At 44.3% G+C, this 123,400-nt stretch overlaps 10 protein-coding genes across 16 annotated transcripts; 5 read left to right on the top strand and 5 right to left on the bottom strand.

Moving 5' to 3' along the window:
• Positions 1-9,188: 9,188 nt before the first annotated feature.
• Positions 9,189-15,135, bottom strand: dld (deltaD). Of its 2 annotated transcripts, XM_035399761.1 has the most exons (11): positions 14,424-15,135; positions 13,968-14,264; positions 13,489-13,549; positions 13,070-13,327; positions 12,344-12,404; positions 11,996-12,126; positions 11,642-11,811; positions 11,268-11,484; positions 10,350-11,163; positions 10,125-10,230; positions 9,189-10,009 (listed from the first exon to the last, which is right to left on the bottom strand). In XM_035399761.1, exons 1-11 carry the CDS (start codon positions 14,475-14,477, stop codon positions 10,004-10,006), a joined length of 2,175 nt encoding a protein of 724 aa, XP_035255652.1. In that variant the 5' UTR covers positions 14,478-15,135; the 3' UTR covers positions 9,189-10,003. The 2 variants fall into 2 exon arrangements, with proteins under 2 accessions (XP_035255652.1, XP_035255651.1); XM_035399760.1 differs by lacking the exon at positions 9,189-10,009 and having other exon boundaries at positions 10,116-10,230.
• A 4,720-nt stretch (positions 15,136-19,855) lies between these two features.
• fam120b (family with sequence similarity 120B) lies at positions 19,856-37,137 on the top strand. Of its 2 annotated transcripts, XM_035400515.1 has the most exons (10): positions 19,866-21,644; positions 21,957-22,137; positions 22,837-22,935; positions 23,162-23,334; positions 24,249-24,341; positions 27,739-27,945; positions 28,325-28,427; positions 29,864-29,998; positions 30,464-30,524; positions 30,869-37,137. In XM_035400515.1, exons 1-10 carry the CDS (start codon positions 20,637-20,639, stop codon positions 30,906-30,908), a joined length of 2,100 nt encoding a protein of 699 aa, XP_035256406.1. In that variant the 5' UTR covers positions 19,866-20,636; the 3' UTR covers positions 30,909-37,137. The 2 variants fall into 2 exon arrangements, with proteins under 2 accessions (XP_035256407.1, XP_035256406.1); XM_035400516.1 differs by lacking the exons at positions 27,739-27,945; positions 28,325-28,427; positions 29,864-29,998; positions 30,464-30,524; positions 30,869-37,137 and having other exon boundaries at positions 19,856-21,644; positions 23,137-24,285.
• Positions 37,138-47,394: 10,257 nt separating this feature from the next.
• Positions 47,395-49,981, top strand: LOC118217686 (proteasome subunit beta type-1-B). The gene is made up of 6 exons (XM_035399637.1): positions 47,395-47,611; positions 47,899-48,006; positions 48,284-48,365; positions 48,961-49,090; positions 49,225-49,331; positions 49,691-49,981. Exons 1-6 carry the CDS (start codon positions 47,511-47,513, stop codon positions 49,874-49,876), a joined length of 714 nt encoding a protein of 237 aa, XP_035255528.1. The 5' UTR covers positions 47,395-47,510; the 3' UTR covers positions 49,877-49,981.
• Positions 49,982-51,544: 1,563 nt separating this feature from the next.
• Positions 51,545-58,029, top strand: tbp (TATA box binding protein). The gene is made up of 8 exons (XM_035400218.1): positions 51,545-51,895; positions 52,333-52,531; positions 53,086-53,405; positions 55,296-55,383; positions 55,826-55,917; positions 56,007-56,174; positions 56,557-56,651; positions 56,837-58,029. Exons 2-8 carry the CDS (start codon positions 52,478-52,480, stop codon positions 56,914-56,916), a joined length of 897 nt encoding a protein of 298 aa, XP_035256109.1. The 5' UTR covers positions 51,545-51,895; positions 52,333-52,477; the 3' UTR covers positions 56,917-58,029.
• Positions 57,927-59,831, bottom strand: pdcd2 (programmed cell death 2). The gene is made up of 6 exons (XM_035400217.1): positions 59,402-59,831; positions 59,068-59,298; positions 58,761-58,913; positions 58,567-58,667; positions 58,359-58,472; positions 57,927-58,262 (listed from the first exon to the last, which is right to left on the bottom strand). The coding sequence occupies exons 1-6, from the start codon at positions 59,709-59,711 to the stop codon at positions 58,065-58,067; spliced, it is 1,107 nt and encodes a 368-aa protein (XP_035256108.1). The 5' UTR covers positions 59,712-59,831; the 3' UTR covers positions 57,927-58,064.
• Positions 59,832-61,687: 1,856 nt separating this feature from the next.
• Positions 61,688-66,850, top strand: rhoua (ras homolog family member Ua). Its single transcript, XM_035400219.1, has 3 exons — positions 61,688-62,388; positions 62,994-63,052; positions 64,613-66,850. The coding sequence occupies exons 1-3, from the start codon at positions 62,139-62,141 to the stop codon at positions 65,057-65,059; spliced, it is 756 nt and encodes a 251-aa protein (XP_035256110.1). The 5' UTR covers positions 61,688-62,138; the 3' UTR covers positions 65,060-66,850.
• Positions 66,851-83,104: 16,254 nt separating this feature from the next.
• On the bottom strand, positions 83,105-88,094 carry LOC118218177 (centriole, cilia and spindle-associated protein-like). Of its 3 annotated transcripts, none has more exons than XM_035400638.1 (4): positions 87,909-88,094; positions 86,839-87,304; positions 85,357-85,643; positions 83,105-84,995 (listed from the first exon to the last, which is right to left on the bottom strand). In XM_035400638.1, exons 2-4 carry the CDS (start codon positions 87,155-87,157, stop codon positions 84,816-84,818), a joined length of 786 nt encoding a protein of 261 aa, XP_035256529.1. In that variant the 5' UTR covers positions 87,158-87,304; positions 87,909-88,094; the 3' UTR covers positions 83,105-84,815. The 3 variants fall into 3 exon arrangements, with proteins under 3 accessions (XP_035256529.1, XP_035256528.1, XP_035256530.1); XM_035400637.1 differs by having other exon boundaries at positions 86,839-87,193; positions 87,909-88,011; XM_035400639.1 differs by lacking the exon at positions 87,909-88,094 and adding an exon at positions 87,883-87,900.
• A 1,260-nt stretch (positions 88,095-89,354) lies between these two features.
• LOC118218176 (actin, alpha skeletal muscle) lies at positions 89,355-92,965 on the bottom strand. The gene is made up of 8 exons (XM_035400636.1): positions 92,816-92,965; positions 91,734-91,873; positions 91,223-91,462; positions 91,025-91,109; positions 90,541-90,702; positions 90,114-90,305; positions 89,834-90,015; positions 89,355-89,718 (listed from the first exon to the last, which is right to left on the bottom strand). Exons 2-8 carry the CDS (start codon positions 91,860-91,862, stop codon positions 89,575-89,577), a joined length of 1,134 nt encoding a protein of 377 aa, XP_035256527.1. The 5' UTR covers positions 91,863-91,873; positions 92,816-92,965; the 3' UTR covers positions 89,355-89,574.
• A 5,100-nt stretch (positions 92,966-98,065) lies between these two features.
• abcb10 (ATP-binding cassette, sub-family B (MDR/TAP), member 10) lies at positions 98,066-107,951 on the bottom strand. 2 transcript variants are annotated; one of them, XM_035400634.1, is made up of 13 exons: positions 106,814-107,951; positions 105,394-105,594; positions 104,248-104,450; positions 103,215-103,349; positions 102,880-103,026; positions 102,654-102,789; positions 102,197-102,292; positions 101,793-102,002; positions 101,605-101,684; positions 101,207-101,387; positions 100,937-100,980; positions 100,775-100,809; positions 98,066-100,536 (listed from the first exon to the last, which is right to left on the bottom strand). In XM_035400634.1, the coding sequence occupies exons 1-13, from the start codon at positions 107,331-107,333 to the stop codon at positions 100,281-100,283; spliced, it is 2,244 nt and encodes a 747-aa protein (XP_035256525.1). In that variant the 5' UTR covers positions 107,334-107,951; the 3' UTR covers positions 98,066-100,280. The 2 variants fall into 2 exon arrangements, with proteins under 2 accessions (XP_035256525.1, XP_035256526.1); XM_035400635.1 differs by lacking the exon at positions 106,814-107,951 and having other exon boundaries at positions 104,248-104,398; positions 105,394-105,529.
• Positions 107,952-108,038: 87 nt separating this feature from the next.
• On the top strand, positions 108,039-122,848 carry urb2 (URB2 ribosome biogenesis homolog). Of its 2 annotated transcripts, none has more exons than XM_035400632.1 (10): positions 108,039-108,122; positions 109,321-109,560; positions 110,036-110,212; positions 110,366-113,657; positions 114,008-114,168; positions 117,024-117,134; positions 117,509-117,751; positions 119,057-119,153; positions 121,299-121,438; positions 122,011-122,848. In XM_035400632.1, the coding sequence occupies exons 2-10, from the start codon at positions 109,435-109,437 to the stop codon at positions 122,206-122,208; spliced, it is 4,545 nt and encodes a 1,514-aa protein (XP_035256523.1). In that variant the 5' UTR covers positions 108,039-108,122; positions 109,321-109,434; the 3' UTR covers positions 122,209-122,848. The 2 variants fall into 2 exon arrangements, with proteins under 2 accessions (XP_035256523.1, XP_035256524.1); XM_035400633.1 differs by having other exon boundaries at positions 108,066-108,122; positions 109,371-109,560.
• Positions 122,849-123,400: the final 552 nt, after the last annotated feature.

Here is a 123,400-nt window from a genome sequence, read left to right as displayed (position 1 = left end):
GTAGCAGTGTGTATCACACTGTACAGTGGCAGGGCTGTGTGGTGTTGCAGTGTGTATCTCACTGTGTGTACAGTGGCAGGGCTGTGTGGTGTAGCAGTGTGTATCACACTGTACAGTGGCAGGGCTGTGTGGTGTTGCAGTGTGTATCACACTGTGTGTACAGTGGCAGGGCTGTGTGGTGTAGCAGTGTGTATCACACTGTGTCTGTGTACAGTGGCAGGGCTGTGTGGTGTAGCAGTGTGTATCACACTGTGTCTGTGTACAGTGGCAGGGCTGTGTGGTGTTGCACTGTGTATCACACTGTGTGTACAGTGGCAGGGCTGTGTGGTGTAGCAGTGTGTATCTCACTGTGTGTACAGTGGCAGGGCTGTGTGGTGTAGCAGTGTGTATCACACTGTGTCTGTGTACAGTGGCAGGGCTGTGTGGTGTAGCAGTGTGTATCACACTGTGTGTACAGTGGCAGGGCTGTGTGGTGTAGCAGTGTGTATCACACTGTGTGTACAGTGGCAGGGCTGTGTGGTGTAGCAGTGTGTATCACACTGTGTACAGTGAGGGGGCTGTGTGGTGTAGCAGTGTGTATCACACTGTGTGTACAGTGGCAGGGCTGTGTGGTGTAGCAGTGTGTATCACACTGTGTGTACAGTGGCAGGGCTGTGTGGTGTTGCAGTGTGTATCTCACTGTGTGTACAGTGGCAGGGCTGTGTGGTGTAGCAGTGTGTATCACACTGTGTACAGTGAGGGGGCTGTGTGGTGTAGCAGTGTGTATCACACTGTGTGTACAGTGGCAGGGCTGTGTGGTGTTGCAGTGTGTATCTCACTGTGTGTACAGTGGCAGGGCTGTGTGGTGTAGCAGTGTGTATCACACTGTGTCTGTGTACAGTGGCAGGGCTGTGTGGTGTAGCAGTGTGTATCACACTGTGTCTGTGTACAGTGGCAGGGCTGTGTGGTGTAGCAGGGTGTATCACACTGTGTACAGTGGCAGGGCTGTGTGGTGTATGTCAGCTTTCCTCTTTCCTCCTGCCCGCACTGCTTAGTGTATAGAGGGTGGATACGGGAAAGGGTTTCCTCTAAGGCCTCGATATGCTTCCTCAGTAAAACTCTGCCCAAACCTCATCAGCATGAACAATAACGCAGGCTTCCTACTGCAGCACATGCACTGTCTGAAAGAATGTGTCTGTGTTTACACTGGGCCACAATCCTGTTTGTTCTTATTTGAAGTAATTCATGTTATCTTAACTGGCTGGCATAATTCAGGTGCCCCATTCAGTAAAGCTTCAATCGAGGTTTCATCACAAAAGATGTTTATTTCATCTGAGAGGAAGAGTGGGGCAGGCTTCAGTAAAGTGAACCAAGAAGTATTTTTGTGCAGAATGATATCACGCAGGTTTTTTCTGACTGGCCACCACTGCTGTCTCAAAGGCAACGAGGGGAGAAGGGGGTTGGGCTGACCAATGTTATCGATTCCAGTCAGCAAGCGAGCCAAACGCATAATCTGCGCCAGTTCAGTTCTCATTAGCCCCTTCTGAACGGTCAACTTGTCAGCAGGTCTGCTCTCCAACTGGCCGACCTCCGACCCTTCCTCATTCTTAGACAAATTAAATCTCCCGATTGCGGAATGTGGCCGTTCAGCGGAAGGAGAGAGCTTTCTGCCCATTACGCACGCGGGCCGAAAGCTCTTTCAGCAGCGTTTAGCCATCTCCTGGAAACTCTAACGTTCATTCCTCCTGACAGCTAGTGCTCAGCTTTTCCTGAAGCACATGCCTGTCTCCATAATTACTATATTTGCTCTGGCACTTAACTTTCCTTCATGAAAATAGGTGCTGCGTTTACTTGGACTTGTGTGTTTAACTAGGAAGCCCATAACTGTTCAGCCTGTGCCACTTTTTTGGACGTTCAGCAAATGGACAATGCGGTAAGGAAGAGAGAAATTCCTCTTTCACAGAGATACCATGTGACTGAACAACTACTTAGCTCCATGCTGAAAAGAGGCTGAGGGACTAATTTGTCCCCTGCCTGAGCAACACCTGTATATGTCAATGTGGGTTCCCTTTAGTAAGGAGTAAGGAGAAACTGGTGAAGTGTAACAGGAAACATAAAGTGGAGGATCACACCTTTACTTAAAAGGATATATAACATGATGTCCTAGCTGGCCTTTTGCTGTTTCGAACATAATGACTGAAGGTTGCATTTACTGTATGTGCGTTTGCAGTATACCTGTCAACAGCTACAAAGCCCTTCTTGCTATTAGTGTATTCATCGCTGGTTTCTGGAGCCAAACAATGATTTTATTGTCAAAGGAATAGAGACCAAAAGTATTTTTCAATGATAAGTGCAACAGATGGCACATTGAGTACGGTAATCTTCCAGCCTGTCTGCAGATCTAACACTTGTTTTTCCTCTGTTGGGGAGCTCCAGAGAGGAAGTCAGCATAGTTTCCTGCAATTCCTCCTTCAACTAACACTTTCTTAATCAGGAGCTCTGTTATTCTTCCAGTGGAGCATTGCTCATTGCCTTATAGGGTTGGTCTGTCAATATCTGTTGGTGGTTCCACTCAAGTCTAACTTCATAGTAGTATTTGAAGGTGGTAGGAGTGAAGACAAATTCTTTTTTCCAAAACAAACACATAATTATTGTCACATTGGCATTCAAATATTACAGTGCTTTAAAATGTACACCGTTCAAAGGGTAACACGATATACACATGCATTCAACATAGTCAGTTTCTTCAAAAATAGTGCCAGAGGAAGATGACACACGTATGGAGACTCAAACTAAACTTCACAGAATGTAGTATTTTTGTCTCATTGACTATGTTCTTCATGAGTTAAAATAAAAACACTGATAGAGGCTGCTTTTCTAATTCCACTCTTCATATACCTAAAAGAAAACCAAGCCTCTCTTTCTAGTTTTCCCTGTATTTGGGAGGGAGGGAGGGAGGAATTAGGTCGGAAAATGCCAGCACAGTCCTGCTGTTCCCAGGGCAGACCAGAGTCACACTTGCAGTTCCATTAACTGCTGGTGCCATCTGCCCATCCTCCATCTGCAGCCTGCACTATCCAAAACCCAGACCTACAGCCTGGAGTACATACCTACTCCAGAACCCAGACCTACAGCCTGGAGTACATACCTACTCCAGAACCCAGACCTACAGCCTGGAGTACATACCTACTCTAGAACCCAGACCTACAGCCTGGAGTACATACCTACTCCAGAACCCAGACCTACAGCCTGGAGCACATACCTACTCCAGAACCCAGACCTACAGCCTGGAGTACATACCTACTCTAGAACCCAGACCTATAGCCCTAGAATACTTACCTACTCCAAAACCCAGACCTGCAGCCTAGAGTACATATCTTCCCCAGAACCCAGACCCACAGCCTACAGTACATACCTATTCCAGAACCCAGATCTACAGCCTAGAGTACATACCTACCCCAGAACCCAGACCTACAGCCTGGAGTACATACCTACTCCAGAACCGAGATCTACAGCCTGGAGTACATACCTACTCCAGAGTCCACAACCCTCAGCCCATCCTCCCAAAACCTTCTGGGTACCACTGGGGATAGCAGCTCCAGGGTTATCGGCACAGTCACGCTGGGTGTCTTTGTAGATCCTCCTTTGTGGAGCATCCTTCAACTCATATTGTTCATATGCTCACTTAGTGGTGCTGTGCATACCACCTTAGAGATATAAAGATTTTATTTTTAGAGAATTACTTTTTTTAATGATGATGAAAGGAAATGAAAAATAAATGATTACTGGCCACAACCGTTCAGGATGGGTTTTTTTATTTATTTAACCCCTTGGGATTACTATTCACTGTATTTAACCCCTGGGGATTACTATTCACTGCGGAGATCCTGACTCACCCCAGCTCGCCCCATCTGCCATTTGAAATGATTATCATCTGAAGAGAATGGAGAGAGTTTGCAGTCATTAATCAGGTGTCAGTCCACTGGTCCATTCCCACAGTCCACGCTAGACTCCCAGAGGGACTCAGGCCATTCTCCTTTCTGCACGGACAGGACAGCTGACTCTTCAGCCATGACTGCATGTCTGTGAAGCCGCTGCGCATTTGCACATGTCTGCATTTGCTTGCGCAGGATGGAATTACTGCACTTTTGGTGCAACAGTGTAGATCACAGTGCCAGGAGTTAAGTTTCTTATACCTGACTTCTTGTTTGTGTATTCTGAGGTGATGAGAAGTAAAATGGCAAATTGATACTGATATATCCTACCTGATGATACTTTGGACTACTTGCTCTAAGACCCTCCATTACTGTGCTGAAGATAGAGAGTCTTGCTAACCTTCACAGAGAGACAATTATTTCAGTTTTCTTCTAACACTACTGCTCTGCTGTTTTAATCTTAATGTCAATGGCACGCAAAGTGACTTTTAGAACACCATACAATGTTACTCTGGACAAGCGCTTTGCATTAGAAGAAAATCCGGCTCTTTTATAAACGATTCGCCCCAAATCCTTTAGATTTTTCCCTAATGTTTTTAATGCTAAAATAGGGAAGCTATCCAAACAGATGATGCTATGTTTATTTTATATTTACTGAAATCTCTACCAATCCTGTTTAAACACCCAAAAATTACCAAGCTGACATGCATTTAAAATAACCGTTGTTCTGCTTCTTGTGCTTCGAATAAAAATAAGAAACAGGCAAAGTGCCTGACGTGCTTTAACTCGTACTTGTCATGTAAAAGCACCACCTCTCACCCTGATCACATCAAACTTTTCCCCTTGAAAAGAGGAGGCTCCCCCCTTGTTGTTTGTTCCCCATTCCCATCCTCACTTCGCTCAGAAAGTCCCGGTTGGCTGTGAGTGGACCAGGCAGGGTGAACACTGGCCAAGGGGGCATCTGTTGCTTATAGCGCTGACAACATCTGTTCCTATTGCTGCCCTTTCCCAGCATGCTGTGGGTTATGGTTTCTCCCAAAGGTGGCCTTTGTATCCACCATTGTCCATTCTTTCATTGTCTGGCCTGGTTGGTTCCCACGATGCATAGGAAGTTATTGGCATGTGCTTAGGGACCCGTTACCCATTCTCTGTCTGAAATCGAAGATATTCTGTCGCACAAGCTAAAAACTGAACCCCTCCCTGCTGGCTTGGCCATCGGCATACAAAGACAAATTAATTACAGAAAAGGAAACTAATACTACAATATATACTGAACAAAAAGATAACTACATTTTAAGAGACAATACAATGAGCAAGCAAATGTTCTGGTCTGGCAAATTATTGGACTGCAATGCTTTTTTCTTTCTTTTTGGCTTTAATGTTCAGTTAAATGTCTCTAGAGTAAAATGTGGATCTTTGATGCTGAGATGTGGGGAACGTCTCTCCTGTGTACCTCTTAGCCTGTGTGGTTTCCAGTTAGTTCCAATCAGTTTTTATTTTTGTAGTAAGTCATTTTACGGAAATGATGTCACTCAGTGCTTCACAAATGACATTTTTCCAGTGTGCAGCAGTAATTCCCTGACCCTTTTCAAAGGCGTTCAGGCCGTACTCCTGGAAAATGGTATGATGCTTAATAAACACAGACGATTTGGGGAAGATAGGCCGGGAGCTTCTCCCAGGAAGAGCGTGCGGGGGACTCAAAAGGCCTCGTCTCTGGAGAAGCGCTTTTAACCGCTGACCGTCACTGGCGTCCAGAAGAATAGCCCTCCACGGGGTGGGCAGGGAAGATGGCGCAGATGTTAGCCATAAACTCTGCTGACCTGTCCAAGGTCACTCAGGCCCGTTCAGACTGCAGTTCAGCAAGCCGCAGATGGAGCAAAGCTTTCGCATGAAACATTCCACTTCATACCACAAAGAAACATCTTTCAAATGCTGCCTTGTGCCTTACAGCAGCATTTGTTTCTGTGTGTTTCCTGTCATGCTGTTCATATAGATGTGATCTTGTATTTTTTGGAGGAAGTCTCTGGCCAAATTTAAAGGCATTTACTTCTAAATTAGCACAATTTTTGCATTAGTAGCAAATAAAACTTAAATGTTGACAGGTGGAGAGAGGGATGTATCTAATCAGTGCATATTACGCTTTGGCATGGAATTAGCACATAATTATGACACAACAGGGCATTGCTGTGGTTGTTAAATATATGTTGCATGAAGGTAAATGCATTTGTCAAAAGGAGGAAAGACTTTGGGGGAAAAAATTTTATTTCCCCTTTATTTGTAGGCATAAACTAAGCTGTAAGAAACGGGTCTTTAAAAAATATTTTTGTATATTTTTCTGGCCATTGTAGGAGTGCAGGAAAAACCCATGTAACTATCTATTCACATTTATGGGAAATTATCACACTTCATCATGCAAGGCGCACCAGTGTGAGTTATAAAACCGTGTCTAATTTTTTATAAATCCCTGAAGGCATTATAATAAGTGAATATAGGCGTAGTCATTCTGGAAACACTCTTTACGGCAGACAATGAAGTTGCTTGTTGTTTTCCCATCATAGAACCGTCTTAATGAGTTAATTATACATTATACATTTACATAAATGTAACCTGTATGTCATTTGAATAATTATATAAATTTCAGATCAATTGTACATATGTGTATGACCAACAAAATAAAAAACAATTCAGTTCTGACCATAGTGCAGGTAATTTGTAGTGTCAGTTTTGTGTATAATCTTCACCTTCCACTGGCTGAATTACTGACAGACATCATTTTAAATTTCCATGAACCAAACAGGATATTTTGGACATTGGCAACATAGTGGACAGCTCAATATGTGCTTTCTTTACACACTGATTCATAAAAATATATACTGTGAATGGCTGTGTGAATGTAGCCCAGAGTGACCAAATTGATAGTCTCGGTGCAGACTGATGGATTGTGTTATGTCAACAGCATCTTTTTTTTTCATGGGAGTGTGTGTGACGACTCCCTTTGTGCCTCTATAATTGCTTTGCAGAAACAGTTTGCTTCCCCCAGCTGACCCAGTGGAACCCTAAATCCCTAAATTTATCCTGTCAGGCCACATCTGAGGGCGTCAGTGGCTGAGGGGATGCGGGGTGGGAGGTGGGGGTTCAGGGGGCGTGGCATTCTGAGGAGTGACAGGTGACCCCTTCACTTGAACAAAGAGGGGGATACCGCAGGAGCCAGAAGCCCTTTCTTTACCCATAGTTCCCTGCTCTCCGCAATCTGTCCAAATTTTACTTTCCATTCAGCAGCCTCACAGAAAACAGCTTTATACAGACTAATCCGGCCAGGAGTAAGACTGCGCACACACACTGTCTACAGACCGTACACACACACATGCACACACACACACACAATCTCCAGACCACGCACCCATCTCCAGACCGCACGCACAGTCCGTCTCCAGACCACGTGCACACACCGTCTCAATACCACACGCACACACACCGTTTCAATTCCGCGCGCACACCATTTCAATTCTGTGAGCACACACACCATCATCCGACGATGTTCGGCTGCTCTGCTTCTGTCCCCCTTGAAGAGAAAAGAAGGGGGGAAAAGTGTGACGAGGTGAATCGGCTCATGCGGCTGAAACAGTGGCTTTGCTTAAACAGCCTCTGTTGTTATGCTAATATAGATAAGTGCAGAACTCACTCTCTGTGGCGGATTTAGAAGGGCTTGCTATGTGACTCGTGTCTGTTTTACAGTGAAAATGCCTATTGCTATTTTTGACACGTTGTTGAATCGATCTGAACAAACAAATTTAGTTTTTTGTTAAAGTGCAGGAATAATGTGTCTTCATGTAAAAGGAGAATTTTTTAATGTATTTATTTTTTTGTAATTCATCAGTGATCTCTAATTGCATACATATAGGAAATAAAGTGATCTGTTGTGCAGGTACAGAAAATTCTACATGGAGAATCTTTAATCCCATGCCCCACCCCTTTATGTACTTATGAATGGGAGTGATTTTCTTGCTCGTCACCATGCCGACAGCTGCAAGGAAGCGTGTGACTCGTGTGTTTCTCAGCTGTTCAAACTGCCCCCCCCCATCTCTCCAGAGTAAAGGGGGGAGCACAGGCTGTGATAACCATGAACATGGCGTCATCAGTCTATACGCACCCCACTTTCGTGGAATTTAAGTTTAAGGAAGTGAGTTTGGGAATTTTAAACATGATTCTGATATTCATTCATTCTGACCCACCCCAAGCAGTTATTTTTTTGAAGTTCTTTCAAATATATAAAAAACGTTATTTCCAGTAATCCCAAGACTTGTTACAGCTTGAGCCTGTCTGGTACCTGGATACAGTTTCAGATGCCATAGTATTGGAGGCGTTCTAAAAACTCACGTGTATCTTCAGTAGACACATAGGGTGATCTCAGAGTGATGCTATATTTTCGGAATATTTGAAATTGCCTCTAACTCAATGAAGGATTCAGGCTCCTTTGATCTTATCAGTCTTCCTAATTCTGATTACTGCTGATGGTGTGTCCAGTATGTTGTGTCTATTTGAACAATTACTACTTGTTACTCATTTTTCTCACAGAAGCCAGACTGTGAGCCAAGCATGAGAATGAGGCCTCTTGTGTCCTCTTTGAATTTCAAACCTTCAGCGTCAGTAGCACTGTCAAAAAAAAAGTACAATTTTAACTATTTTAAATATTATGAGTACTGTTTGATTGAGAATTGTGTCTGTTGAAGAGGAAGCTAGAGCTCTTTGCAGTTTTAGACAACACCGTAACTCTTTCCTATGGTGGCCTCTGTCTTCGTCTCCGTCTTAACAGCAACCTGCCATTATGCTGTGGGGTGTAGACTGTGATTACCTGGTGGGGTTTTATTAAGTATGGAGCCAGAGAGAATGGAAGACTTCTGTCTGCTGCATCCAGCCCAGAAATAACCTTGTTTTGAATTTGAATCCTCTCTGAGCATCAGCACTTTTTGGTCGCGTCTGCTGTCAGTTCTGGCCCCTTGGTGGTGGAATGAGCTTCTCATGCTGTTCAGAACAGCAGAAACGTTTGCCATCTTTCAACTTTGACTAAAGACCCACCTCGGCTCCTCCACCCCACCTAGCATCTTTACCCGCCCTAACACCTGATTGCCTGCAACTGTTTTTGTTTTCAGAGCATGTGGTTCTTTGCTGTTGTTCATTTAATATAGTTTGATGCCCTGCATGAACTATTCAGACATATACATACAGGTGAATTTGAATAATTAAAATTATTTATTTGGAAAAATATTTTCACGATCTCCTTTGTTAACAAAACATAATAAAACAATAACAATAAATTCTGTACAATGCTTCTTAAATACATTTACACTAGAAAACGAAGTCATATTGACCTGAAGTGCCTTTATACATATTTGCACAACAAAACAAATACAAAACTTAAATTATATCAAAATGAACTCCACAAAAATACATAAATTCACAAACCAATGGAAAATACAATTAAATTAAAAAGAATACCACTTTAAAAACAACAGTATTTGAAGACTTTTTTTTTCTTTTTGAAGGCAGTGTTTGTGTCTCCAAACCAAATCACAGGAATGGGTTGGATTACTTTGAAATGCACACGGCCATCAGTGCAGACTTCACATACACAGTGATCAAGTCATATTTGTTTGTGTTAAATACATTTTCTTGAAAGCAAATGTCCTTTAGTGCAATGAGGTAAGACTGACCCCAAAGGCAGTGCAACAGGTCATTAGGTACATTCCTGGGAAACAGCATGCAGAGCCTTGGTCAGGGGTGGGACGCAATATAGAACGCAGGGGCCGGGATTGGACAGGATGTAGAACTCGGGGAACAGGGTGGAAGAATGACTTAGAACACGGGGGCCGGGGCGGGACGTAGGACGCGGGGGCCAGTGTGGCCCAACTTCTCTTTTCTGCTGTCACTGTGCTTCCTTCAGTTGAGGACCAGCTCACTCTGAACGTCAGTTTCAACATCTCAGTTCCACAGCAGCAGTCACGTGAAGGAAACCTTCCCTCTGGTTTGAGCAGCATTTGACGGAGTAAAACCTCCCGTAGAGCACGACGCCAGCAGGTCCACCGCGGCCGTTAGACCTGCACGGGAGACAGGGAGAGAGCGGGCTTAGACTCGCAGCCGTGAGACAGCACTCGGCATCAGCACATTTTAACAGTCAACCATGAAGCAAGATGCACGCAAAACTCAACTCACCTCAGTGGCAATTATACATTCATCTTTCTCCTCTGATATGACATATACGGATTGGTACTTTGTGTCCTTGCACGTAGATTCCAGACATTTGCTTTCTGAAGCGTCACTGTGAAAACAAAAATGAGACAAGGTATTGAGCATCCCCCTAATGTTTCAGCCCTGCATTTGTCCTCATCAAACAAGTTCAAACACTGAAAGCTGGATTTTCTAAAACTTTTCTTTTACCTCTTTAAGCGTTTTCTTTGTTTTTCTTCTGACTGGCAGTCCAAGGGTTCGCCTTTTGCTTCGCACTTTTCTTGGCACCTCTCCCGCTCCTCTTTCCCACCGTCGTCCGGCTTCAGCTCGTGCACCAGATTGTAATCCACCACCGGGTAGCGCACCTTTCCGTTTCTCTCCCCAGCGCCGTTGTCACGGTGGAAGTCCACCTTCTTGTTGATGTTCTTCACCTGTGCGGAGCCGATGACGCTGACGGACAGGTCCTTCTCCCGCTGGCAGTTGTTGGTGATGTTGTTCATGGTCTCGTGCTCACCGGGCAGGTCCGCCTGCCTCCCCCTGTGCTGCAGCTTCACCCGGACGTAGACCACCAGCACAGCGCATCCCAGCAGGAGCACGAGCACCAGGACGACCCCCGCGCACGCCGCCATCCAGGGGAACCCCCCGCTCTCCCCGCCCTCTGAGTACCGCTTGTCGGGGCTGTCGACGACCGGCTGGCCCCGGGGATGCTCCGGCAGCAGGAACTGGCAGTTGAGGCCGCCGTAACCCGGCAGGCAGGAGCACACGTAGCGGTTGTTCCTCTCGTGGCAGGTGGCGCCGTTGTGGCAGGGGTCGTGCTCGCACCTACTGACCGGAGCGCTGCAGTTCTTGCCCACGTAGCCCGGCGGGCAGGTGCAGGTGTAGCCGTTGATGCCTTCCTGGCAGGTGCCCCCATTCTGACAGGGGTACATGGAGCACAGATCCATGTTGTCCTCGCAGTGTGTTCCCATGAAGCCGTCTGGACACTGGCACAGGTACGAGTTGACAAGATCCAGACACTGGGCACCTAGAATAGAAGTAAACTTTTAATCACGCTGCCGCCTGTGCAATTTCAGGATATGTGTCAGAGATGAGCTTTGGAAATGGAGTGAGGCCAGAACCAGGGCTTACCATTGGAACAAGGGTTGGAGCTGCAGTGATCAATCTTCTTTTCGCAGTTGAAGCCGGCGTAGCCCATTGGGCACTGGCAGTAGTAGCCGCCCTCGGGGTTGTCAGCACAGCGGCCGCCATTGAAACAAGGGCCATCGGCACAGGTCATGGCGCTCAGCTCGCAGTTGTTGCCGTAGAAACCAGGGGGGCACGTGCAGGTGTAGGTGTTCTCGAGATCCTGCCAGAGCAGATGCCATGTTTAGCCCACAGAATAACCGAAGCACTTACTGTGCACAACAAAGAAGAAAGAGCTGGATTGTGTAATTAATCCACAAATCATGTTAAACACTTGAGCACTGGCAAAGGTCTGTGAGAGAAAAAGTGGCAGAACTTACGGTGCAGCTTCCTCCGTTCCTGCAGGGGCTATCGGAGCATTCGTTGACCTCAATCTCACAGCTGGCCCCGGTGAAGCCAGGCCGGCAGGAGCAGGTGTAGCTTCCCTGCCCGGTGTTGGTGCAGGTGGCACCGTTCATGCAGGGCTTGTGGTGTGTGCAGTAATTCAGATCTGAAACAAACAGCAAGCAGAAAGAGGGTCACCCTCCTGCAACACACCTGTGGCTGCACACTGAAAACCCCTCCTGGTGATTTAAAAAAGACTTCTCCAGACAAATAGGTAACAGTGAAGCTGTAATCCAAACTCCAGTCAGAAGGGGAATGTGTGAAGAATGGGGCTAAAGTCCAGCACTCACCTTGGTTGCAGAAGAGGCCACCCCAACCCTCCTGACATGTGCACTGCCAGGGCTGCTGACAGGTGCCATGGAGACACCCTGGGTAACGGATGCAGTCGTCACAGTAACGCCCACTGAAACCCACTCTGCATCTGCCAGACAAACACGCCAGCGATTAGCAATGCAGCAGATTTGCCACTATTTGTATTTAGGGATGTGTTTTACGAGTGTAAACAATAGATTGTGCATAACCATCCACCTGGGAATGTTTCCATGTGATTTATTCAGAGGTACGGTCATTAATCACCTCATTTTGGTGCGCAGTGCAAACGTTATGGACAGAGTTGACAGAACTGTGGCCAGACTTACTTGCATTCTCCAGGTTTCTCACAGAAGCCGTGCTCCTCATCGCAGCCCGGAAGGCAAATCGCTGCAAGCAGACAAACACGCCCGTTAAAACCAGGAGAGGCAAATCGCTTCAGCACATGTTTCCTCCTGTTTTTATTTTCCTTCAGCCAGGCCGTATCCGTAAATCCTGGCTAATTTATTTCAAAGAGCTGGTGGCCCGATTGGCTGTTTCCTAGAAAAATATGCTCCCTTCATCACCAGGGAAGACATTTTTTTGCTTAACACAGTTGCACAAGGACAAAAGGAGTGCTCACAAAAGCTCCCTTTTCTCCTCACTGGGGGTCAGAAGTCCCCTTTTTTCATTCTTTTCACACAGCTCCTCCCCTCAGTATTCCCGAGTCCGTGGCGGTAAAAGTGGACAGCTGGCTTGCATGGTGCCAGGGCAGGACAGCTGCCCCATTGTTTCCACTCACTCAGCAGCTGCCCGCTTCGAACAATACCTCTCGCCGCTAAGCCTATCAGCGCCGGGCGCACTCCAAAGCGACCAATCGGCCGTTTCATTTAATATATGGCACGCGTGTGACTATCCGCAAACTTTTCTCATTAGAATTGGGAGGGGCGGGGATAACTTTTTTGCGAGCTTTAGAAGATGTTTACTTGTTTTGATACACATGTTTTAGCATGCATTTTAACATTTTTATATGTCATTTTTTGCCTTGTTACAGTTAGCCGCCTTCAGGTACTTACGTTCTGTGCAGTACTGCCCCTTCCAACCAGAATTGCAGACGATTTCGCCACGTTCTCCACAGGTAAAGTGACCGAAAGCATCATCACGGGGTCGGCAGAACACAGAGCAGCCATCGCCGTAGTAATGCTCGTCACACACGAAGCGGTAAGCGTACTTGAGCTCCGTCCTTCCGCCGGTTTGTAGGTCCTGAGACCATTCTTCCCCCACGGTAAGATGCCTCTGAGTGGTCACTCTACTAATCAACCGTTCCGGGTTTTCTAAAAAAAAAAAAGTTAATACGTGGATTATTAGCCATGTTAAGTATAATGTAAGAAACATATTTCCACTTAACATTTTGCCAAATACACATGAAGTTATATCGCTAAAATCAATTAATACAAGAATACAGAATTTGCACTTGATGTCAGGATGCCCTCACCTGTTGAGAGGTCATCTGCGGTATCAGTGTGTAGCGCTTCAATGATCAGAGAAAATGTACCCTGTTAAGAAAGAGAAAGTGATTAATAAACGAGACACTGGAAAGAAATCACTACAGAAAAACAAAGCAGGCCTGTAGGCTAATGTGTAAACGAGTTTACTCTGGTCAAATGGGTTTACAAAGGTTAATGTCTTACTAATGAATTCAAAGTATTGATTAATTGTGAGCCTTCACCACAGTTTCTACTTTCCCAGTAAAGCACCGTTGTAAAATGAAGCGTTTCGGAATTTCACGCAGAGCTGACAATTACATACCCACCCAGAAGATGTGAAGTTTCCCACACAGATAAGATTTGGTAACGGTTAAATTAGGCTTAAACGTGTCTGGGTTTCTTTTATGCCTAAACATTGGAAGAAGCCCTTTGGATTTGTGAACGTTCATTGCAATATGTCCGTAAAATATAAATCAGTAATACTCACCGGCCACGTGAAGCCGAAGGCAAACTTTATGGGATTGGTGAAAGAGCTGTCCATTGTTTCAGGAACAGTGAATGAGTTGGACCCGAGAATTGGAGTAACTGCGCCGCCGTAGGTACAGGGCGGCTCCGGGGATACGTTCGCCTGGTAGTGCTTCAAGCAGATCCTAAAAAACGTTTTACATTCACACTGCTGAAACCCCGACGCCGTTCCTCCCCTACAGCAGTTCCTATTGCCCAGCGCTCCTTTCTTGTTGAGGAATTCTTGCAACTTCAGCTCGAAAACTCCAGAGCAGAAACCCTGTGGAGATATGAACACTGTTAACTTACTGTCCCTATGCATCCTTGCCGTAGAGGCGTAGCTTTCACATTAATACCATCTTAAAGTTATGTTTGTTGGTAACACATTGAAAACTGTGAACCCGACAATGGCATTGCATAAAGTGGATGAGACTAGTACCTGGCTTAGTATGACACACAGAATGGCTGCAATCATGAGCGACTGACGTCCCATTTTGGGTCAGGTCTTCAATAAATAATACGGAGCCTGGGAAAATAAATATATGTCCCAGCTCTGAATATAGGAAGTGAAGCTTTCCTTCACTACAGTCTCCCTCTCCCAGATCCACCTTTTTCAGTAAGCGTTAAACTGAAAGGCACGTCTTTTGTGAAACATGAACTCTTCTCTCTGAACTCAACGCTTCTTCTTTAGTTTCTCGCATCAGCCATGCAGTTTTCTTCTTTGAAAAGCAATAAATATAATCCCCAAAGCAGAGCGCACAAGATCCCAAAATAAGATTTGGGAATGAACTCGAAATTCCTTGGCAAGGCGGTAATTCCAATAGTGAAATTAAATTTTGCAGTTAAACACAAATTCTGACTCGTAGTTGCAAAGAAATGTAAACCAAGATTTTTTAGTTACTCTTTCGTTTGTTTGTTTTTAATGTTCCCTTTGTTTTGTTCGGAGTTAATATGGTACTGATCCAAAATACTTCTCTTCTAATTTCTTACAAGCTCTTCGTTCAACATGCGTGTGTCTAATGTTCCCGTCAGCTTGCCGCCGGTTTTATACAGACTGCCCCTACAAGGGTAATGAGATGCAAATGAACTACCCCCCTATCTGGCTCGAGCTGTCACAAAGGGACACTTTTGAAAGCCCTCCTCTCAAAAGATTGCCAAATGGTCACTGAGCTGTAAAATGTGCAACCCTTCCCCGTGGCACACAACAAAACCGTCTCATTTACATTCCAGCAAATCTTTAACCATAAGAATCCTTTTACGTCCTTTCATGACACAAAATTTCAAATCGCAGCACACTTTTCAGGTGCGAGATAAACCGTTTACCTGTGCAGTAAGCCTCTCACGCTGCCCAAACATATATAGGCTATAAGGATGTACTCAAAACGGAACACTTAACTTCAACACGATTTGAATATTGGAAGTCGCTAAAACCAGTTTGAGAGATATTACCTTTCTAAACTTTAGTATTTACCCGAAGTTCGGCGCATTTACCTTTCTAAACTTTAGTATTTACCCGAAGTTCGGCGCATTCGTTTTGCTTTTTTTCCTGAAAAATGATTTGTGCAAATTATACGAGACCCCCTCAAAAAATAAATAAATAAACAAATAATAATAATAATAATAATAATAATAATAATAATTCAAATTTAAACGAAAAAAGGACGTTTTCTGCATGTTAGGCAACTATATGGCCGACAGTGCAAAATACACAATCTGACAAAACTGGCAAAACTTCGTAAACACATGGCCAATTATCTGAAAGAACAGCGGGCCCAAAAGCTCTTTCTTGTGCCCGGATTTTTACCAGCATAACATGGCAGCATGACTGAATTCCTCTTATGAAGTATACAACTTTATTCATTCTGAAAACTGTATGTATTTTTCAAGGGGTGGAGACTTTTTAGAGCCATGTTAAGTTTTGTTAAGTTTATGTAAGTATAGACTTTCCCTCTCACACGCTTAAGCTGGATAGTAAAAAGTGTGCTGATGTCCGTCGTTCGCGTGGCTGTCATTAAGGAGCTTTGTTATTGTGCGGGAAGAAACGTTTGTTCTCCGCGCTTTCAGCTGTATGGTAATTCAGACAGCACCTGCTCTTTTCACAATATAACAGAGAGAGAGAGAGAGAGAGAGAGCTCCCCTCGGCGCACGCTCCCGTCCCTACAACAATGTCCAACTTAAAGTAGCCCTTCCAGCCAAACAGAAAAAAACAGTACCAACCGTTATCTCATTATTTTAACATCAGAGACAAATAATTTGTTGTTTATTTGTTTTTATGTAATACAATTTGCAGAATTCAGCTACAAAACTCCAATCAAATAGGACACACCATTTTAAGATAGATTATTACAAGGTTGTCCCTTCAACTGTTCAAGTTACACCGTATTTTGTTTTTGGTAAAAGTGAAAGGGTGAATGTGTGTGGGGGGCGGTCTCAATGAGGACATTAATTGAAACGGGATTTCGATTTTTGGATGGAAGGCAGTCCTTCAGTTTGCCGAGACATGCGGCACGAAAAAGCCACAGAAATTCCTTCACTTTCTGAGGGCATCTATTAATCCCCCTTAGAATGATAATGCCCCAGGTTTTTTCAAACTTTGATAGTTGCAAGTATGTCTTCGTATACTCAGTGGAAGCGTTGGATATCAGGGCTGGCACCAGTTGAAATGGCAGTACCTTTAGATCTCTACATTAAAAGTTGTGGTCCGTTCAGTAATTGTGTGCGCTGATGTTGCAATTATTTTGCCAAAGGGGTAGTGAGAATGTCACCCCTTTGCCAAAATAATCGCAAATTCACTTAGACTGTATTTCAGTTCGGTGTTCCGTGGTCGTTGTCCATGCTTTAAGTGGTGTTCATGTCTAGTAGTCTTTTTTAGAGTTGAGAAGGTTACACGCGCTAGAGCTTACTGTCCTTGCCCGTTCTGCACCATACCCCATCGGACATTTATTAAACTGACGTGGCACACATTTTTCGATTACTGAAGCAAAGCGTAACCGAAAGGCATGGTTTAAATCCTTCAGAATCCTGCCCAGTACACATATTCTTTTCAAACTTAATTTATGCCACGCGAGTCTGTCTTGGTTAAATCAAGCAGAAAGCTTTTTTTTCTTACTCTCCGTCTTTCAGAAGGTGGACTATGGGAAGACTGTTTAACTTAAGTGTTTCTATAGGGGACTGTTGTAGTTTAACTCCTGCCCACCAGTAGCTGCAATGAACAAAGAAGGGACTCGAGGTCTGACTATTCATCTTTTCTTTGCGCTTTAATTTTCATTGATTTTGAATACAAGGGGGAGCCCTTGGGGATTCAATCTGAAGGGCACGACACGCCTTTAGACGCGGCTAGCCCTCTGGCCAACCATCTGCTCCAAACCAAATGGCGTTTTTTCACTTCCAACTGCATGTCTCTACTGTCTCGTACATATTGCACAGTCTTCATCCAAATTGAACTCGAAGCATGTTAAAGAACCTGTAACGGTATGGTCTTCGCCATATGGTGAGGGAAGCCAGAACTTTCATTTTATGAATAAAGTGCTCATGGGAACCTGTGCACGGCAGGCATCACACCATAACGACCGTACGGGAAATGGCTGTTACTTTACAAGTCGCCCACGGTACGGCTGGAATTAATCTGTTAAGACTAAGATTCAACATAATTCCTCTCACTGAATGAAAAAAAAAAATTTTAATTAAAAAAAAAAAAAACTTCGGGAGAAAATTTAACATAAATTGTAAATACACGGGACATATAACGAGTTGTGCAGTTTGCGGTTAGTTTACCCCTCGGGTATAAAATAAAATCCTGTTGGACACGGGTTTTACTACTGAATAGGCTAGTTATTTGCTGACTGCCCTGTTGCATAAATAAACAGTCACATGCGCTAGAGAGGTGGGTAAGGGATTTTCCTTCCTACACGGTTTCCTTGAGGATGTTGAGTTGGGTTCAGAGGAAGGACACAAATTTCTTTCTGCCGAACATATATTGTGTAAAGATGAGAAAAGCGTTATTTGCTGCAATCATGCATGATGTTGCGAAGGCATGTGCTGATTACAATAATAAAAGGTCTGTCGCGTGGCTTGCCAGCGCGCGGATACGGTAGATGATGGATAAGGAGCAGCTATCTCACCCCTCTCTCGAGGAAAAAACCAAAACCATCGCAAATCATCTGCTTCTGTCCAGCCCTTTGCTAATTTTAATGATAAAGCCTTCGCGTGTTTACCTGTGATCCTGGGAGCGAGTGAGCGGTCCTTTGTCTCCAGATCAGATTACTACGGCCAGCTGCTCCAAAGAGGGAAGGACCAATCTGGAAGTGGCCGTATTCTTGTTCTGTCTGTTGCTGGGGTCACACAGGGAGAAGTTTGGGGGATACTTTGGGTTAGCGATAGGAGCACGCATTATAGAGTGTGGGTTTCTAGGGTGGGGGTGGGCCGATACGGGGTTACTTTAGAATGCTTTTGCAGAGATGAGGGCAGTCGCGTGCCGATGTTTTCCAAAGAACATCTGCCTCTTTCCCCGGGGGGCGGTTTTGTGTGGTTGCGCATAGACTGACAGAAGCCTCGAGCGGGTAGGGGGGGGGGAGGTTAGGGGTTCAAGACAATGGTATGCACATCTTAAAACCAACAGATTGCCAGCGACATCAGGCCCAGGTCTAAAAAGATAGTGAAACCGTTTAATTATAGCATATTCAGCCGCATTGTATGGCACGCGCGGCTTAGAGTTCAAAAATGTAAATGTCTAAATGAAACATAGGCTAGTATTTCATTTTTCTTGCAGTTACTTACAAATTGCAAAGTTGGACAAATGCGACAAAGAATTAAACCATACATTTTGGTGAATTCACATTATCATTACATTTCCATCTGAACGTCCTTATCTCAGTTACATAACGTCACATAAATTAGCTATATAGCCTACTATTTAGGCTGTAACTTAGCACTCAGAAATTGACACTGTATATATAGCCCATTTGGCTCCCTAGCTCCTTGCCTCTCACATTAGCTTTCTTTTTATGTTTTCCTTGTAGTTAGTGTTTATATTCAGTTTTTTATTAAATGTAGCACACACTTTCAGTGCATTGCACCGAGGGATTTGAACAGGGCGGCACCCTTTAAGAACGGCCCTCAGTCTCTGAGCATCTGGCCCGTATGAACAGATGTAAGAACCTGTAGGGATAGCAGGCATATGGTCTCTCCTATTCACACTCTGCATGACAGGGTCACAATTGATGAGCTTGGTGTTCACAAATAGTAACATCTTTTTGCCCGTGGGGCGCACTGTTATTTCACATATCTCGTGCACGGAAACCTTCGAACTGCCCCACAAGTTGCTTTTGCCTACATGCGCGTTTTCGCATAGGCTTTTTGAATTTGAACTCTGGGAAAAGATAGTACTCAAAATATTTGTCAGATGCCGTTGATTTGGTGTTTAGAATAAATATACCACAGTACCACCTCGACGAGAGAATAATAATAGGCTAGGCTTTAAAATGCTTGTCGCTTTTTAGGGGGACAATTACCCTTTTCCTCGTCTTTATTGTAATTGCCTTTTGTGGTTCTGTGTCTGAAATCCAATTCTTTCCGGTGTTCACAATTAACATCACAACTGCGTGTGAATGAGGACAATAAATAAGCCGATATTGTTAGACTGAAATCATTTGTTGCAATAAAACACTATAAACGGGATGTAAAATAAATGCAGAAGTACAATTCCCTGAGTAAATGCTTTTTACGTAGGGAAATTCGAATCCTAATAATTATTATTATAGGCTAATAAGAGACGGAGAATACCAAGAGCGGTATTGGTCTTCTATTATTATTATTATTATTATTATTATTATTATTATTATTATTATTATTATGCTATAGATTAAGAGGACAATTTGATGCCAAATGAAACGACAAAACCGAAAACACCGCACGATCCGTCAGTCCATATTTTTGTCCTGAATGGGTATTCCGCGCTGTGACGTAATCAGGTCGGGTTTACCGGAAACGGATACTGTGTAAATGCGTCAGCCAACGAGGAAGCGGCTATTGCTTACTTCCAGGCGTTTCAAATTTGTTCTTGTTTCCTTTCAGAAAGGTTTCTTAGTTTCTTTTCTGATGTAGTTAAACCGCTGTTACGGCGTTGTTTTGCTCAGTTATGTAACGTAGCTTGTTGGCTCATTGCATGCAAATATGAAGTGTCTCCTACACCAGCCTGCTTGCGCTGCTAGCTAAATTCCTGCATCTAGGTAGCTTGTTTGTTTACGTATGCTAGATCACACTCTAAAACGTGGTCTGTTGCATTCCTACAAAACGTGCAGATAACCTACAGAAGTACTGCTGTTTTTCACTGAACATAAAACAACAAACAAGAACTTCGTACTGAATTAGACAAACTACCCGTGTTCCACACGTAGAGTAATGTGCTGTCAACATAGACTGTTGTTTGTTAGCCAGCTATCTCCAGTGACAATGTGTTATATGCATCAGTTCTAATATTTTGAGTATTTGTGAAGGAAGGGGTACTGTTGTAAAGATTTAAAAAATTTAAAAATTGCTTGACATAGAATAGGTGCAATCTAGTGTGTGGGGTGTTCAGCGCTATCGTTGTTATCTGCACATTTGCTGTGTATTGGTATTCCTCGCTGGCGTGAGTGTGTTTGCTGACTCTGAGATGGGGGTGAAGGGGCTGCAGGGGTTTGTGGAGAATGCTGTACCTGGAGCCTGTGTACAGGTGGACCTGAGGGAAATGGCAGAGCAGCACAGGCGGGCGAAGCCGGGACATGTCCCCACACTGGCCGTGGATGGGATGGCCTGCCTGAGGCTCTGGTATAGTTGCCAGGCCTGGGTGCACGGAGGCCAGTGGAGGGAGTATCTGCACCTCCTGGAGGAGTTTGTGGCCTCCTTTACTGCTGCGGGAATCCGTTTGGTGTTTTTCTTTGACGGCGTGGTGGACGATGACAAGCGGAAGGAGTGGGTGAGGCGAAGGCTGAGGGTGAACAAGGACGTGGCCCGAGTTTTTCAGCACATCAAGCTCCACGGACAGCAGCCCGGCAGGGACCTGCTCTGTCTCCCCTCAGGCCTGGCCACCTTCTCCACGTTCGCCCTCAAGTCACTGGGGCAGGAGACCTGGAGCACCACGCGCGAGGCTGACTATGAGATCGCCAGCTATGCCCTGCAGAATGACTGCATGGGGATCCTGAGCCAGGACTCGGACTTCCTGATCTTCGACACTGCGCCGTACTTGTCCGTCTCCCGGCTGCGGCTGGACAGGCTGTGCACGATGCAGCTGTGCCGCGACACATTGTGTCGCACTCTTGGGCTGCACCCCGGCGACCTCCCACTGCTGGCCTGCGTTCTGGGGAACGACACCGTCCCTGAGCAGCGTCTGCAGTGTCTGCGCAGTAAATGCATGGCTGAGTACCGCAGCAGGCTCTCTCAAACCCCAAACCATGGCAAGGTGTTTGCTGTAGCCGAGTTTATCAGCAGTAACCGCCCCTCCAGTGGCGAGGCCGAAGGTATTGTCCGACTGCCACTGTCGGACATCGACCGGGTCCTGCTTGAGGAAGGAGTGCGGAAGTATCTACTTCCAGGTCAAAGGTCACCTTGGGTGAACTCTGACAGTCCTTCCCCTCCCCTCGTATGTGAGATGGAGAGGTTTTCCAGTGCTGATATCATGCAGGTAAAACACAGATAGGTGGTTCACTCTCTGCTAAGCCTGAATTCTGAAAGTGTTTTGTTTTTGAAATTTCCTTAAACCATTTGCAGAAAAGGTAGTTGAAAAATAGGATTGTGTATCAAAATTAGGAACAGTCTTGCTGAGTTTATTAGATGAAGGTCTTAACTAAACAGTTGATTAAATGTCATTAATTTTTTTGTTATGGAAAATATGTATGTACTATATTATGGTAGTAAAGTCTTACTGGCAGATATACAGGTGCATAAACCCCAGGAAAAGCAAATTCATTATGATGATAGTCACTGTTTCTCCCAGGCAGCAAAAGAAAAGCACATTAGAGCAGAGTGCTTCATAGTCTACAATGTCCTGTACGACGGTGTGGTTGAGTGCAGTAACACGCTGGAGGATGAGGAGGAAACGGATCTTCCCCCCCAGGCTCTGCTGTATCGGCCTGCCAGAGAGCGGCTGTACGGCCTTCTGCTGCCCACACCTGCAGGTCAGCCCCTATAGTACTTTACACAGACCCGCACCTGCAGGTCAGCCCCTATAGTACTTTACACAGACCCACACCTGCAGGTCAGCCCCTATAGTACTTTACACAGACCCGCACCTGCAGGTCAGCCCCTATAGTACTTTACACAGACCCACACCTGCAGGTCAGCCCCTATAGTACTTTACACAGACCCACACCTGCAGGTCAGCCCCTATAGTACTTTACACAGACCCGCACCTGCAGATCAGCCCCTATAATACTTTACACAGACCCACACCTGCAGGTCAGCCCCTATAGTACTTTACACAGACCCACACCTGCAGGTCAGCCCCTATAGTGCTTTACACAGCCCAACACCTGCAGGTCAGGCCCCATAGTACTTTACACAGCCCAACACCTGCAGGTCAGGCCCCATAGTGCTTTACACAGCCCAACACCTGCAGGTCAGCCCCCATAGTGCAGATTTAACACATCTCCAGGTTCATTTCTATTATGTTTTAGCCCCTGAAGTGTTACAGCAGACATTTTACATGGAGTTGATTGCAATTTCCATAGAATCATCTTTTCCACTTTTGATCATATTAGTTAAAAGCGATTGTTCACACTTTGCCATTTTTAGCAGCGTGGATAGTTTTGCGTGATTTGTGTCTAGGCCTGTGTTATGCATCAGCCAAGGCCCGTACTGTTGGTCTCTGTGCACAGGCTCCAGTCCAGCTCCTGCAGTAAAGGAGTGGTTTGTCTTTCCTGGAAACCAACTTAAGGAGCCAGACTTAGTGTCACCTGTTCCGCTGGGCCAGCCAGGTATAACGCTGAGATTTTTGTGTGCGTGCGTGAGTGTGTCCATGTATGTTTGGAAACATACTTGAATTTTGCTTAAATTAAAAAAATGTTCATTTTGTTTGAAAAACAAACTGTTTAACAGAAAAGTGGTTTGCTAATGTTCAGTGTTAGTAATGCTTGTCAGTCTTGCGAGAATTAAAATAGCTTTGGCGTGCCGGGCAGTAAAGTGGCACACATTGCCCCTCAGGAGGAAACCCAGATTTGAGCGTCCTGTGGTTTGGAGAAGGTGCGACCGTGACGGCGCTCCGTGTGACCGCATTCCTCGCCATCTTCAGCCTGCAGGACTTCGCAGAGGACCTGCAGCAGCTGGATACGCCCCTTATGGCCGTGGGCCTCCTCCTCATTTACATCTCACTGCAGGTAGGAGCTGTGCCTCATCCAGGTCTGATGTGTTCACACCTGTCGCCAACAGAAGGCGTATCATTCAGTGCGTTTCACGAAAATCGTACCAAATCTACATTTATACTGGGATTAAAAGCTCAGAATGTCATCAGACAGAAAGCTTGGCTTGGCGACAAGCTGGGTTTCTGGAGGAATTTGCTGTCTGTACATGCATAAATTACATCTTGTGTTCCATTTTGTCTCCAGTTTGTTCTTATTAAGAAATAAAATATGTTTTGAGAATCTGACTCCTTTGGCAGCTTTTCAGGAATATGATACACACTGCTCTGTACTAGCAGTATGAAATCCTGCATGTTTTTGGGTAAACCATCAGCTAACGTGGATTGGGCCACAAGAGGTTTGAAGACTGCTGTGACAGATCATGGGATCTCATTGTTTTTATTTTCGAGAGCCTTTGAAACTAAAATCTTGGTTGCATGATATGGCGACCGTAGACTTATCTCAAGAGAAAGTTTCAGTACATATGGATTATATGCTGTAAAATAATTTGCCTGTGCTTTGTGTGGAATGATTGTTAAAGATTGTGCAGACTTTCTAATAGCTAATTGTAAAATGTCATGAGTGTCAGTATTGAGTCTCCTTTTTATAATAAATATTACAGAATGCTACAGTCTGTTTGCAATTTTAAGGTTGAAATTCAAGAAAGCATATTTTACAGGTTTTTTATGTGAATGCAGTCAGGGGATGCAGATTCTTTGTTTATTTTTTTGATTATAGCATAATCCAGATGACCAGACATAGTGTGTTTTTTGTGTCTGTTTGTGTCAAATGAAATAGTTTGTTTTCCCACCCCGCCCCCATTTTCAGTGAATTGAAGCGTTTGTCTTCCAGACTAGAACAGCTCCTGCCTGTCATTGCTGTGTCTTTTTCAGGATAGTCACCTTTCCTTGGAAGATGTGGATGCGTATCTCAGCCAAGCCGTCTGTATGAGGGGCAAGTCATACACTGAGCTCCTTTCTACCAGGGTAAGTTTACACTGAACGTCTGTATCACCCTCCACTTTCAACTACAAAACCAAAAGCTATTTTAGGATGTTTGTGCAGTGGATAGGGTAGTGATATTAAGAGTTTCTTTAAAAATAATTTCTGTTTTCCTGTCAGTATGAAAACTGATTGGGGCCCAACACAAAAGGCACCTATAATGTGGAAATTGGGTATTCAATGCCTGTTGGATGGCTAATTTGGTTTTTGCATTAATTACATTACCACAAGTCATCAGTCCATGGAGAGTGAAGTTTGCATCTTTGTAGCATATCCATGCTAATTGCTTAACATGAACGTCTACCTGGTGAAAGTAGCAGAATGGCCTAAATAGCTCTGACTATTGACCCAAAAATAAATCCTGGATTTTGAGTTGTCATTATTGTTGTCATTGAAAAGTGATGGGAAACATAGGTCTGATTTGAAGGGGAACCCAATATAGATGCCTGTCAGTGTTCATGGTTTACCATGTGCATATGTACCGCAGTTGCTGGTGTTTTGACACATATTGCATGCGTTATAGCTGCTATACATTTCGTTCAACAGGCCGATTTGTTGGTTCTAGGAATTCAGTGTATGTGTGTTGTTGTAAATCAGTTGGTTTTATGCTGTAACTTTGCCAAAAGAGAAGTACTACAAAATATTAAGTGTATCATTAGATTATAAACACAACTCGTATAATAAAATCTTCATTTTAATAAGTTTATTTGTATTAATTTTATTTAATCAGAAAACTGGTGAGTTTTAGACCTTTCAATGAGCATTAGACAAATGAAAAATGAAAAAGGTGAGCAGTCATGAGGAAATGTGCAACAAAGGCATCTAAAAATAAAGACAGACAGGTTTTGAATATAGTGAAGTGTTACACCGTTACAGACGCGTAGTGGCCGACAGCAAGGAGACGTGCACCAGATGCAGTGCTTTCTCTCCGCCGTAGCGAGTCCCATAGAAGAACAGTTTATTGTTTGCCGGTGCAGAGCTGAACTGTGGGGATGATTGTGAGCAGCCGAAGCGCTGTAATTGTGGTGTAAACCTGAGGCCGACTCTGAGGGGGGAGGTGGGGGGGGGGCTGGCGCCGGCCCCCACGCTGACCGCACGCCTATTTCGGCTCTCTCCCTAATTTAAACCCTCCCCGCTCTGCGTGCTATTTCAAACCCAGCCGCCGAGGGCAGCTCGCGGTTTCCCGCGCGCGGGGCGACGGCGTCCGCGCGGCGGAGATAATGGCCGCCGCCGGGAGGCAGACGGGGAGCCTCCTCCTGATTTAGCGCGCCGCCAGCGTCTCCCAGCTGCCCGCCGGCCCGCTGCAGTCCCCCGGAGCGCCGAGCCATTCGGGGCTGCGCCTCCCCGCTCGTGTTCGGGGGGAAAGCAGGGCGTTTAGGCTCACTGCAGTCCTCTGGAGCGCAGAGCTGTTCGGGGCTGCACCTCCCCGCGCGCGTCTGAGAGGAAGGCTGGATGTTTAGGCACGCTGCAGCACCTCAGGCATCTAGCCCAGACCTGCCAAACTGCGTACCTCCGGGTTGTGCAGAATTGGCTGACTGCTTGTAAAACATCTTGTACAAATCTTAAACTGTGAGAAAACATTTGTAAGATGTTTGGGTGGGTCAACTTCAGGACCATGGAATACTGTCATGACTCGCACTCAAACTCTCACACTATTATTTTGTAAATATACGTAATGCGTCCAACTGAGCAGTTTCAACAGCGTGCGTGTGTGCACGTGTGCGTGTGTGTACCCGTGTGTGTCTGTGTATGTGTGTATGCGTGTGTGTACGCGTGTGTGTGTCTGTTTGTGTCCATGTATGTGTGTGTACGTGATTGTGTGTGTGTTATTACCTTTAGTGTGTGTATGTGCAGGTCTGTTTGAAAGGGGTGTTTTAGTGTGTTTGCTGAGTGCACAGCAGCAGCAGGTGGGGGACTGGAGAGCAGGGAGGGGGGGGTTAGGGGTTGGGAGCGGGGGGGCGTGGGGGGGTGGGGGGGGTGGACAGACGGAGCCCGGCTGCCTCTCAGCTCCTGAGAGCTGGGAGCACCTGTCGCGCTGAGTGCTTTTACGCCCGTCAGAACGGACACGGCCACATCTGCCCGGAGCCCCTGAACGGCGGGCCGCGCGGGAGGCAGCCGGGAGGGACAGATGGCGCAGATCCCTCGGGGGGCTGCCTGGTACCTCCCTAAACCCCATCTGGTTTGGAGCGCTCCGTCGGAGACAGAATGCCTCCACACTGGGCCCCTGCATACCCCTGCATGAGGGAACCACAAAAAGCCAAAAACCAGAAATACTCTCCGTCTAAATGTGAAAATGTGACCAGCCCTGGAGCACACCCACTACTCACGATAATGCAGGAAAATATGGTGCCTAAAAGTATTGGGGTTGAACTGCAAATACTAGAACTCAAAATTCAAATATATTTAAGGTGAAATGTAGCCATGTTAAAACTTCACAGAAATGGTCATTTGAGATAATCGCATGTACATTTACGCTGTTCGAGGGACTGGAGCACATGCATGTTCATTTTCCAGTGTTCAGTGTAATTCATATGACAAGTTCCTTGTTGGTGCAAAAATGCTGTCCATGGTTGAAGTTTGGGGGAACATGGTTTTTAAGGGTGCTGTTACCCACAGAGCTTTGGGACACTGGTTGTCCCTCCAGTTGGGCTTTTGGGAAGAGAAGACACCCCATTAGCAGAGCTGGCAGACAGTGAAAGAAGCACGGAGAAGCAGGGATTAGTGTCTCATATCCTGATGAGAACGTTCTCTCCCTCCTTACGTTCACAGGTTATAGTTCTTCCCAAAAGCTATCAGACCAGCGTAGAGGAGGAGCTGAGAGAAACAACAAGTTTAGTTAGCAGTGGTGCCCTCATGGCTTCTGAAATCTCAAGCAGGAACACTTGCAGAATGTGCTCAGCTGACAGAATGCACTGCACTCAGACCAGTGAATGTTAAGCCACAGTGTTTTTCACATATTTTAATTGACCGTTTCAGATGGACAGCTGTTAAAGCTGGCAATGGCGTGCACTCCAAAAAGCAATGACATAATCTTTACACACAACGCTTTGTTACACACTGCTAGGTACTTCAACCATGTCTTTATCTGCAGACCTGCTGTGTGGGTGTGTGCAGAGACAGGCATAGGTGAGCCCATCTGTTGCCTGCATAGAGGACTTGGGGTGGTTCTGATTGGTCCATAGGGGCTTGGGGTGGTTTTGATTGGTCCATAAGTGACTCAGAATGGTTCTTATTGGTCCATAGGGGACTCAGGATGGTTCTGACTGGTCCATAGGGGGCGTTGGGTGGTTCTGATTGGTCCATAGAGGACTCTGGGTGTTTTGATTGGTCTATTGGGGGCACGGGGTGATTCTGATTAGTCTGTCTCTCCCTGTTCCTGCAGGTGTCGGTTGTGGACTCGAGGGCTGTTCAGCTGGGCTCGCTCTTTGTTCGGGGGCTGGCGGTCCTCATTGCAGCCAACAGTGCCTGCGGCTTCCCTTTCCTCTCAGATCACCTAATGCCCTGGAACACCTTCGACGGGTTTCTCTTCCACTCAAAGTACCTGCAGGCCCACCGTGGGAGTACTGATGGAGAGCTACTGGAGGGCAATGTAAGGTTATCTGTGTGAGGCTACCTGTGTGAGTGTACCTGTGTCTGGTTACCTGTGTGAGGTTACCTGTGCGGGAGTACCCATGTGAGGTTACCTGTGTGGGAGTGCATTACATTACATTTATTCGGCAGAAGCCACGTACAGTAAGTGCAGTAACAACTACAAAACACAGGTCCGATAGGGTACAGTAAATGTACCCATACCCATGTGAGGTTACTTGTGTGAGTGTACCTGTATGGTTAGCTTGTGTGAGTGCACCTGTGTTATTACCTGTGAGTGTACCTGTGTGTGTGTACTTGTATGGTTACCTGTGAGTCCTCCTGTATGAGTGTACCTGTATAGTTAGCTGTATGAGTGTTTCTGTGCTGTTCTCCTGCAGGATTCCTGGGTCTCACAGTTCCGGCAGCTGAGAGAGCTGGTGCTTAGCGTCTGCAGGAGGAGAGGAAAAGCTATCCTCAGCGCACCACGGAGAGTGGCTGCAGGTTTTACACTTCACGCATTCTTCTGTCGTTTTTTTAAAACATCAGTCTAACAGCACAGTCTTACTGCTAAAATAGCATGTTCTAAAACCACACTGACCTCTGCCAAAGTCCCAGTATCTTGGGCGAATGTTTTTCTGAGTAATTTTTACAGTGTAAGAGGATCTACTGTCATTATTATAATGCGTATAGCGTCAGTAATATTCCCTGGTCTTGTGAGACTCAGGGTGCCCCTTGTGGAAAAGCAGTACTGAACAGTCTGGCCCTTTGGCCTGGACTCTCCAATACAGATGAGAGGCAGTTCATTCTAGATGTCCAGAGTGCTTGGTCATTACCAGAATAATTTTTGGTTTCTTTTTATAGGGCGTGATCTATTTTAAGTAACATAACAAGAAGAAAAAAAGCATAATGTTGGGGCTGGTGCAAACTGCCTTTTTTCTTTTCTCTCAACTGCCGTCTTTGTGGTTCTTCAGTCGGAATGAAAGCTCCCTCAAAATTATACCCATCTGTCTGCTCTCGTGCCGTGGAGAAGCACATGGCCTGCATTTCAGGCTTTATTTCTTTCATTCTGTCTTTCATCCTCCTTGATTTTGTATTACGTTTTGTGCCTTGTGTTATCAGATGGTAGAAATGACTGCTGATTTCTCCATGTCTCATAGGGTCTTCTGATGGTTACAGTTACAGCAGGGAAATTAGTATTACATTACAGGCTTATTAATTGCACAGAATATGGAAAATGAACCAGGCTTGGATGTAAGCAGATATTAAAGTCTGCCCTCCATTTATGAAATGGCCATCTTTGCATGGATGCTGTTTTTGAGTAAAATTGTAAACATTTGGCGAGTGTTGTAGAGAGGGACGTATGTTTGGATGGGCCTCAGACTCTTACCCAGTATTTAAAATATTTTATTAATTGAAACATAGATATTTCCAAAGAGATGGTAATTTATTCTGTGAATGTCTGTTCATGAGCAGTTAAAATGATCAGAAGTGGGCTAGACTTGTGACCATGTTGTGAATTTTTTAATAGCAGGTCATTAGCACACTGCTTGAAGTGTCTTGCTGTACTAAGTACTGTAAGGGCATACATCATAGATAAAGGATGTCATTTCAGCAAATGAAATGTAACAGCCCTGAATTCCACAAGAAAATGCCATGTATCAATACTTTCTCTTCCTCTTTTACCTTTAACTTCTATTCCCTCATTTGTTACTCTTTCACTTGTGCATCTTCAGGAGTTTGTGAGTTATATGCGTCAAGGAGAGTGGGCATATGAAGAGGAATGTCTAAGACCCCAGTCCCATGAGGACACTCTTGTTATGCTTTGGGGATAATTGCATGGTTCCTGTTTTGGGTGATTCTTTTTTCTGCTTCATGTGGATATTTATACTGAGTGTCTGGCCTGTATAACTAAAACTGCAGTTAAATGTTTCCAACAGCCTCTTGGAAACCGATGGGTAGAGAAGACAATCCAACAGAGAAAAGACCCCAGCACTTCAAATATGCAGAGCAGCCCTGTCCCCCACCCCAAAACTACAGGGTCCAGAGCAGAGGCCCCAGGCCTGACATGCAAGGTATTGAGCCAGGCTGGACTGGGCTGTACTGGGCCATGCTCAACTGGGCTGTACTGAGCCAGGCTGGACTGGGCTGTACTGGGCCAGGCACAACTGAGCTGTACTGGGCTTGGCACAACTGAGCTTTATTGGGCCAGGCTCAACTAGGCTGTTTCTGATCTGCCCTGAAATACAAATAAATATGATCATTTTCATCAGATATGAAGTATGATCCTTCCTATCTGACGGATGTGAAAAACATCTTATAGCTGTCAGTTGGAACACTGCACAGAATTGCGTGTCTATGGGTAGTGTCATCAGTTCTACCACAGGACTTGCAATTACAGTTTCTTCACTCTGTTGCCAAAACTTGTTGATCCTCATTGTACACTGATGCTTTTTATTATACAACTGTTTATGAACCACCGTTACCTGGGATGGAAGCTTTACAGGGTCTCGTATTTAAGCCCGCTTTGTATTCTGCAGAATGTGGTTATGGACCCAGATCAAGGCGCCCAGGCAGGCAGCGATACCGGCTTGCCCCACGGTGAGTTTCTGCTGCAAAGAAGGCTTCTCTTCACGGCTATGAGTAAACTCTGGGCTTCTGTCTTCAGTTCTCTCTTTTGAGTGTTCAAACCCATCATATTCAAGTTATTCGAGTTACTTTAGACATTAGCTGCTGTACTCACATTGTGTCTTCAGCCCATTTAAATAATGTAGCAAGACGTGAAAATGTGGGGGTTGGGGTTTGGTGATGATCTTCAGATTCTGAACCTCTTCGGCTCAGCTGGTGTTGAACGTTGAGCTCTTTCCTTGTGGGTGCTGCACACCTTTAGCCTCTGTGTGTCTTTTACATAGACTGACGGGGCTGCTCCTCTTGTTTATTTTCAGGTGGCCCCAGCACCCAAACTCCAGGCCCTACTTCCCCTGATCCCCAGCGGCTCAGAGACCCAGGCCTGAAGAGAAGACCACTGCAGTTCTGCTGCAGGAAGCCGCTGCTGCTGAGGCAGCCCCTTATGGAAACAGACAGGCAGATGTGCTGTAGGACAGGACAGATCATCCATGGGCTGGTTTTGAATCAGCTGGAGCTGTTTGCTGTTGCAGCAGTGTGGACTCTTTGCCTCACCGTCTCACAGCATGTTAGTTAATCTTAGTGCAAACCTGGAAGTCTTTTAAAGTTCAGTCCAGCCTGTGGATGTGAGCTAGACTCTCTGGGCTCCCCACAGACAGAGGGAAGGAAGTATTCCTATATCAATAATATTTTCAGAATTATTATTTGTAATAGCTTTAGTAGTGATTATAATATAATAATACAGTAGAGTAGGGGCTAGACAGATGGGACTGATGGAGGAGAAGACTGAGAGTTTAGAGGAAATACAGCAGGTGATGGAACACTGCAAAGGGCAGATTGTTTCCACTCAGATTAGCATCTCAAATCCCTGAGAAGGTCTTTAAATACCAAAATGCAGAGATACCCCTCCTTTTGTTGAATGTTTTTTTGGGGGGGTCATGTTACTGTAAATCTGTAAAGCGCGCTGCATGCGACAGCCCCTCAAATCTGAGAGAGAGAAATCTCAGAGGAAGGAAGCTTGTTTTGGTCAAAGGAAGATATTAAAACGCTGGACAGGTTTGCACACTGTATTATTAACTCAAACATCTTATTGAACCCTTTAAAAGAGATTTTCACACCTCTCGCCATCAGATATTGAGAGGCTCAGCATAGTTTATCTTCCCAGAGCTTCTCAGTGCTTGTCAGACACTTTTACATACCTTTGTTGGACAAACAAAGCAAAACATAACCAAGTGGAAACGGGGGCGGTCCAGTAGCACCCAGAAGTCCTGCTTATTGTGGAATACCTCTGAGGAACTTCTATAAATGCATCACTGTAACCATTAGCCAATCAGCGCGCCTGACTGCCCTGACCCCTGCTTTTATTAAGGTTTGTCAAACACAGGTACTTCAGCTGAAGTAGCTCATGCAGGTAGGGGAGACTGGGGGACTCGGGCTTATGGAGGGTAGGGGGTTACCGGCCCCTTTTCAACACCACAAGGTGATGATTTGTGAGTGTGGGGGTGTTGACTACACCCCCCACCCCCTCCCAGACGGGCGAGCACCTGCTGAAGTGCTAATTCACCACAGGCCTCTGGACCCCCTGCCCCTCCTCCTGCTTTTAAATAAGCAGCTGTCGGGGGTGGGAGAGGCCAGACAAAATCATCTGGAGCCTGAAATTAGACAGGAGGCCGAGAGGCTTCCAAATCAGCAGCGGAGAGATGTGTGTTTTTCTACGGGTTTTTCTTTGATTTCACAAAGTGTGGGAAGACTCCAGTGTACCATGCTCGGTGGGGAAGAGGGGGTGGGGGGAAGATGATTGACTGCGAAAGGCAGACTGGGCTGGGCATCCCTTTCTGGGTGTAATTAGTCCCAGAAGATCTCTTATCTGTTAGCCCTTGTGGCTTGGATCACGTCCAAGTACACAGGAGGCATGGCTGCTGATAGGTTGAGCATCGGGGAAATCATATGTTCCACCAATCTGAGTGTTGCTGTTTCAATTAGACAAACTGATTGGGGGAAAACAGCAAAATGGGAACCTGTCCTTTGGAACAAATGAGGAACATTAGCAAACTAAATTAGGGGTTGGGGGTGATTCTTCATGTAATTGGTGGTCTGCAGTGGAATGGGAGGGGAGCTCAGAGATGAAAGGGGTTTGTTTAGCTAGTGCCTGCAACATGTTCAGGAGTCTGTGTCCAGAAGCCCAGGAAGGTTCCCAAAAGCCTCGTAAATGTCCGATAACAGCCTTTTGTTTGGGCCTTTCCTGTTGAATATACCGGCAGTCCTAACTAGAGGCCGTTAAACCACTCAAGACTGTTTCACTGAACCGCTTTCATTCACAAACTGATTTATTTTTGTCAGGCCACAATATTACAGCTTCTTTTTTTTAAACTTCATACTCAAAGTGATTTATGTACACTTAAATATAATCTCTCTTTCAGACAGGTTTCCATTCATAACACTATCGACTGCTTATTTTTTTATCAGATATTATAAACCACCAATTTTCCAGCTGGGCGCCATAAAACAGTCCGGAGCGGAAATAGGATACGGGCAAAATTCCTGCGCTCAAGTCGCCACAGCGGAGCTCTTTCCCTTATCCACCTGACCCGAAATGCAAACTGGAACAGAAAACAAAGCTATGCGAACAGACGGCCTGATGCTTCCGGGCTAGATAGCATTTAGATCTTAATGAACTTGGAAGAGGACAGGGAATTGGAACACATGGCATTCTGTGCTCTATGCTTTCAAACTCCATAGCCTGCACTCTACATTTTGGGAATCCACAGTTCTGCCTGCACTCTATGGTTTGGGAATTCATAGTTCTGCCTGCACTCTATGGTTTGGGAATCCACAGTTGAGCCTGCACTCAACAGTTTGGGTATCTATAGTTCAGCCTGCACTCTATGGTTCGGGAATCCACAATTGAGTCTTCACTCTGTGGTTTGGTTTTTGCAGGGAGAAAGTGCAGATGATGCGTCTCCGAGCCGCTCTGGCAGAGCTGTGTGCAGAGGGAAAAGCAGCACATCCTTCTATCAGTGAGTTTCACAGCCTGCTTCATGCATGTAATGAGGGTGAAGCTTCACGGGTGCCCACAGTAAATATGGCTGCTGCCAGAGGCGCAGTGGCCGGGGCTGAGCGGGACAGGCCCGGAGGTGCCCACCAGACACGGGTGCTGCGGTCAGGCCCGTGACGGGGGTGTGGCCGTCACGCTAGGGGGCGGTCCACCACAGACTCCTGGCCTTGGCGCGGCGTGGTCCTCATTTCCTGCACGGGTGGGCGGGGTCAGCAGGCAGAGCGGAGCCAAAAGTCACTCGTAATTTTTTTCTGGCAAGCCCTGGAGAACGAAAGAGAGGGAGACGCTGCAGTTTGTGTTTCTGTCGGTCAGATGTGGCAAGAGCTCTCAGGGAGAAAGGGGTCTGGCACAGAGGGCTGTGCACACCAGCGGACATCATTTTAGCCTTTTCTGTTTATTTTTATTATTAGCAGTAAGTTCATGCTGTGTGCTTCAATAAAACACGCTGTGCTTAACGGCTACCCCAAACCTCGCTGTGTAAGAGGGACGAAGGGTCCAATGAATCAGTGGCAGTTAGGATAATTATAGATTTGTTTTCTATCTATTTTCAGACATTGACCTCATGCTGAAGTCAAAACACTTTTTAAATCATTTCAAGTTGATTCTCGAATGGTTTCTGTGCTAAAACACTAAGCTGGTACAATGTGAATCTAATTTCTCTATAGGCTTTATTAGAGAAATTACAGGAGATATACACAGCATCAGAACTGATTGGGACATTGCATAAGTAGCTGAAATAATCCTCAAAGCCATGAATAACAGTGCGCAGATTTAGAGGCCCTGTCGGTGGTGAGCTATAAATACACCCTTAATGGTTTGTTTCGGGAACCAGCCCCAGACTTGCCCTCGCTAATTATAATGGATAGACGTACATTACACAAAGCATGCTGGTACAAACCCTTCACTGGAAATGGTACAACTGAATTTGGAAAAACCAATCAGAACATGGATTGTATAGCTGACGTATGTTCCAGTAAAGGGGGCTGCAAGACCGCGTGCCACTCCAATACGGTTTAGTTTCATCTGTCAGCGGTGTGTCAGTCGTGGGCTCCACGCTGGTTAATGTTTTCAGATGTATTGCAAGGCAACTTTGTTGGCATGGCAACTATTGGTTTGCCCTCCCCGTCTTCTCTTTAACCCCACAGTAAGAAGATACTGTACATGGTTTTATAATAATGATGCCACTTATGAGATAAACTGTTCCAGAACAGCTTTCATTTTCAGCAGTGGAAATTTGTGGAGTTGTCAGAAAGTTTACGGTCTTTTTCCATTTTTGCCGCAGCAGACTTGACGTGATAATAATACTTCTTTCCTTACAGAATAAATGGTCTAACACCAAAAACTAGAGATTTTTAAGATGAATATGTATAGATTCAATTAATCAGATTCAGTGTTCTCTCCTCAAATTGTATTTTTGTTTAGATCCAGTCTTCAGAGTTGGAGAGCTCTGGTAGTGATTTTCTCTGATTTTCAGTGCTCTGGTAGTGACCAAAGCCTTCTCCGATCCCCACACCGCTTTCCCCAATGAGAGTGTTTGTGCTTCTCTCAAACAATCCCTGTGAAGAGTCCCAGTAAACATTCAGCATGCCCACCCCGCCCCAGCCCACCCCATCTCCCCCTCCAGTCTTCTAATCTAATCCTGTCCCCACGGCGACAGCGTCGCTCGCCTTGTCTCGTGGTGAGCGGGCGGCACCACTGGCAATCTGCTGCCAACCCTCCGGCCACATTTATGCCAAATTCATGCCTGGGCAACGTACAGCTCCAGCACAAACAAGCTACCCCTGCAGACCTTTCAGCACACAGCCCTCTCTGTTATTACTGCCCTGACCAAAACAAGACAAGTCTCATTTAGGGTATTCTGTATTGATATTCATATAGGCCTATGAAATATTTTTTAGAGAGATTGCATTGCAACTAATATTAAACTGAACTCAAATCCACTTTAGTCATATTTGTCTGTGGAACAGCTATGTAAAAGACACAATTCCAGGAGAGTTGTGTTTTATGGAGTGGAACTTTATGGACCTTCTCTGGCCAGATGTCTCATGTCCTCTTACAGCCAGTCCCTGCAGTTTAGTTAAGCTGAGTCTGTGCTGAAATGCAGTGGGCTGTCAGTAATCTGGCTTTAAACAGTTTTTATGCCACCATTCACATCTCCTGGCTAATCTCCCTTTGTGATGTAACAATGCAGCACCAAATGAGGAGGAAACATCAGGTTATTTTTCAGCGCCAGCCTCCTCCCCGCCCTCGGGCTGTAGTGATGACTGATGCTGATTGGAGCATATGCTGCCTGTTGCACACCCACCATCTGTTCACTCTGTGGATGGAGTCTTCCCGTTGCCACGGCGATGGGGCCATTCACTGGAATGGCCCAGAACACACTTCCTGCTCAGGTTTCTGTTGTATTACTTTTTTGTTTGTGCACAGGAATGGCATTGCTGCTGTATGTTCTACAACAGCCCACAGAACTGGTATAGCCAGCGCCTAGTCTGTGACATGTCTGAGTGGCCTAAATTTATCTGCAAATTCATCTGCAGATTCATGTCGCAGTGCTTTCATTCACTGAAAGAGCCAGCTGGACTCTGCCACATGCAACTGCTAGAGTTTCGGTTCCCCAGTGTGTCTCTACACAAGTTTGTTGCTTATATTTCCAGTATACAGTGAAACAGTTCAAATGTTCTACTGCGTGTGTGAGAAGAGATTTAAGTCTGGCACCACATCAACAGATACAGATCTCAGCAAAGATCCCTTTCATGGCAACCCCCCACCCCCAACGCCCCTCCCCCCCACACCCCAGCCTAAAATCTGCATGTCATTTGTTAGTGGGGTGCTTTGTGCTAAACTGCTCCAAAGCAATGTTGTGGTTTTTATAATGTGTAGGTCTAAACTGAGGCCAGACATTGCTTTTCACTTTTGATTTGAGTCACTGTTACACGCAGATCCATCACTCACATGTGTGGAGACGCTAAGAAACAGAAAAGGCCCTTCATTGAAATGAAGTGTCATTGAGACGAGCCTGTGAAAATGTTCTGTCTGCCAATGATACAAACAATGCCTTCCTGTTCCGCTCAGATCGTAGTGTTTTACACCAAATCTATTACCTTCTCCACAAGGGGGATGCATCTGACTTCGTACTTCTGTCTTTATGTCCATCTGTCTGTCCACATCAAGATATATCAGCAATACCATTTTACTACTATGAATTCAAGATTGATTTCTGCTTAAAGTTTTAAAGCTACTATAGTACCTTAACTAGATTGTTCTCAAATTTTAGACTGCAAAATTGCAAAGTTTTGTTTAGTTTTTTCCCCCTCACAATTTATCTGTAGATCTTAAGGATTCCATAGAGGCAACAATCCCAGAAATTTGCTACAGCATTGTTATAATGTGACGCTGGTGTACCAACTGAACCACAACCATACTGAAAAACATTTTTTTGCATTTACATAGGAAAATAATAGATCTTTTTAACAGGTTACGACACCAAAGACGTAATGATGTGCACTATTTTACCTAATTAAAGCTTCTGTGTTACAAAAGCTTGTGTCTGAGATTGTTCTTTAAGAAATCTGAATAGGGGTTAACATAGCAAAGAGCCTATTTCAGGCCCTGAGCAAAGTTTCTCTTACTTTTTTAAAAGAAAGAATATTTATTAATATATGACATTTATTTATTATGCTGTGTTGTGATATTATGTGGGACTACACTTCCCATGATACTAAGTTCTCATGTCAAAGTTTTGGTGCTGTTTCCGCAGCGGTCTGCAGACTGAATGTGTTTGTGTGTGTGTGGGTGCATGTGTGCGTGCGTGCGTGCCACTGGCCCTTGCTCTACTGCTGGACAGTTCTCTAAATGTAGTCATTACTGAGGATAAACGGACAGGACTCCCTGGGTCTGCGCAAAGCCACTCTCATATTAACCAGCACTGAGCGATAGCTGGTACACAGGTGGCCCTGGGCTCACACTGATCTGGGTGAACCCTTCCCTGGTGTCTGTTCAGCCCTAGCAAAGTACTGCTTTCAGTGATAGTTGTGAATAATAAGAGTTCAGAAAAAAAAAACTATTAAAGAGGTTATGCTGGAATTGTGTGTTTGACCAGTAGGACATAATGCAGCCAGCACCCTGAGCAGCTTGGTTTTTTGGTCATTTGTGTAAAGTTGGAAGCCGAGCTGTCCTCCTTCATCCTACTGTCACTGAGAGATTCCTGGATTCAAAGACAGAAGAACTTACTTCTGCATCTCCCCACATCACAAATTATTTTCTAATATGGCCAGGGTCTTTTATATTTGTGCCAACTGCATAATTCAATAAGTCACTCATCCAGAACCGTATGAACACCAAACTATTGATCAGTGACAACACAGCTAATTCGTTCAATTCATTTTGCCTCAGTTAAGTCACACCTTGGAAACAGGAGTTACATTACTCCGTGCCAGAGGATGGTGAAAATAGATTTGATTCTTTGGTGAAATGTGCTGTGTGTTGAAGTGTGGTTTAAGTGCATGTTTTTGTTTGTGCAGAGCTTTTGGTCTCAAGGACAAGGCCCTCCTTCCTAAAGAAATGATTCATATGAAGCCAAAATTGCCAACGCATGTCCCCAGACAAGCTAAGAATTAAGTCTCATAAAGATGTGATTTACTGGAGCCGTGGAGTCCAGTCACACAGTAACAGCCACCGAGTCTCCTCTCAGAAAACAAAAGGGAACAGAGAACTCGCAAATTGCATGCGGCGGTCTCCCCTCACCCCCTACCCACCTCCCCCCACCCCCACCCCCACCGCGGTCCGTGGGGTTCTGGTAGCAAACAAATCCAAACCAGTTGTTTCCCCCACATTTGAAGCAGCTTTTTTATGCTGAGCTCAAATACCTCGAGATGTGTGCGAGATGTTGGAGCAAACCAACGGGACAATGAAAGGCAATAAAGAGCAGCAATGGGAGAAAATTGTGCTTTATTCTCTGGAGACCGGGATTTAGCCTTTCATTAAAAAAACTACCCACGACTGGCAGTAAACAAGTGAACATTTTTATCTTGTTGGCCTAGCAGTTATGGTCTGTTTCTCTCTAGTGCACGTCTTATTTCTGACAGGAAAGATTTGGCAAAGCATCCCTGTTACTATATGCAGCTGTTGGTGTTTATGAGTTGCACCCGTTCACAAGTGTTGAGTGAAAGTCTGCCGAAACGGAGAGCCCTTCCAGTTCACTTCTGTCACCTCCCTCTCCCCTCTGCTTGGCTTGTTCCACATGGGCTGCTTTAGGAACAGTGTGGTGCTATTTAACAGGCCCAACATGGTCTACATTACCCTGCTGCGCAACATTAGCCAATGTTAGCATAACTGCAGGTAAAACCTTCCCACAGTCTTCACTGTTCGCTGACCTTATTCATGTTCATGTGCTTTGCTAGTTGTGCTACAGGCCAACCTTTTATTAAACTTTTTTGCCCAAATTTGGAGCATATAATCATAACTTGTACATCCCGTATCCCGTCACTGTTCTAAGGTGCAGACTAAAGCTCGTCTTCCCAAAAGCATTCAGTTAGCCACCCTCTTCTGTTCTAAAGGGGGGAGGGGTGTTTCGTTCAAGAATCAAATTTTTGCCTTAATTTCCCATTGCGAATATTGAATGGTATAGCTCCATACCCCCCCCCCCCCTCCCCCCAATCCATATGTATCCATAAAGTATTTTGCATCTCTGATATGCTCTGGAACTCTGGGATAATCATTAGCATTCGCCATGTATTTGCTTTCCAGTGCAGTTCCAAATATGGCATTGCACTGAACAGGTCCTAACAGCTGCAAATATGGTATTGCACTGAACAGGTCCTAACAGCTGCAAATATGGTATGACACTATTCAGGTCCTGACCTGAAAATTTGATATTGCACTGATCAGTTCCTAACGGTTGTTTGATTAGGAGACACTGGCTTGGTGTGTACCATTTATTGTATATATATGTGTGTGTGTGTGTGTGTGTGTGTGTGTGTGTGCGTGTTATTAAAGCAAAAAGGAAACATTTTTTAAAAATCTTTTCATTGCCTTGATGATGGAAAGTTAGCATTCCTCAGATATCTTATGGAGTGTCTGTAAGCAGCTTTCTTTTCGTCTAATTTATCTGCTCAAGAACTATGGTTTTAGGAGCAATAATTTTGAGTCCTGCAGTCTGTACCATACTCTAATTCATCAAATGGAATTTTCCTAGTTGAAGTAATACTTATTTTGTGTTCTGAGGAATTTTGTCATGTGTCTTCTTATTCACTCCTAGAAGGCATTTGGATCAAGCTCAGCGTCCTGTTGGCCCAGCAAGCCGTACAGTAGACCTCCAGCAGCAGGGCTTTGCAGTCACCCATTCCTTTGCTGTTGCTGTTACACTGGTCTGCAGCTTTTATAGGAAAATTACATGTACTGTTGCTTTAGAAACCACTCAGCAGAAATGGCTGCTCTTGCACAACGCTTCACGACTGACTGCAGTCAGGCTTAGCCGCAAGTGCCACTGGACACCACAAGCACTATTTCTTCAGTAAATATCCAACTGTATAAATGGAATGTATGTTTAAGAAAGTACGCTGCGCATGTTGCTTTGGATAAGAGCGTCTGCTAAGCTAAATTCCTAAAACCTTATATTTTTTAATTATCTCAAATTTTGTGATTTGGTGCTGGACTTCTTTCCGATAGCTTCTGCAGATAATTGTTTTATTTAACTGTGACCAAAATATCTCCCTGAACTGAATCACTGAATCACTGAATCAGATTTCCAGAGTTAAGGAAATTTAATTGAACTCTAAGGACAGAGCTAATGATGCTATGACGTGAGAGCGAGTGTGTGCAGGTGACTCTACAGTGAGTCTTCCTCATGTGGTTATGCCTTAGTTCTCTGTGCATTTCACTGACTCTAAATCTACTCTGACCAAAATGTACCAAACAAACCTAGCAGATATGGAAGCAAACAGCTTCACTGCACAACAGACGATCAATATCAGTACCGCTTGGTGAATTCCCTTGCATTTTGTATGTGGAAACAGCTGTGAAGTCTTCACACAGCCTGTCGTCTCCGACAGCCATAATATCTATCGGTCTGCCTGTCGGGGGGTGGTGTGAGCCCTATTAAAAGCCCCAACGAGGTGCAGCTCGCAGATGAGGTCTGTAATTGAGCAGTAAACACGCTTCCTCTCAATACACAGCCATGTGATAGGCGCGTGTCCCTTTGATAAGGAGCAGGAGCTTCCTCTTCACAGAGCCGTGCTAAACGGGCTCCCGCTAGCGCTCCCGTAGCCGCTCTCTGTGAGAGGCCAGGGGCTCCGCTCCGTTACTCTTTCCCAGGTAGCTCTGATGCCCGCTCTAATCGAGCAGGGCGGTGATAATAGACCTGGCGGGGCCGCAGGGGAGGGGGCCCCAGGCACACCAAACAGCTTGGGGCGCTGTGTGATGTTATCCCCAGGGCGTCTGGGGGGACAGATTTCTGGTCCTGGGCCCACAGCGAGGTGTGAATAACCCGCATTCTCACCTCAGACCGTCTCTGGGGTGTGAACACCCCACTGAGGCCCACAGAAGTCTGGGAAACGGCCAGGCGGGAACGAGGAGGAGACGCGGAAAACCGCGCTCAGGAGGACGGCCTCTGCAGACGGTGAGTCTTTGCTTGAGTATGTACTGAAAAAAGCCTCCTCCTGGAACCAGTGGCCAATTCTGTTGTCTGTACTTCCTGTGAAGGCCATATACGACAGGATGTGGCGCATTTACATGCCAGAGGAGTGAATCCTCATAGCGCTGTGCCTGGCACCTCTGTCACAGCGCTGATTTGATTGCAGCTTTATTTTATGTGCATATCTTCAGCTCCAGTGGGACTTTTCTAAGCAGGTTAAAGCCACTTTGGCTGAAAGTATTGCAGTGTATGAAAGCATACACTGGCTTCAGAAGTCATTTACCTGCAGCGTGAAGCAAACACCTGTTGATGTTGCATTATTTTGAAAAGAAAGGAAGCCACTGCATTCAATGTGGCATCAGTGCAGAATGTTTTAGTGCATTAGAGCAGCGTCCCTGTGAACATTCCCAGGAAGCAAAACGCCTTATCTCTGATCACTTGATTGAGGCGTCTTTAGAAAGAATGCATGCCCCTGTCACTCCTTTCCCGCTGCAGATAACTTTCTCGCCCGTTCGTCCTCTGTGAGACTGAGTGAGGGAGATGTAAACCTGGCAACCAGGATTACATCTCTGATAAAACTGTGCTTGTAAGACCTCAGTGTGAATCACAGCCCTCCGTGTTCCTGGCTCCTCTCAGCCCTCTCTGCTTCCTTCTGCTGAGCTCACTTTCACAGAAAGCAACTTCCACGACTCTTATTCACCAAAAGCACTTAAGACAGTTCTTGAAATTACTTCTCTTTTAAAGCAGACAAATTAATATAGAAATGTTCCCAGTGAAAATCACTCCCGATGCGGGAGTTTGATATTGTGTCTGCTGTAATTACAGATTGGATTATTTCTATTGTGTTTCTATTTGATTGTTCCTCCCTCCTCCCGGCTGAGAGACAGCTTGGTAATCCAATAAAGTGTTCATTTCTTTTCCGTCTTTTATTAATCCTTGGCCAATTTTAAATGATAACAATTGTTCGGCGAAAGAGAACGTCAGTGCACTTTTGGACGTGTGATTAAATTACGCCTTTTTCCCACAAGCTGCTGTCTGTCTGCCACTGTTGACACCTTGGCGCTTGTGAACTGTGGGAAATCCCGTCCCTCGCGCAGGCGATCGGAGCCTTTGTAGAGGGTAATTTAATTTTACACCACAGCAATCAGATGGAAAACGGGGCAGGAGGGGGAGGAGGGAAGCGGCTTTTCAGGGCTCATATCTTTTGCATGTGTTTAAATCACCCTGAATGAAGGGAACTCTTTGGGAGTCTTTTCCCATTCTCTCCGTTCGGAACACAGGCCTACTCTCTGTTGATTTCCTGCGCCCCCTAATGGTGATAGAGAGCAAATGCATGCACAGTGGGGGCAGGGCTGACAGACAGATCTTCAGGTCAACAGAGGCTCTGTATTCTTACAAAGGTGCAGTTCATAATGAATGGCCAAATTTATTAAGTACATTTTATATTATAATGTGACTTTCCATTTTATGAAAAAAGTAAAGTGCATCTCTACTGACACACCATCAAACTCACTGAGGTTCAGTAAATGGTCAGGATAAAAACCTTATTAGTGCTTTTCACTAGAATTTCACCATCCAATGAGACCCTGTCAACAAGCAGTCAGATGAAGATTTATCAAATTAGAATGCAGGATTTAACTAGAATGCATAGTGCATTGAACTGCATGTGTAGTACTTATGACTGCAGCATTGTACAGCTGAAGGCCCATACTCTGGAATGGGCTGCTGTATTCAGGGTGACACATTTGACTCATCAGCGCTATCATAACCTATACTGCCAGAAAACCTGTCATAACAGCATAGAGGAGCCTGCTATGGCTCTGACTTAATTCTTATTTGTAACCAAAAACCTTAAACCCTACTCCACACAGACAGGGGTCAGAAGCAGAGGCAGTGAAGCTGTGATGTTTGGAGCGAGACTTTGTTCAGTAGCTGAGAAAGGTAGTCGGAGTGCGTCAATATTAACACCCCCCCCACACCCCGCCCCTCTGCCCAGGGGTAATAGCGCACTGCCAACGGTCAGCACAGGGGTGAGAGGTACCATTAGAGCAGACGGGCCACGCTGATGACTCTCACCACTGCGGTGTTACCCCTGTCTCTGCCCCCCCCTCCCCCAGCCACACGGCTTTAATGAGCCCAGACATCACAACAGGGAAGACAAATAGGAAGCTGTGCGAGTGCATATGTGTGTGTGTCTATACATATGCATGTGGAGGTTCCTCCAGATCAAAGGGCCAGAGTTTGTGCTTACAATTAGCGACCGACTGCTAAAGCAAAATTGTGGCTCATGAGTGAGTAATGAGAGAGTAGGTATCCCAGTCACATTAATATTGATATTGTTCTCATTAATAATTATTATTTTAAAAGTCCAGAAGGGGTGTTTAGTGATGGAGGGAGAGACTGGTACTATAGAGCCTCCCCCTGGACCTGCTCTGGGGCAGGGTATCCAGAATTAATGGCTTGGTCCTCTAAAAGGTACCTCTGCCAAAATCCAATGACAAATGACTATTTCACAGTAGCACTTTCTTTCGAAGCAGCAAAAAAGCCAGTTTTCTCTCAGAGAGAAAAAGAACACTATGAAAATAACACAAAATAGAACACCGGTCTAAAACCACACATCCCTTAAAAAAATACAACCCCTCTCTAAAACCGCAAACCTCTCTGAAGACAACGCCGCCCCCCCCCCCCCCTTATCACCACAAATGACAACCACAGTATTAAGGTGCCTAAAAATATGTGTGACTTGGAACTTCCTATTCAAACATTGAGAGCTTACACTGCGAGACTCAAAGGCACCCGGGACACTACAGTGGCCAAAGCACAAGCAACAGCCTTTCCACATTCACCACAGCCACACTCTGCACCTTTCTGAAGCGATGACTGCTGTATTTTATGTGCTGTATTTAGCCGACCTCCATATAAACCACTAAACAAGAAAGCGTCCTTATTCGGTATCTGACATAATATTGAATGTAGTGGCCTTAAAGCAAAATGGCACACAGTTTGTTGCGGTGGTGACTGAACTCAGCAGAGTCTGTATTAGCAATGACAGTTGCATGAATTGATGGGTGGGATAAAACAATATCAGTATATTACAGATTTTATCTTTTATTAATTTATCTCGTGAAATATTGTCATTGTTACTTTCCCAGTGTGGCACAGGACTCTTCTCTCTCACGCCTCCTCTCCCCCTGCACACAGACAGCTGGTCACCGCAGACAAAGGCCCGTGTACGAGTGTCCAGTGAAGACGCATTCAGTTTCAGCTGCTCTTAAATCTTGGCTTCATAGCATATTGACTGCACACCGTGCTCTTTCAAACACCCCTAATCCGACTTACGTGTAAGGTTTAAAGCATCAAAGGAAAGCCATGTTACACGCAGCCATTATGGTACTTTTGGGTTTAAATATGTACTGCCTTTGGTTTGATTATGTATTACGCAATAGAATAACTTCAGTTCTCTTTAGCGATTCCGTTTGCAGAAAATATATTCAAATATGGCAGGTGGCAACTTTTATCATTTTATACAGGTGTTTTTTTTTTGTTCAAAATGGATTTTAATGATGACTGGTTGTTTGTGCCCTTATATTGACGTAGTTGGCATAGGAGGATAGAGGTCCAAAAATCAGTCATAGCAGAATTCACAGGCTGTGATTAATGTTCATAGAAAAAAAAATGAATGTAAAAGCTTCTGTTAGATATTTTATGGAGGACTCTTGTGTTTTAGGCCTGGCTCCGCTCAAAATGTTGACCTACCAGCAAAACGATTTAAAAAAATAGATTCATTGCTTACAGACTATTTTGTGTTAGCAAATTAGACATCAAACATCAACAATATCCATCAGTTCCATACACAACATAAAGTAAAATGCTAAGTAGGGGGCTTCATTAATTAAAAGGCTTTGTGCTGTATGAAAGCACATGTATTTATATTGTCATAAATCTCCCTAATAAAGCAGCTCATGTTGATCAATGTCCAGTTCCACCCCACAGTGGCCGTGCGACAGTTGGCATGGTAACTCATGTTAAATGACACGGCGCATGCATGTTAGCCAAGGGTTTGTGTGAGCATGTGCTTCCTCCCCCAACCCTGTCCCACAGATGCCCCTGATACCTCTTCATTACAATCTTATCCACCCGTCTGCCCCCCCCCCCCCCCACCATCATATGTAAAGATGGCCCCACTAAATAGTAATTACCATCCGCCTGCTCTTCTGCTTCAGTGGCCTGAAGGCAGACTGCAGGGTCAGCCTGTCCTGGGAAAGTTAAGATGTCCATTTGAATAAACAAATGCTGCGGCCTTCTGCTGAGTATGAGAATGTGCCCGGTGGCAGATGGCAGCGTCCCATAACCATAGACTGCAAGCCCTAATCCCCAGGGCATAATGCATCTCTGTGATCACAGCTGATCACATCACCAGAGAGAGGGAGAGGGAGAGAGGGAGGGAGAGAAAGAGAGAGAGGGGGAGAGCGACAGACTGAGAGGGAGGGAGAGAGAGAGAGGGAGAGCTGGGGGGAGAGTGGAAGCCCTGTTCTCTGTCCTAATCCCCCAAATTGAGTAAATATACTTGCAAATTCTACATATGCTAACGGGAGAGGACTTGGGCCTTTCCAAAATCCTGATGATGTATCTAGCTTATCAGCTGGTGGCAGTGGGGCGGTGGGGGGGGGGGGGGGGGGGGTGTAACGAACAATAAGAGCTGGTTGAGTGGAATGGTGTTGAGGGCAGCTGGTGTTTACAGCTAACCGAAGACCAGCATTAAATTAGCTTGTGCGGCCACACACATGGCTGACTCTCCCCTTGTCCTTAAAACGGGAACACTGTGGATTCCAGTCGTCATTACAACTAAGTTCATCACTGTCACTCTTATTTTCTGATGCTCAGGAAGTTTGTTCATGAGATATGAAAGCACAGCACTGGTGCTCTGCATATCAGCTGCAGGATCCAAACAAAGGGCTTGTGACTCAGCAAGTGAGGAGATGATTCCCACCAACGCCCCTCTATTGCTCACCCCTCCCCCCCACACGGAGTAGGTGTCTGGCCTCCTTTCAAAATGTCACTCACAGCAGGGACCCCCACTTTCTCAACTCAGGAGGAACCCAGCTGTAGATTTTTAATCCGAACTTTGATGGTGAAACAAGAGCCATGTAAGCGTTTAACCACAAATCCAAGGGCTTCGTTTCATCAGAACATTACTAGAGCTTTTTGGAAATATGGGTTTTCATAAACATCATATGCTTCATATTTAAGTTTTCTCCATTGTTTGCAGCAATCTGCTTACAATCCACATGAAAAGAAATATCATTTTTCTTAGAAGAGTAATCACAATTTACACCAGATCCACAATTAGCTAGGCTTATTTGAACGGGCATTACACATTTAGGTTTTAATACCAAACAGAGTCATTTCTCTCTCTTTGGGTTTTCTGTGGGGATGCCCTGACAATTGGTCACATCAGTCCAGATTTCTATCATGTCTATGAAGCATGAATTTGGTACAAATTTCTGATCATCCATCATCATCATCTTCTGATTGCAATCAATGTTTACTATGTTCTATCAGTTTTTGTTGGGGGGTTTGCTGTAAAGACAAGTTCTGATATGATAAATACAAGTCGTCTCAAGAAAAATTGAAGATAATCATCCTTGAACCTACCGTCATTTGGGACAGTCCATATTGCCCCCAAGCGTCCAATTAGAGCCACTGCAATTGCAGGAGATCCTCATCAGGCCATAGCATTTCAGTCCACATAATTCACTACGCATTACATACGTAGTGAATTATGTTCCAGACAAGAAGCACTTGTTGTTTGCATGCAACTGTATAATTTCTAGCCTGTCTAAAGACCACAGATGTAAATTAACTGTTCAGATACAGCTTACATTATTATGCGTCGTCCCAGTCCACTAAACACTCTCATCGCAATAATAATACGCTTATAAATTATATATATATATATATATATATATTTTTTTTTTTTTTTTTTAATCAATTTATTTTTAATCAAAGTGTTTTATGTGGGTATTTAGATGGTACTCATTTTCGTGCAAGGCTAAAACTCACGTTTGTGTCTCATATTTACTTCCACTAGAGTGCGACACTGCTCAGTCTAAACGCTCAATAGTAACAACAGATAGGGCATGTCGATGGTTAGAAGGAACAGTCGGGTTCTTCCGCTTCCTGGTCGCCATGTTGTAGACCAGTGAGACAGCGAGTTTGATTTCGGTTTTAGACGCCGGGGTTTATCGTTCTTGAAGTTACCTAAACGTTAGGCAAGATGCTGTCAGCACAAATGTCTGGAGAACACGGCAAGATGAAGGAGTATCACTACACAGGACCAGTAGAGCAGAGATTCTCACCTTATTCGTTTAACGGAGGGTAAGTAAAACAAGTAGACCTAAATGAACGATGAAAAGAAAGCTGTGCACAATTGCATACATTGGCTTACTTAATGTACAGGATTGCAGCGAGCTTAGATAGCTGAAAAGCTGTCGTATCTGTAGCAGGTATGTCGAAGTCCAACATCCAGACTTTCTGAAACATCAGAACCCTACTCTTGAAAGAACGTTGTTGTCTGCCTTGTGATTGGTTAATGGGTTATGCGCTTACCCATTTCGGAAAAATTAAATTAGCAAAGGTTTGAAAGATGTACTTTCCCTCCGTAGGACTGTTCTGGCTGTAGCTGGTGAAGACTTTGCAATTGTGGCCTCTGACACTCGTCTGAGCGAAGGATACTCAATCCACAGCCGGGATTCGCCTAAATGTTACAAACTGTGAGTAGCGTTACCGTTACAGTACGTAGTGTGGGAGTCCACTCACATGTAGGCATTGTATGGGTTGTTGTGCCAATGTTTTGGCCACCGATTTGGAAAAACTTGAAATATACAATTCCATTCAAGCCTGGGTCAATTCCATATTTTTATTCTGTCCAAGACCTTTGCTCTTTGTTAATTTTCAGTTGCACGCTCACTGTTATTTTCAAAACATACTGAGAACTCCTGCCAGTTTTTTTGTGTCAATAATAATTTTGTCTTGTGTAATTTCTTACAGGACAGATACCACTGTCATCGGCTGTAGTGGCTTCCATGGAGACTGCCTTACCCTGACCAAAATCATTGATGCCAGGCTGAAGGTGTGACTACCGCTTTCTCTGAATGATCTCACACCCCTCTGCTAACCAATTACTCACTTTAACCTTGCCAGTAAATAATAAACCTATCCTGGTATTAGTTTGTGTACTAGGTCTGTAGTAACTACAGAAGTGGGTTTCTATCATTGTCATGAAGTTGTGTTCTGATGAGGAAAAAGTCATTGGTAAGAATAAAAATAAAAATGATGTTTCTGGTAACACGGAGTGATTTAAAATAAAGAATAACATAAACCTTTTTTGACTCAATGTCCACCATCATGCATTAAGTGATCTCGGGTGGCTGTTGTACCTCCAGATGTGATACACTGGGTTTTTCATGATCTTCACAACTTGTCCTACATCTAGTAAACTGAGGAAAGAGGAAGGTTTTCATACAATCAGGTTTAGACATGATACCACAGCCACGCTGTCTCCCACCCTCTAAAACATGAAATTGCTTGTCCTTTCTCGTTTTGATGCCTGCACCACACCTGATACTCGCTGGGTGTTTGTTTGAAACTACCAAGCACAAGCTGACAGATTTCTGAAATGCACCCTCTTGTCCTTGTACTGATGTCCATCATCTTTGCATTCCCAGATGTACAAGCACTCAAACAACAAGACAATGACTAGCGGGGCCATTGCAGCCATGCTGTCCACAGTCCTCTATGGCAGACGCTTCTTCCCTTATTATGTCTACAACATCATTGGAGGCCTGGATGAGGAGGGTACAAGCCTTCTTCTAAATTTATTTTAGGCCCTCTTCATTTGATTATATTCAGATGTAATGGGAAACATGGGTGTTGCCTTAGCGTGTGTCTGTGGACTCTGTACTGGACTGTAATAGTTGTGTTCTTTCCAGGTCGGGGTGCGGTGTACAGTTTTGACCCAGTGGGATCCTACCAGAGAGATACGTACAAAGCTGGAGGATCAGCCAGTGCCATGTTGCAGCCTCTCCTGGATAACCAGGTAAATAGCCATTCTGCAGCCTCTCCTGGATAACCAGGTAAATAGCCACTCTGTAGCCTCTCTTGTATAACCAGGTAGAAAGCCATGCTGCAGCCTTTTCTGTTGCAACTAGATAGACATGGCCATTTCCCTACTTTGACATACCATTTCTAAATTTTTGGCCACTTTACAAACTAGTCTTAGAAATGTTTATGATTTTTTGAGACTTTGAAGGACATCTCACATCGTCAGCGTTACGTGTATTTAAATATTAGATTGTTATTGTGATTTTAAGGGATACAGTATGTTGAAGGCAAAGCCATGTTCAGTGGAAGCTCACAGAGCACTGAATGACTGTAACGTCCTTGGATCATGCGCAGATCGGGTTCAAGAACATGGAGAACGTGCAGCACGTGCCCCTGAGCCAGGAGAAGGCCGTGCAGCTGGTGAAGGACGTGTTCATCTCGGCCGCAGAGAGGGACGTGTACACCGGCGACGCCCTCAGACTCTGCATCATCACCAAGGAGGGCATCAAGGAGGAGACGGTTCCTCTCAGGAAAGACTGAGCATCTCCCATAGCCAGTCCTGATTCACACTTGTACGTTATTGCCTGTCTGTGCTTTTCTTCTACACTTTGATTTAATTGGTTAAATAAAACAACATGAAAGTTTTTTTGTCCGTTTTTGGCACTGCATTTTTGATTATACCCATTACAGGCATTTAGCAGACACTCTTATGTAAAGAGACGTGCATTGCTTATGCATTTTTACTTAGTGTTAATCTATACAGCTGGATTATATACTGAAGCAATTCAGGTCAAGTAACTTGCTTAAGGTTACAATGGTAGTGTCCTACCTGGGAATCAAAACTGTGACCTTTAGGTTATAAGCTCCTTAACCATTATACTACACTGCTTCCCTGTGGGGGTCGGGTAAACTCAGGCTGAGAAATAAAGGCTGGATGGGAGGAGATGCCTAGAAACTTCACATAATGTACAGCAGCGTTTGCTGAATCCTGATTAACAATCAAAAGAATGAAAATTAAGAATTGTTGTTAAATTAATACAATTTATTAAGAATTAAAAGCATTTTTGCAAAGGCAGGATTCACGTAGTAGGATGGTAACCATTGCAACACATTCTAAAGGGCTCTAAATTGAGTACAGTGTGTCTACACACCAGCCAGACCTCTCCGTTCTGCCACCTCTGGACGCTTGGCACCTCCCCCTCTTCGCGTCTGTACTTCCCGCTCCTGTCTGCTGTCTGTCCTGGCCCCTCGCTGGTGGAATGACCTCCCCGTGGCGGTCAGAACAGCAGAGAATCTCACCACCTTCAAACGCAGACTGAAGACTCATCTCTTCAGGCTGCACCTCTCCCCACCCCTCCCTAGCCTATAGTTTAGCTCACTGTACCTAGTTAGGATAATATGATTATGTTAGTGTATCTGGCAGGATTGTTTTTGTCTGATTAGGTGTGATTAGATGTGATTCCAGTGCTAGTTTGTACTTGGTAGGATTCTTGCTTGCTGAACACCTTACTCTACAAGGTTGGAGTCCTGATCGATGTGGTCACTTCTGGCACTACGATCCTTACTTCACTCTAGTGTTTCTTTTGCACCTCTACATCATGAACCAATGCACTTGTTGTACGTCGCTCTGGATAAGAGCGTCTGCTAAATGCCTGTAATGTAATGTAATGTAATGGTGATTTTGGATGAGAGGGGACACAGCATCATGAGAGTATTATGGTGCAGCAGTAAGTAGCATCACTAGCAAAGTCATTGATCAGCAGGTGTCCCTGTATGAACACGAGTTACAGAAGGATGGAAAACTATTCTCTCATCTGTGTAAAATAATATGTACTGTACCTTCAAAACAGCAGGCATGCAGATGGTTATCAAAAAAAGTGGCAATTGCAGTTGGGTGGCTTATCCTTCTGAAGCTTGGATCAGTCCATCGACGGATAGGATCAAGGATTTTTTTAAAACTATTTTACTTTTAAATCTTTACAGAGACAGACATTAAAAGTCAAAATTTAATGACAAAGCTTTTATTTTTGTGTCAAAGTGATTGACGATAATGCACTATTTGCCATTGAGGACGAAAAATAGTTTCAAAGGAGAGGAGTCTAGTCATAGGTTCATTTTCTGCGTAAAAGCCGCGCATATTTTCCTAAATGAAATACACGCTGTGTTTGAGCAGATTGTGCAGCAGAAATGTCCATTCTGGACGGACCAAAGTTTCTGCGTTGCACACAGACATGCGCAGTTCAGGTGCCTCAGCTTACTTCACGATCTTGAGGTTCAACACCACTAAACCTTATGTTATGGCGTAAACCTATCCATATACCAAACTTAAAGGGGAAAAACTAAAACTTCAGATCCGCTATTTGGGCAAAATACCTACAACCACTGGTTCATTGCCGACTGCACGATTTGCACACGATTTCGAAAAAACAACTGATGATTTGGACATGGGTACTCCGGAAGTGATCTGTAGCTAGCTAGTTTGCCGCACGGAGTTGGAACGTTCAAATTAAAGTGCACCTTCCTGGTTTTGAGAGATTGTTTCTGTTTTCAGGAACAAAGGTAAGTTGTGAAAAATTATTATTATTTGTAACGCCACATTTATTGTACAGTTGTCTTTGAAGCTAAGTCACAGGGGGAGACAAACTGAAAACATTCCCGCTAGTGCGCTAGCTTAGCTAACTAACGTTAGCTACCTGTACAAGTTTGGACGGTCTGGATACATTTGTCGTATGTTCAGCATATTAATCCAATTATGTTGTTTTGAAGAACAACCTAGTGTTATTTACGTTCAAATTTCAAATTTTTTGTTATGTTTTAACTGTATTGGTTATTAAGGAACCAAGTTGGCTCTGCGAGTTAGGTCGTGCTATTTGAAGTGTGTTGTAGCTTAGTTAGATAAGTACTAGTGCTACTTCTGCGTTGTATTATGTGATATGTCCAGATAAGATGAAAGATGAAATGATACAAAACGATGTGCAAATTCTATTGTTTTTCAGTTTCAGCTGTAGTTGTCAATGCCGCAGTATAATCCACTGGCGTCTGGCTGTGGTTAGTTTCTGCTATCCGGCAAGTTAAAAACAACTAAGTGAGAAGAAATACATTCCCTGGACATCACTGCTATCAGACTCATACGTGCAAAACATGGAGCAGAATAACAGCTTGCCCCCCTTCGGCCAGGGACTGGCGTCTCCTCAGGTGAGCCACATTAGGATCATACTGCCTCTTATGCTCCATTGCATTAAGGTGCCTTGCCCTGGCTTGACTTGCCAGGGTGATTTTTTAAAAAAGTCATCTTGATGTCATAATTTGGCATAACAAAAGGAGGTAGCCCCATTAGGCTGCAATACCGGCATCTTAAGTGGGGTCAGTATTTCTGCAACCACATTACCGCTACTAGTAGTGCCAACTAATGTAATGTACACATACATACATACATACATATGAAGTTTTAAAGATTGAGATCAGGCCCACCTTAATGGTTAATGTTGTGAAATTTGACACCATTGAGGTGGTTGAAATACTTTTTGCCCTCAATCCAAGCCTATTATGGTATGCCTGCTTGGGAAACCTCTGAATTTATCCTGCATGAGCAGTGTTCAGGTGTTCTAATCACACTTACTTCCTGCGAAAAAGACAGAAAATGGAAAGTGGTATTGAGCTAATTGGTGCTTTTGAGAGCTGGCAGGATTTTGCAGGTTTTCCAGTAATTCCCTAGTCAGTTTTCATAAGACATGTCCCTGTCCCCCCAGGGTGCGATGACGCCGGGTATCCCCATTTTCAGTCCCATGATGCCCTACGGCACAGGGCTGACCCCCCAGCCTGTTCAGAACACCAACAGCCTTTCCCTGCTGGAGGAGCAGCAGCGACAGCAGCAGCAGCAGGCTGCCTCCCAGCAGGGCGGGGTAGCGGGCGTGTCCGGGCAGACCCCCCAGCTCTACCATTCCCAGACTATGACCACCACAGCCCTGCCGGGCAACACCCCCCTCTACACTACGCCGCTCACCCCAATGACCCCCATCACGCCAGCCACGCCCGCCTCGGAGAGCTCCGGCATCGTCCCACAGCTTCAGTGAGTCGCCTCCCTCAACAGTTCCACACCGCTCTGATTACCCTCTGGAACTGAAACATGTAGACCCCACTGCCTCTTTACATATTAAGCCGCGTTTCCACCAAAATTACCCGGAACTTTTAGTCCCAGGAACTACTTTTCAAGGAACTAACAGGTTCCTTCAGCCCATGGTTGTCTGCGTTTCCACCGTGGTCTAAAGTCCCGCGAAGATTAGGCAAATTAGCCCACTGACGTATGAAAAAGCGACGTTGTCGTCCGTCCATCTGTCCTATGATTTCTTCTGTAACCCCATACTACCACCGAAGTAGCCTACATTATTTTCTAATAACCGGGACAGCCCGGAGGGGTTTATTCCACTTATATACAACGGGCTACCAACAATGACTGTATATGGTTACTTTTGTATTTATTGATTTTTATCGATTTAATCACCTGGAATTGAAATATTCTTCTGCAGCCGTTTGGGCATATTTTACCGTTGTCAAGCAAAAATGTCGTTGGTACTTGGACCGTTGTTATGCAACAAATAGTATATAACAGGCCAATAGTCAGATTGTAACTGTTTTATATATCCTCTCAAACACATTCATTATGTTTTTATGCGAACATTCGCTTTCATGTCTTGACATCCGAAGGGACAGAATGCATTCACATTTCCAATATAACTGGCAACAACAGCAGAAAACATGCACACGTTGATTACTTTCTCAACGTCAATTCCATATAGGCTAATCGCAAAATGACAAGAATAGAACGAAAATTCGGACTTGCGTGAACATTTAAATTAGTAGTGGTACAGCCACCGTTTGCTTTCCTTCGAAGTTACTGCTAGCCGAGCAGCGAAGTGTGCCCTCCAGATGCGAACCATGCACCATAAATTAGTCCATAGTCTTCCTGGTCTTTTCGTGGAATTGAAGAATGGCAGTAAAATGGAGTAAAATTACGGCAGTCTGAAAAAGCAGAAGGGACGATTACTAGAATTAACCTGTTATTTTACCCTGACAAAAAGTGCGGAAGGTGATTTCCAGTTTGCTTTTACTGTATCACCAATGTTAATTACGCAGAACTACCGCATACCTCACATAACTGTATCAAACGTTTTGAGTCAATTACAACGGGCTAACAAAGAAAATCCGGAAGAAAATATTCAGCAACCGAATTAATCCGTTTGAATGTTTTGGTAGCCTACGTAATATGCTGTCCCAGCACGAATGCTTATCATTTTATAAAACGAATACTAAAGCAAGATAAGAACAGAAGAGCACACGTTATAATTCCAAGACGTTGGCAGGCTATAACCAAAACTAGGCTACTGCGCCGCATAACATACAAGTTTGATTTGAAGTTATATTGAAAATAAATTGGTTTGCGGCTGCATATTTTCAAACATGGCGGTTGAAAATAAATACAAAAAAATGCTGCGAGTACTCGACCAATCAGAAATGTTCAGCGCTGCAAGCTCCACCCAAAAGGTTCCTGTACTTTCGGAAAGTACTACCCCCCGAGCATAAACTTTTTGGGGGGTAAAATAAAGCCCCAGGAACTAAATTTAGACCCTAGTTCGTGCGGTGGAAACGCACTGAGTTCCTCAAAAGGTTCCTAGTTCCGGGGTAAAGTTCCTGCGGTGGAAACGCGGCTTTAAACTGTGCCAAGGGAAAAGATCTAAGTACCCATTGCCTGTGAATCTCATCTTATCAATCACTGCTGTATTCAGGTTCCTCAGGCAAATTTTATGTATAGACTGTCCCTGTTTCCTAAAATATGCACTGAGCAAATGCAGTTGGTCAGGTGTGAAATGAGAGCCCGTGTTCCTTGTGCATTGTCAGTGCTGTTATAACTTACATATCACACTAGTCAGGACTCTGTTGTGTATTTGCGTGCGTTTTGTAGGAACATTGTTTCTACTGTGAACTTGGGCTGCAAACTGGATTTGAAAACGATAGCACTACGAGCCAGAAATGCTGAATACAATCCTAAAGTAAGTATAGTATCCGTCAGTTATGACTTTAGCTCAATATGCTCAAATGTGTTGGTTGAAGCTTACATTTCAGATTGACAATTATAGAAGCCACAAATGGGAAAATTGTGCATTCTCTCTTTTTTTCTCAAATTGTATTTAAAAAACGCAACTGTTTATGCTAATTTTGGATTTTTTTAAATCTCAGGTTATTGCTTGCAATTTAGTTCCACTCCCATTGAACTTTGCTATGTTTCTTGGGCACAACATTTAAACACCATTATATATATCAGATCTGGAGAATTGGCTCAGTTACTGGACTCTTTGATTCTTAGTGTTTTGATTATTAATCTTGTAGCATTTTGACTCTGTGTTTTAGTGTTCTGACTGTGTTGTACTCTTTTGGCTCAGTCGGTTTAAGTGTTTTGACTCTGTGTTTTAGTGTTCTGACTCTGTGTTGTAGCGTTTTGCTGCTGTCATCATGAGGATCAGAGAACCGAGGACAACTGCCCTTATCTTCAGCTCTGGAAAAATGGTGTGCACAGGGGCTAAGAGGTCAGTCGGGCACCCTCCACGCCACCTTCCTGCTTTGTGCATGCACTCAGAAATATCCATAACATAATCTCATGTTCTTCTATCCACAGTGAAGAACAGTCCCGCTTGGCAGCCAGGAAGTATGCCAGAGTGGTGCAGAAATTGGGTTTCCCTGCTAAATTTCTGGATTTTAAGATCCAGAACATGGTGGGCAGCTGTGATGTGAAGTTCCCCATTCGGCTGGAGGGCCTAGTGCTCACTCATCAGCAGTTCAGCAGGTTCGTCCCACAATGCACTTCATTATGTTTGTACAATATAAACTTGAGTCTGTTTTTATACCCATGAACAGAAGTCATGTATTTATACACATGTGGAAGGGCCACTGATGTGCTGTGTCTGATCAGGTGTTTATTCTTATGTGTGACTGAACTGAAGCCAACAAAGATGGTGAAGACATGGTTTTATTGCTTCTATTGCTGGAGGCTAGTGTCAGCAGTCATAATGTGAGTGTGCTTGAAAGGACAGCAGAAATAGAGCAGGGCCCTGTTTCATGAAGCAGGATTACTGAGGTACCTGGATAACTGCACTACCGCACTAACTTTGTGATATTCCCCCCTGTGATATTTCTTGAGAGTAACAATTATGCATTTTTTTTTCCAGCTACGAACCAGAATTGTTTCCAGGGTTAATCTACAGAATGATCAAACCCAGAATCGTCCTCTTGATATTTGTCTCTGGGAAAGTTGTGCTGACAGGTGAGGTTTTTTTTTGTTTAAAGTTTGAATTGAAAATGTCATTAAGCTTATTGTTCCTTTGCATTGGGAATCCTGATACACACCTAATACACAAAACAGGCATATCATAGCAGCCCCAGAGGAATATCACACTTTTAATTCTTGATATTGAAAATGTTCAACCCTTTTTCAATGTTTGTGTCCAGGTGCTAAGGTCAGGGCAGAAATCTATGAAGCATTTGAAAACATCTACCCCATTCTAAAAGGATTCAGGAAGACAACGTAATCAGTTTGATGGTGGACATTCGTTTTTTTTCCCATGCGGTGTCATTGTGGCTGGTGAACTGGGTTTACATTCTGACCTGTGAGCTGGGGACTCTGAAGCAGTACAGATGGACCTAATGTGGAAGTGAACCTCCGTCCACCTGTGTTTCACTTGCAGGGAAAATATTTTGCCCACCGCAATGTTCTCTGAATTATTTTTTTTCCGCCATGCTCTTAGAACAGAACACCTCAGAAACTGTTTTATTGGATGAAAACTTATCCTCAGAAGAATTTTTTTCCCCATCAAGGCAACTTAGGATGTGTTGGATTTCATTTCATTCCTTGTATTTAACGGTTTTCTTTTGAATAGAAGATGATTTTATTTGCATGTTAATTATGTGTACACGTGGAAAGAATTTCACACAGATGAACTTAGCCTAGGAAGTCTGGTTAAGGTACAGTTCAAGGTGAACAGTGCAGTCTGTAGATTCTCTGGTGTAAGACTATCAACACTTAAGTTTTATTATCCAGTAGAGTACTGGAGTACTCAAGGTAAGTAAAACTCAGACAAATGATTTTGCAAAGTTTGTTTGCTTGATAGTGGAATCATACAATGGAAGTAGTAAATAAATTTATTCAACTTTTTTAAATTAGATCTTTTTTTAGTTTAAGCGGATTTTTATGTAATTTTTGATTGGAATCATTGGCTTGTTCTAGAATTTTCAAAGCTTTTTTAGTTTTACGATACACTGTTCCCATCAGCCATCCTCTGTAAACCTTTTATTTCAGCCATTTTAATTGAAAATGAGGCTGTGTGACTGTTGCATTCTTCCTACTACATTAATGTAATTAACACCAGAATGTCATTATATGCATATACTTTCTGTACACTTTAAACACACAAACTGATGGGATATTTTACTTTTTTTTTTTTTGCATTTTAAAGTTTTTCAAAGGTTAGTGTAATTGAATATTTGTGTTCCATAGTGACAGGCCCCAGGTGTAAGAGAAGACTTTCAGACGACAACCATGTTATGTACACTGATTTATTTTTCCAGTGCTTTTCGTATGACATTCATTGTAAACTGGCAACTGTATCAAACAAGATAATAAATTTTTTTATTTGAGTAAAAGGTTGAAGTGTAGACATGTCTGGAGTGTATATAGACTTTACTGGCAGTCTGCATCTCCATCCTCTGTTGTGCTGTTAGGCTGGTCTCCTGTGAAGTCCTGTTTCCAGATGAATTCTGGGTAATATCCATGGCCCTGGTCACAGCTGTCCTCACAGGAGTACACACACACAGTTCCCCAATCGATGCTTGCGTTAGGGCTGTCCACTTTCAAGTGGTTCAGGAGCTGAGGCATAACCTGGGAAATTGGGCATAAAAGTTGCAAAGTGGCTCAGTGTCCTATCAAAGCAGAAACCTGGAAATCAAATGGCAGTTATTGAGATGTTGCATATACCTGAAACTCAAAAATGCGCTTCGCTCCACACGGACAGTTTGGAATTTCCTTCTCTTCAGGAACGTGTTCGGCCGAGACCCAGAGAGGAGAACCACGCCTACAGTATCGTAGCACCTGAGAAAATAAACTGCATTAGTTAATCTCTTACTATAGTGAGAACTGAATCAGCTCATCTGTCCATTGCAATGGAGATGGCTCTGCATTTTACCTGATGAGGCTCCAGTTCAATCCTCTGTTTGAACTTCTGAAACACTCTGCTCTCCTCTGTCTCATGCATAGCCATGTCTTCGAGTTCCTTCTCTTCCAAAGCTGTGGAAGGAATGCATTCATCATGGAGATGAGCTGAGCTTGCTAAATTGAGTTTTTACTAAGTAGTTATACGAAGGCAAATGTGTTATATACAGTCTCCTCCTGTGGCACGGCACTCCAGTGCTTTCTGTGTCTCGTCTGCTTCACACTGCCCAACTTTTACTTCGACCTCCTCTGGTTCTGTTACCAGCTCCAACTCAGGGAAGAGGAATCCGTGCTTCAGAAACCCAGCTGGGCCAGATGTCCCTACATAAGACAGAGCAGGCCAAATGTTTACATCCTGTATTTACAGTTTCATTTGATCACACTCAACATCGCTTTCTGCTCAGACATTACAAGTAGAGGGTTTTATCCAAAGCTACGTATAAAAGTGCATATCAAGGTCACTTTCTCTACCCACCGCATTCTTTCTTGTGTCCGCTTTTCCAGTCTATGACCTGGTGTTCTTTGCTGCAGTAATTCGCAGCGTGGCAACGGGAGCAAGTCTTCGGGCCAGCACAACCACACACCCTGCACAGTTGAACACCGGACTGCAGTACAACTGGGTCGTTGTCCGTTTCCGTCGTCTTTTCCTCAAGAGGTGGATCATATGGATAGAAGTCATTTTTCCTTGGTAACTGGCTCCTATACACTGTAAGAAGAAACCATTCATTTCTTGGCTGGTGTTCGGTTGAGGCGTTTCGGGCTAACAAATCAGCTTGTTTGTTGGCCACTTTTGCGGCTCCAAAACCTACCTTTAAAACAGCGACTGTCGTTGTGGGAGTAACAGTCTGGCGTTGTGCAACAAAACACAAACAGTGTTCTGTGAAAACTTCTGTTTTGTCCGTCAATCGGTGCGTAAACCTGCAAGAGGAACGCTGCTGGCCGATTACATTTCCCGCAGGCAACAGGGCATGGTAAGTCCGCCTGGCTCAACCACGCAGGTTTCCCCCCAATTTTACTAGGGAACTGCGAACTCCTAAGCTGCCAGGGCTCAGCCTCTTCCAAAAATCCCAACACAACCCCAGTTTCAGCTTTAGTTGCGTGCGTATCATTTCCTGCCATCGAATCTGTCAAAAAATAAAACGGATTTCTAACAGTCAGTGTACTCGCTTAGCTTGATCGTAGTCATGTAGCGTGTGGGGAACATAGATGGGGAAGCGTAGACGCTGCGCGCAGATTCGTAGTTGTGTATATTACGCGGATGCACCACTGCAGAAGACACAGTGAGAGATAAGCCATTTACATGATATACAGATCGGGGAAAATTTGCTGCACTCATCGAGATGTTCATGACCGATTACGTCTGGATTTATTGTCCCTGGTGCAACATTTTTCTGCACCAGAGAGTTCCATTTATACTGTCGCTTTTCGCTACAGAGGTTGGATTTGTAATGTTATTACACACCAATTTTTGGTCGACAAATTGAACGTATTAGTTTTGTGGGTGCGGTAAAGCCATTCTAGTGTGAACTAGAAGACCACAGTTCAGTTCCTCTCAGTCAGATCCTACAAATCGCACCAAATAACTACACTCCTGTTATTTAATCATAAAATCAAGGGCAATAGAAGCACTGGAAAATTAATGATGAATTAGTATAGGATAGCTTTTCCCTTAGATTTCCTCAGACATCTTCATTTTTTGGAAAAAAAAACTTTCAGAAAGTATTTTGCACATTGAAATGCCAATGTTGTTACACTCGTGTTTAATGGCTGCCCACAGGTGATAAGGACTAGAAAATTTTCATCCAACCAGTTTGTGCTGAATGTGGGACCAGATATTCTCAATAGGGTTCAATTCTGGACTCTGACCTGAGTTTCCCTCTAACCACTTTTTGATCACATTGGCTGTATGGGCAGGAGCATTATCTTGCTGAAAAATGACTCCTTCCTGCTGAGAAAATAATTTGTGGATGACAGGAAGGATCCACAAGTTATGCTCCCTTCTTCTTCATACTCTTTTTAATTGGTTGACTTGTCACACTGCACCAGCTCACCAACACCACCAGATGAAAATGCCCCGCCACATCATGACACCACCTCCTCCTTGCTTACCTGTTGTTGAGATGCATTCTGTGTGGAATCTTTCCCCTGATCTATGAAGGCACCTCTCTGGGGCATTACTACATAGCTGAAATGTTGGCTCATCACTCCATAGGGCTCTGTGGAACCAATCTGAATCGCATTTTCCATATTTGGCTAAAAAGTGCATTCTGTCACAAATGTTTTTCTGAGAAAGCAATGGCTTTTAAGTACATCTTCTTGAGACAAAACCAGCACAGCCAGCCTTCTTGTGATTGTTCTTCTGGAAACAGTGTTGTTATCAGAAGTTCTAAACTCGTCTACCAATTTCTGTGGGCTTTTCTTTCGTTCCTTTTAAAAACTAAGAATGTAAGTCAGTGGTTGTGTTTACTTGTGGTGGCTCTGGGTCTCCAAGAGACCCTGAAAAAGAATCATATGAATCCTCCATTTTACGATACATGTTAATAAACAGGCTCTCAGGAAGATCGACAAGCTGTTTTAACATAACATGGGTATTTATATTACACTTGCATTCATTCAGGAGACATGACTGACTAAAACAGCAAGTCTCATTTTTTATTTGATTTTTTGCCCAGGAGTGTATAGCTAAAGAGTTCTGATTATACTTTTTGGCACGCCCAACGCAAAATTTTATAATGTAACAATTAAACCACTGTCACCTGCGTACACTCAACATATCCACTAGAGGGAGCAATTGGTTAAACTGTATTTTAAAAGAAATACTTTTCTGTTTGTTTCGTTTTTTTTAAATTAAAAACTGTGTAAAATACATTATGTGAAAAGAAACCATTTTACATATTTCTGAAATAAACACGAATTAAACAGCATAACCATGCGTGTGTTTATCTGGGCAATCAAGTAAATTAAAGTAAATGCTCTAGTTATTAAGTCCTGTTAAAAAATTGGATAACTGACCTGCAAGTTATTCTAATTTAAAAACATTTGAAACGATCTACAGTTTTTCCACTGGGAGCAACGATACGCGTTCTTGGCGAAGGAATGTTTTTTCAAGCTGCTGGCTGACTATTGGTCAGTGAAAATGAAGCAATCTTTATCTGAGTCGCTTAGGTTTACAATGATGTCATGCTGCTCCAGGGTAATAGGCTACGGTGAGGCTGGAGTAGGCTAGAGATTGCTGGAATTGTACTTAATTTGACCAACATTGTCTAGCCTGCGAAGCGGAGTTGAAGGGGTACATAAGCTTAACTCTTGTGGATTTTCGCTGACTGATTGTGTTTCTTATTTTTTAATGGATTTTAACCACAAGCACCCGGGCTGTCCTTATGGTAGAGAAGTGTTTTTCCATCAAGCGAAACGTATCGGAAACTAGATCTTGGCAAACAACTGTCCCGATGAAACCCCCTCTGATGTCAGCGTACGGGATCCGAGTTGGCTTGGGAAAACTGGAATAATTTGCTAGTTTTACCTCCGGAACGACAGGTTTATGCGATGCCTCCTCAGGGTGTAGGAGAATACAAATCTGTTTCTGCGTCCGACGCGCCCCCGGTCCCCCCTCGGAGGGTTCGAACCAGAGATCAGCCCAGGGGTGCTAGGTGTCGGTTTGGGTCTGCAGCTGAGCGTAAGGTTAAGTGTGTCCTAGTCGGTGACGGAGCCGTGGGCAAAACTAGCCTCATCGTTAGCTATACGACAAATGGATATCCAACGGAGTATGTGCCCACTGCTTTCGATAACTTTGCAGGTAATTGTGGAAATTTACGAAAAATACGCAGATTGTTGTATGCTGAATTGCTTGAAAAAAATCATATTTATGAATATTAATTATGGATTTAAACACTTTTTTTAAAACCAGGTTAGTTGAGAACATATCCTAAGTTACAACTGAGTTGGTTAGTGGGTAAAAACACAGCTTTGAGGTTTTATGTTAAAAGTTCTGCAGCTGCCTTAAGTTTGGAATCTTTTAACTTTTACTTATCACTTTTTTTTTGTGCTTTCTGGTTCAGAAGACTGTATTTTTGTATTATTAGACTGACTGGGCAGAAGTGGTATGCATAGATTGTGAGCGAGTGTGCTATAGGCAAAGTGTATCTGGAAGTCACCTGCCATAATTTGTTCTAAAATGTAGCCTACTGTGCACAATTCATCACAAACAAATTAAGCATAAAATGGCTGTAATATGACAGCTGAGCTTTTTTTTTAAACATTTTATTTAACTACGCTTAATTTATTATTATTATTATTATTATTATTATTTTGCCATGAACCTGCATATATATGCACAAGGAGAGTGACTGTGGGAGTAACAGAATTGTAATTGCGATATTTTTCTGTTTTTCGTTGGTCCAGCGGTTGTGGCAGTTGACGGGAAGCCCGTGAGGCTCCAGCTCTGTGACACAGCTGGACAGGTCTGTGGAACGCAACATCCTTTTAATGTTTTCATATTTTAATATATTACCACTGTAGGGGTGAAATAATGTTGGAATGGGAGGCACTGACAGTGGGGCAGACCAAACCTTTGGGCCCGAGTCTGTAGAGATGAATTTATCCAGATAGATTTGTTTGTCAGACTTATTAAGACATAGCAAAAGCACAGCTGGGGAGAGTCAGAGGAAGCACAAGATGACTCTGCTCTGGAGGAGCTGAGGAGGTTGGAAGGAGAGAACAGGGAGGCAAGAAGCCAAAGCATTTCTGTCTAGACACAGCAAAATGTGGGCTGGAGGCAGAGAAAGGGCCCAGTTATCCCTGGAACAGTGAACGTGAGTCACTGCAGATAGAGGCCAAATACAGAGAGAGGGGTTAGCGTGACACCAAAACCATCACTGACACTTTTGTCATGTGTGGGATTGCTGTGCTACGGAGGGCTCTGTTAGCATGCTCTCTGCTGAAAATAAATTATTTTTGTCCATGAGGCGCAATGGTAAATACAGTGTAACCCCTGAAATCATTGAATTGATTATGCAAAATAAACTAGAGCCTAACAGAGAAACCATAAAACACATGACTGGAGAGTTGGAAGGAACAGGTTGAAATTGTTGGAAATAAAAAAGATTTAATCGCAATTCAAGGCTGTCAGTCGACAAATGTTGACTGACATTACTGAAGAACCATAATTGAATGGTGGTGTTATTGATTGCAGCTTCATCAGACCAGTGAAGGAACAGTGAGAAGAAGATATCTCTGATCAGCACTTCTTTCTTTCTGTGGCCTCTGTCCCTGATCTTCCCGGCAACAATGTGGGCGGAGCGTCAGCTGGCCGAGCCGTTTCTCCGTCTCTCTACCTTTTTCATCTGAAGTGTTTCCAGTTTGAGAGCTTGAGTGACATGGTCCTTTGCTGACAGTGTCGGGCAGAATGGCCTAATCACAGCTCTCATTGTGGCCGCTGCCGTTCAGGAGGGAAAGGAAGGCTCTTTCCCTGAGGAGGGACACGAATACAAGGGCATGCAAGCAGAGAGAGTGGGAGGCGATTCTTTACCTTTAAAAAGTTTCAGAAAGCCATAGGCATGTTGTCTTAGCTGAAATGACAGTGGAGAATAAGGTTTGGTACTGAATAGCTGTAATGTTGCGTAACTCCTTAGATCAACGGATCAGACCGGTTATTGTAGATAAGAGCGCTCAGGGGCGTCAGCAGTCCTCCAGGTCGCTGTTTATCACAGAGAGCGGCTGTAAACAGACAATTCAAGAGCTCTGCTCTGTTTCCGTTCCCCTTCTCTCATCGTCTGTGCCCTAAATGCCTCTTCCATATGATTTCTGGTCGTGCAAAATATGACATTTCAAAGCCATGCTTCTTAATGTCCAGTGTTATGTCTCTGAACTATGCATCATAAACTTGTGTGTACAACAATGTGCAGGTATGTGTAGGTGTGGGCAAATGTTTGCAGGTGTGTACGAGTGTGTGCAATTGTTTGCAGGTGTTTACGGGTGTGTGCAGGTGTAAATGAGCACTGCCTTTCATCCTCCCCCTGCAGGATGAATTTGATAAGCTCCGCCCTCTCTGCTACACCAATGCTGACGTCTTCCTGCTGTGCTTCAGCGTGGTTAGTCCCGCCTCCTTCCAGAATGTGGCGGAGAAGTGGGTCCCAGAGATCCGACGGCACCGCCCGCGGGTGCCCATGGTGCTCGTGGGCACGCAGTCGGACCTGCGGCAGGACGTCAAGGTCCTCATTGAGCTCGCCAAATACCGGGAGAGACCCGTGGACCCACGGGACGCTCAGTTCTGTGCTCAGGACATCGGTGCGGTCTCTTATGTGGAGTGTTCAGCGCTGACCCAGAAGAACCTGAAGGAGGTGTTTGACGTGGCCATTCTGGCGAGCATCCAGCACGGTGACAGTCAGCAGCAGCCAAAGAAGAGGACTCCTCACAAAATGAGCAAGTTCTCCGAGTCCTGGTGGAGAAAGTACTGCTGCCTCGCTTAGCCTTCAGTGAAGAACTGCTGCAACCTCACCTGTACTGAGACTCACCTGTGCTGGCATGTCACCTGTGCTGAGACTCACCTGTGCTGGCATCTCACCTCTGCTGAGACTCACCTGTGCTGGCATCCTACGTGTGCTGACATCTTACCTGCTACTAATTGGGACAGCAGGTGTTAGAATAGGTGCCCGGGTACGGGAAGGGCGATGTGGATGTGCTACGGTGATACTCCTCCATGAACCACAAACCTTTATACATTTGCCATTGAACAGAATGTTTGTACTATGTTGGATGAACTGTCTGACAGAGATATTGCTGAAATTGTTGTTGCTGATGTTGACCTGGTCTTTTTGACCTGAACTGTAGTTTGGACCACTGTGGGAGTTCTTATATTCAGAACAGGAAATAGCATGATGTTAGACATAAGAATTGTAATGAGATGTGGCTGACTAGTCTTTAAGAGACTGTGTGATCCTCAACTAAAATTAGTGCCTAATTTGATACCATTTTCACACAGAAGCTGTCAAGAATATTTTTAATTTTCTACAAAAATTTTCTGCTACAGTCAGTTGCATATTGTGTTAATGTGCAGTTTGCAAAGTTCTAAAACCATGGTGATCTACAGCATTTTGTTGTTGTTATACCTTGTTAATGTTCCTCCAGGGTGCTGAGCGATCCTCCCCAAACAGTGAAGTTAATTGGATCTGCTGGACTGGGAATTATGGGAAATTGGATTGGCTTAGCCTGGTTGACTTTGAGAAAAATTATTACTTTGAGTTTATGAAGGCAGTCAAGAGGTCTAGTGCACACAGACCTAATCACAGACACTCACCGGCAAACACATCTGCACGCAATCACACAATATCCCATTTCCTAAATTCCTGAACTGAATTCCAAATATCACCAGCGCAAGTGTGAAATTTTGTCAAAGTGAAATGAACTTTGATATCCGCAGATGAGGGGTAATCTTTTATTGGGGGGTGGGGGGGTGTACAGTATCTGAGCCAGATAGTTCTGCGTTAAGGGCTTCATTTAAAAAAATGTTAGAGTTCGGGTACAGGTGCAGAGTAATGACAGGTTTTGTCATCATCATCATTCCGGACAGAATTTTATACAGAAGATAAAGAAAAACAAATATTTTAATCACTTATCGGTGATGTACAGTGGCCATTTATGTTTTTAAAGTAAGCTATTTCAACGAGATGCCAATCTCAGTGGAGCTTTTGTCCTGAATAAATAAAGGATAGATATACCGCTTAAAGAAGACAATGGAAGGGATAGTGATTAAGGCACCGCACCTCTACTGGAGTCAGTCAGCACTGCGCAAAAGCCGCCATTTCAGGGAAATTCTTCTGGATATGAGTGGATGAATCAGAGACCTCTCACAGCGTGACATCCTCATAGCAGGGGATGTCTTCTCCCATGTGCCTTACAACAGGACCCAAATTCATGACTGTGTTCATGCTGTATTGTGTTCCTCAGTCTGAGTTTACAGCTGATTCCCAGAAAATGTTGAAGTGAAAAGGATGCACATTCGGGAGCCAGCGGGGGATAGGAGTCTGGAATAACAGCCTGTGCTGACTCTCAGGCCCGGAACAGCGAGCTATCTGTACCGTGTTACTCCTGTGAAAATAAAGGCTGTTTGTGTAGGCTACGTGCTGGTGCCTGTGTCTGTGAAAACACTGCAGTGGGCCGCCTGTCCCAGAGTGCCACGCATTTCCTCAACCTGTGAAACCATCCCTAAAAAAAATATGGATACAAGTTCACTAAATAAATGGGTCAGCATGTGTACTGGTGATGCTGTTTGTTTAGTCTGATCATTTAAAAACAATATTGCATATTTGTAGAGCAAAGCTATTTTAGAACATAATGGCATTAAATCTTTAAGAACATAATGAGCTTCAAATGTAAAAGCAGTCATTTACTGAATATTGGCAGAACTAGGGATATCTATAACATGATAAATTAATTTCAGTCAGAACATGTCTGCAGAGGGTATCTGGCCGCTCACACAAGACCTTGTTAAGAAGTATAAATCTTCCTTAGTGCCTGTGTGAAGCATGACTCGGAAAAGTGGCGAACCTGCGACTGAAGAACTGAAAGTAAAACAAAATAAGCAGTTAAGCAGGCTTATAATGAGCAGTTTTCTTCGGTGTTAGGAGAAGATAAGAGAAGACAAGGGGGTGATAAGACTGATTTGACAGCAGCTCCAAAGGTTGAAACCACAACTGGGGAAACTCCCAGTAATCACTAGTACAAGAGTGTGGTTCACCTTTAACTGACTGAGGGATAAAACAGTGATGACCCACATTTATTCACAGAAGCAATTTAACATGGACAAATTCTCACTGAATAACGATGGGCTACCATGTCCATGTGGCCACTATATAAGTAAAATATAGATAAATGTACTGTGTGGCATGAAAACCATGGGCTGTTCAGTGTTTTACCTTCAGGAAAAGCAGACTATCCAATACAAATTCCCCCAGTGCTCAGTGATCAAACTGTTCCACTTCGTGTGGTCAATAATTCACTGGAGTGAATGAGCAGATACTGAATACTGCTGTAGGATTGGGCTGTGGGGGGGTGGGGGTTAACAGTGTATGTGGGGGGGGATGTACAGATGGTAATTAGATCTGACAGGCAGTGCGCTAGCGGGCAGTTAATAACAGTTGACTGCAGAACAGGTTGTGTGTGTGAGAGAGAGACAAAGAGAGGTGGAGCTCTTCACTTTTAAAAAAGTTTTAAAAAAAAATAATAATTCTAAGCCAGCTGCTACGGGTCCATTGTCGGGTTCCTGCCAAAAACAAAGTACTAACCGTCATCGAGGCCTCAAAACACAGATAATTATGAGCAGCTGTTTGCCAAATACAAGGGCTGATTCTTTTATAGAGCTGTATTTCCCTGTTAAACCTTCTCTTCACTCCCATCCTCATCTTCCTCCCCATCAGTAGGGAGCCTCAGACCTGTTGTTTTTCTCTCGAGGGTGACAGAGGCCTTTTGTGCATTTGGCAGCTTGTGCTTGTGCCATGCAGAGTGTTTACTGTACTTGGAAGGATTACAAAGAAAGCCCCCCCACCCTCATTTTAACACAAGTCACAAACACAGGCCCTGGTGGAGGGGTCCGGAGCCGTGGGGGGGAAGGGGGGGGTCCAGTGCTGGCCTGATCTCATCTGCATGCTGCCAGAAAACCTCTCCTAGAATCTGGCTCCAGAGAGTTTTGCTTTGCACAAACGAGTGGAGCATCCTTAACCCTTTGAAGAGTAGGTTTTTCTGAATGTTTATCTTTTCAAAAATTCTGAATCAATGTTCTCAGAATTTCATTGCTTTCAGTTACCAGCCGTGATTGTTACATCAGCATTAGAATGTTCAGTTAAGAACATTTTAATCACGTATTTGTGATCTCAGGGTTAAGGGAAAATCCAGTCTGATCAAGAGCATGGCACAGCTCAACTTCTACAGAGCAGAACACAGCACAGTGCTCCCAACGGCAGGATGCTGGAAGCCCTGGTGGCTGGAGACCGTGGCGGGGGGGTCGGCGGGGGCAGGAGGGGATGTGACTCATGTGACACAAGCTGATGGAGAGATGGAGGGAAGCAGCGGCGTCCTCATCGGAAACGCTTATCAGGTTTGAACAAAGAAAGAAAGCATCAGAAAGCAGCTGCTGACTCTCCCGTTCCTCCCTTCCTCTCTTCCTCTCCTCAGACCCCTCCCCTCTGTCCCCCACAGGTCCTTGGCACTGCTCCAGAACCTTCGCCTTGTTTTTAAATTTTCTGCGCCCACACAGATGTGAAAGAAAACTCTGTACATGGGAAGGTTAACTGCCTGCCCTTCTCTCAAATCTGTAAATGCTGAAAGCTATCCAAAAAAAGTAGGAAAAGGACAAAAAAAAATAATAGTAATTTTAACCAAGGTGATAGCTTATAGAATGTGTCCATTTCAATTTGTCACAGAACAAAATGTTGTTCTCTAAGGCGTTCTTTCCAGGGCTCATGGTCAAGATTCCCCTTTCTGATTTTTTAATCTGATGTTTTTAATTTGGGGGAGTTGTGTGGACTGCAGTGGCCATATTGATCTGAATTTCTCATGCAGCTTGCAGCTACAGACCTAACTGGGACAGTATGACTGAAGTATTTACTGTAAGTCTGAAACATCTGTGCTTTGTTTTCAGTGACCTTGCTAATTACCCTGTTCTGTATTATCCACTTTTTTACATTGAATGCAGCTCATCACTAACTGGACCATTTGGAGCCTCTGCTAATCCAGAGTATTGGCACCACCATTGGGCATTGGGTCACCTGTGATTCATGGCCTGTGATCTTTATATGATGAAGGCAGGAGTTAGACAGGTTTAAGTCTGGAGATTAGACCTTGGATTTACTCTCAGAATTCAGATTTGGAATGGAATCCGTCGGGACCTTTTCTGTTGTTTTCATTGGAGATACCAGATCTTTAGCACAAACTGAAAGAGTGGTAAAGTAATATCCTGCTTGCTTTATGGACTGCTGAGATGGGGCTCCTGAAATTAGGCCACACATGCACGAGTGTAACGTTAAGGTATGCGGGTCTGAAGCTTGTCTCTGATCGCTCCCTGGTCCTGCTAGCTGCCGACACTGACCTGATTTTCCAGCCAGAGTGAAGAAACATCTGCATGTGGAGAGCTGGAGAGAAGCAGACTAATGAGAAAAGATTCCTGCCCTGTGAGGACTGGATTTACTGTCTGAATATAACACATGTTCATTTTAACACAGGTTCACTTTTAGTGTTCAATAAACCCCACAGATCAGAAGATGCTCATCTTTGTAGAAGGGACCGAGGCATTCTGGAACATACATTCTGTCAGCAGTAAGGTTATGCCAGACTACACTGAGAGTGTGTGCTGTGTAACACTGTTTAGTGTTATCTCCCTGTCCCCATAAGGAAGAATGCTTGGCGTATGGGCTTGTTGAGTCCTCTCTATTATCTAGCTGTGGTCAATTTTGTTGCATGTATGATCAGGGCCAGTTCTAGGCATGGGCAACAGGGGCGTTAGTCTAGGGAGGCATCCATATGGAGAGGCTCCAAATGAGCGGGAAAAATACGAAATAAATAGAAATAAAAATCTACACGTTCCGTTCGTGATAGTCAGCGGCCAGACCACAATTGTTATCAACCACCATCAGTCCAGTCAGTGCTTACTATAGTGATGAATCTGTATGAATCTATAGCTAGAATATGCAATGTGCTGCCAGTTTAGCTGTAGGAATGTATCAGTTTAGTTATAATTGTGGACCCACTCCAGCCATTTATTGCCAGAGATTTCCTATTTCCCTTTAGAAAGTGGCAGCTTCCCCACTGTCCTTATTGTACCTGTGACAGCATATAGAATTAATGCTATGAACAGGCAAACTTTTCACTGTGATAACAGGTCTTCAGTGGTGAAGATTTTACTCTGAGTTTCTGCTTTAATTGCTGGAAGACAAAACAAAATTTTAACATGACAGTGAAAGGGCTGCACTATTTTACTGTACCTGTGAAGTGTGACTTGAATAGAGACAAGAAAGCTTTTTGTTAAGTAGACCAAAAGTTTCCAACACCTTCAAACAGGACTTCATTTGCCTGTGCAGTTTGGAGATGTGCTGTATCTTAAGTGTGTGGTGGTGGGAAAAACTTGATCATGCATTTGGAATGTTGGAATGTGTCTGGTGGAGGTGAGCGGATACTAATCAGCAATTTGAAGATTCTGTAGCAGAACATGCTGTATTGCATTGTAGATTAAGATCTGCTGCCAGCTTTAAACAACTGCATATTACCACTTGGGGGAAATGTGAGTGCATCTACATGTGATAGAGTTCTGGGCTTAAGACAACAGAAGCTACAAAGGGACACTTGTCATTGAAACCTTTCATTGTTTTGGGCCAAGAATCCAGTACCGAATCAAGGTAGATTGCTAGATAAACTTGTTTGTACATTGTTTCATGCACAGAACATTTTACTGTAAACTGAAGTTTTTCAATGAACTTAATCTGCCTTTCAGCCCTTGCTCTATAAAGGCTACCATGTGTTCATTATAAAAGTGGTGTAAATACTGTACGCACACAAGCAGCAGATGACCACTCTTTTAGCTTGTATTTGCCAATAGTGCCCACTACAGGAGTGGAGGTTTTCCAGGCAATGTGCTATGTAAAAACTAACTAGTACAGGCAGTTAGGCATGTGTTTGTCATAGCAGCCATCTCTAGATTTCTTTTTTGTTTCCAGAACTGCTGTTGCTGGGATCCCACACCTTCCTACTGTCCACCCACCACCTCGTCAGGCTGATAGGTCAGAGGTCATTCGGCTGTTCTGTAACCAACTCAGGATTTTTCTCCCAACCGATTGAAGACAGAAGAAAAAACAGGGGCCTCTTCAAGCTGCCAGGCTTTTATTCAACAGCCCTTTCTGCCCTCTGGTCACAAAGCCTTTTCCGAGAAACCAGCCTCCAGCTTTCACTTCCACATGTAAACCCCCTCAACCATGTCAGTTGGCAAGTACACATTCAGCTCAGAGAGAGAGAGAGAGGGAGAGAGAGAGAATGACTTCCCATAATGCCCAGCTGCTTCAGGTCCCTAGCTGTGGCTGTGGTTTTGACTACTGTGTCCTTTGCCAAAATCCCCCTATCCTAAAAGTTTTGTAGTTGTAACAGATGCATGGTTCAAACTGGCCAGGTACTACAATTAAAAATATGTCCCTTGGCTAAATCTGGCACAGTTAAAATAATGTACACTTTCCCTGTTAAATAGTTTTAAAAAATAAATAAATTTTAAAAAAGAAGTAAATGAATAAAAATAAATAAATGAAATTGTGCAATTGCACAAGAGCTGCATGAGAAACATTACCAGTTAATTTTCCTTTAATCTTTAGTCTATGTTGACCGGTGTATTTTAAACCATGTCTATTTGACGCAACATGAAATGCAATGAATATAATGCAATGAAGATAAAACAGATGGCAAGCAGGGAGATATTCTCATTCATGTTTCTGGAGTGCCCAGTGAGAGGATTAGGATAATGAATGGTGAACAGGGACTGTTCGGGGACAGAGGGTAATGTCTGGTGACAGTACAGTATAGTTTGAGGACGGTAGGTTCAGTAATGTTTTGGGACAGTAGATAATTGTTCACTAATTGACTTACAGAGCTGAACTGGGTCATTAAATAAAACAGAAATGTTGCATGGCTCTAATCTCATAATCCTGTGTCAACGTCTCAGTTTTCATCTCCTCACACTGAGCTGCTTCCACCAGCTTCAATTCGCTGATTGTATAAATGCAGAGCGATGTGCCGATTCCCCAGATTCACTACCATGGAAACATAATCCTGTCATAGGCAATTTCGAATTAAAACGCAATTATGCTTCCGTGCGATTTTCTGATTTTCTAACTGCTGCGCTCTGAGCTGATTCCACAGATTCACTGCCTGAATTTATTTTCTATGAGAAGGTGTCACGAACACTGTGAAGCAACACGAAGAACGCACGAAGGCACTTCCTGTGAAAGATCATGACCTCACGCCGAGGATGGTGGAAGGAGTTATGGGGAGTTTGTCAACGAGAGCTGGATGATGTGTGTTGATGCAGAAATCGTGTTTGGTTATCTAGAAATTCGTGCATTGGATATTGTTGGGTTGCCACACGATATAGGTGCAGTGGCCTACCCTTGTACAACTTTTTGTTTAGACGGAAGCACTTAAAAAAGACTAGGAATTTACAATCGGTTTATGATGTATCCTTTGGAAGAAAAGCGCTCCATCGTTTTTGTTGTAAAACCCAGTTTTACTGCCCACGATATATGGACATATTTTGTATTCTGTATTTACAAAAACAAAACTAAAAGAAGCAGCTTCAAATAAAATAGACAGGACGGGGTAGACGCCATGCCCTGGGAAATGTTTGGAAGACTGGGACTAACCTGCGGTCAGGGTAAGACCACCTTTTTTCTTGATTGATTTTTAGAAATTGCTGTGTGCGCATTTTAATTTCAGTTTTCTGACACACTCAACACGCATAACTTCATTAGAAATGTTGTTAGTCCAACCATTAAGGCGAACATCTCGGATTATGAAGGTCCTGCTTAAAAAGACGGCATAAGACTACCATAAAATCCATGCTGGTTAATGCTGGTCTATTTCTGGACCAAGCTGGGCAGTGCTGATTATGAAAGTAGCTGCACTGGTAGACCAGCTTGATCAAGCTGGTTGTGTGATGGTTATGCTGGTAGACCATTTTAGTCATCTTAAGATAATTGATTCCAGCATGCTGGTCACCAGCATATCCATCTTCACTGGTGTGTGCTGGTTTTTCAGTTACATTCAGAGTTCCGACAGTAAGAATAGTCAAAGGTTTTGAGGTAATTTAAGAACCATATATCCTGAAGAGTAAGCATTTGTGTCTTCTGTACTTACTCCTTCTTTACCCTCCCATACGCACATGTGGGAGGATGGACTTTGTTTAAGATAGGGTGATTATTGGATGGTGTATGTTTGGGGGTGGCTGGTGGGAGTTATTCTCTAGGAGGGAGTCTGAATCACTTCAGTGAGAACCTATCTACCGCTTTGCCATAGCTGTGTGTGGGAAGCTATACTGCTGGAATGTGAAGGACGACCCCCCCCCCATCTGAATGAGGTGTGAGAGCTCCTGTGAGATTCCCCAGACCCTGATTATGAGATGCAGACACACACTGACTCTTACAGTAATTTGTCAAAGTGACCGGTCGTCCCCCCACCCCCTTCAAGCACGTACTGAGTACGACTGCTTTTGTGTGCATCGCTGCTGTATCAGGGTAGCGGGTCTTTCATGAAGTTTAATTTATGATACTGCGTGGTTTGTAGTTGTTTGATGTGTAAACTTACTGGTATTATGGATGTCCAAGAGGAATACTCATCGTAGGCTTTTGTGGACGCACAGGTGTGAGAATTATGACTGTTCAGTCTTTCAGGAGATAAGTGTCATGCAATGATGACTGCAGTATAAAAACATAAGCCCATGTATATTGAATATGAAGTGGCTGAGCACTCCAGGTCATTCAGCCAGCAGATCTGTTTTAAAAGGTCTTGTTGTCCTTAATGGAGCCACCAGTGAAACCCTGACCTGTGGAGGCCTGTCAGCTCACGGCGACAGCACGGATCACACCATTCACCAACTGGTCACGAAATAGGCCCGCTTCCCCCTTTCCTGCCAGCTCCATTCCAGCGAATCACAAGTCCCAGAATTTCCGTCTGCACCTGAACGCTCACAGCTTCCCACAGTAGACGTGCTGGACCACCCTCGCCTCCTTTGTGTGAGTCCTGTGAACACTGGAGAGATCAGAATGAGAAAAGAGCCCCCCCTTCCTCATCTCCCCCCTCCCCTCCACTGCCTGCTGGCTCTTAGGCTGCCTGTCTCCACTATTAATGTTGGGGGGGGGGGGGCAGAACTCTGTGTACCATGAAGAACCAGGAAAGCAGAGCCGCCTGAAAGAGGCTATTCAGCTTGGCTGCTCACTGGACTCTCGTCTGTTCTGTGCATTTTTTTTGGTAGGCGAAGGGTGTGCAGGAGAACTGTGAATGGCCAGAGTTTGTCAGCCAGCAACGTAGTGCTGCCATCGGCGTGGAAATGTCCTGTACTGTTTGACAAACGGCCATTAGGATGACAGGAGAGAGGCCACCTGTTTGTGGGTCAGAATAATGTGGGTCACTTTCTGTAGAGCAAGTGCTTTTTACTCATTTTTCTGTTTAGTATATTTTTTATATTTGTATTGTATGTGCTGTGGTCAGAGAATCCATGTATATAATCACTGGAGAAAATGCACCGCAGATGCATTGAGGGTTAGCTGTAGGGTTTGTCTTGTGTACATCAGTTACCCTTCAGCAAATCAGAAAAGTGGGTATTTTCCCGGGACAATGGCGGAAGATTGCACACCGCACTTTAATGTGAGATACAGCAGGCTGGTTGTTACAGCAGGAGTCAGGCATGACTCCAGGCTGACCGAGTGAAAGCATCACTGTTAATACAGGGCCCGGAATGTAAAGCCCTCCTTCAGTTTGGGAAACAACTGATGCTTTGTGTTGAGCTGATTTAAATGTTTACACGTATATGCTGACAATATGGAAGCCATTCTCAGCCCTAACAAATAACAAAAAACAAAATGTCCATGTGACTTTAGTTTAATGCCTAAATGAACATTTGCTGAAGGATCCTCATCTTTTTCCTGGTCACTTGATTGCACGTGGTGAGCCAATGCAAACTACAGGCAAACTACAGTTTTCTCTTGGCAAAATGCATGCGTTTAATCATCTTGTGTAGCGTAAGCACATCAGTTGTTTGAAACTGCCGCAGAGCTTGCGTGGTTATGGTCTACAGTGCAAATGATTAAATGTAAATATTTTCTAGTATCTCCATGTTTTTTAATGGAGGGCATGAGCATATCTGTGTTTGGAGATCAGATGTGAAACGGAGCAGCCAGGCTGGTGCCAGTCGAGCCCTCATTATCAGCGCGGAGCAGCGCTTTGGTCTTTGTGTTTGCTGACCTCTGGGGCCGACCCAGCGCACAGATGCCGCTCCCCGAGTCACTGATCTGCACACAGAAGAGCTGCAGTTTCACAACAACATCCTGCTTCCAGGACCGGGATGACATTTTTAGATGCCAAGGACACCAGAACAGTTCTTTTTTCAGTTCCTGCTTTCCATTGTTTTGTGGTGACACTGATCCAGCAGCGGGTTCCTCTTGCAGGGTTTGGAAGCTGCTGATCTGGAGGGGCAATGCAGGGAGGCACCAGGATTTGGGCAGTGTTTTTCCAAAGCCACCATGCAGGTCACAGCTGCCACTGTAATGCAGTACTGTGCGGGATCTTTGTTTGTGGGATATGCACTGCTGGTTTCAGACTTTTTAACTTTTGTAAATCTGCTTGCTCTGCACACACTGTGCACGACAGAATCGACTGCCACACGATGATATAATGAACATTATGATGTTGGTATTTAAATGGGATTATCCTCTCTTTAGTGAATACAGAAATGAAAAAAGGATTCCAGGAGGTGTATTTTAATGACTCATAACCCCTGTAATTAATTCAGTGTCTGTTCTTTAGAATCCCTCTGGTGGGCCATTCAGTTGGAATGGATTTAATGGCCAATAACGCACTCAAACCACTTTGATTAGTTTTATTGTTTCTTAGATACACTCTAGAGCCATTAACTTCATCTTTTATTAAATGAGCATATTGATAAATTCCCGAATGTCTGTTCACCTTGGCCATGCAATGTGAAGTGACTGAAGTTTATTCCAGCTCAGTGATTGGCCGGAAGCCATTGTCATCACTCCTGTGATGTGTGCCAGCAACTCTCATGTTTTTGAAGCCTGTTTCCTTTCTAGTTTTAATGTGTGGATGATAGATTTAGTGGAAACTGGAAATAATGTGCAGCGTTGGTTTGTGTCCGTAGCCACAGCCAGTCTGAGAGGTTGTGTATTTTGCTGAAGGGTGCCGCAGCCACTCCTGAGAATGTCTAATCAGCCGTGGCCCCTTCTCCTCTGTAGCCATTATTCTGTCCTGCTAAGAGTGAGGACAGGCTTGTGCGTATACGCAGATCTCTGTTTCAGACACACCACTCCCCCCACCCTGTGTTTCCCACTGCCACAGAAAGAGCAGTATTGGTGGATCAGGCCCTGGGAACCAGGCCTGCAGTCTGCACCATAATCACAGTTTCTAGCAAAGATCTCCCCCATGCAGGCACGTAACCTGGCCTATTCATTTCTGCACTCATGCAAACAGTGAGGTCACACTTGGAACCCGGCCAGACGTACAGCATATGGCCCACATTGAATCACAAAATCCATTCTTTTTTTACCTTTCACTAACTGCCACCTCCATAAAACCTGTACTTGAGCACCAAAGCCTTAGGGTATACAAGTCGCCTGTGCATAAGAGTTCACTGTTTTTACCTCTTTATCTGGTATGAGTTTTTTTTTCTTCTTCTAGAGCTTTCGCTGAACCTGCGTCCCCAATCTGAACTAGTAAAACAGGAGAGAACTATTGCCCTCTAGTGGAAATATCTATACAGTACGGCAATGGTGTGTACCTGTATTCTGTAGTGTAATTTAATCTGGTTCCCCTTATTGTAATTCTGTAATTGTGTATGTATTTATGTTGTAAGATTCGCTATGTATGGACATATTTCAGCTAGTTGAATATCAGCAATAATCATAATTTAAGTTATTTGGCTTGATAAGAAAGCATATGTGTAAACAGCGTGTGTGAATCACCAGAAACCAACATTTTGAGTGCTTCACCACATATATACACATACTCAGCACATAAAAAACAGTGTGTGTTGGAAAGCACCATCATGATATTGGTCTAAGTATAAGTAGCATGGCACTCTTAAATTTCCACATGTTTTCCACATTGTCAACTTTAACTTTTATTGTTACCATTGAAAAAATAAATTGTTTAATGGATTCCAAAATATAAAACATCCAGACAGACATACATGTACCTAATAGACCACAACAGTGCAAGCAAAAAACAGACAAAATGGAAACAACATTAGCAATTAGAAGACAGAAGAAAAAGAAATAAGAAGAGTGGGCAACTTAATGTACACTGTACATACAGTGAGTGCCATAATGTTTGGGACAAAAACATATTTTTTCTCTGATTTGGCTTCACAATATTATATTGGTGATCAAACAATTCACATGTGGTTGAACTGCACATTCTCAGCTTTTATTAAAGGCCGTTTTATGCACTTTGGTCCCCAATTTCAGGGTGTCATAATGTTTGGGACAAAGGGCTTCATAGGTCTATCTGATTAGTCAGGTGTGCATGTATAGAGAACGTTCAGTATCTAGTTTTGATTGTAGGCTTTTGATTGCTTTTGGAGTCTGCTGTTGGCGTTTGTCTATATGAGGACCATAGCTGTGGCAGTGAAAGTCAAGGAAGCCCTTATGAAACTGAGGAATAAGAAGAAAAAACAGAGACATAGGCCAAACCTTAGGCTATCAACCGTTTTGAACATCATTATGAAGAAACAGAGCCCTGGTGAGCTCTATTGAGAAACTATGAATAAAAAGTGCTATAATTTCCTTGAATAAAGGCTGAGAATGTGCATTATAACCGCACATGAATCGTTTGATTGCAAATCTAACATTGTGAAGTGCAGAGCCTAATCAATTTTTTTTAAGAACCTTGTCCCAAACGTTATGGTGCTCTTTGTATCTGAGGATTTATGGTGTATTTATAATCCTGAATTACCTTTACATATAAATGCATACAATACTATATGGGAGAACTGAAGCATACTCAACAGCATTGAAAAGAGAATGTCATTGCCAGATCTGTGTGGATCTGTGGGCCCTCTATGCACCTGTGCTGCCGCGGGTCCCCTCTTCCTGCTGTACATCACTAGTGTACAACATTACTTGGAAGCTGAGTTTGTGTGTATGTTGTATATATGTGGACGACCTCAGGTGATGGGGGGGCTGCTGGGCGGCCATGGGGAGGGGGTGTGGGATTAAACATGTCGCCAGCGTCTCTCTGCCTGTGTTGCACGCTGTTGCTCATCTCTCCGAGCACTATCCATGTTTATTTGTTTGCTCATTGATGGGTCATATGATCCCATATGGGATGGGCCACATGAGTGGTATGAAAATAAAATATTAATTAATTAATTGATTCATTGTTACCATCACTTTGTTTGGTCTGAAATATTTGCTGTAATTATGTGGGCATGTTTTAGCTGGTTGAACAACTGCGGATGAATCTTTTAATTTTTTGACTTTAAGAAGAAATCGTGTCTATAAATACATTTCATGGAAGGAATTATGCAGAAAAAATACAATCTAATTTGGTACAAAAGTTGGCTGGCATTTGAGCACATATTATTGCCTTCTTGGAAGCCTTGCACTTCGTAGTGGAAAGTGGTGTGATCTACCAGTAGAGGGCGCCATGGCCATGTAGTCTGTGCTATTGTCACAATGTCCACAGTCCCAATTTAAACTGCGCTGACAGCTGCCTGAGAATTGCAGCAGGTCTGTGTGCTGTCTTTGTGAGAGGAGTTGGCACTGAATCGTGTGAGAGGTTTAGCCGTTGAGCCTGGCGCACACTTCTGTGGCTAGCGAAAGGGAATTTTTTTTACGCTGGCAGCTGAGCAGGGCAGGTACGATATGTGTCCTCTCCTCTCCCCAGTGAAAATAAGTTCAAAATGGACTATAATCTAGGATTACTGTCAGGTTTAAACCTAGATGAAGGCTCTGACCGCCCTGAACTGGATTTCTGAATGCGCGTGCTAATCTCAGAGCAGCTGGTATTAGCGAGCACAGTGACAGCAAGCTGAGCTTTATTTGCCAAGGGGCTTTGGTTCATTGAGAGATAAAGGGAGGTGGACTTTGTGCTGCCCTTTAAACATGGTGGCCCTGCCCCTTGTCTTGACAGCCACACCCCTATTCTGTCAGGCCAGCCCTGTAGAAACTGATTCAGCCAGTAAAAATAGCCTGAGCATGGATGTAGTGGTAACCTTAGATGCAGCATCTTGTTATATAAGAAATGCTCATATGTCCTGGAATTCAGAATGGAAAGGGTGGTATTATGGACAGTGTAGGTCAAAGTTTCCAAGTGATGATTTATGTGCCAACAGAAGCTTAACCAGACCTCTCAAAAAACAGGCATGCCATAACTGTAATAACCTTTTCACTGTGTATGATATAATGTTCTATAGTCTTCTATAGCTTTTGAAGAAGTTTGAACTGTGGTACATATCTTGTATCTCTGATTAAATGTAAGCAAGATCTTTTTTTTTTCCATACGTTGTTAAACTTTTGAGCTGAGTGTCAAATTCCCCTAAAAGGTGAATGAGGTGCTATGCTGATCATGTATGTGCATGTATGGCTCTCTAACACGAAGCTGCTTCTAAGAAACAGCCAGTCAGAATGATTGGATGTTATTCCCCAGCCAGTCAAAATGATTGGATATTATTCCCCAGCCAGTCAGAATGATTGGATGTTATTCCCCAGCCAGTCAGAATGATTGGATGTTATTTCCCAGGGGTCTCCACACCCCTGCTGTATTTGTGGGTTGGTTCCTTTTCTGCAGCAGCAGAGGACATTTCCTAATAGAGTGCAGGAGCTCCGCTGAGCAGTGTAGCAGCAGGTCTCTGATTCACGCTCAGACTTTTCCTCATATGCAGTTTGTAAGTGAGCCAGTGTGAGTGCTTTAGGGCTGCGGGGCTGTACTTGGCAGGGCTGCAGAATGGCAGTAAGTGCTTCAGGGCCGGTTGACGGGGCTTTATTTGGCAGGGTGTGTCCTCCCGGCTCTATCTCAGGATGGGGGGCTATTTCTGTCCTCCCACATGCCGGAATTACGATGACACAGCAATGACCCCCCCCCCCCCCACTCCGCTCCCAGTTACCCCTCTTCCCATTAAACAGCCCTCTTCCTGGGAGATTAACCCAACCCCCTCACAGAGACAGCGAGGGGGTGGTGGTTGGAGCAGTTGTATTTTTAGATTCTTAGTATCCCACCCGAGGAGAGGCTTTCGGGGTTCTGAAGAGCCTTATTTGGGTAGTGCTGTAGTTCACCAGGGGCATCAGGGGCAGAAGAATCAGTGGCTCAATTAGTGGTGGAGGGAGGGAGGTGCAGTACAGCCAGTACAGGTAGGCCTGGAGGTGTAGCCAGTACAGGTAGGCCTGGAGGTGTAGCCGGTACAGGTAGGCCTGGAGGTGCAGCCGGTACAGGTAAGCCAGGAGATGTAGCCAGTACAGATAGACCTGCAGGTGTAGCCAGTACATGTAGGCCTGGAGGTGCAGCCAGTACAGGTAGGCTGGAGCTGCAGCCAGTACAGGTGGGCCTGGAGGTTCAGCCAGTACAGGTAGGCCTGGAGGTGCAGCCAGTACAGGTAGGCTTTTAGAAGATTAGGAGTTTTCCAGAGCCAGATATAGACCACACAGACAATGAGTCCCTGTATTGGAACTACTGATATACCTCATGCCAGGTTTGGAACGTGAATTTCCTCAGTAAATGTCACATGTAGAAGTGTATATTATAATACCAGTAGGGTGCAGCAGCTCCCACTAAATAGCTGTAGCCGAGCAGGTGTGGGCTTGGTTAGCCGTGTACGGCAGACCTGGGAAAAGTGAGTTGCTGCTGGAAGTGGTGTTGGTGGACCTGTAGGGGGTGGGCTTCCTTCTGGAGCATGTTAAGAAAAACTGTGTCCCAGTGCAGTGACAGGAACACTGTGCTGTAGGAGACTCTGTAGGAGATGTTAAAGCTCAGTTCTGACATAATGTGGTCATTGAAGATCACGTGGTCCTTATCAGAGAGAAGGGGGTTCGCCAGTGTATGGGGAAACCATGCAGGGGGGCTGGGATTGGGGGTGAAGTGCCTGCTATGCAGTAAAAGGATAGCAGATGTATCATTATACTCTGAGTCTGAGACGGGTGGGAGTGAGCCCAATTACGTTGGAACAGAAGGGCTCTGGTTTAACATTCCCTCTATTATTCAGTAGAGAGATGTGGTTGCTATACAGGTGTGTTTATATGTTGGGGGTGTTTACTGTACTGTGGTGAGATAGAGCTGCAGTTCTGTGTGTAGGTGTGTGGTGTTTTTTCAGGTTTGTGGTATTTGTGTGATTGTGTGCAGGTGTGTGCGTGTGTGTGCTGGGTATGTGGTGTGTGCGCAGGAGTGAAGAGGTGCATTTACTATAGCCTCCCGTGTGTGTGTGTGTGCGTGCGGATGTGTGCTGGGTCTGTGGTGAGTGTGTGTGCAGGAGGGAAGAGGTGTGGTTACTAGAGCCTCATACAGCTGCCTCCTATGACCTCTGTTGTCCTTGATGCCCCAGACAGACAGGCCTCCTGGGGGTGCTTACAGTGTGTATTTAAAGAAAGGTCTGGAGATGTGGTACATGCTGCACACCTCAGCCAGCGTTCAGCAGGGATAGATGACAGATACTACAGAAATACAATACAGAAAAGTGTGTTAGAAATAAAATACAGAACAGTAGGTAGGAGTTGAAGATTTTAGTTGATGTGTTGCAAACTTTTATGAAATGTTGGAAGGCCCCATATTGGATGATGCAGAATGCTAATACCATGGCTGCTGATAGAGAGATCATTTACTGTGACACCGATTCTTAAAATTGTCACTGAATATTTCTTGTAATTAGTGGCTACACCATAGCACCAAATAGGTGGGTCTGCCAGGTGAAAATGATGCCTAAATCGTTGCAGAGTGTCTGCACACACTGTTTGCAGTAAATGTGACATTCAAGGTGAACCATAACAAAACTGTTCTGAATCTAAAATGCAGCCCTAGTTAGGCAGCATTTCAAATGGTAAAATTTAGGGTTAGGGAACAGCTTGCACCTTGATGGTTTGATTCCAGCTGGGCTACTGCGGTTGTACTGTTGAGCAAGGCACTAAACCTGAGCTGCTTCAGTGAATATATGCAGCTGTATAAATGGATTGTATGTAAAGAATGTAAGCAGTTAAGTCTCTCTGGATGAGAGCATCTGCTAAATCTACTACATCTCTTTTTCCTTGTGTTCTAATACTGCTCAAGCAGAATATACAGACAGGAAATGGCTTACTCAACGACACGCTTCTGGTGAACTAAACTTAGTTGCCGCAACAGCCATTGGCTGAATATTGATGTGGAAGGATTTGGTAGGCCAATCAGGTCACAGAGCCAACGGTACCTCTTCCTCAGACAGTGCGCAGTAGGGGCTGAGGTCTGTACCTGAGGCCAGGTGTTGTGTGGTGAATGTGAGAGTGACAGGTTGGGTTGCTCTGGCACTGGATCTGTACCAAACCTTTCATTCAGGGAACAGTCCCTGGTGCAGCTGCTGGAATCGGATTACCGTATTTCCCCTGAGAACATCCCACGCCACACCAAAAAAAGCGTGTAAACGCTCATCCCCGACAACTTACCGGCACAGCCTAAATCCTCAGGATTTGAGTCCTCAATGCCTGCAATTAGCCTTCAGGCAGCAGAATCCCCCTGGTGTTTATAAATAAATAACATGCTTTACACACTCAAAACGATGTATTCCCAACAGTACGCAGATACAAATTACAATCATGTTTATTCAAAAGTACAAATATATTTGTCATAATGTAAACAGTGGTAGTTTTCTTTCATCAGTAAACGTCCAGCAACATCTTGTGCAAATACGATTCATACGTGCTGTACAGCAAAAGCTTAAAAAGTCCCCAAATAATTTATCAGTTGTGTTAAGGTAATTAAGCCCATCACTACCACAGCAGACTAAATCTGGCTTTCAGATCTTAAACACATGAATCTTAACAAACATATATAACCTTCCAAACTATGCTCAGGTGCTCACTGTTACAAAGAACCAACTGGGGGATAATTGTGCTTAATGATAGCCCATGCAGGTAAGGTGAGCTGGGATGTGGAATCTCACTAATCAGTTTAAACTGAAGGAGGCTGTGTGACCTCAGAGGAACAGAGTGCGGGGTGTATTTTGGATAGCGGGGATTACATTTCAGGAGCACAAGCCTAACCGCTCTGTTAATGCAGCGCACTTAACGACTTCACACTTTACACAAAGAACCTGGTGCAGCCACCAATGAAACTTAATGTGTGCATCAGGCTGAGCCATCAAAGGACAAACCTTCTTTGAAGCATCGATTAAAGATTCATCTTGCGTTCTTTTCAGGGGCCAAAGAATGAACTGCAAGTGGATGCATTGCATTAGCTCTGCACTGCATTAAAAAGCTTGCAAGCTGACATGCTAACACGAGTACATGTGATCTGTGGAAAGGGATGTATTTACAGAATTCAAGACAACGGAATCCACCAGTGAAAATGCGTGCACTACTACAATTACAGCACAATGCTGGTTAGTACACAGGGTTTCAAGTAGTTCACTTCGTCCTTTGGTATTATTCTGCCAACAAAGCTATAGAACGTTAACTTAAGAGGTTGCAAGGATGAGCATTTCCAAAAAAAATAAATACACAAACATAACTGTGAGAAGACAATCATCTTGAATTCCTTTTGCCAGAACAAGCTGAATTACAGTAGCAGAAGCAGTAAATGCAGTGGTATTCAGGGTTACCAGATGAGTGTCTCAGAATTCTGAGATGTCCCCCAAAATACAAAGTAAACAAAATACACAATACTGTACTAATTTTAAATCAGATGGCAGGCCTGGCATATGGCAACTCGTTGATGGGAAATTCAGCAGGTTTAAGGATTTATCTTGATAATTTCAGGTAATCCAAAACCTGGTGAATCAGTACTTGTTTTATTATGATACATAATACTGTATCTTAAGTATTTTATACTTCTAGTTGCCATTTATATCCAAATGAGAATTTTTAGATTGATAAAAAATACTTAACGCGTTTGGCTGATTTGGTGTATATAAAATATCTTGTCGCTTGCAAAATGCTGAATTATTTAGCAAAAACAAAAATAACTATTATTAAATAAATAAAAATAAGGACGATCTGTAACATGATATTTTAGTAAAACATTTAACACAAATTTGTTTCCCAAATATGTGGTGATCAAGTATACAAGTATCACATTCAGTTGTTTGTGCAGTCAAAAACATAAATTTCAGAAGCCACAAAAAATCCTTGGAATGATTAGAAATAAAAACATCCACTGAAAACAGTTCAGCTTCTCTGAATTCACCAAGTTTTTAAAATGATCCCATAAGAAGTTGTCCCATGATTAAGCAAAAACTCCACCCATCTTGAGAAAACTTGGAGAAAAGGGAGTTGAGAGACTTAGTGCATGTTGGGCCTAGCGAGTCCTGGAGGAGAAGCAGCGCATGTACTCGGTTATCCAGGGGTTATAGTCTGCGACCGGCTCCGTCTTGTGTGCTTTTTTTGGCTCAGCCGATCGCACGCGCTGCCGCTGTAGATTCTTCATTTGTTTTTCCACCTCCCGTCTGGTTTTGGCACGCAGAGCAGAAGCATGAATCTGGGAACACAGCACAGGGTTCTTACTAGATGGGAAAAACTAAATTTTCATTGGAGCAAAAAAACAGCTTTGGAAACGGGTTTTGGAAGTTTAACAAATAGATACAAGACAATGGAATTTTACCCCGTTTAAATCCTACTTCTGTTGCCTTATCTCAGGGTAAAAACTGAAGCAATACTGCTGATCCAATGTGGTTCTACCACTGAGCATGGAACTGAACTTGGACTGCTTCAGTAAATATCCAGCTGTATTAAAGGATTGTACACAAGGATTTAAGCTATTTAAGTTGCTCTGGATAAGAGCATCTGCTAAATGTTGAAAATGTAAATGTTGTTCCTTGTAGGGGGGACTGTAGTCTGACCTCTGTGGTGGACACGGCCGGAAGCACGTTGTGAGTCTTCTTCCCTGCCATGTCGGCGTGCTGCTCCGCCCACCCGTACATGGCGAAGGGATGTCTGCTCGCCGTGCCGGCCGCTGTGGCTGGCGGCGGTTTGCTCTTGGCTCGGAGTGATTTCGGCTTCCGCGAGCGGAGGGGTTTGGGGGGCACGCTGTGGTCCTGCACCAGGTCTCCGGCCGAAGGCCCACCTTCGTGTTTCACCTCTGCTCCAATCTCTCCGTTTCGCTGCACTCTCTCTGCTCCCTGTCTGTCTGCGAGAGAAACACCTTCAAACTTTCGTTTTTACCAAAGCCTTGTGTGAGGATTAAACTGCGCTTGGACCGAGTGATCCTGTCCATACAGAATTCTGATAACTGCCTTTATATACCAAAGTTCACAATCTACCTCAGTTATGGGGGGAAGAATCATCATCGCCCTATTATTTTCAAAAACTGGCACAGAATCTTTAAGACTCAATCAAAAGATTGCATCTTACAGAAGCATCCCCATACCCACATTGTGAGGGGGGGCGGGTGTGACCCCATCTCTGTGTAGTGCATTTTACATAGCACTAAGGCCTGATTAGTTTAACCTGTTTTCAGAGCCTGTGGCTATTCGCTGTTGTTCATTTAATGTAGTTTAATGGTCATCAGGATGGCTTGCTCTTGTCTGTATGACTAATTTAATTTTAAATACGGCAGTTGACAATTCTCAATCCAGTCTATACCTCCTGTACTTGCGGTTTCCCTTGGGACTATATTCTCCCTCAGACTATACTGTGTTTCGATCCCTGGTATTTGCACTAATGTTTGCACTAATTCACAGGCAATTAGTATTCGGAATAAGGACAGTAAAGTAAAAGTAAAGCATTGGTTTCCTGTTTGGTCCAGAAGGAAGACTGCCCCCTACTGTTCCACCAACACCCTCCCAGCAGCAACTAGATTGTCCCAGGAGATCTCCTGTCCCAGGTATTAACCAAGCCCCATACTGCATACCTTCAGTCAACTGTCAGGAGAAACCCATAGGGTGTTAAATGAATACTTGACAACTGAGGAGCAGAAACAAATAAAAATATTCTGTGTATAATTATCCCCATCTACCTTTCTCTATCAGCCTCAATAAAGTACAAATATGGCCCTTTATAGCTTCAGTTAAAATGTCTGTATAAGGTACCAGGCTATAAATTCAATTATACGGATTGAAATTAGCATCAAACAAGACCAGTGGAAAGGGTCCACTATGGGAGTTAATCCTGATAGATATCACCAAGGCACTCTTGTATATATATTTAGAAAATGATATGGCCTTTACGCATGTCCACTCTGGATCTCCTTTAACATTTTTGATACAGGAACAGTATCTAGGTATTATTTTTCAAGATTAATCCCATCTAAATGCATTTTTAGATATTGGTAACTATCAGCATCAGTGACAGTCACTACCCCAATCACAGCATCTAAAGATAACCTGTAGGTGAAGAGGTGTCCGCTTGCAGCTCTCTCTCAACAGCAGTCGGTTCCGATGCGTCACCCTCCTGTTTACGTGTCTCACGTGGTGGCATCTCTTCTGCAGTCACAGGACAGATTTTATTTTTTGGTGGAGTGGATCTACCACTGGATTCGGAGTCAGTTTCACAGCCTCCCCATAAAATCGGATTGTGAGACTGCTCTAGCATCCTTCTTGAGAGTCTGTAATTGAGCAAATCCTCGTAGCACTTGGAGAAGGTTTCCCATTTTGGATCTTTGAATTTCTTCATATATTCTGTTCGTATCTTCTTTTTCACCATCTTCTCTGTTGTTTAATAATTAGAGTGGCTTATGAACTGTGAAAGAGACGGGACAAAGTCATTGCAGAATCGCTGAGGTCTCCTTAGCCACCCCGAAATTGTATATCAAACATCAGCTGGTTTGGGGTGGATTTCCCGCGGCTCTTCCTGCCAGACATTTAAACAAAAACATGAAAAGGTAGTACGCACCCCTCATAAAATACCACCAATCACTGAACAGTTGGAGCTTGAACGATACACCCCTTCCACCACGCCCACGACAGTTAAAATGGCGTCTGTACTGGTTAATTCCGTTTTTCAGATAGAAACATTGTTTCACTGTATTTTATATTAGTGTAACCACGTTTTTGGATTTGCTACATTGTACACTACTTTGATACACAATAAAACATTAATATAGTGGTATATCTACGCGTGCTTTCGTATCGGAACTAAATTGTCAGCCAAGGCTGTAATTTACCAAGCTACATTTAACGCGTAACGGATTTATCGATAACTAGCAATCAAACAACGTTTACAAAGTTTTAAAGGCATTTTCTACTTCTCCGCCCGTTTCGATGTGCGACACAGGGTGCTTTTAGCTTGTTTGTCGTCCGCAATAGCAGCTGTAGGCATTTGTGATTCTGATTACGAAGGGCAAACAAGTTTTGTTTACAGGCGTACTATCGTCGCGTTAGCTAAACTAATAATGCGTTTTATGAATAACAGGAATTTAATTTACGTACATAACTTGTATTGCAATGGTACTTACATGCCCGGATCGCACATTAATTCTCTGAAATGAAACTTTGTTTAGATGGCGACTTCAAGCGCTGCACACGCCACTTGACTCCGCCCGGAGATTGAGGATTGGAGAGATTTGTTTTGAACGCAGCCACAAATATATGACATTTTCTTAAAACCTATTTTCAACGTGTTGTCGCGTGAAAATATAAATAGGCAAACTACGTTTTGTTCGAATACTGAAATCAAATTACTCAAATTTCAGTCACCTTTCCAGTTGAATTATGGGTTGGTTTTGCTTGACCATCGCTATATAGCCCCGTTACTGTAGTCTGTTTTTCAGGCAAGCTTGGGTACATGCACGTATTACCGCTTAACTGGCTTAAATTAAGTGAAACAAAGCAACTATAGCCAAATAATGTTTATTATTACTTGTTGGCATTTCTGAAGATTTAATTCTGTTCTTTAAATTCATAAACGGCAAGTAATAGCTTTAATGTACTGGACTTATAGGAAAGTACTTGGCTCTTTCCTCTAGTTTCATTGCAAGCCAAAGGAAAATAATTTTGTGGTTCACACTTGATACGTTCACCTAGCCCAGTAAACTGTCACAGTGAGCAGGCCTACTCCAGAATAGAGACCTGGCTCTGCTTGAACCCTTCATCAGAACCTGCAGTTAGGGAACATTTCAACATCATCGTCCAGTTTTTCCATCAAGATATATAGGAAAACTGTGTATTAATTATTTTGCAATATACTGTAGATTTATTTGTCAACATGTAGCTAGGCAGTGTGGCTACACTGTGGGCTGATATTTAGAGTCTATACTTACCAAAGTCTTCAGGTCAGACTAGTGATGGTTCATTTTCAAATTGCACTAAAATGAGAATGTTGTTTGTGTGCTGTTCTCAACTTGATGTGAGAATCCTTTTACTTCTGCTCACACTGCTCTGATGCAGAGCCCTGGGGCATGCTGATAAAAATATTGTGTAAAATAATCTAGATTCATCTGCTGTTTTTCGGTTTGGTTTCATATGGTTTGTTGTATAAGTTTGTATTATTCATTATTACTTTGTATAATAAGTCTGTCATATTGTATACATTCTGTTATTCAACCGTTAAGTATTTGAATACTGTCCCGGGTCACAAGAGCTTAATTAGTCTCAAGTTTGTCTAAGCAACTCCAGAGAGTCTACTGGCAGTCTACTAGCCTATATCTACCACTTGTCACTGGAGTAAATATTTGGGCCTTAATGCTTCTCTTTGTCAGTTTTGTTAAGGTAGTGGCCACATGACTGTTTACTACACTTTTAAACACAGGATAAATTATTTTCTGTGTTTTGTGGATCTTTCAGACAAGTGTGTGTGTGTGTGTGTATGCATGATGAAAACAACTGTTCTGACAGAAGAGAAATGTACTGTAGCAGTAAGCTTCTGCCCAGTTTGCATTATAAACAGACTCCAATCCAAAATATGAAATGATGGACTTTAATAAATTATTATTTATGTACATTTTACATTCACATGTTTGATAACATGGTTTTCGCTAATCTTCATGATGTTGTCCAGTTTTTTTCCATTTTAATGAAGTAACACAAAGTTACAAAATTGCATTTACACAGAGCTGCCCCGCAACGGTCATGTGATCTGCTGGGGCAGGATCCTGAGAATGTACAAGAGTGATGACTGCGGAATTAGAAGCACTTCCTGTGCACAATGGAGGGTCCTGCCTCATCATACTCCTGCTTGCTGATCCACATCTGCTGGAAGGTGGACAGAGAGGCCAGGATGGAGCCACCGATCCATACAGAGTACTTACGCTCAGGGGGGGCAATGATCTAGAGAAGGGACAGGAAAAAAAGAGGAAGAGATGAGTTTGAACACTCAGCAGCCTTGTCAAAAAATAAATGCATCTTGCATCTCATTGTTGCATCAAGGTAATCGCTAAGTTACCTTGATCTTCATGGTGCTGGGGGCCAGGGCAGTGATCTCCTTCTGCATACGGTCAGCAATACCAGGGTACATGGTGGTACCACCAGACAAGACATTGTTGGCATACAGGTCCTTCCTGATGTCAATGTCACACTTCATGATGCTGTTGTAGGCGGTCTCATGGATGCCTGCAGACTCCATACCTGGTTGGATTAAAAGACACCATTGTTGACAGTCCTGCTTTTACCAAGTGGCCAATGTAAGCACTTTTTTTCTGTGGGGTTCTGGTACTGATACAAACCAATGAAGGAAGGCTGGAACAGGGTCTCTGGGCAACGGAAACGCTCATTGCCAATGGTGATGACCTGGCCGTCAGGCAGCTCGTAGCTCTTCTCCAGGGAAGAGGAAGAGGCAGCGGTGGCCATCTCGTTCTCAAAGTCCAGAGCCACATAGCACAGCTTCTCCTTGATGTCACGCACGATCTCACGCTCAGCTGTGATGGGAAAAATATCATTATTAGTCAGGCACATAACAGGCTGTGTGGGCCCTGAAGACTTTACACAGGACTAGTAGGGTGGTTGAGAGAAACACCCCAAAATGCCAAAAAAAAGTTTAACCATTTAGACTGGTCCAAGTGTAAACATTCAGTTTCCTTTAAGAAATGACTAATTCAGCAATGTTTACAGCATTGCCATGGACCTAATTTCAGAAAAGGTTTCCCATCTCACCAGTTGTGACGAAGGAGTAGCCACGCTCAGTCAGGATCTTCATGAGGTAATCAGTCAGATCGCGACCGGCCAGATCCAGACGCATGATAGCGTGGGGCAGAGCGTAACCCTCATAGATGGGGACGTTGTGGGTCACACCATCACCAGAGTCCAGCACAATACCTAAGGAGAGAGCATGGCACATTCAGTAATAGAGTACAACACAACAGCTTGCACGGAAGAGGGCTTCATGGTAGTCAGTAATTTATTTGATATAAAAGTATGATGCAAATGTCCTCCTATTTCTTAATGATTTTAGTACAAACTATATTGCTGTGCATGTGGATTTACAGTAGTGATTTTAAAAGGACAACCTAATTCAGACTCATAATGATCATCATGATAAAACCTATAAACCATATGCAAGGTAATTCAAAAAAATATTTTGATTTTTTTATATACGTGTAGTAGTGGAAGTGAGAGAATAGTTATCTGTGAACCTCACCAGTGGTACGGCCAGAGGCGTACAGGGACAGCACAGCCTGGATGGCCACATACATGGCTGGGACGTTGAAGGTCTCAAACATGATCTGCAGGGGAGGGAGAGAGTAGTGTTATTTTACTTGCATGCTGCCTTACTGCTGTAAGGTCTCACAAGACAGGATCAGCTACTCAGAGCAGCAGCAGACAGAGGGTGGCGTACCTGGGTCATCTTCTCACGGTTAGCCTTGGGGTTCAGGGGAGCCTCAGTGAGCAGGGTTGGGTGCTCCTCTGGGGCCACACGGAGCTCATTGTAGAAGGTGTGGTGCCAGATCTTCTCCATGTCATCCCAGTTGGTGATGATGCCGTGCTCGATGGGGTACTTCAGGGTGAGGATACCCCTCTTGCTCTGAGCCTCATCTCCTACGTAGGAGTCCTTCTGACCCATACCCACCATCACACCCTGGAAGGAGGATAATCATGCCACTGATTGACTGGTGAAAGGACAGCATTTTCTCAATTGCTTGCACACATAGGTACAAATCACTCAAAACCAGGGCAAAGTTTTACATTGATTCTGTTTAGAATACAATTTAAATCTATGGATATTGCATAGCGTTTATAGTTATAGGCGTAAAAATTGTTCACCTTTTCAACGTTGCGCACTTAAGCACAACCAGATTGCGCATTTACGCGCAATAGCAAATGTATAATGCGGAGTGATTTTCCCATACCTGGTGACGAGGGCGCCCAACAATGGAAGGGAAGACGGCCCTGGGGGCGTCGTCGCCGGCGAAGCCAGCCTTCACCAGTCCTGAACCATTGTCGCACACCAAAGCAGTAACTTCTTCGTCGTCGCACATCTTGATGGATTCTAACGCAAATGTGTGAAAACATTATATTTCTGCTGGCGTCACGTGTTCTGAAACCATGACTACACACTGTCTGAAACTTGGCTACTGCACACAAACTAATACCCAGAATTTTAGTTAAACGTTGGATGTTTGCTGTATGATTTCTAAGTAACGATATTAAGATGGCAGTAAGCCCCTGCCACCAAAAGGAAAGAGTTAAGTCGTCCTTTCAGTGTTCTAATTGCAGGATATAATTTTTGTAGATTTTAGTGCGCAATTTGGAAATAAGATCTTTGTCTTAGTTGAGCGCATTTATTAACAAGAAAATAGCTGAATAATAGTCAATGTCGATAATGACAGTAAATCCGATTGTGACCTGTTAAATGTAAAACAATATGGTAACGTCTGATTAAGTCGAATCTGAAATCTGTAAAGCGTAGCTAACGTCTGGAAATAGATTTTCCAACGATTCACATATTAAAATTGTGTTTCTCCACTTTCTGCTTTAAAAACACGCTTACACTTATTCATAAATAATTTGCCATTTAAAATATTCGTTTCAATATAGTAGGCATATAACGTAGCATTAACTTTATTTAGGATAGCAGGTTTCAATAAAGCCCTTAATGTAACCACTACACGACCAGTAACAGTTTATTTACAATTATGTGTATGGTGATCTCAGCTCGTTGTAATTTGTAAATCTGTATCCTTTGCAAAAAAGTTTGTTCCCATGGGTCTCGGAGGAGCATCTCCCAAAATTACATTTATAAAGTCAAGCCGCAGACAGCTTGACAGGTCTTATAATTGTAACGTCCTTCAAATATTTCAGTTTGTTTAAAATTAATGATTCCACAGGTAATATGAACAATTTCGACGGCGCGATTCCCTTAAAAATCCAGTCCTTGAACTGCGTCTGCATATCCAGTTGTAGATGCTTGAGTCGATTCCTGTGTTCTTACCTGTGGTGGGGCCTTAAGGAAGCTCAGTGCAGAAGGTAACCGCTGCTGGGTCCAGCTGGGTCGAACCCTGACAGTCAGGAAGCTTATATACTCCCCTCCTTCCATAATTTCTTCCTTGGCAGCCATTTAGACTGTCTCTGTATTCCATAGGAATTTCCCCCCACCGCCATCCATATTTGGTTCTTGCTGGGTGAGCGGAGGGTACCGTACCTCGGCTGCGAGCTGCCAGGCACCCCAGTTCGAAGTGCAGTGGGCTGTCCATATAGGGAGCGGTAGTCCCCAGTCCAACCACGCTACTCTGGCCGTATATGGAAGGCCAAGAACTGTAACCCCGTCTTTCTCCTCCATTGAGCATCGAATGCTACTGTCTGCGGGATCCCTTACAACCGGGTCTTCGCCTTATCAGAAAAATGCACGTCCATAGCAGTATGAGGGGGACGCCTGATGTTTTTAAAATATAATTTACAATCGCCCGCTGTGCCGAAGCGTGTCAGGGGGGATGAAGATGGATAGTTTATCTACTCCTTTATTCGAATACTACAAATTGAACATAACGAGTTTAACAATAGCCTTTTGAGTTTCGAAAAGCACTGTACGGCAGTTGAATTATTGTACGTCGCATTTCTTCGAGAGCAGGTGTACTGCAATACTTCTGTGAAATGCATTCCAGGCCCCCGTGTGTGTCATTAAACTTCAAAATCACAGGATGGAAAGAAAACGTTAGAATTTATGGATATGTATTGTAATGAGCTGCGGTGTATATTTTGATATCTAGTCATATATTTTTTGATAGACCAGACTTATAGCTGTTTTCCCACGTCATTATTTTAAAACATTGTCGGATATACAATGCATTGACAATAATAATAATTATAATTTGACAAAGTTATCGTGCACAACTCCAAATCTTTTATATTAATTTAGTTTGCTGTCCGGAGTGTCCGCTGCCGGATGTAGGGTGTCTCAGTGGTCGAGGGGCGGGGTAGACTGCTTTGGGTTGACAAGCTTTCGCGTCCTTAAGGAAGGACAAGGATTGCTGTTCTCAAACAAAGCCGTCGCATTCACAAGTGTCCAGTCGGTAGAAAACTCGTTCATCTTTATTCAGTATTTCGTTCATAATAATGCTATTTCCTATTAGACAGGAGGCGCCATGAGGCAAATGTGAGCTATTTACAATAGTCAGCCAATAAGATTCCTTATATGCAAGTACCTTTAAGGGAATGCATTTGACTGGAAGAAATAGCCAACGAGTGTATAGATATTAGATGAAGGATGAAGTATCAGATCTATTTCTATAATAAATGAAGCTTTTAGATGTTGGATGATGTGTTCAGGAACATTTATATTTAAATCCAGACAGGAAGTACTGGGGGTTGACTGGAAATTCAAATCTCCTACATACTTCCTTGTTTCACAGATTTAGTTTCGGTGTCTGAACCCTCAAATACAACTCAACCTTAGGTCTCCTAAGGTCAGAACCCCTGCAGTCTTCAGATGTTCTGATAAGGTGAAGACCCAGAGGTCAAGGATACCACAGTAACAACAGTGCAGTTACCAGTGAGTCTGTTTTTCAGTGACCACCATAAAATCATCAATCACATCAAAACTATGACATGTGAAGGGAAAAAAAGTGGTTTAATTTCTCGTCTCCACCCATTAAAACTTTGTAACCCTCATATGAGGGGGAGGTATTTTTTATGGGGGGGGGGGGGGGTGGCGTGTAAGAGTCAGGTCCCAGGGGCTGCAGTGTGTCATTCAGTAAAGCAAATGGGAAGTTTCCATTGTGAATTAATTGTACAGTGAATTAATTCATGAATTCATATTTTGGGCTTAATTACTTATTTTATTTAATTCTGTTTAATGCAATAATGTATACCTGATGAAAATGCATTCAATTATTTGATATATGGGAAATATTGATAATGTTGTTACTGATACTGGTACCCCCTTACCCACCCACCCTGGTATGATCATCCAGAGTATTTAAATGCATTTCAGCTGTAATATTGAAAAGGTCCTTATGTCTGGCAGTATACATTTACACTGTGGACCTGAAATTACATGCAAATGTAACTAAGGCATAAATTGCCACAATGGGTACATGTGCATTCTGAAGGGACACTGATGAGCTCAATCAGTCATTTTGCCTTTAAATTGCATGATGAGTGATCTGAGGTCTTGGATTATCATGACAATTCAATGGCCTTGATTAAAACAAAGGGAGGCACCTGTTGGCAAGACCTCTACTGTTCTCTGCACCTCTTGGTTAGTTTCTGGAAACCATTTATATGAACCAGCGCAGACACACGCTCCTACCTATCACGTGCTGTTCCACGAGCAGAGCTGAGAGGGTAAATGACTCATTTTACGCAGACTCACACATGTAAGAGCTACACACGGCTCATTAGGGTCTTGCAGAAGAGCCTGGCTTGCACGGACAGCCAGGAGCAGCGGACGCTGAAAACGCTCTCCTACTTGTGTTTAATCGGCTGTTTAAGGCAGCATGAGGAGAATGAGGCGAGCAGTCAGGGAGAAAAGGGAAGAGGTGGGGGAGCCTGAGTTTAGAGCTCACAGATGCTGATACAGCAGAAAGCTCTAATAGCTCTATCTATAGCACACATGCTCCTGTGAGTGACAGACCAGACGTGCTGCAGTCTAGAGAGGCCCGACAGTCATCAGTGCACAGATTGTGGCTGCGTGGGGCCCATAATTATCCACTGTCTGGAGTATCAAAAATATTGAAAGGCTTTTTTTTCTGAGGGGCTTGAAAGTTGAGAGGGAAGCCTGAAATGGAGGGGGGTTCTTGATGGGCGTGTCTGACTGTCCCAGAGGAACAGCACAGACTGTAGCAAGGAAACTGCTTTCAGAGGTCTGCTTTGTGCCTCCATGTGTCTGTGGGGAGTTCTCCCTGCTGGATCTCTACCTGGGGTCAGCTTACCTACACACACGCATGCAGTGTGCTTCTGCACACAAACCAAAGCCGCAGTGGAACTAGGTGCAAGCTGGCGACAAGTGACTCACTCATTTGGGTGAAGACCCACCAGAGTGTTGGTGTGTCGGGCATGGGATATTGCCTTTGGCATGTTGGGCATGCATATTGTGTTTGTTGAGCTGGGCATGAAATATTGTCTTTGGTGAGCTGGGCATGAGATATTGTGTTTGGTGTGCTGGGCATCGCATATTGTTTTTGTGAGCTGGGCATGAAATATTGTGTTTGGTATGCTGGGCATGGCATATGGTGTTTGGTGTGCTGGGCATGAAATATTGTGTTTGGTGTGCTGGGCGTGGCATATTGTGTTTGGTAAGCTGGATGTGGCATATTGTGTGTGGCATGTTGGGCCTGGCATATTGTGCATGGTGTGGTGGCCATGACTTGTTGGGAGTGGAGGGGGGAAGTTGCTTTGGGATTACAGTGACCCCAGCACTCAGGACGGATCACTGGGAGGGGAGGGGATACCCAAAGAGAATGAACTCAGCAACGCCTTAGCTGATCAGTGATGTCAACCCCAAATAACACCCATCCAAACAGCTCCAATTTGCCCTAGTACCACATGATCTCCACTGCTTTGACCCTCCCAACTGAGGGTAATATGTACACATCACTGCACTACATGCCCTTAATTTTATTAATTCCTGGAGGATCCCGTACATCTGAGTTTTAGCAGAGCGGTGATTATATAGAGACCTAATGAATCTGTTGGCTTTCTTCCATGATACACTATACGTACAATATAGATTCTCAACGGTGGGAATACAGTACATATGCAAGCTTTTTGAACCCCACACGTCCTTATCTACTTCCCTTAGTTATGAGGCAAGATCAAATCAAATCAAAATGTATTTATATTGCGCCTTTCGTGCAAGATTGCAATTCGTGCTGTCCTTCACAAAGTAAACATAAAAAGATCAATAAAAGAGAAGCAACACTGAAAAAAATAAAAAGACAAAAAAATCATTAAAATAACAAAACCATCAATAATAACAAGAATTGTAGAAATGAAAACAACAATAGTAATAAAAAACAAGTAAAATATTGTAGAGTTAATAAATGTAAAATTATGTAAATTAAAGAAAAGTGAGGTAAATAAATAAAAGGCAATAACAGTGAAATAATAAAAGTGAAATAAACTGTGTAAAAGCTAAAGCTAAGGAAAGCTGCCTCCCCATAGATCTTTGTCTTTGCCCGTGGGATAACTAAAAGGCCACAGCCAGAGTACCGGAGGGGTCTAAAGGGAGCGTATTTTAAAAGCATGTCTAAAATGTATTCGGTCACTTGTTCTTTTAGTGATTTGAAAACCAATTAATCTTGAGTCCTGAGTCCCATAATTATTGAGTTTATGAATAGTGCGATTGGCTTATTTGGAATATCCTGTATAAAGTTTGAGGCTTAAGGAGCTCTGGAACGTGCAGCTGTCACATTAGAAATTAACTGTCGGACAATTAGTGAGTGTGTGATTTATTCGTTCTGAGTGGTAAGGTAAGGTATTTACAAATTAATTTATACTATTATCTCTATCTGTTTTTTGCCAACGCTTGTCACTGGCTTTATGAAGATAAGGGTGTTGCTTTTTGCCACTACGATAGTTTGATGTTCTTCCTATCCGTCCATACCAGTCTTTTTTCCTCAGATGAGAAATACGCTGCTGCAAATGCCGACCCTTTCATGGGAACGCGCACAGAGCTTCATTAACAAAGCCCGTGTTCACTTAGCAAGCTGATAACCACCTTTGTGATTCAGGACTAAAGGTTTTGTCAAACCAGCTAACGCAAAGAAACCCTGGGCATGTTAAGCTTCCTTCGTAGTACACGCGGCTGCTGGAACTTGAAATGTACTGGAGTGTAGGCAAGCGCTCCCTCTAGTGGGCAATCAGAAGTAAACCTTCCAAAGGTTTATCAAGGAGCCCCCACCTGTCTTATCTACCCAGTAACAAACTGAACAGAGGAGGGTGGGACGAGCACACCCTCTTTATGGGGACAGAATCTGAGTGTGCAGAGAAAAAAAGAGAAGTGTTTCAGTCCTTTATGTGTCCTGTAACTGCAGACTGGCCAAGGGCTCATATCAAGAGTGATATGAGGAAAGGGTGTGTGCACGTCCCTTGTGGATCTGCATCATTAAAGCGTTTCCAGTCTGTCCGTATAGGTCACTATTCCATTGGTGAAGCACACGTTTGTAACTATCCTGTACTTCACGTAGAGTGAAGTGGGATGTGCACAATATCCTGTCTGATAACTGAGATCCTGGAAACCCAATCAGTATATTAATAAATTTTATTTGACAAACTGCAGCAACAGTACACAAATTAGAAATGACGGAAATTAAAAATACACTGTGGTGGAACAAGAAGAGAAGCCCTGATAATCAGGAGGCATATCCAGTATCAACAGATAAATATTCCAACATTCTGTACCTTCCCAGATAGTGTCAAAATAAGATTACTGGCTCATGGAGCACTGTACAAAACTCCCATTCACTTCACATACATACAGCAACAGTTTCTTTAACACAGACAGTTCTTCCAGTTAACATCACTGAATAATGAATTATTTTACTGGGTTCTCAGGCTCTCTGTTTGAGTATTTATGAAAGAACAAGATTTCTTGTTAATAAACTGAGTGCCAGTAAACCGATCAATCTGTGATCCTGTGTTTAAACATTTGTGAAAATTTGACTGTTAAACTCATGTACTATAACCAACTCCCCTGCTCTGAAAGCACATTGAATCACCATTCTTTAGCAGAGCACCTGGAGTAGCATCAGCGATAGCTCACATGGTCTGTGTGTGTCAGCCAGTTCCAGCAAAAACACACTCCACTCCTGAGTGACCTCTCGCCCCTCTTTCCTTTTAAGGGCCAGTTAAAGTAATATGACTGACAGCTCAGAAGTGAGAATGTCCAGTGAGAACATGGTGGTAAAAGGTAAGGTTTGAGGAGTGTAAATTTTGCAATCATAAGGTTGTATGAAACATTTCTGTCAAAGATTAGTTAATGTAAGAGGGCTCATTGTATTTTTGCTATCCCAGTGATTCATTTTGGTTCATTTTTTTCAAAACCATGTTAAAACATGCATGAATGTGACACAAACCAATGCGCTTTTATATGGGACAAAATCTGATCTCTTGGAATGACTTGAGTGTTGCTCAGCCAATTTCTTAAAGAACTACTGTATTCTGTTTAAAGTGTAGCACAGAAAATAAGGAATCTGAGGAAAGATATGTTTTTCCAGTTATACAAAATGTTATGCTCGACATTGCGCTGTTGCAGTACATGGGATATCTGTTAAAATATAATATAGTAAGAATAAAACTATAAACATGATTATAAATAGTGCTGTATTCTTATTTTCTTAAATAAAAGGCAAATACTTTATATACGTTACCCTGTCTTTTTGCCATAAAATCTTTTTTTTATAATTTAAAAAAGGATATTGACTATCTTTAGCACAAGGACACGTTCTCTGTGGCTTGAATAATGTTTTCTGAAATCTGCTGTTGCTGTCAGACCATTAAAAATGTCCCAAGATGCAACTTATGGTTTCGTCAAATACAAGTTAGTCCTTTAACTATGCCCACATACTTGATGTAATCATTATGATATGACCATAAAGTGCCAGCAGTGTCCTAAACAGTGCATTATGGGTAATGGGCTGTACACAAAACCATGCATCATGGGTAATTTTGAGTGACCTCAAATGGTTAATGACTTCAAGAGAATGTGTATCTAAAATGAATGTAGTCAGAAGCAACAGAAGTGAGTGAAGTAATTGTCCCAGAATACTGTGATTGTAATTATTGTGACCATTTCTATAATGATGTGTTAACTCTCCAATGCCTCTGTGCTTCTTAATGCAGAGTGGAGAAGCCAAAGGATTGTCTGATTTAGTTTATAGTGCATCACATGGACATCATGGCAATCCTGAAAAACAGAACCGCTGAATTTTGAATGCCTCAATTTTAACGCGTGGTGCTAATTCAGTACTTCAAAAACCCTTCAAGCGTTTGACTCTGTATTATAAACATCTCCAGTGCAGTGAATGTAATAGGTTAGTACCTCACAGCAGGTCTGTCCCAGAGTCCCCAGGTGAGAGAATGCGTACAGTGGTGCTGTCCCGTCCCGTCCCGTCTGGTCCCCTCCACTCGGGCTCACTAGAAATCTGATGAAGGGCCTGAGTGCCTAACACGTGACTCACTTTGGTGCATTAAATTATTAAACTGGGAGGCCTGCAGTGTCTGGACTGTTGCTGGACTTATAGTAGCTTGACTGCTTGGACAGTGTTGATGAAACAGGCCCTTAAACAGGCAGGCTGGTACTTCACCGCAATGGTGGAACATCTTCTGCCACCCCCCATTTTATTATTTGACAGTCCGCTATTAAAAATATCTGTTCAAACACAGCTGTTTCAGATACAGTATCAGTGGGGGTGGGGGGGGGGCCTTGGCAAGGGACTCCACCCTCTCCACCCCCACCTCTACTCCCGCAGGACCTGCTTGTGTTCGGCCTGCAGGAAGGCCTGCTTCTCCATCAGCTTCCGGAACAGTCCCTGCCGGTTCCTCAGCAGCTCGGCGTGGCGGCCGCTCTCCACCACCCGCCGCTGATCCAGCACCGCCACCGCATCCGCATTCTGGATGGTGGAGAGCCGGTGAGCGATGATCAGCACAGTCCGCCCCTGCATCAGCCTCTCCAGGGCCTCCTGGACCAAGAACTCGTTCTCTGCGTCCAGAGCGCTGATGGGGAGGGAGGAAGAGGGAGAAAGAGGGCGAGAGAGAATTCAGGAGATCTGAAAACAGAGGATTTCTGGTTCCCAAGCCAGCACCCAGTGCTCCCAACAGCAAAACTGGCTTACTATTAAGTATGACACGATCAAGTACAAAACCTACTTTATCGTATTCAATTTATAGTAACCTGGAGATACAAAAGCACCCCACTGAGAGCCAGTGGTAGACTGCATCATCTGAAACTCACCTTGTGGCCTCATCCAACAGAAGAATCTTGGGATTCTGAATTAGAAACATGAGGGGAAAAATAATGAAGACTACTTCACTTACATATTAATATATTAATTAATGCAAGGCTGGTTATGCAGAGAAAGCATGTCAGGATAGGGGGAGCGATGGATTACTGTACCTTCAGTAGCGCACGGGCGATGGCAATCCTCTGCTTCTGACCACCTGTTGGGAAGAGAACAGCAGGGAAGCAGCTGAGCACTCAGCCTTCTGCGGGCAATTAGCTGAGCGAAGGACACCTCAAGATGATTTCAAAGATAAAAGAGCTGGAGTTTTTTTTTAATGGCCTGGATGCACAGTGTGAACACGCACACACACACGCATGGTGAGACGGGTTTAGGTCGAGTTTCACATCTGATGCTGTGTGTGGTCAAGGTAACGGCAGCCTCACCCGACAGCAGCACCCCCTTCTCCCCCACCAGCGTCTGGAAGCCCTGGGGGAAGTCCTGGACGAAGGTGTAGGCGTTAGCCATGTGCGCCGCCCGCTGGACGTCCTGCGCCGTCACCAGGCTGGGGTCCGCGGCTCCGTACGCTATGTTCTCCGCCACGGAGCAGGAGAACAGCACAGGCTCCTGAGCGGGAGGCAGCGCAGCAGAGGTAATCAGCACAGCCGTAGCACAGCACACGCGTGAAACCAGCAGAAAACACGCTCAGCTCCTTCTACCACACTGGTGACTGCACAAGGCAGCTGGTAAAATTGATTTGTGTGTAAGCTAAACACAGCACGCGTCCACAGATCAGCATCTTGCTAAAGTATCTAGAGACGGAAAAAACGGCCAGATCTCTCACCTGACTGACTGTGCCAATGTGACTCCGCAGCCAGTACGGGTTCAGTTCACGCACATCATGGCCATCCACAGTGATGATGCCTGTCATGAATTCAGACACATATCCATGCAGTGGTGCTGGTGATTATGAAGCAAAGTATAGCAGTCGAAAGTAGAACCGCCCCGCCCCGCCCCGCCCCGCCCACTCACCTGCATCTGGGTCGTACATCCGTAGCAGCAGGGACACCAGGGTGGATTTTCCAGACCCGCTGGGCCCCACCACTGCCAGCACGGATCCTGCTGGAACGTGCAGACTCAGGTCCTGGAAGATGGGCGCGTCCTTGCGGGTCGGGTAGGCGAAGGACACGTTCCGAAACTCCAGCTCTCCCTTCAGCTGCCCCGGCTGCAGCACAATACCCTCTGGGGGGAGGGAAAGAGTCGGTGGCGAAGAGTGTCAATAGGCTCTACTGCGCAGGGCTCTATATAAGCTAGCTGTGAGTTAGCAGACACGTGTAGCAGTCCTTCAGCAGTCAGATACAGGATTAAGCACGGCCTCCTCAGAAGTGCCCCAGCCTTAATGGAGGCGTGTTCACACGCAGGTCCGATGGGCTCACCGTTTAAGGGAAACTCCGGCTTCCTGTCCAGCAGCTCCCACAGCCGGGTCCCCGCTCCAAAGCCCTTCATCAGCTCAGAGTAAAACGAGCTCAGTCCTGCCAGAGAACACACAAACGCTCATATCCAGGCCATGCAGTGGGTTTGATTAGACCCACACTGTGATGTCAGTAGGTTTGATGGACCCACAGTGATGTCAGTAGGTTTGATGGACCCACAGTGTGATGTCAGTTGGTTTGATGGATTCTCAGTGTGATGTCAGTAGGTTTGATGGACCGGCAGTGTGATGTCAGTTGGTTTGATGTGATGTTAGTTGGTTTGATGGATTCCCAGTGTGATGTCAGTAGGTTTGATGGACCAGCAGTGTGATGTCAGTTGGTTTGATGGATTCCCAGTGAGATGTCAGTAGGTTTGATGGACCCACAGTGTGATGTCAGTTAGGGTGACTGGAGGACCCACCTGAGATGCTGACTCCCACCCAGAAGGCGTACATAAGGAAGGAAGAGAGCTCCCCCACGGTCATGTGCTCGCTGCCCATCAGGAGCCCGCCCTTATACAGCACCGCCAGGATGAGCAAGTTTCCACTCAAGCCCGTCTGGAGGAGACACACGAAATACCAACTGCAGGAGTGCTCACTAACCAGAGCAGGACTCTATGTGTCCTCAACGATGACAATCACACTCACTGCTCCGAAGAACCCTGCCCGAAGCACCGCCTCTTTCTTGGCCAGCATGAGGATGTGGTTTACTTTCTCCACGTACTTCTCCACCTCCGCCAGCTCCTTCCCAAACGCGCGCACTGTCCTCAGATTGCTGATCCGCTCCTCTGCCAGCTAGGAGAAACCAGTTATTAATAAATGATTGGGCTTTGTATGATATCCATCAGTACATCTCACTGACAGCCCATAGTTCCATAGTTCACCACAGCTCCCGAGTACACCAGCTCACTGGCAGATGTTGAGTGCACCAATCACAGCTCAGCACAAGGGCTACCTGGTGCCCACCTGCGCCCTGCACGCACCTGTGTGGACTCTGCCAGGGAGTCCTGCGTTCTCCGGGAAATGGAGCGCAGGTATCGCCCGTAGACCACAGCCAGGCCGGCCATGGGAGGGACGATCATCAGTACGAACGAGGCCAGACTGGGGGACACATAAAACTAGAGAAGAGGAAAAGAGTGTTAGACTAAAAGCACACGCATGGCACGTCCAGAATTTCCAACTGACATAAGTTTTTACTGGTGCAAACAGCCAATTTGGATTCACTGTCACTAATCTGAATCGCTTCCCAATCTACATGCTGCATTTGTGTAGGAATACTAAACATGCAGATTAAACAAATACACTGCTTTTCCAGTTCAAACTATGAGGAAACATTTCCTCACTGTGACTGATTCCTCCGTGGTAATCTCAGTCAAACTAGTTTCTCAACATCCCAGTTTTCCCTGTTGGTTCAAGTGGAACGATTGCTTGCGTGCAAGAGCACAAGTTAGCCATTGTAAATCTGAGTGTGTGGGTGGGTGTGTGTCAATGGGTGGCTGGGGAAACATTACACTGTCATAAAATTGGTTAATACAACTACGGGCACTGTGTTGCAGATTCTGGGTGAGGCTATATCAGAATAAAGCATAGGCCAGGGTGTTAGTACTGGTTCTGTAACTTGATTTAAATAAATTTTAATCTGGTTGTGAGTTGTACATTTTGATAAAGGTCATTCCAACAGGTTGCTCTACCTACCAATGACTTTGGCGATTTAACTGATAATTGATATCTTTTCTAATAATTAACAAATTAAATCAAAAATCTATTTTACATGTTGTAAAAGTGAGGAGTTTTAACTGCTGATGTCCCTTGTGTTCTGTATTCAGAGTGGCAAGTGTTAAACAAGTGTGTTAGCGGTTAAAACTTTTAGATCTGTAAATTAAAAAAAAAAAAAAATATATATATATATATATATATATATATAAAATAATATATATATATACACACAATGTAGTTATGTTATACCAGTTCTTCATTTCTTAAACTGACTCCAGCCTAAAGACCGTATGCGTTTACCATCATGCTGATTCCAGCCGTTGCCTGGGCAACGGCACGGAGGCCGTCGGAAAGGTTGTCGGTGAGCGAGTGCCCGATAAGAGCCGTGTCCGCAGACAGGCGGTTAATGAGCTCGCCGGTGCGTGCCTTGTCGAAGAAACCCATCTCCTGCCTCAAAATCGAGGAAAAAAGGGATTCGCGTAAGTTTCTCACAATCTGCTGCCCTGAAAAAGTTACCAGAAATAAAATATTTTTAATTCATTGCATGCAGACAAATGGCAGACAAAAACACATGCATGGCTGTGACAATTGTGCAGTGCAGTTATCAAAATAATCGTCGGCTTGCATTCATTTTCATTGTTCATACAGAAGCTATTGCAGAAGTCTCATGCTGGTGAAAGTGCATAGGGAAGTCAAACATGCCATTCTATAAACTGAATGTAAGCACATACAATATTTAAAACTACTTAAAACTCACAGTTACAAATAGAATGGACTAAGAGAACAAACTCAATGTAAGAAATCGTTCTTTACTGAAATTATTTGTTACAAAGCCCACACAGCCTAAGCTATGAATAACCAAAAAAAATTACATTAATTTCAATATAGCTGATCTGTAAGAACTTAGCTACAGTAGTGTAATCCAGTGATATTCTCTGCACGAAAAAAGCCTTTAACTTGTCACACAATTTCAGTTACAGGAAATGAACAGGCTATCCACCTCGACATCCCTACACATTTCACCATTATTAATTGCACTCACATTCACTAATGCATTTTTTATAGCAAAACTGGGATTTCCAGCTAGTATTAGAACCTAGCTGGAATACGGTCTAACACTAAAGCAGCGTATCTAATATTATGCCATTTTGCAGATACATAATGTACAAAACAAGAATGTTTCCAAAGCATTTTGAACTGAACTGTAGAAAGGGTGCATGGGGATGACTGTATGAAAACCGACACCTATCTGACGCAACTGGGCTGAAGCAATTTAAGAATATGGAATTGGTCTAAACTCTGTGACCATTATCAATGGGGAGGTGTGAAATGTAATCCTCTTGTATATTCATTATGCCTACAGAGGAAATGGGCTGTCCCAGATCTGCTCCAGTTCTACCTGTCCCACACCTACACCTGCTCCAGTTGTACCTGTCTCAGACTCACCTGAGCTCTGCATGAGGTAGACCCGAGCGGCGTTGGCAGCGGCACCACAGAGGAAGACCCCGCACAGCATAGTGCACAGGGAGGCAAGGGAGGAGCTGAAGTCCGGGGAGGAGTTCATGTAGATGGTGTCAATCACTCGACCCAGGAAGAAGGGAGCCGACATGGTGACTGCGCTGGACACCACCAGGCACCCCATAGCCACTGCAGACAAACATGCATATCAGACTGGGCCTGTGCTGATCATGCTAACCACCGGTTAGCTAGTACAGCAATAAGCACAAGAACATAGTGAGAAATAGCAATTGCATCAAATGAACATCACACCAATTGGAAACAAATCACTTGGACGATGCGGCTTTATTCCTTTCTTAAGCAGAACAGCTGACAGGCACATGATGGAAAGGTAGCGTTTACATGTGCATAAACATAACATTACTAAATCAACAGATATTACATAATGAGGTTGCTAAATTATTTTGGTCATGCATGTCCTCTGGTTCTACTGCTGTCCAGTGCTTGCTGCATTTATTTCTCTGGTGGAGATCAAGTCCTGCTCACCAATGAATGCTACAGACGGCCCAGCTCAGCTTAACCCAGCACACCCCCCGAGTTGCTTAAAGTTTTTCTATGTCCCCGCAACCAATTTGTGGCATTCTGCAACCATCTTGCAGATGCCTGCTCCCATTTGCCCAGTGTAAACGGTGTGCCATGGTGCAACTATTAGTGTGACCAAAAACAATGAGTGACTCATTTAGGAATCCACAAAACATGACAACATAGCTGTGCAACTGATCGTTTAATACAGAGCCCTTTCTCTTTCAAAAAAAAACTGTGACATTACAGCCCAGTGCAACCGCCAAATAAGAAAATCAGACTCCTGCCAGGAAACAGTCAGATGCTTGTGACACATGGCACTGCATTGTCATTGCTATATAAGGGTGGCAGTGTAGTGTCATTGTTATGGGACCTGGGCTTGTACCCCAAATCTAACATTCAACTGCCATATAGGTACAGCCCTGCTGTTGAACCCTTGAACGTGAATTGCTTAAGTAAATGTCCAGCTGTATCAAGTGATAGTCTGTACAAATGTAAAATTGTTTAAGCCACACTGGACAAGACGTCATATACCAGTATTGTAATACATAAAGGCATTCGATGTGGGTCGTTGCCTGTAACGTTAAGCAGTCATAGAGCTTTGAGTAAACTGGCCGTTTTCCATCCGATTTGACTGCAGAACAAATTATCTTCTCCCCCACTGAAACAGTCCACTGAAACACAACGCGTATGATACCTCCATTCTGTCCTTGTATGCATGCATAAATGTACCCTTTAAATGTAGATGTAATGCATTCTAAAAGTTTCCCATGAAAATAAACTTTTGAGGTCACACATGGTGGTGACCTCAAATGATACAGCCTACCTGTCAGTCGCCAGCGCTCCGGGTAAGCTAGCTGTAAAAGCCTTTTGACATCTTCGGATGGTATCCGTGTGAATTTGTTATTTGTGTCAGGTGCAGGATGCTTTTTGTTATTCTCTGCAGGCTGTGTCGCTTTGTCCGGACCGGCCGGTGTGCTATAACTGGACCGCGTGTTTAGCGAGTTCCCGGAGCTACACAAATATGGAGGCTGAACAAACCCCCTAAATTTGCAGATGGAGAGCGGGGACGGAGCCCTTAAAAAATTATGAATAAACGGACGTGCAACAGGTACCCTCAGTAATCCGAGTCTTTTCCCATTCACATAGCATCTCTTTCGTAGTCTTCCGAAGGCATTATATTCCAACACATGTAACCGCTGTGCTGTGCAGGGAAAGGGCTTGTGGTTCTGTTGACCCGGTCCAACACACATTTTCCTCGGAAACCCCAATCGCACTCTATTCATAGTCATATTACTAAGATTAGTGTAATATACACATAACCCTGCAATAACCTGTGAACTCATGTTTCGCCCGAATTCTAACAAGCTAGTTTACAGCAGAAGTTTTCTGAGAAACTATATTCCACATGAACAAAAAAATCCGGGATACCACACAATTCAACTAATTGTATAACACGACCGTAGCACACAGCAATGCTAGGTAGCAAACGCACTAAAGTCAGTAGACTCAGATGTTCACCAGCTACTGTAACTAGCAGGCTGAGTGTTTCTGACGGTTAGTTACTCCACATTATCAGGCTCTGTCTATTTTTTTACAAGGTCTCCATAATCAGCTTCGGTTTATCACGGCGCACGAAGTTCTGTTTCTCGATAGCCATGACATATCTACACAATCGCCAATGAGCACATTTAACTAAACCATCGTAGCTATATAAAACGCCCTTGTCATTAACAGATAACACAAACGGCTTCCTACAACCTAAGGTCACACCAATCCACCATCTGACGCCCTGAAACTACGAGTATCATCTAAAGACAAGACATTACTAAACAAAATACAACCATCGATTGGTAGAGGCTTTCCTCTTCCGCAAATTCACGTTTGTGGTTCAGTCGTGATTGTGTGGTTCAGAGGGGCTTGCGGTTTGTTTTGCACAAGGCATTAGAAGTAAATAGCAACTTGTCAGACTACTTAATCACCTGCTTCTGGAATTCGTCGACAACTTTATGCAGATATGAAACCTCTTAAGATATCCATAAGACTCGACCAGCGACTATTTGTGTCTGGAGGGTGAGGGTTAAAGGTCATCGCTGGCTTCAGACGCTCCAATTGAAACACACGTGTTTAAATTTGTAAGTAAGGATTTTATCTGCTGTATTGCTACTAAGAACATATAAATATCTAGAAAACGTAATTTGAATGTCGTCAACCCTAAGAGCCCTATATAATTCTTCCTCACTGAACGGTTAAGTGTTCCATAGTTTGTGCAAATGTAATCAACTGCTAACTTTACATTGACAGTCAGTTAGCTAGTTAGCATTCCTTTTCCGAAATCGAAGCCGCCGAACTAATAGGATATATGAATACAGCAATTAGGCAATTCCGCACATCTATTGAGTGCTACATTGTCGGTCTAAATGTAAATAAATCACTATGTTTCATAATAACCAGCTGCTATAAAATGCTGTGCAATTTGCTGTCAGCAATAGCTTGCAAAATGTTAGTGAAGTACGGGGAACTGTTTAAATTATTAATAAATTTAGTATCTAATACTAACGTGCTAGTACTAAATCAGATTGCTGTGTATTTCAATAAAAGGTGTTGATTCTAACACCATATTTAGCTGTGTGTGGATTGTCTTTGTATCTTAAAATTTCTCCCAACGAGTGACTGAAGATGAATATGTTTAATCTGTACGGTTTATGTATTCTAAATAGTTGCCCTAGTTTATGAAATTAAACTCAAATCTGGACAATATTGTACTGGGCCGTGTACGAATCGGCGCACGTGCCTACTGTTGAGTATACAAGTTGTATATAACTTGTTTACTCAGTATTCGCAAGTGTGCGGCAAGTGTTAAACTCAAATCTGGAAAATAACTGTAATGGGCCGACTTGCCTAATATTGAGTATACTCAGTAGTAGGCAAGTCTCCCGCAAGTGTGGCCGGAGCTGCTTATTTCTTAAGGAGTTCGATTACAATTTTATAATATCAGACTCGGAGTAAAATGTCACCCTCTACTGGTGAAATGTAGCACGAATAGTTTCTTCTTTATGGATTGTGTGAATGAGTATGGATTACTGTAGCCTTGGATGCCAGCCTAAAATAATTCAGTTTAGAGCGATACAGTGACTTACGTAAAATTAAGACATCAGGGAGGTTGAAGAGTAAAGGTTGTGTAAAGTATGTCTGACTCTATACAGCACTTGTACATTCCCAGATGGTAAGGTGAGAGTGTCTTGAGATTTGTCAAGATCAGATTGTTTGGGTTCTGATGTTAGTTTGGCTGTACTAATTTGTGTTTTATTCATATGATTTTTCTTTACTCAGACGGAGGTACTTGTATTATTTATGAATCACAATTGTCTGTCTGACCAAAGACAGTGCCAGTTAAAAGATTGCTGAAGGTTGCGGAGGTCGTCTCCTATAGGCCGGCCATCAAACATGGCTGCCATCTATTCGGGGATCCACCTGAAGCTTAAGAGTCCAAAAACGCCATGGTCAGACAAGCTGAAGCTGGCCCGCTTCGCCTGGATCTCTCCGCAGTGCTTCCTCCCAAACAAGGAACAGGCACGTCTTCGTCTTTCCCCTTCTCTGCACTCTTCAGCTCCAGAGACATCAGAACAGAGGGGTTTACAAACCGGGACACCTCACTCAGAACACACAGAAACTCACTGAGAAGAGAGATGAAACATTACTGCATATCACTGCTTATCGCTGCATGTTGCTCTACATAACTGAATATCGTTGTGCATTCCTGTATATCAATGCAATTCACTCTACATCACTGCATATAATCATGATTCTGCCTAATTAATAAATTATTACCTATTTACATGGATGTTTGTCAGAGACCACTTGATTTATACTAGTTCATTTATATGTAATATCAATGTCCATTTGATCTTGTACGTAGTACATATGGGGATGAAATTTATCATTGGGGGCTTTGAGTTGTAAATATTGAGGAACACCTTGAATAATGCACATCCAAGTGTGTTTGGAGTTTTTCATAGTTTTTCTTCTTTCTATTCTTTTCCCGTAGGTGTTGTTAGATTGGACAAGTCATGCCTTGACTGGTTACTACAGCAAGAAAGTGGAGTTTCCCCAGCAGGTGTTGGAGGGGCTGTGGGCATACCTGGATGACATTCTGCACAGCAAGCAGCTGCAGAAGGCCATCAGTCAGGGGAAGACTCTTAGTCTGCGCTCGACCATAGCACAGGTCTAACTGCCAACTTACTCTATGTTTCCTTCTGTCCCTTTGAAACTAAATACACATTTTAATCTTTTTATACTGTGAGAAATATAATTTCTGGAAATGGAATAAGTTTGGGTGGATTGTCTGTGTGTAACACACTTTTCTCTCCAACACCAGGTGGTCAATGACAGGATCCTGGAGTTGGGCTCATCCCCTTTAAGTGCCTCCACTGTGCTGAGATGTTGCCATGGTATCCTGTCCTCACCTGTGCTGTCCGTCACCTACAGCACCAGGTACGAGCTGCTGGTGGAGCTGCTCGCCAGGCTGTGCGGCCTGGCCTGTGCCATGCCCAGCCAGGAGCCCGGGGATCACCAGCGCCCCCAGGTGTTGGAGCTACTCCACCTGGCTCTCGGCAGCTACCTGCTGGTGCAGCGACAGCAGGCCAACCCCAACCGCGTGTTCGCGCAGGTGACCACCCACCTGCTGCAGCCCCTCCTCCTGCTCAGACACTTGCTGACCGCCCAGGTGCACCTGGGCCGGGAGATCCGGGCCCGAGTGGACGCGGTGCTGCAGTCGGCTCTCTTTCTGCCTGACCACCTGCTCTCCTACAGGGAGGAGCTGCTGCCCAATAAGGAAGTGGCGGCCTCTTCCCGCGGCCCCGCCCGTAAGGGGGTGCTGACCCCGGTGAGCAGCATCCTGCAGAGGTTGTCTGATCCTGGGCTGTGCGACAGGTCGCTGCACTTCGTCGTGCGCTCCACCTCCGTCCCGCTGCTGTACAGGTTTGCCCTGGATGCTTTTTGCCGCTCCGGAGACAACAAGGACGTCTGCTTCCGCCTGCTGACGCGGCTCGTCACCGCTTTGGACTTCACGGACGACCTGAGCCCCAAGGACAGCTTTGACCCTGCAAACTGGAGCCCGTCGCTGCTTTCTCTGGAAAACCTGCTCAATCTGGTCCTGAGCGGAGATGTGTACAACGTGGCGGCGGACAGAATCCAGCACGGCGAGGCACAGTTTCACTTCTACAGGAAGGTGGCTCACCTGCTGCTCTACAGGGCGCAGTCGGGGGTACCGGCCTGGTACCGCTGCCTGAAGGCCCTGCTGTCACTGAACCACCTGGTGCTGGAACCCGACCTGGATGACCTGGTGTCGTCCGCCTGGGTGGACTGTGACTGCGTGGAGGTGCGCTCAAGGAAGGCCAGGGAGGCTCTGATCGTGGCCGTGCTCCAGACCTACACCAAGCTGCGGCAGCTCCCCCGCCTCTTTCAGGAGGTCCTGCTGGTGGTGTGCCGCCCGGCGGCCGACGAGCTGAGGCCGTCGATCCTGACCGCAGCCCTCCAGCGGAGCCTGAGCCAGTGCCTGTTAGAAAGCCCCCCCAGCCAAAGCCTGGAAGTCTGGCGCCTCCTGCTGGAGAATGTGCAGAGCTACTTGCTGCCGGACCTGGAGGGGAAAGAGGACGTGGCCCTGAAGCTGCTCTCACTGAGCGGGCTCCTGCACGCGGTCCTCTTTAGCATTAGGACCCTGGACGGTAGCTCGCCCCTCCCCGTCCTGAAGCAAACCCAGAGCCTCATGGGAGAAACGCTCACGCTCATAACCCACCTGCTTCGCCTACTCGCCGTCAAGGACACAGAGGCCCCGTGGTTCCAGACTGTCCACCAGGCGGCGCTGTTCCTCAGCTACACCTGGGTGGAGGTGGACACTGTGTTTGAGATGCACTGCATCAGGTACAGGAGCGGTCTCGCAGAGACAGGCCCCAGTCTGCTGCCCGGTGTTGGGGGGGAGGAGTGGGAGCAGGTTCTATCCCTTTCCCAGCACTGTGGCCCCCTCAGCCAGTTCCTCCAGGAGCACCTGACCCTGCAGAGAATGAAGAAGGCTCTTCTTAAGACCAGCATCTGTACAGATGCAGATATCCTGGGCGATCTCTGCCGGGATGCTCAGCTCATCGTAGGGGCAGGGAAGGTGTCCTTCCATGAGGTGTCTGTGTGGGACCGGCAGGTGAGCAGTGTGGATGACAGAACCTATCCAGTGGCCCACTGGTTTCTGGTGACCTCAAATCTGGGTCTGATGGCTCCATATCTCTCTGGAGATGACATGTCTCACATAGCCGATATTCTGCTGGACTCTCTGTTGCATGGAGGTGCTCCTGACGGACCAGTGAAGGAAGCAGCTCACCTGTCCGTCGCCCACATTTCAAAGCATTTGCTTGAGAGCACGATGCTTGTCGAGTTATCCTCACTGTACTCTGTTATACTTCGGTGTCTCTCCAAAAGGATTGTGGGAGTCCTGTGTGGTTCTGAGCAGGGTTCCCAGTGTCAGGCGCTGTTAAGTTTTTGTGAAGAGGTGCAAGTCACAAAAGGAGAGGAGGAGGAGGAAGCTGGCTCTGAGGGAGGAGGAAGCCATTCTGAAGCACAATCTGCCTGGAGCAAACTGGGCATCAGAGCTCAGGCAGTCCTACAGTCGGCGAAGGCCGGGGCTAAAGTACCTCTGACTGGGACACAGCTGGAGAGCCTCGCTGGGTTACTGCAGGTCACCAGAACGCTTAACCCGGATGGCATGAGCCCAGAGGATCACTCCGAATACTTCCTTCTCCTGTTCTTCATGGCCGTCAGCGTCCAGCCTCTGTGCGACGCGGAACCCTCGGGCATTATAGGACTGCTAACCGAAATCTACCGCCTCATGACCTCACTGCAGTCGGGAAGTAATGTGGGGACCGTCCTGAAAGTTGTGCACGGAAGTGAACTCTTAGAAACATGTTTGTCCTCTGTTTTCTCCTTGAGTGATTGTCTTGCGCACACTGTGGATAGTTCAGCATGGATGGCCTTCGTTCAGGCTTTTCAGAGCTTCCTCCAGTGCCTGCTTCAGGTGATCATTAACAGGAGGAAGAGCTTGCGTCTCAACTTGGAGAAGTTCACCACCTTCGTGGTGGAGGGTGAGGTGACAGTCAGCATGCTGTCCGGTCCCGAGCGAGAGGGCAGCCCTGAAGCGGGGAGTCTGGTCTCCCTGCAGCTGCTGTTAGCCTCTCTGACTACGCTATGCCAGACTATGACGGCCAACTTGGGCGAGAGCAGCAAGCTGGATGAAACACTTGTGCAGCTTTCAGAGAGGGCCCTGTGCACCCTGGGACCTGTAGTCCAGCTGTGTCTGGGAGGCCAGGCCTGCGAGCGGCTGGGCCAGGCCTTCTCTGTGGATGTGGTGACGGTTATGGTCCAAGTGGAGCTGTCCCAGATCTCCAGCCGTGTCTCTGATGGGGACAAACAGAGCGAGCAGGGCCACCTGGCCCATCGGGACCTCTACAGGAGCTTTGCCCAGCAGGTCCTGAAAGAGCTTTGTTCTGCCCCTCGGCCCATGGACTTCCTGTTCTCCTCCCTCCACTTCCTGACTGCATACTACACTGCTGCCACGGCAACCGCGGAGCCCAACCTAATGGACCTTTACATCTCAGCTCTGCAGAATCTGAGAATGCTGCTTGCAGGTAATCTACCTGTCATTTATCTCCAGTTTTTCTGCTGGCCTGTAGAGTTTTATGTATGCAAGATGGCTAGTCTTAGCATCATCTTTAGCCTGAATGCCATTTTTTTAATTTCTTTTTTATTCCAATAAAAAACAGGACCATGGCTCTTAAAAAAAAAAAAGAAAAGAAACATTCTCTAGAACTCTAGAATTGCTTTTTTGGTTACTTGACAAAATCTTCTGCTGTAAATGAAAAGATGAGTGTGCTTTTCAGATGTATTTTGAGACTGAGGATGTTAATGCTGTTGAAAAAGGAATCCGAGTGTAAACATGCCTCAGTTTGTTCCCTGCTGACCCCACTGTTCTCTGTAGCCCCCTGGCTGTCTGTGGTGGAACTGCAGGAGCTGCAGACTCCAGTGAAGGAGTTGCTGACCCAGCTGGTGAGCAGGAGCTCGCAAGAGCAGCAGCACGTCCTCATGGGGACCCTGAAAGAGGGTCTGAGCTCCGCGCTGGTCAGGAACGGCCGGTCTAAGGTAAGACCTGTATGAGACCGCTGTTAGACTGCTGTAAGACCACTGTAAAACCACTATTAAGCACTTTAAGCCGCTGTAAGGAAAGGCCACTTCAAGACTTCAGATCATCAGGTTGGGCTGCCTGTGTAGTGGAACCAGAGACAGCTGTGTTAAGGCCCGCATTAAGACAGTGTTGAATGGTCTCTAGCGTAATGAGGGGCCAATATGGGCTGAATGGCTTGTTCCTATCAGCAAACCTTCACTCGCCACACCACTGTTCTTCCTGGTGCTGAATGGCTCTTTCTCCAGGAATATTCAAGCCATTCAGCAGTTTATTACAGGATGAACTGTTCCTACAGCAGTTATTGGTAAGCAAAGTCCCTGCTAACAAGCACAGCAAAACAAATAAAGGTAAATCAGTGTTTCACCTTACAGCGCGCAGGTATTCTTAGTCACGGCTGAGGATGTGTGTTACACGTGTATAGGCACAGCGGGTGAAATGCTCCTCTGCACTGCAGAGGTGCCTGGGAAAGCCCAAAACCCTGACACCGCAGTCCCAGAACACCCTGTACACGCTGACTGCAATTTAAAATGTACCGTTTCCCTCTGAGACACCATGCTAGGAAACCAGGCCAGAGTGTGCTTCAGGCTTTCCCACTCCGTCTCAAAATAACTGTGAGAATGTGCACTAAATAGCAGGCAGTGCCTAACACAGTGATTTATGAGCACCATTACACCCCTATCTGGGAGAGAGGTTAGCCCAATAAGAGTGAGGGCATTAGCTACTGTGCTGATGGGGTTTTAAGTGTGGGGGTTCCTATCCTTGTCATCACTGTAACTGGCAACCTATAGGGGTTTATGTAAATACTTCATAGTGGGTAGCATTTCCAGTCTGAGATTTGCATGATAAATGCTGTGATTTTGGCTAGAAATAGCCAGAGCCATAGAAACAGACAGTTGCGTCAATGGAAGGTCAAAAAGCAAGACAGTCACATGGTTCACGTAGGCTTCAAATCGTTCCTTTTCCAATAGGAGCATAGAGCGCTAACAGCAATTTATGGTAACTAGTACACAATATATGCATTGATTTACTATATATATAAATTGCAAGTTGACATATATTGGATGTTTGTGTATTTACACGAATATGGTTTTAAATATGGTCAAAAAATTACCTCAAATTAGAGGATGTTTGTTCCACCATATTGCCATCATACCCATATGTAGTCTACTGTTGACATTACTTCCATTAATAAATTATCTCTTAATTACATTTAATGTGTATTTTTGTGTCTCTTGGAGTAGCTTAATTGTACAAATCCATTTGGCTATAGTCATGTACTATGATTAATTGAAGCTTTTAACTAGTTAAGAATCTCACCCAGATACTGTCAGCCTATGAGCAAGGGAAATTTTGTTCTGTAAAGGACAGTGAGGTACGAACTGTTTACTGAAAATTAAGCTCGTGCTTGCAATAAAATGACCATGTGAATTGAGGTAATTGACCCAAAAGCTGTTGACAGTTTAACTACACATGAAGTGGCTAAAAACCCGACTTTGAAAACATCAAATTTTTGACTGGCAGTAGAACTGGTAATAATGCCAAATTATTTCTAGACCCACAATTCAGTCTTTGTTCCACTAAAATGATAAGTCAAGCAGGTTGTGTGTTTTGCTGCTGATGTGTCCTTCAATGAAAATGGCAATGAATGAACTGGAGAAAAATGTGATATTTTCATCAGATAATTTAGTGAAATGTATTCACATAGATGTATGTGGAGAATATGTATAGGCACTCCCATTTGGGGAATGGATAACTTACTACCACCCACCAGACTACAAAGCACACACTCCAATGTTATATTTGACTAATACCTTTTTCCCTAAACACATGTTTAGAAGCCTTTGTCTCTAATTCATTGAAAAGATAACACGTTGCAATATTGATTGTTACTATGTGTTGCTATTGCTAACGTTATCCATTATCCTGGCTAACGTTATCGGTTAACATTAGGTAAATCTACTAATTTGGTGGAAAATGATGAGGTAACATTCTTTAGCTCACATTGTTAATTCAGGTCGAATGTGCTAACAAGATGAGTATCAAAATGCTATTGATTTTACCTTCTTTACCTTTGAAAGGAGCATCACAGTCAGTGTGCTACTCTACAGCGGGGCTGCAATGTTTGGAACTATTGAGACTCTCCATGATCCATCATTGCTCTAAAAAATTGGCCCATTGGGGCAAACAGAGTTGACATGGCTCTCTCTTTCTAGGGCTGTGGAAATAGACTAAAAGTTTGGAGAAAAAGGCCAGCAGTGGTTATCACATTTATTATCACATTTAATAAGTGGCTACATTGCCATGTATTCTATTGTTTTAATACTTTGCTCTTCTGTTGCGGCCGTATTTATACACATCACATCACAAAGTAACTTTGATTATGATGCAAGTATTATTAAAAAACACTGCTATTTAATGGAAAATGTCAATACCGCTCTGGAATTTTATGCAAATAATTCAGCTGCAGCCATTTTGCAATTCAGAAGCAGTGATTTAAAATGAAAAAAAGCAAATCTGTCCATTTCAGTTGTATTAAGCGTGTCTGTGAGCTTTCTGCTGAAAAGCACCCCTAGTCGTGCCTTCTCTTGACCAGTTTCCTGTTTGGTCAGATTTGGGGTGCTAAAATAAGCAGAAAGTGGAAGTGGAAATCACATTCGGAGGATAGCATTTGTCTAGAATTACTACAGTAGGACTTTCCTGGAAAAGCGTAAACTTCACATTAATCACATTTATGTGAGTCACATTTCTTTTCTAAAGGCTTGGTAAAAATTGAACTAGTTCTTCTGTTTAAGTGCAACCACTTCCTTTTCAGGATGTCCTCTCAGCTGTGACTCTGACAAAGCTGCTTGCGAGCTGTTCTCTTTCTGAAAGCTGCTACAAGGCCTTCTGGTTCCTGGCGCCTCAGATTATATCTGCCATTATCGTAAGTACTTAATTTGGCTTTGTTCTTTAAGTGTTGAAATCAAATGTCGTTCTATTGTGTCTCAATGAAATTTGCCAGTTTCATTGATAAATAGTTGCTGTACCTTTGTACCTGTAAGATTTAGCAAATGAGCCTTACAACTTGTTTCATAGGTTTTGATCATGATGGGAAACACACTTGTATAATACAGAACAAAATGTTAAATGATGTTTTAAAACATGTGCTTAACTGGAAGGAAATTATATATTGTAATTATTGTAAATTGAAATACGTTGCGTTTCATATTTAGCGGTATTTATGCCTGCAATCTCAATGTATTCCTTAATAGAAGGGACCTGCGCTGTGTGAGTGACTTTTCTGCTTTCCTCTCATAGTTTGTAGTGCAGGAGTGCGCGAGGGACGTGGCGTTGGTCGGCGAGTTGGCAGTGCCCGCTGTGGAAGCTCTGACCGTGCTTCTGCGGCGGGGGGAGGGCGTGCTGTCCAACCCCCACCACGTGGGCCTGGCGTTCGGGGCGCTGCAGCTCGTCCCGCTGGAGCTCCCCTCCGCCGAGGTCTACCACTCCGCCTTCCAGGCCGTACACGAGGCGCTGTTCGCCGTGGTGCAGTGCCACCCCCAGGTGAGCCGCGACTCGGGCGGGACTGCCGCCGCCTGGAGTGTGCAGCCCTGCGCTTTGGTTCCACTGCGCGCTGCTCCTCCGCATGCTGCTCCTCCACAGGCAGGCTGAGGGCCCGGCTCCACTGCGTCCCTCTGCACAGAGGGCTTTACTGGCTTTGAAAGCCCTCGGGCCTGAATGAATGAGCCACTGCTGTGTGACGTGTCGTGTTCTTTTAAGTTCAGGGATTAAAGTACATTCCCTGGCAAAGTCAGAAATGTCTTCCAGGAATGCACGCTTGAAGACTTCACTGTGCGCGCTTGAACACTTCACTTTGTGTTCCTTCACGTCGTTGACAAGGTCACATCAGGAACATCTTCTCCAGTTAGAGATAGAGGAGCCAAAGAAAGGACTTCAGCTAAGAGAGCAGCGCTGCCTATCTATTAGCATAAAGCCAGCATTTGCATATTTATTTTCATTTCCCACTGTAATATGTCACAACTTAATGGCGGTAATTAGACTGGCTTCAACATGAATTTGTCTGTTCATTGTGGCAGTACCATTCTGGAAATGTTTATGTACCGTGCTTCACATCACAGACAGGGCTTTGTGTAGCTGGGTCACTAGCCTTATTGAGTTCGTCTTGGTATGCAGGTGCTGATGCTGTGGTTTCCACTTCAACCCCTTAAGCACAGATTGCATTTTCTAAAAATGAAAGGTTGCGCGGACATACATAAACATTCCGGAGAGATGCCTGGATTCTGCTGACAGACGGCATCTGTCATTCCACCTGTCAGGCATTTGCTCAGCATTTATTTATTTTTCACCTTAAATTATGGCAGTGAGAGTGATTGAAGTTTTGAGATGCAACACCTTCCCAGATGCAGAGCAACTTTCTCTGCAGAGCAGCTGACTGCAGAAGGCGCTATCCCTGCTGTTACAATTATACTGAATGCCCACAGAGAGAGAAACTTCCTGTCTGTGGCTCCCCGCCAAATATAGGCACACGTTAAGAAGATGGTCCATTTACCAGCAGAGCAGCACTGTAGTGTAAAGGTTAGGGAACTGGGCTTTTTGCCTAAAGATTTCAGGTTCAGTTCCAAGGTAGGGTTCACTGCCATTTTACCCTTACCCTAAGCATTGTGCTTAACCTGAATTGCTTCCATATAAGTCCAGTTGTATAAGTCGATACTATGGTCAGTGTGTTATAGCGTCGATACTATGGCCAGTATGTTTTTGTGTTACATTTTTAGTTCTCACTATTCTTTCCAGTTCATTTCTTATTCCTTTGTATTTCCTGCTTAATGAATACGTCTGAATTGTGCACAGGTGATGCTGAAAGCCACGCCCTCATTCTTAAACTGTTTCTCCCGGCTGGTGGCGTCCGTCATGCGGGAGGGGCGACAGAGACCGGAGGGGGAGAGAGGTGAGTGTCTGTGTGCAGCAGCAGAGCAGTCATGCTTTCATGAGAAAAGAACTCTGAGTGGATCAAAGTATCAAATATTTATTAATCAGCGCTCCAAGGAACCACACTAGCATGGATAATGCATGCTTCATCCAACATGTTTATGTAAGATTGATTTGTGAAGTGAAGCGCTGTCTTTCCTTAAAAGATTTTGACGGTGGGGGGGAACCCCTGCATTTTACCCAAGTAGATATGTGCTGATTTCCTGAATTAGCTGTCTGTGGTGTCAGTGGTCAGGCCTGGGTGCCACTTCCTGTTTGTGGAGGGTGTTTGCTGTGTTTGTTTTTTTTTAAGTGTCTGTCCCTGCGGGTCTGGTCACAAGGGGGAGGGCTCAGTGCAGTTCCCCCATTGAAAGCTTTTGACATTATACAGCCCTAATCAACCCTAATTTATTTTCAGGATAAAAGGTAGTTTTCAAAGGAGACTTTTCTGTTCTCAATTTTTAAGATCAACACATTAAAAAAATGTTTCCCCTTGGTTTAAAATCACATTATGCAAAGTTTTTTTAATTTAACTATAATCCACCGCCATGAAAGTTTCACTGAGGGGAACACCCTGGTGATCCATTGTTTAGCTGTGCCTCAGAAACAGGAATGTGTGTTTTGGGTATATTAAAAGGATACGATCATTAATTTGTTTGGCAGGACATTTTGATATACTTCCTGCAGTTTCACAACCAACAGGAGGACGTTTTCCTTTGTAAATGATTTTCAATAATTTCTTTTTTTTGGCCTCTCATATCTTTTGGAGATAGCATTTCTAATTCCGTGTTTTTCAAAGTTTCTTCGGTAGATTTAATGAACCTGTCAGCAGCGCAGTAGGAATGTGGAGCTCTGGGTCTCCTGCATTTACTTATGAGCCTGTGTGTGTAAACGGACACTGAGCAGACCACAGGGTTTGTTTTTGCGACAGGACAGTGCAGGAGTTTTTAAAGTTTTGTGCAAATACAGAGATCACCAGACCTGCCTGCTTTGATGATTTATCGTGGGCTCATATGGGGGCCCGGTTGCATTCGTGGAAAGGCCAGTAGCTAGAGAACTTTTAGAATGTACATTTTTAAGTGGCACGAGGGGGTTTGGTTCTGACTGTGCTATTTGTTTCCCAAAGCATATCCAGATCAGCTTGGGGTGGAATGAGACCGAGCTGTCAGAAGTCTACTCTCTCAGCCAGAACATTGTTCATTTTTTACCCTCCATTCACATTTTTCCCTTTCCACTTCCTGTGTCATTAAATGCTACCTATAGGTTGTGTGCACTCACCTGCACATTTTACTGCATTCACCAAAGCTTGCATTACATTGGGCTCAATCAGTGATGCGTTCATGTCCTTTACAATCCAGCTGGGATTGTGTGCAAGGCAAAAGAGATTTGATCTGATGAGATTTTATTGATTTTAAAACGTTACTGCAGAAAGATGGCTTTATAACATAAAGCACAATATGGACCCCTACACACCTATAACTAGAGTATAAAGAGTCTGTGCTGAAGCTATCAGCCCCTAATATGTAAAAGACCTCAGGTGTGCTGTGGTTAAGGCCTCAGGCGTGCTGCGGTTAAGGCCTCAGGCTCAGGCGTGCTGCTGTTAGGGCCTCAGGTGTGCTGTGGCTAAGGCCTCAGGTGTGCTGTGGTTAAGGCCTCGGGTGTGCTGCCGTCAAGGCCTCAGGCGTGCTGCCGTTAGGGCCTCAGGTGTGCTATGGCTAAGGCCTCAGGTGTGCTGTGGTTAAGGCCTCGGGTGTGCTGCCGTCAAGGCCTCAGGCGTGCTGCCGTTAGGGCCTCAGGTGTGCTGTGGTTAAGGCCTCAGGCGTGCTGTGGTTAAGGCCTCAGGTGTGCTGCGGTTAAGGCCTCAGGTGTGCTGAGGTTAAGGCTTCAGGTGTCCTGTGGTTAAGGCCTCAGGTGTGCTGTGGTTAAGGCCTCAGGCTCAGGCGTGCTGCTGTTAGGGCCTCAGGTGTGCTGTGGCTAAGGCCTCAGGTGTGCTGTGGTTGATTTCTTGCTGTAATATTTTGCCCAGACCTTTCCTGTCAGATGTTTTTTTGAGACCCCTGACTCTTCCTTCTCTCTTTTGCTCCTCCCCTCTCTTCCCCCTTTCTCTCCCTCTCCTCCCCTGAAGGTTCTGAAGCAGAGAGTGAAGTGGTTCTGAAGTGTGCTCTGCTGGTAGAGCGCATGTACACACACATCGCTTCTGTTGCTGAGGGCTTCACGGTGCTGTCCTCCTTCATAGTGGCTCAGTACGTCAGCGAGCTTCAGAAAGTAAGCACCCTCACTTCCTCCTTGCTCACATGGTTACGAAGCACCATATGCACCAACATGACCACGCCTCCTCCTACCTACCTTCTACCAGAAGTAGGTATTCTACATTCACTAGTGCACAACAAACATCTGGAACGCATGTGTAGTTCTCCAGGACAGAGCAACTGCCTAGTCACATTTGACTTTGTGAGTCAGAGTGGAAAATCTGTGTTCACGATAAAGCTCTTGGAGTCTGTAGTTTTAAAAAGTCACTGGCGTGGGTGGAGGTGGCACAGCAGCAATATAGTATGTGAGTTTTACGATTTCAAAGGGGGAAAAACATGACTAAGTCCCTGATGACTTTAGTGACCTCAGTGGAGTGGTTAACCCAGCCTGTCTCACAGCCATGTTCCATTTCTCCATTTTAGAGCCAGCCTGCTGTAAAAAAGAAAAGAAATTGAAACCAGAGCTGTTTCCCACCCGTTCTAGCTGAACAGAGCTCCTTCAGGGCTCCTGGTGTTTTTGTTTTGTGTTGTGCAGTGATGTTCACCCGCCCCCCGCCTCCAACATCTCATTCCTGCTTTATTCCCTAGGTAACACTGTACCCGGAAATCAAGAGCCACCTTACAGAGGGCATTTATAAGATCCTGGACCTCTGCGTGGAGCAGGACATCAAGTTCCTCTCCAGCACACTGCCGCTGGGCGTCCGGGAGGTTTTCAGTGAACTGTACAGCAGCTACACTCACTACCACAAGACCCAGAGGCAAGGAGAGGCTAAGTACACAGCCTAAAGCCCTTTTGCAGCCTCACGCTGCCACGTACTCCGGCTGTGTGTCTCTAATGATGTCATCCTGTGGAAATCCTGTATTCATCTTCATGTACATTTCTGAAGGACCACAGGCCTTTGAGAACAGCCTAAACACTGGACAGGTTTCTGTTCAAATGAGGTTACTCTGATGCAGGATGTGATCTCTCTATTTTGAGCAAACAATGTTTGTCACCGTAATTCCCCGGCTGGAAATAAATCACAACAGATAATAAAGACATCTTGAGATTATGATAATGCATTCAGAACCAAAATTAGTCTCTTAAGTGGTTTTACGTACAACTGAGTCACATTAAGAAATGCATGTTTCATGGAGATGAATGTAATTTAATGTGCTGTACACGCATTCTTTTTGAAACCATTTAAATAATTACAGCTTGCTCGAGTTCATTCCCATATGTAATTATATATTTACAGATACATTTCTTATGAGAAATATCCAAGTGTCTTTGGGGAAAGTGTTGTTTGTAACAAAGTATTTATGAAACTTTTTGTACTGGGACAGTGTTTTGGTTGAGCTGAATTATTTTGTTGAAGAATGCCATTTTAAATGCCAGTATCAATGATGAGAACCCACATAAACATGACCTGTTTGGTGTTTTTTATGCAAGCATTCTGTTTTATGAAGACTGTCACTGTTACACTGAAAGCCATCTGGGGCCTTGCTGAATAATGGCAGTTTTCCCCTTTTTCTCGTAATTAGTAGAGGCTGAAAAACACACTGAACTGAATACCGGGTGATGTTACAGGAGCATGCCTACAGCTGCAAGACTGATCCTGGATATCAGACTTCTAAGTTATGATGAGAGGCTTAATATATTTAATCTCTAAAGTGGATTAGTAGTGCTATTTCAAATTGAGTTCTCTGCAGATTGGCACAGATGAAAATGAGTTCACAGCTACACTTTGCACTGACAATAAGAAGCAAGCTATCAGTAGGTAGTAATGTATCATCAGATTTTCATGGCTTGCAGTAGAAGCAGAAGCACTTGGGGTGTTGAAAACCAGACTTGGCACAGTGATTGAAGCTGTACTTTTGGCAAAGTGATGAGTGTTTGTAGCAGGATTACCAGTTCTTGTCATCAGATGTTCCAATGACCAACTGCACTGAGACCCAGGAAATCTTGGGGTGCTTACTGTATTACAATCAGATTAAA

The sequence above is a fragment of the Anguilla anguilla genome, chromosome 18 (genome assembly GCF_013347855.1).
Source record: "Anguilla anguilla isolate fAngAng1 chromosome 18, fAngAng1.pri, whole genome shotgun sequence".
Classification (NCBI taxonomy): Eukaryota; Metazoa; Chordata; class Actinopteri; order Anguilliformes; family Anguillidae; genus Anguilla; species Anguilla anguilla.
The sequence above is the reverse complement of the archived record's forward strand: the minus strand, read 5'-3'. Positions and strand labels throughout refer to the sequence as shown.

Excerpts from the sequence above, each read along its gene's own strand:
- urb2 (XM_035400632.1), top strand. The coding sequence starts at position 109,435 with ATGGCTGCCATCTATTCGGGGATCCACCTGAAGCTTAAGAGTCCAAAA. Across the intron at positions 113,658-114,007 it reads TCTGAGAATGCTGCTTGCAG|CCCCCTGGCTGTCTGTGGTG; the intron begins GTAATCTACCTG and ends TGTTCTCTGTAG. Across the intron at positions 117,752-119,056 it reads TGGTGCAGTGCCACCCCCAG|GTGATGCTGAAAGCCACGCC; the intron begins GTGAGCCGCGAC and ends AATTGTGCACAG.
- LOC118218176 (XM_035400636.1), bottom strand. The coding sequence starts at position 91,862 with ATGTGCGACGACGAAGAAGTTACTGCTTTGGTGTGCGACAATGGTTCA. Across the intron at positions 90,306-90,540 it reads CTACTCCTTCGTCACAACTG|CTGAGCGTGAGATCGTGCGT; the intron begins GTGAGATGGGAA and ends TTCCCATCACAG. Across the intron at positions 90,016-90,113 it reads GTTCCAGCCTTCCTTCATTG|GTATGGAGTCTGCAGGCATC; the intron begins GTTTGTATCAGT and ends TAATCCAACCAG.
- pdcd2 (XM_035400217.1), bottom strand. The coding sequence starts at position 59,711 with ATGGCAGGAAATGATACGCACGCAACTAAAGCTGAAACTGGGGTTGTG. Across the intron at positions 59,299-59,401 it reads CGACAGTCGCTGTTTTAAAG|TGTATAGGAGCCAGTTACCA; the intron begins GTAGGTTTTGGA and ends TTCTTCTTACAG. Across the intron at positions 58,914-59,067 it reads CGGACACAAGAAAGAATGCG|GGACATCTGGCCCAGCTGGG; the intron begins GTGGGTAGAGAA and ends TGTCTTATGTAG.
- tbp (XM_035400218.1), top strand. The coding sequence starts at position 52,478 with ATGGAGCAGAATAACAGCTTGCCCCCCTTCGGCCAGGGACTGGCGTCT. Across the intron at positions 52,532-53,085 it reads AGGGACTGGCGTCTCCTCAG|GGTGCGATGACGCCGGGTAT; the intron begins GTGAGCCACATT and ends CTGTCCCCCCAG. Across the intron at positions 56,652-56,836 it reads TGGGAAAGTTGTGCTGACAG|GTGCTAAGGTCAGGGCAGAA; the intron begins GTGAGGTTTTTT and ends GTTTGTGTCCAG.
- dld (XM_035399760.1), bottom strand. The coding sequence starts at position 14,477 with ATGGGACGTCAGTCGCTCATGATTGCAGCCATTCTGTGTGTCATACTA. Across the intron at positions 13,328-13,488 it reads CGCAGATGACCTCTCAACAG|AAAACCCGGAACGGTTGATT; the intron begins GTGAGGGCATCC and ends TTTTTTTTTTAG. Across the intron at positions 11,812-11,995 it reads TGGCCTCTTCTGCAACCAAG|ATCTGAATTACTGCACACAC; the intron begins GTGAGTGCTGGA and ends TGTTTGTTTCAG.
- fam120b (XM_035400515.1), top strand. The coding sequence starts at position 20,637 with ATGGGGGTGAAGGGGCTGCAGGGGTTTGTGGAGAATGCTGTACCTGGA. Across the intron at positions 22,936-23,161 it reads TGTTCCGCTGGGCCAGCCAG|GAGGAAACCCAGATTTGAGC; the intron begins GTATAACGCTGA and ends ATTGCCCCTCAG. Across the intron at positions 27,946-28,324 it reads GAGAGCTACTGGAGGGCAAT|GATTCCTGGGTCTCACAGTT; the intron begins GTAAGGTTATCT and ends GTTCTCCTGCAG.
- abcb10 (XM_035400634.1), bottom strand. The coding sequence starts at position 107,333 with ATGAGTTCACAGGTTATTGCAGGGTTATGTGTATATTACACTAATCTT. Across the intron at positions 102,790-102,879 it reads GGGCAGGGTTCTTCGGAGCA|ACGGGCTTGAGTGGAAACTT; the intron begins GTGAGTGTGATT and ends TGTCTCCTCCAG. Across the intron at positions 101,685-101,792 it reads GATGTACGACCCAGATGCAG|GCATCATCACTGTGGATGGC; the intron begins GTGAGTGGGCGG and ends AATTCATGACAG.
- LOC118218177 (XM_035400638.1), bottom strand. The coding sequence starts at position 87,157 with ATGGTGAAAAAGAAGATACGAACAGAATATATGAAGAAATTCAAAGAT. Across the intron at positions 85,644-86,838 it reads GGACACCTCTTCACCTACAG|ACAGACAGGGAGCAGAGAGA; the intron begins GTTATCTTTAGA and ends TTTCTCTCGCAG. Across the intron at positions 84,996-85,356 it reads CGGCCGTGTCCACCACAGAG|ATTCATGCTTCTGCTCTGCG; the intron begins GTCAGACTACAG and ends CTGTGTTCCCAG.
- LOC118217686 (XM_035399637.1), top strand. The coding sequence starts at position 47,511 with ATGCTGTCAGCACAAATGTCTGGAGAACACGGCAAGATGAAGGAGTAT. Across the intron at positions 47,612-47,898 it reads CCTTATTCGTTTAACGGAGG|GACTGTTCTGGCTGTAGCTG; the intron begins GTAAGTAAAACA and ends TTCCCTCCGTAG. Across the intron at positions 49,091-49,224 it reads TGGAGGCCTGGATGAGGAGG|GTCGGGGTGCGGTGTACAGT; the intron begins GTACAAGCCTTC and ends TGTTCTTTCCAG.
- rhoua (XM_035400219.1), top strand. The coding sequence starts at position 62,139 with ATGCCTCCTCAGGGTGTAGGAGAATACAAATCTGTTTCTGCGTCCGAC. Across the intron at positions 62,389-62,993 it reads TGCTTTCGATAACTTTGCAG|CGGTTGTGGCAGTTGACGGG; the intron begins GTAATTGTGGAA and ends TCGTTGGTCCAG. Across the intron at positions 63,053-64,612 it reads TCTGTGACACAGCTGGACAG|GATGAATTTGATAAGCTCCG; the intron begins GTCTGTGGAACG and ends CTCCCCCTGCAG.